Source organism: Cupressus sempervirens, chromosome 9 (genome assembly GCF_028749045.1).
Source record: "Cupressus sempervirens isolate cs-2001-9-10 chromosome 9, ASM2874904v1, whole genome shotgun sequence".
Taxonomy (NCBI): Eukaryota; Viridiplantae; Streptophyta; class Pinopsida; order Cupressales; family Cupressaceae; genus Cupressus; species Cupressus sempervirens.
This window is the reverse complement of record NC_143126.1, coordinates 767,648,598-767,792,776: the sequence shown is the minus strand read 5'-3', so window position 1 is coordinate 767,792,776 and position 144,179 is coordinate 767,648,598. Positions and strand designations below refer to the sequence as shown.

General features: G+C 34.2%; 1 pseudogene; it reads right to left on the bottom strand.

The window, feature by feature from the left end:
* Window positions 1-76,659: 76,659 nt before the first annotated feature.
* On the bottom strand, window positions 76,660-120,146 carry LOC149540944 (uncharacterized; annotated as a pseudogene).
* Window positions 120,147-144,179: the final 24,033 nt, after the last annotated feature.

Below are 144,179 nucleotides of genomic sequence, written 5' to 3'. Positions count from 1 at the left end.
ATGCAATAGATCTCAACAAATCAATACTTTCTCTATCCTCTTACAATGCCATTATTGCACCAAAACACTTCTTAGATCTCAAATACCAAATCTCCAAAGTTGCATCATAATGATTCCTTTAATTGCTTACTCACATTTAACGGATTTACATATCGCTTGCTTCTTGCACACTTTTTTTTTCATCACAAGGAAAATGAAAGTCCTTTATACCAAGTTCTCAAAATAATTCATTGAGTTAGCCTTGATGCTTTCCCAATTAATTACAATAGGACCTCATTAAGATAGCATGCTACAATACATCTTTTTCATAATTACAAACTACTGTCAGCTCATAATCTTCACAACTTCTCACATCTATGACCTCAAATTTTGTGCACTTTTTGATGTCATCATTAGGATGTCTTTTGTCTCTCTCTAACTTTCTCATCCAAATTCTATAACTTTTAGGAGATATAATTTGATCACCAAAAGTAGCTCCTCAAGAACTTTGTCTGTAAAATATCTGTAAATAAAAAAATAACTCTCACCAGTCTTCAACTTTCTACATGTGCTTTTAGCCACATCATCACAACAAACTATAGAACATGTCCCCAAGTGCACTTAACCTCATCTTCAATACTTGATCCGTATGACCTCAATCTCCATTTTCCACACTGCTAATCTTCTCAATATGCTGACACCATTGACAAACATAGTCATGAATGCAATCTACAATCATGCTAATTGTATCTCTACTATCCCAAAAATGATAGAATAGTCCCCCATAGGGATATCATCAAAATTGATGCTAATAGGTGAATCCTTACATTTATCTTGTTTTAATCATTTACATTTACATTCAACATTTCAAGGTTGATTGCTCAATCTAGGGCTTGACCAAGACAAGACCTCATCCACCAAACAACAAAAACCCTTAATTTTCTATGTGTAGGAGTAGGATATAAAAACTATGAATGTTGATCTAGAAATAACTCCACAAGAGCTTTTTAGAGAAGTTGGTTCAACTTTGTAAGAGTGCCCCTAGGACACAATGATCTCGTGGAAACTTGACTGATCAAATTATAACTAGGTCGATGTAGACCTTTCCTCTTTTCTATAAAACATTATTTCTAGGTTTTATCCAAGTCATTATTTTATTTGGGAATCCATAGTCAGATATTCATAATCAGGCCCATATATTTTCTTTTTGGAGCTAAAATACATGTACTATTGATTTCAAAATGAATCTTTCATATCTTTATCTCAAATCTATATCTTAATTGAGTTGATTATGTACACTTAGCATCTAGATTTACATTATTCAATGTTGCATACATATTATCACAAATGGGTCAAAGAGTGTATTTCCTTACACTGCATTCTCCTTTACATTTCAAATTGAGTATTGAAATACCTTTCCTTTAGGCCTTGCTAATCTAATTTGGGTTATAAAGAGGAATCATATTTGAGAGTTATGTTTTTCACTCCAGATATTGTTTGAATGACTTAGTAGTCAAAAGTAGATATCTACATTCTATTAAAGCACCCCTCTTTTTATCCCTAAATAAACTATTCAAATATTGCAAAGCTTGACGATCAATATATAAAACAAACTCCTTAGGAAGAAGATAATGTCTACACTTCATTAAAGCCTAAAATATAGAGTAAAAGTCATGATCATAAGTAAAATATTTTCTCTTGGCATCATTTAAATTCTCACTAAAATAAGCAAAAAATTTACCTTCTTGGCTCAAAAGAACTCCTATTATACTACCACTTGTATCACAATCTACTTGAAAAACCTTATTAAAATTTGGTAGTGCTAAAATAAGTTGTTTTATCACATTTTTTTTCAACAACTCAAAACCATTTTCCACCCTTGTAGTCCACATAAACTTCTCCCTATCCCCTTTCATTGTTTCAGTGAAGAGTCCACAAATACTACTAAAACTCTCTATATTTTTTTGTAAAAGCTAGCCGAACCATGAAAATATATTATCATAGTAGCACTCCTTGAATTAGGTCACTCAAGGATCACCTTCACCTTCTCAAGGTCCATTTTTAGACCTTCTACTAAAACTACAAATCCCAAATATACTAACTCCCTTTTCACAAAGTTTCACTTCTTCAAATTAATCAACAATTTTTCTTCCCTTAAATTTACAAACACCCTACAAATATACATGATATGCTCCTCTAATGTCTTACCAAATATCAAAACATAATCTAGGTAAACAATGAAAAACTTATCCATAAATATTTTTAGTACCTCATTCACGAACCACATGAAAGTGATTGAAGCATTAGCTAGTCAAAAATATATGACTAACCACTCATACAAATCTTCCTTTTTCTTGAGGGAAGTCTTTCATTCATCTCCTACTTTGATCCAAATCTCGTGATATATACTCTTCAAATAATTCTTTGTGAAATAAACAACTCCACTAAAAAAATCCATAGTTTCATCCATCCTCAACTAAGGAAGTATGTACGTGATTGTGATCTTATTAATAGCCCTATAATCTATGCACATCCTCCATTCTTTGTTCTTCTTTGGCACTGATACTATTAGTATAACACATGGATGAAAACTCTCTCAAATTAATCCCTTCTACAAAAACTCATGTACTTTCCCATTCAGCTCTTCACTTTTTTGTAGATGTCATTTGTGTATTTCCTTATTCAAAAAAATGGCTCTTGGAATCACCATCTGATGAATATCTTGAAAATCATCCAACAAATTTGCAACTTTTGTAGGTAAGTATTCTACTTCTTCTTTACCAAATTTTGGAATTATAGAAAAACACATATGCTCATGCCCCATACCTTGTAGGAATTTCCTTTCATTAAAAAAACCATATTCTGACTATAGTGCCTCTCCCATTTGACTTTTGTTAGTCATCCTAATGGATGCAACCTTGCTGATCTTTTGTTGTGATGGGATCATGATTGTGACCCTGAGTGGTCTACACTGTTGAGGTGTTTGGATTTATGTTTCTTTATCTGTTGCTTTGATTATGGTTTTGACTGATCTTTGAGATTATGATGTGATTTTGGTTCACTGAGGTTTGTGCCAGTGGTTACCAGGATAGATGTGGTATCATGAGGTTGTTCCGTGATTACCTTGAGATGTGTGCAGAGATTGCACTGTGTACTTTTTACCATGCTACACTGACTAGGTTCCTGTAGCAGTGGTTAGTCATGTTTATGACTGTGTTTTCTTATGTATTTTAAGTGCCTTTTAAATGTGTAAGTAATTAAACGGATTGTTCATGTTGGATTCTTTGGTTAGGTATTGCGGACATTTACCTTGTTATATTTCTGATTAGAGAGATAATTGTTACTCATGTTACGTTTACATTTGAGATGACCTGAGGGTCAGATGTTACACTTTGATTTCAATAACATAGATATTAGACTACTATGCTGTTGAATTAATGTTATTGCATGATGATGCCATTTTGAGATGACCGTGTATTTTTATGATGATATCTGGTTATTTGGTTTTTGGACATACCTCTGATTTCATTATATGATAGATTTAATGCTATGGTTATTTACTTCATTCCAGCATTATTATGCTTTATGCGAACGTGAGTGATGTAAATAGATTATTTTAATATAATTAAATAAATGGTTAAATTAGGTGATTTAACGCATTATTGCTTCGGCTATGTTATTATATGTAATTGCACTTGATTGTGTTGTTTAGTGTGCAGGATTTATATCCCTGGCAGTGGCACATGGAGTTAGTGATTCAACCTTTCATATTTTACCAATGTTGTCCTTGTATTGTCAATGTATCCTTTATTAAAATCTTTAAATTAAACCTTTCAGTGATTATTAAATCCAAACTCATTTGCATTATGTGATTAGACCAGTAAGCGTGTCTGTGCATTTAGAGGTTCGCATTGTCGCGAAAGTTATTAAGGAGATTTATGTGTTTTTGGGTTTTTGGGCTTTTTAATTGATTTATTTTAATTTCTGGCAGCTTTGCCATAGATCAATTCCTATTTATAGGAATAGCCTGTATTTTTTTGGGTTGATTTGGGGTTAACTAGGTTGGCTGGTTATTTGCCTTAATCGATTATTCACTTGAAAAGTGAATAAGTATCCAAAGAGGAATTTAATTCCTCACTTCTCACTTTCGAATTGGAAAGTTGGAGAGTAAAACCCAAAATCCTCTTCATGGGGATTTACTATTTTGTTCGTTGTGGGAGCTACGGGCGTGGGATCGTCGCGAGGTTGAGCTCGTTGGATCTAGCTCGGAGAAACCTTGGATTACCGCAATTTTCAGCCACTTCTGTTGGCGTTTTATTTTTTGGTTCAGTTTTTCGTTTTGCCCTTTTGGCTGTGAGGTAGGGCTTTGCCGTTTTATTGTTTCAGCTCCATTTCTGCTTCTTCTTTTGGTAGACATTTGGTTGGAGGCTGAGAACTAGTGTTCCCCTCCATTTTTGTATGTTAGTTCTACCCGATTGGGTGGGTATGAACATTTCCTTATTTTTTTGTAATGAGGGTTTGAGATTTTACGTCATTATGCTGGCCATTTTTGCATACGGTGTCCGATTCCATTTATTTTTGGATTTTTGGGGTTTTTGAACCCAAAGGTCAAATGGGTTTTAATTTTGAAATTTTTTTAAAATTTAAAGTTTTTATCTCATTTTGCGTGCCACCCTATTTTCTTGGATTTTCTTGGCACAATGTGGGTCGTGGACTTGGATGATCCGTTTGGATATCAGTCAAACCACTTATGCACTTTAATGTTGCATTGGGATGCATGTTTCATCCGTACTCCTGACTTTATGTTCAGTTGAGTGATTTGTTACTTGTTATGGTTTCTTTTGGACCTTTGCTTTTGTTTCGTGAATGCTAGGATTCGTGTAGAATCCATACTCTCGGATTGAGGCTGGTTGAGTGAGTTCATGATGTTTGGTCTTGTTACATCATTGGGATTCATGTAGAATCCACACTCTCAGATTGAGGCTGATTGAGTGATTTCATGATGTATGTTTTTTATTGGCTGTGGGATTCGTGTAGAATCCGTCCTTCTCGTGTTGCTTTCAGTTGGGTGTTTTCTTTGCATTGTGTTCTCATTCCTATCCTTGTGTTATGATCTTCGTGATGGTGGTGTGCCACACACGAGTATGTTCACGTACATTTGTCGAGTGACTTGCAAGGCTCGACCTTCCGTGGTACTTTCAAAAGTTGTGATCATTGGGGTTGGGATGGGAGTATGCATGCCCACAGGCACTTGTCGTAGGATGAGCATGGGTAGGGTAGGGTAGCATATGGAGGGGGCTTCTATCTTGCAGCCTGGTGACCTTAGTCCCATAGGGTTGGCGGAGGATAGGAAGTTTTAAATAAGTGATAACTAAACAAAATGTGTGACTGGTAATAAAACTTAAGATAATAAAATGGTACTTTTGTGTATTGGCCTTCCATTGAGGGAGTTGAGCTACACGGTATATTGGCCTTCCGTTGAGGGAGTTGAGCTACACAGATCTGAGCTTGGGCTTTTCGATGCCAAGCGACTCTCCATGATGTTAGTCCCTACTTAGTAGCCTATTGAGTGTCTGACTAGGACCTGTACTCCTTGCATTGTCTTAGGTTCTTGGTTGCAGCCATCATACTGTCTAGCATGAGTGTTAGCCTTGGATGTTGTGCTTTATGTGTGTTTGTGGTTGAATCTTTATCTCTATCAGCACGCCAGGTGTGGACCTACAGGTGCCACGTGGTTGGGAGGTGTAGCTACCTTCACCACTGCTAGGGATCGGTGTACAAAGACGATCTTTTGTCCTAGTGCGACCATTACTGGATGTCTTCACTTGGTACTTTGGATTTCGGAGTATGCTTTCTTGTGATTTATGCTTTCATTGGGATGCTTGTATATCATGTTTAGATGATGTTATTTTATTTGACGCATTCCCTTATTATGATGTTTAGCATATGATTAGATGCTGTGAATTGTTGTATTAGCATATTTGTTGCTTATTGCTATTTAGCATGTGATAGGTGATGTTATCTATTGTAGGATTATCTTATGCTTTTCTTCTAGCATGTTAGATTTCCTTACGCTTATTTTGTTGCATGTTTTTAGTAGTGACATCCCTATTACGACAGTACCAACAATCTGGTCGATGGCTTGGGATGTTACAAGTGGGGATGGCTAGGACCCACGATGGTCTTATGATGCTATTGACGGTTGGGAGGAACCATGCACTTAGTTTGGTTGTTTTGTTCCTGAGATCTATTTTTGTACTTTGCAATGTGGCTTTTGTTCTCTTCGATGTTTATTTCAGTATGTTCCTTACTGTTGTGGTTTAGATGGATAGATTTTCCTCTTTCCTTGCTGTTAGTGCTTTCAAGTGTTCATTCCCCGATTTACGTGGATCCAGTACTCCCCAGTGTGGAGGTTCTTTGGTCTGTTCTTCGCCTTTCTGAGTTCTGGTAGTGTCTTTTTTTTCTATGGGCGACATTTTTTCAGCATGGTGCGACACTTTAAAAAGTATCGCACGCCCATGCAAACTATGTCGTACGACACTGTAAAGTATCGCATGCCTTCTTGAGAACTGTCATACGACATTGGAAGAGTATCGCATGCCTTCTTAAGAAATGTTGTATGATGCTGAAAAGTGTCGCATGCCTTCTTGAGAAATGTCGTACGACACTGGAAGAGTGTCGCACGCGTTAAGGAGAAGTTTCACCCTCCCTTAGTAAAAAGTGTCGCACGATTTTTGTGAAAAAACTGCGCATGTCGTCAACATGCACTTTTCTTCGTGATCCAAACTTTTTGAGAGTTGATTTGGATACCCTTTTGGGCATTCTTCGACCCTGTGTTGTTGAATTTTGAATTCTGTCGATTTCTCTTGAAATCCAATTTTCGTGTTTCTTTTTTAGTCTCTTGGGGTTTAAAATATATAGTTTAAGTATAAGTTATACTTAAGATATATTTTAATATATGCAACGAATCTTTTGAGATAGGTTTCAGACCTCTCGGAGATAAGTTATGGACTCTAGGAAATTTCATGGCTTCAGAAATCTAGACTTAGCCAATTTTCAAGGCTTCAAGATTTCAGGCTTAGCCAAATTTCAGGTTTCTGCATTTTACCCTAGTTTGGTGTTTTGTTGATGAGTGGTTTTTTCTTGTTCCCTCATCATGTGCATTGTCATTGTTGGCTTTGTTTGTGTGTGTCAGTTTGGTAGTGGCGTTTGGAGATCCGTTGGTTGCTGGGATTGTGGTGAAGTCTCCTGTTGCGATCATTGTGATCCCTGTATGATGTTGTCATGTGCATTCATACTTGTAAAAAAAAAAATCTTGGCTTGTATTTCATCCTTGTTTCCAAGGATCTTCGGGTGAGGCATTACATTGACATTGCTACATACCTCTTCTTTTATGTCCTTCAATGGTTTTATCTTAAGTCTCACTCCATCCTTTTTTAGGGAATAGGTGTTCACAAGACCATCATGTACAAATTATTTTTCAAACTGCCACAACCTACCCAACAACATATGTCATGCATCTATATGGGTATGATATTACATAATACCTCATCATGTTAGCTCCTAATCTTGATCTTTACTAGGCACTGTTCATTGACCTTGACCTTATGGCCATCCTGCACCCAGGAAATCTAGTATGGACATGGCTATTTCTACCTCTTCATTGCTAACTTCATGACCATCTCCTCTAATACTGAATTGATAGTACTTCAACTATTGATAATTACATCACAACACTCATCCTCACACTTGCACCTAGTATGAAACAAGATCCTCCTGTTCTCAAGTTCATTCTCACCACTTAGCAAGAATCTTTTGTTAACTTGAACTTCTCATCTTTCAACATATTTAGAATGTGATGACTTAGCATATTCATCCACATTTATGATTTTGGCCTAGACTTCAGTGCTCCTATATTTCCTTCCTTGGCATTGAGGATATTTGTATGCTCTATAACCTGATTCTTTGTAGTGAAAACATGTTCCAAGAAAGCCTCCTCTTCTTGGTCCTTATCCTCTTCCTCTTCTTTAATATTTGTTATTTTGATAATGGAGATGTTTCCCCTATGATTATGACTACTATTAGCCTCATACTTCTTTTTTTGATCTTCATTTTGGCCTCCATAAGACCACCTACTAGATCTACCACCACAAGCTCTTCCACTTTGTGCACTCTCAAAATCTTTGTTCAACTTTTCCTCTATTCTTAGGGAAAACTGGCATAACTCTTCAATATGGTCATCCTTTGAAGTCTAATAAATCATCCAACATCATCACTATTGTGCTATGATAATCCAACATCAAGGCTCACATCACACTCATCACATGCATACATCTTTAAACAAGAAAAATATCTTTCTTTTATACCATTTACAATGAATTATTTAGGTCAACCCGTTAGAGCTTACCAAACATACAATTAATTACATAGGACCATGCCAAGGCATTCATTTCTTCATAAGCATCAATACAACCATTGCATTAAGTTTTCCACATGTTACAATGAGAATATTACATTTTCTAATGATAAACCATTTCCTACAATAACCTTGTTAGCTGCCGACAAAATACATTACAAGTTACACACTGGCAATATTTTTAGAATAACCCAAATTCCTCTCACTTCTCAAAATATATGCACACGTAAGTATTCTACCATATTCGATGCTTGACAACTTTAATTCATATTTTCTAAATAAGATATAGAAAATTACCTTTAACTATCTTTATCATGATTTCCTATACACTAGTCTACTAGTAGTCTTCACTAGTCAATTTATCCTCAACCAAAACATTATATGAAGCACAATGAACATAGATATAGTGTCTACACTCCATGTACTACACAAATATATGCTCACATATCTAAAATTTTCAAGAATTGTGCTCGCCAAACTGATAAGTAGCCTATGATATACAAAATATGAGTCTATCATGAACACAAGAATACATGTTGTGATCAATGACAAAATCCTCCATCGATACAACACATCTATAGCTTTTACAAGTACCAACACTATCCTCAATTTAGACCAATTTTTTGAACATCCTCAACATATACAATCTTCAAAATTTATATTTACATAAGTTTTTCATTGATTTTCTCTTTTCCCCTTTTCACATCAATGAAAAAGGAGTCAGTACACCAAAAATACAAAAACTCACATAGAAATATCTCCCTTTAATGATAATCTTATCAAAGTACCTACAATGTATTAAGCCAATCTACAACTAAAAGTAATTGTTGTCATTGAGGTTTGCACCCTTGTCCAAAGCCTATGCATGAGGACAACCTAGTGAAACATGGAAACGACCTCCAAGCTGTGGGACTTGAACTGTGAGGTTGAGTCTCCGGAGAAGGCCGACTTCCTCTTACTATTAGGATGCACCTAACTACTCTTGGAGAGGAAAAGGGGGAAGGAGAGCATGAAATAAAATCTACCTAATCTAATCTAAAGAGGTGATGCACCAAAATAGAGTGTTTGGACCAAACTCTGCCCGTATATGCACTATTGAACTAGAATGAAACTAATGATATACACATTCAAACTTGCTTTAATCTAATATTCACATGCAAGTTAGAAGACCAAGATGAACGACACAAGGAAAGAGAGATTCACTTATATTATCATTCATAGGGCAAAGAGATATAGTCATGCAGATCATAGATCTCTATAAAACACTAGTAAGAGGTAAAGAATTCTTGCACTTTCATACCAATGGCTGAAGGAGATAAGACAAAAAATCATGTAGTTCAGAGGTATAGGGGAATTTACACTGAGAATCTGCAGAGCAGTAATAGAGAAAACAAAGAAAGGTTGACCCTTACAAAATTTACAAAAATTGCCTTTATAGTTCAGGAATAACTGAGATTTTCCCTCCAAAACTATCTTGCAACCACCACCATCAAGGCTTTGCCAAGAACAATCATGGGGATCTAAAGAAATCTGATCTAAGTATAGCTTTAGGTACCATGAAATTTGACTGTTAACTAAAATAGGGCCTTGAGAAGACAGAGGCGACGCTATAACTATGCTCTGACCAAGTAGATAGATTAGATCGGGGGTAGAGTGTCTCTGCATGCTTCACATTCACTTCTGGTGGTTGGAATTGATCATGAAGATCAGATTCGTGTAAAACCTCAATTTCTTATCATTTTTGGTGCATGAATCTGCAGAGTCAGTGAGTCAGCCAAAACTCACAATGAAAATGCATCACATGGACCAATAGTCTCATTTCTTTATGCCAACTTGTGGGTCTCCCCGAATTTGACCAGATATTCAAACTGATCGCACCACCTTGCAAACCCTAATCATGATAGTTACATTAACTGTCGGCTGCATCTAACCATTACAACCTCCATCGGACCCACTAGGACACGTGTCACCGAGGTGCTATGTTGCTATGCGTATCCTCCGAGTAGTTTCCCATAGCGAGATAGTGCCCACCGTGGATTTAGATTGATCTGACAATCGTGAAGACTTGCCATATTACTGCGCTATCTCCTTAAAACTTCTGGGCCCATGAAACACTTGGCAACCACTTGGCACAACTTGGCATCCTCATCTTGGTGAGACTTGGCCCCACTGATCCATGTGGCACAATGGCGCTATGTCGCTATGGGTAATATCCTCGCAGCTTTCCATAGCAAGATAGCACCTACCATTGATTTTCCTTAGATCTATGGTGATCAAAAAAATTGTACAACTGTACACCAAGTTGGCTGAATGGACCAATGAAATATCACCACTCTACTATGACCCACCTGACAACTTCCACCGAGGACGAGTTGTAATATTACTTTGGAGAAGGGCAAGCCCATTACATCATTTGTGCCACACATTGCCGAGGCGCTATGTCGCTATGGGTAATATCCTTGTAGCTTTCCATAGCAAGATAACACCGATTGTTGATCCAGATTGATCCGAGGGTGAGGAAATCTTCATGCGTTTGAAAGGGGTGTAGGTCCAGGTAACTTCTGACATCAATGAACTGCCTAGCTGGCAACAAATCAAAGCCTCGTTTCAAGCACAGTCATCCTTCCACGTTGCCTAGGGTCCCACCGTGTTTTCCAAATTTCATCACTGATATCCAACGGGGCATGCTTGGGACCCACCTTACTTCTAATGTTTCCGTAGTATCATTTTCTATCTGGGTGCTATGTCGCTAACGGTGAGGAACACTGATTTTACGATAGCACCATAGTGCCCACTATGGATCTAGCAAAACTCGACGTTGAAGAAACAACAAGGAAAAGGAGGACTCACCGGCCACATGGCTAAAAGGTGCTATGTCGCTATGGCAAAACAACGTGCAACTTCCCATAGTGAGATAGTGCCAACCGTCAATTTTCCTTTTTGATTTGATGATGGGGACCGCAGGCCCGTAGAAACATTAAAATGCACAGGGAAAGAAATATAATAAGGTTAGCATAAAGTATTTGTGCCCTTTTGAATATTTGAATATTTAAAACTTGTGAACGTTACTACATCAAATTCAAATGCAGTGATTTTGGCAGGAAGGCAAAATGACCAACAGTAATTTTAAGTGCTAAAACCAATTTTATTCCAAAAATTAATTACATTAGAACTCTAAGACTAGCTCTACACCATTAAACCACTCCCTCTAAGGAGTAGCACTAAACATTATGTCCAGATGAATAAATGTGCTTTGAATACATTAGAGTGATACATATCTATAAGGTAGGGCCGTTTACCCGAAGCACACCTATGTGGTACTCAAAAATGTTCTTAGCTAAAGATAATAAATATATCTTCTACCCATTCTTTTGTGCTCACATATATCCATACTTCCTCAAAATGGACGCACTTTCCTTTTAAGACCTTTAAGCTCCCTCTTCATAATTCCATCTTTGGACAATGGATATGCATGTGCTTAATATCTTTTTTCTCTTATCTTCTTCCTCTTTCCATGCTTATCTTTTTGGCACCTACCCATTCAATTGTGGCACCCAAGACTTGACCTCTAGGACCAGGTCAACTTAGGTTGACCTAATCCTCCTAGGTCAATGTAGTCCTGGACCAAGTTGACCTAGACCCTGATAGTTCTAGAGATTTGAGCCCAAAAGGCCTAATGGGTTTAATTAGTTTTTTACCATTACCTAGTTGGCTTGTATTGTTTTCCCATCCAAAAAATCATATATAAGGAGACCTAGAAGCTTTATATCATCAATCATATTCACAAATCAATTTCAAGATTTCAAGATCTTGCTATGAAGTGAAGGTTTCTATCTTTTTCTTTCAAGGAGTTCAAGTATTCAAGTTCTTTCATGCATTCAAACAAGGATATTTCTATTTAGCATTAAAGGATCCTTTGTGAGTATTTCATCTTCAAGATCTAGCTTATTGTAGGCTATCAAGGGAGGAGATATACTTTGAAGTATTCATCATCTTCTTCATTGATGCACTTTTATATCCATGGCACAAATGATGAGATTATGGTAGATCTGTTGCAAAGAGTGAAGATACCCTACATTCATAATTTAAGACCTACAATAGATTTACATACAAAATCCTTACAAACAAGGGTTTTGTTGTGATGTGAAGCCTAATCATACTCAAAGGTTAGATTCTCTCACTTTATTTAGTGTGGTTTCCCCTTAAATTATTATAATGGGGGTTTGGGGGCAGCGCCCCCAAAATGGGATCAAGGAGTAGCACCCTTTGTAGGGTCTTGGGGTAGCACCTTTGAAGTAAAAAATGAATTTACTATTGTAAAAGGCATCAACTACTATTTTTCTATTGGATGAATAATTGTAGCTCTAATTTTGTAAGCAATTTTTTTTTGTATAAAATGGCTTAGGGTTAGGGATTTCATAATGTATGATAAGATTGTAGCTTCTTGTGCTGGTATTGAGCTATAAGAGATTGCAGATTATAATCATTGCATAATTACAATATTGAACTTGTTGTTGGTGGACATAGCCCAAGGATTGGGTGAAACACATTAAATCTTTGTGTCTTGTGTTCTCTTTTGTGTGATTTATTTTCTAATATTGGTTATATTTGCACGTACTTGTTATTTCAATCCATTGCATTAATCCTAGTATTTGGTATTAGAGTGAGGTGTTGTCACTTTTTTTATAGCTATCTTTTGTAGGAAGGTTTCACAGTTGAGTGGGAGTCTCATGGTTGAGTGTGAGAGATGAAAAATGAGAGTAAGCTGAAGGTGGAGGAGTTTAATAGGTAGAAATTTTAATTATGGAAGATGCAAATGGAGAACTATCTTTATCAAAAGGATTTATGGTGGCCATTACAAGGATAACCCAAGAAACTAACCACTATGACACATGAGGATTGGGATATTTTGGATTGAAAAGAACTTGAAAGTATTCATTTATTCCTAGTGCCATCGGTGGCATTGAATATTATAAAAGATAAGATGACATAAGAGTTGATGCAAAGCCTAGTGAAACTATATAAAAAGCTCTCCCCTTCAAACAAGGTATTTCTCATGAAGCATTTATTTAATATTAATATGGAAGAAGGTGGATCTATTGATGATCATTTAAATGAGTTTAATACAATTACTAGTTAGTTATCTTTTGTAAATGCCAATTTCCATGAATAAATAGGGTTCTCTTGATTTTGTGTTCTTTGTTTGAAAGTTGGAATGGTTTGGTAATGATTGTGATTAATTTTGTTTCTAAATCTAATACCCTAAAATTTGATGATGCGATAGGTGTTATTGCAAGTGAGGAAAATCATAGGAAAAGCTCAAGTGGATCTACATCAGAAAGTGTTTTGAATGCACAAAGTAGAGGAAAAATGATTGAGAGAGGAAACAATTTTGGAAATCATGAGAAATCAAGAGAAAAATCAAAAGCAAAGAGGACTCAATCTAGGGGACTAGGAGATTGCTACTACTATGGAAAACTAGGGCATAAGAAGAAATATTGTTGGACTCAAAAGAATGATGAAGGAGACAAAAAGGAAGGGAACACAAAGGCAAATGTGGTAAGTAATAAATCTGAAGAGGATGCTTTTCTTCTTTCTGTAGAAAGTGTTGATGATTCATGGGTTTTAGATTTAGGAGCTTCATTTCATGCTAGTCCCCGTAGAGGTTATTTCCATAATTATGTCCAAGAGGATTTTGGGGATAATGAACCCTTTTAGATTGTAGGAAAGGGAAAAAAATAAGATTAAGTTGAAGAATGAGAATCATTGGATACTACAAGAGGTAAGACATGTTTCAAGACTAAGCATGAATTTAATTTCAATAGGGAAATTGGGTGATGAGGGTTGCATAGCTACTTTTAATGATAAAATTTGGAACATTTCAAAAGGTTCCCTTATAGTTGCAAAAGGTGTAAAAGTAGAAATCTTATATCTTTGTACATGTTATACTTTTCCTTCTACTTTAATTGTTTCAGAGAAAAATGAATGTTTAGGAATAGTTGTTGCAATTGAGAAGGGAGAACAAACAATTGCTAAAGACTCTAAAACAATGCTATCATGAGACAACAGACTTGGGCACATGAGTGAGAAAGGTATGAAATTACTTCACTCAAAGAAAGTTTTTACCAGGTCTGAAATGTGTCAATATGAATTTCTATGAACATTGTGTCTATGAAAAACAAAAGAGAGTTAATTTTATCAAGAGTGGGAAAGAAAAGAAAAGTGAGAAATTAGAGCTTGTACATACAGATGTATGAGGATTAGATAAGGTATCTCCTGTTGATGGATCTCTTATTATTATGTTATATTTATTGATGATGCAACTAGAAAATTATAGGTATCTGATGAATTTCAAACTTTTAAGAAATGGAAATGCTTGATTGAAAATGAGACTAGTAAAAAGTTAAAATTTTTCAAATTGGATAATGATGGTGAGTATTGCAGGAATGAATTAGAAGATTATTGTTCCACTGATGGTATTCATAGATAGAAAATTGTTCCAAGGAATCTACAAGAAAATGAAGTGGTTGAATGCATGAAAAAGACAATAATGGAGCATGCAAGGTGCATGAGGTTGTCAGTTGGGATGCCCTTAAACATGTGGGCTAAGGCTATTAATACTACTATATATTTGATCAATAGATGTCCCTCTACTCCTTTGGGCTATGGTATTCTAGAGGAAGCATTAAATGGTAAGAAGGTGAATTATTCTTTTCTCAGAACCTTTGACTGTGAAGCATTTGCACATATAGTTTCTGAAAATAGAACCAAGCTGGAAGCAAAATCAAAGGAATGTGTATTTGTTGGCCATGAAATTGATGAATTTGGTTATAGGATTTGAGATTTTTAAAAGTAAAATTGTAAGAAGCAAGAATGTCATATTGAATAAGAAAGCATTGTAAAAATATCTATTGCAACAATATGAGAAGAAAAATAATAATTATAGGATGATACACAAAAGGATGATGTTCCATTAGTCCCTCATGCTCCACAACAATTGCAACAAAAAGTATCACACACCCCAATGAATGTTAGACGGTCAATAAGGCTAAGTAGACCTCTATAAAAAATTTCTCCCTCTTTGTATCCTATTTTATTAACAGATGCTAGTGAACTTGAATGTTATGATGGAGTTGTGTAGATGAATACATAGATTTAGTGTGAGCCTGCAATGAAAGAAGAAATGGAATCCATGCTAAAAAAAGACTTAGGCTTTATGCAAGTTGCTTGTAGGTAAAAAGGGCTTTACAAAATAAATGGGTTTACAGGTTGAAATAAGAGGATGGAGGTAATAAAATAGTTAAAGCTAGGTTAGTTATAAAAGGATTTGCATAGAAAAAAGGCATTGATTTTGATAAGATATTTTTTCTTGTTGTTAAAAAGACTTCTATTTGCATTGTTTTAAGTATTGTGGCTACTGAATATTTTCATTTGGAGTAGATTGATGTTAAAACAAATTTTCTTCATGGTGATTTGGATAAATAAATATATATGATACAACCACATGGATTTGAGGTCAAAGGTAAGGATAACATAGTGTGCAGATTGAAGAAAATTTTATATGGCTTGAAGCAAACACCTTGGAAATGGTATCTTAAATTTGATAGTTTTATACATGAGCATGGCACTGTTTATTTCAAGAGGTTGGATGATATAAAATACATTATTTTATCTTTATATGTTGATGATATGCTTGTAGCTAGGTCTATCATGGATCACATTAAGGGGTTAAAACAATAGTTAGTACGTTCATTTTCTATGAAGGATTTGGGGGCAACAAAAAAATTCTTGGTATGAAAATTTGTAGAGATGGGAAGAACATAAAATTGATATTATCTTAGGCTGCTTATATTAAGAAGGTGTTGCACCATTTTTCTATGGAGAATGCTAAAGTTGTCAGCACACCTTTACCTAGTCATTTAAAAATGGCTAAGGAGATGTGTCCAAAGACACCAGTGGAGGAGGCTAAGATGTCCAAGGTACCTTATGCTTTAGCTACATGGTATATACTAGACCATATATTGCACATGTAGTGGGAGTTTTTAGAAGGCATATGAGTCATCCAAGAATTGAGCATTGGAATGTAGTTAAATGGATTCTCAATATTTGAGAAGAACATCTAGTAAGTGTTTATATTTTGGGGGCTCTATTACTGATTTACAAGGCTATGTTGACTTAGATCTGGTAAAGGATATTGATACCAATTAGAGTAGTATAGGTTATGCATTTACTGTTGGTGGGAGAAAAGTGAGTTGGATTTCTCAGTTGTAGAAGGTTAATGCTTTATCCACTATAGAGGCAACATATGTTGCTGCTATAGAGGCAACCAAGGAGATAATATGGCTTCAATTCTTCATGGAAGAATTGGGACACCCAAAAAGGGATAATTATTTGTTTACATATAGCCAAAGTGTAATTCATCTTGCAAATAGTTCTTCTCTATATTCAAAGACAAAGCACATACAATTGCGGTACCATTTCATTTGGTCAATTTTGGATGATGGAAAATTAAAGATGGAGAAGATACATATAGATGATAATTCAAAATTATATGTTTACCAAAGCAATTACAAGAGAGAAGCTGAAATGCTCTTCAGTTTTGGTTGGTCTTCTAGACTGACAAAAATTAAAGAATAACATAGTCCAGGATGGTTTGATATTCTAGTGGGAGCTACAGGTTTAGAAGTACAATGATCAATCTTCAAGTGGGAGGTTATTGTTGTGGCATTTGATCAATCTCCAAGTAAGAGATTGTTGTGATGTGGATCCTAATCAGAGGTTTGGGGGAAGTGCCCCTTGCGGGGTCCTAAAGCTTTTCAAGGGCAGCACCCTCGAAGCAAAAAATGAATTTACTATTGTAAAAGGCGTTGACTACTATTTTCTATTGGATGACTTATTCTAGCCCTAATTTTGTAAGTAACAAAAAGCTTATATAAAATGGATAAGGGTTAGGGATTTCATAATGTATGATAAGATTGTAGCTTCTTGCAACGATATTGAGCTATAAGTGATTTCAAATTATAATCACTGGATAATAATACTACTAGTCTTGTTGTTAGTGGAAGTAGCTTAGGGATTGGACAAACCATGTTAAATCTTTGTGTCTTGTGTTCTCTTTTATGTGATTGATTTATTTTATGAAATTTGTTATATTTGTATGTAATTATTATTTTTATCTATCACATTAATCCTAACAGGTTTCAAACAAGGTGAATCCTAACATTTATCTGGTCTTTTGATCATTTACATTTCTCAATTATAGTTAATTCCTTAACCTAGTGCTTGACCAAGGCAAGCCCTCATCAAACCCCAACCCCCAAACCTTTCTTTTCTATGTTGATTTGCAGGTTAGGATAAAAAAGTATTATAAATTTGGGACCTACTATTCACAAGCTTTTTGGAGTCATTAGTTGTAGATTGCTGGACTATGCCAACCTGATTTAGGATGTCTTACCAAGTCGATGTAGTCCTTTAGTCACAGATTCTAGGGAGATCTTTAGGTTTTATTCATTTCATCATTTTATTCTAAGAACCACAAATGAATATTTAGATATAGTTTAGATTTACAAGTTTTAAAGAAAAAATACATCTTCCTCTACCATTTTTAAGGTGAGTCATTTACATTTTATTTCCTTTCATATCTTTACCCTAGATTTACATCTTAATTGGGCTAATTAACTTTACATATAATCTAGATTTATATTATTTAAGCAATCAGTTCAATTTCATATTCACATTATCCCATTAAGGGCCAAAGAGAGTACATTTCCTTGTATCACACTCCTCTTTATAATTTTAATTTATTAATAGCTCCCTTCCTCCTTTCGGTCCTACCTAATCTAATTTGGATTTGTTAGTTTTTCTAGATTTGCTGCAAATCAAATAGTACTTCCATATTATGTGGTATGTATGTTCCAAATGTAACATTCTCATCTATGTATAGCGAGAATAGGCCATGAATAGACATGTCCCTTCATAGGAAAAGTCTATTCAATAACCAAATAATTAATAATAAATAAAATTTAAACTTATATATATTTATCTCACATGATAAACTTATATCTCTTATGCAATTATGTCCCATGTATAATTATATATAGTCATAGTTTTATCCAATTGAAGCTACCAAACATCAACACTCCCTTTTAGCTAGGAAGGATAAACAAAAAGAAGATATTACACCACTAGTAATCTTAGGAATGACACAAATAGGAAATCTTTGATCAAAAGATCTGAGCCACTATTTTGTTATCATGAGTATTGGGCTTTAGAATATCAACATATGATATTCACCAAATACTTTTTGTACTAGTCTCTAGAATATCAACACTTGATATTCATCATGTACTCAATAAGGTAATGTAGAACATCAACATATGATATTCACCAGATACTCTTTGAGTAATGGCCTCTAGATTGAGATGCAAGATATTCACCAATTACTATGAGTAATGGTCTCCAGAACATCAAGTCATATGATATTCACCACATATTCTGTCTAATGGCCTCTAGAACATCGATTTCATAACATCCACCATATACTCAAAAAATGTTAATAAGGTGTATGCACACACATTCTCATAATGCCTACAATATAAAAATCCAACATGCATGGTATAATCTATCATGACCTGCATAGACATAATAAGATATCTATCATTTTAGAAAATTAAGTTATTGTAAGACCGTCACCTTTCAATAATTTCTGCAAATACAAGTGACATTATTTGAAGTCATCACTTCCTCATGATGTACACAAGGGGCAGGCCTATTAAAATCATATAGTCACACACAAGGACTTTTAAGTTCCCTCAAAAAATCAACCATCTAATCTCCTCAACCAAATTTTCCTTTGATGGAAGTGTCATACTCCCTCGAGTCTGATAACAATCTCCCCTTTTTTGCAAGAATATACTTGGAGGAAAATATCAAGGAAAATATATCTTATAAAATGTATTGAAATAAAAAATAAGAGAGAGACTACAATGAGTAGATAAATTAAATACTTATCTATATAAGTTGCTCCAATTAAGGTTCATATGCATCATATAAAAAATGCCTCCACATAAATATTAAGATTTACCATATTATCAATCAATAATATAAATATTTCATTTTTAGGTCATTTTTAATTCTCATTTTAATGTATGTAGTGTATTATTAACTTATTAATCTTGGTTGACATTATTAAGCCAATACATGTGTATGGTGCATGCATGTAGTGTCCCACTGGTTTGTACAAAGACTCCACAATTTCTGTTGGTGGTCAATAGAAAGTCCTTGGTGGCACCTTTGTTATCCTTTACCTTATAAGTTGGTGGGCCCACCACTAAGCTTTCTTGGGGATGATAATATTTTTTTTTCTTCTATATAAACCTCTGTCAATTGTGACTTTTCAAATACAAATCATGTCTTATTTATTTGGAAATACATTCTTTCTACTAAGTAGGGAATTCATATTGTGTGCCTTCATTCAAGACAAAACTCATTTTATTGTTTCAACATTAAGAACCTCTTTTTCAACATATTATGAACTTAGCGAACAAATTGGAACATATATAGTGCATTCATCACTACGATGTTTGAATATTATTATCACTGCTCTCATAACAATATCTTCATCACTGTGTTGTAAGAGGTAACTATTTGAAGAGAACTCTATCCTTATATCTCTCTCCCAAAATGATCAATTATCGTCTGATATCTTGTCAATTGAAAGGAACCAGTTGCAATTTTGGAATTGCGTTTCATGCCTCTCTATAATCACATCTTTTCACACTCTTAATCACTTTTGTAGTGATTATTATTTGTTGTTAATGAATTATTATATTTTCAAATATAAGTCATTCACACCTCATAATTATTTCTTATATATATTAATATGTTAGCCATTGATTTTATGGTACACATGATACCGAAGTCGCTACAATATATCAATATATATATATATATTTGATAGGTAATGGGCCAAAGCCAAGATTAATTATTATTAGTTGTTGTAATTAATTATCATTGTGTTTTGTATTAAGCTCAAGTAGACTCAAACCCAAGACCTCCCACATAAGAGGCTCACAAGTTACCATTGTGTAGTAGGCTCTTGCCTGAAGTTGCAACAATATTACACATCAATTATTAGCTTGCTTTTCCCTTTGAGTTGATTCAATTTTGGTGACTCATAAATTTTCTCCAGTTGGTCTATGAACTATCTGATGTCATTGATCAACATTTGACATGAATGTTTTGTATTGTTATCGATTTTAATCACTATGTATTTGCATTTCCCTTTCTGTGATGTACTAATGAGTATCAACTTCTCCATGGTATTATGATAATATTTGAATACTCCTTACATAACCACCATGATAAAACACTACTTACAAAAACAATATATCTTCTCCACATGCAAACAATGAATAAATCCAAAAAAAGGAAGGATGACAATTAGGAATAATAAAAGACATTGAAATAAAACTATTGTAGGATACTCTTTAGTTTCATATTTAAGACAATTTGGGTAGACATGTTGACTAGGATAATATTGTTCAAGCTGCCACAAGACCTACCATGATACATAATACTTTTTTATTTGTAGTCTGGCTTTGATACCATGCTAGGTTTCCCAAATCAGCTACAAATGTAATATTACTACCATATTATGTGGATGTATGTTCCAAAAGCAACATCCTCTTATATGTATATTGAGAATAGGCCATGAATAGACATTTCTATTCATTGATTAGATAATTAATAATAGTTTATTTTTAATCTAATTTATGAACATATGTGTGTGTGTGTGTGTGTGTGATGAAGATTGCTCCCCTTAATACCTTAAACACATATCAGAAACAAAGAAACAATAGGATATTAGAGAACAAAATACATGGACTTCTTATTATCACTGCAAATATAAAATTACAAAATTCACAGGTACAATATGGTAACCCACATGGGTGCCTTCATTATGGTAATCTACAACTCTAAGCTATGAACTATCACCCAGAGTTATTCTAGACAATGTTCGAATGTTTCTTTAAAAGGAAATTTTATGCTGCATGAGAAGATTCTAGACATTCAAACTTAATACCTCGGGCCGATAGACCCTAATAATACATATAGAGTTGGCCAAATACATCTTTGACATCTATTTTAGAAATTTTGGGTAGCCCAACTTTGGAAGGCCATAACTCTTGAACCATTGCTCTGATTGGCTATTATAACCACTTTTTAGAAACACAAGCTTTTGATCTATAGTCATGAAATTGCACAAGCATTCTTTTGTCAAGTTTTTAGATCTCAACTGGGGCCTCTAAGGTCTTCAAAACTGAGTTCAAAGATTTTTCTCAAAAAATGTCCACCAAGAATCTGCAATAACTTCTCTCATACTTAAGTTGGAGCAATGAGATTTTTATGGTAGGATTATAATTAAAAAATGAACCGTCATGTAGAAAATCATAATATTCTGACCTCATATGAATAACTTACTAAAAATAGCAAGTTCCTAGAAATAGCAACCCCCCTGTCTACTAGTTCTCATTAAAATAGAAAAGCCTGAAAATAAAAATATTTTTGGGTGATACAAGATTGCTCTTACACCCAGGATGCTCCTACATCACTCTCACCTAATAAAATCATATCTCTTATGTAATTATATCTCATATATAATTATATATAGCCATAGTTTTATTGGACTAAAGCTACCAAACATCAACATGATCATAAGTAGAATCATACTTGAAAATTCCCCTCTTTCCATCACACATATATTTAAATGGCTTAGTGACTATGTAAAGGGGATACCTACATCTTATTGAAGTGCTTCCATTATACCACTAAACATTTTGGTGAACCTAACACATACCCCTTTCTTTTTGGAGTTAGATTGATTATTCTAGGTGTTTGCTTTCGTTTGGTGAGCCCTGTTAAAGTTGTAGCTTTAGTCAGATTAATTCGATCTAATATTCATTAAATTTATTGATAATCATCATATCCTCATTTCCTATATATACTTATCCATGTTAATTATATATATATATATATATATATAATATTATTTAAATGATGTTTACACCATAGAGTCATGTCTCCTCCTCTCATATTTATATGAGATCCAAATATGCATTTGAAGATTATCAATAACAATGACTATGATTCTACATTTGTAGAAAAGATCCTATAATCTCAATATGGTATCAGAGTACAAGTTGTAAATGTAATACTAAATGATAAGAGAGTATACAAAATAAGTATAACTATGGACAAAAGAATAGTCACATAGTCTACAACTATAGAGAACACATGGATCAAACTGTGGCCAATATCTACAATAAAGTAAAGGCACAAAGATGTAATGTGGATGTCAATGAAAAGAGATAATTTCATCTACGAGTGAAGAAAAGAAAGCATGGAGTCATGCATACTTGGAAAAGACAACAATAGTCTTAAGTGGAGTCCCTCAGATAACTCAATCCCCAATTTTCTAATATTAATTCCTAAGAATGGTTAGAAATTAAATAAGGAGAAACACTTATGCATTGATATTATTATAAACATAGTGATCACAATATCATTGGAAAAAGATGTGGGAAAATAAATAAATAGCATTGAAGAAAACATAACAAAAGAGTACATGTTAGCATAGGCCCATCGAACCTTGACCACCACACATGAATAAATCAGGAGATTTAATGAAGAACAATGGGTTCATATATTGTGTGCCAAGGATAGACCCAATACATGAGCAATGTAAATATAAGAAGAAATGTATTAAGATAAACATCCTTGCCATCTTGAAGAGTAAGATAACAAAATATATAAAAGAGAATCTAAACAATGAATTAAAGAATAGCGTAGTACACCAAACCCGTATTCTATGTGGAATCAACTGAAATGGAAGTATAAATTTAAAATTATATTATTCTGGGTAACTTGAACATAAATTGCCATTGTGGGTGGAAAATGACTTACAAACACTAAACAAAATTTATAAAATATGTTGGTAATAAAAGGGATAACAGAGACCCATGCTCGGTCACCTCCAAAGAAGTATTAATGAGCTAAAGAATTTTGAGGTGGGTTGCCAAAGGTTGAAAGAAGATGTGAGAAATTTGGACGAGTGATTAACATGGACACTGAGTGAAGGTTTTGAATTTGATGGCCTTATTTGTGACATAGACGAAGATCATATTGCAAAGACCATTATTTGGAAATGACATCCTCTGATAGAGGAAATGCAGAGGAAATAATGAATATTATAAGAGCAGTGTATATTAGACATCCAATTGAGAATGTGGGCCATACAAAACCATTAAGTAAGTTAATTGAATAAGACTTAGGGACCATTTGGTTCGTGGAATTAAAAAAACCCAGATTTCTACAAACCTTGGTTTAGCCAAATCAAGGTTTTGCATATCTTCATTTCAATTTTTGGGATTTTACTGAAACTGTTTGTTTCACTCGGAAGATGCGTGTGAAGTGCATAAGCTTGGAGTTGAAGGAAAATTTCAAAAAGTAGTCCAATCTATTGCTTTTACACTCCTTAAAAAACAAAACGAGGTTTTGATTTTCAATTCCTACCGGCTAGTAGGAATTTGGAAAACCTGGTTTTGAGTCAAAATTGGAAGTCGCGTATGCTAATTCCATTTTGCAAATTTTGAAAAAAATGCACAAATTTTCAAATCCGAGTTTTGAGAAAGCTAATTCCTATCATCTTCCATGAACCAAACAGACCCTTAGTGCATTAGACTAGTATCCAATCACATTACAATTATATTATAATATTAGTAACTAAGGCCACTACAGACAAAGGAAAGTACAAACCCACTGAAAAAAGTTAATAGCAAGGATTAGACACATGAGATATGGATAAGTATGAAGGGAAAAAATAATAATTACATGAGACACTCATGATAATTAAGGGAAAAGAGAAGAATCACCATTATATGCATGCCAAGTTGCCAATTTAAATTATGGGACGACAATAGAGTTCATGAAGAACTCACCTAACAACCTTAGTACAACAACCTTAGTTTCTCATTCACTGCCTACCAAAATTAGGGAAGAAGCTAAGTCTATAAGGAAGTCTTGTAGAAATGGGTAGGGAGAGTAGATTGTGATTTATAATGAACAAGTAAAAGCCTATCCTCTAATTATGCATTGTTTGTTGAATGTTCTCTCTTCTTCAGTATTCATGATGAGATGCAACAACATATTTTTTTCTCCATTTTGAGAACATGGTAAAGGAATGCTCATGCAGATGCCCTTGAGTTTTACCCAGACTATATTTAGAAAGGCCATTATAGTCCACATTATCCAAACTCTTGTCGACGAGAGGAGGACAAATGAAGATGTGGAAGACTCCTTATCCTACCTTGTTTGAGAGAAATTAAGGGATGATGAGATTAAGGATAAAAAGTTGATACTTTTGGTAGGAAGCCAAGATACAATGGTGATATCTATACCTTTTCCATTATGTTATTTGGCTCGTAGTCTAGATTACTATCGACTTTCCCTCCAAGCGGTTATGAATCAAATCCAATGGTGCACATGTCACAAAGTCTTAGATTGATATTCTAGATCATTCTAGTTCTAGATTATATACAAAGCCAAGGCAAAAGTAAATTTAAATGAAACAAATATGCCCCAGCCGCTATGCTACATTGATGATTCATATGTGATCATGGGAAAAGTTAGCATGTTGAAGTCTTCCTTAATTGACTCGCACTCCTAAAATGTCATCATATAATAAAAATTATAGTTAGCTATCATCTAGCGTAAAATATTACTATATTAAAGAGAATATCATGTGAGAACGTCGAAGCCATAAATTCATCAAAATTTTGGCCAGAGAGAGAAATTCTTGATTTGAGTTTTGATCAGGAAGAATGCTTGCTTTATTTTTCTCACCAGTTCTCTCTTGTGAGCAGTCTCCCTTCAAGAAAATGAAAATTTGAAGAACAATCAGTGAACAGTTATCAATTGGGTACCGAGCAAACACGGTAAGGTAAGTATGAAGGTATGAGTTCTAAATATTGATATTATATTTAATTATTTTGAAATATTTGTCAATGCAAAGGGATAAACATCTAATAAGTATAAAATGCATATATATATATCTATATATATATATATATATATATATATATGTGTGTGTGTGTGTGTGTGTGTGTGTGTGTGTGTGTGTGTGTGTGTGTGTGGAAATATCTTTTAATTTAATAATTTGACATTATTAAATGTAAAAGGATTAGTTGATATGCAAAAATATAGTAATATATATAATTATTTTGTGAATATAAGTGAATATAAAATAAAGTACTTTAATTAGATATTTATCTATTTTGCAACTTATATTATTATGCATAATTATTTAGTATCCTTTAGTATTTTATTTAAAAAATCAATGAAGTCTCTCTCTTAGTTGTATTTTTAATTTTTATAAGAGCTATGTGCCTTGATTTTCCCCTTTGAGAATGTTCTTGTAGGAAAAGAGGGAAATTGAGATTCAAAGGAGACTGACATTTCAAGAAATCTTGAAAGAGATGAAACATATAGATGATATGATTCAGTCAACCTTTGGTGATCTTGATCATATTAATTCAAAGGGAGTAAACCACATTGTGATAGATTCACTAACGATAAAAATTTGGAATACATAGATCGCAAGATGTTCATTTATGTGGCACAATCATACTTAATCAAGATATTGATGTATTGTGCACAAGTTTGATAAAATGGAAGGACATGTTCACTTCTACTATTAAAATAAATGAATGTTTGGACCTTCAATGGATGAAAAACAAAAGTTTAAACTTAGAAAGGAGTTGTCATATTTGATACAAAATTGTTCAACAATATAAGAATGAGTGGAAATTTTACATTGTGTGGGGAATAATAATCAATGTTGCATTCCCATTTGAACCTTATTTAAAGGGGAGATGTTTCATTCTCAAATAATCTAAAAAGACAAATTCTGAATCTTCATGTGCAGAGGAAAAGAAGGTTGGTACTTCACATATGCTACCAAATATTGTGCAAAGTTAATCTAATGATAGTAGCTCCAAAGACCCTAATGATCAAGATGGATAAAGTGAGGCTCTTAAAGCGAACATCTTTGATTATTGAGATCCTTCTACATTAAGAGGGAGTATGCCACTACTTCTAAAGAAACACAAGAGCTTAGAAGATTGATAATTTGAGGGAGTCTAGAAATACATGTGTGTGACTGCATCATTTTGATGTGCCTAATTCTATGTATATCATGAGGAAGTGATGAATTATCACCAGAAAATTAGAAAATTGATATTAGATTTAAAGCGAGTTTGCCAAGAATCCTTAGGGAAAGAGAGCCTCTTAGGGAGTAACTATTGGACCTAACTTCCTAGGATCATTGTTTAGAGGGAATTTTTTTGAGGTGCAATCCTTGTGAATGATATATTTTCTATGAGGAGAACTTCTAAGTGAAATTCCATGTAATGCATTCTTCTCTATGAGAGAGAATTGAGGTGAAAGCCTTTGTACCACCCTCTGACTTGGTTCATGGTGGTTACTATTTCACATAAGATATGTAATGAAAGGTGATCATTTTTTGTTGACATATATAAACAAAAGGTAACCATTATAAGGTGATGCTCTTATAAATGGTAGACCTATTACCATGACAAACTTCATTAAGTTGTCCTAGAGTGTTGGAAGTCATGATAACGAAGAGACAAAATGCAACTATTGTAAGGTGGCAATCTTATAAATGGTAGACTTGTTATTATGGTTCTTTGGGCCGAGTTTTTTTGGACACCATGATAACCAACTTTTTATGGTTCTTTGGGATGGATCTTGTCAAACACCATGCCATAGTTACTATTATAGACCACACTTAAGGCGATGTTTAAGCTATATTAAAGTTATGGCTAATTGTTTCAATTTTGTGTTATGAAAGGTGTGAAATTTAGCCTCATAGGGAATTAAAAATCATACTGAGATGATATCTCTTCATATACTTGAGGGCATAATCTATTCTACAAATCCTCCCTAGCTAAGAGGGAGTGTTAAAGATGTAGCTTTAGTCAGATTGATTCGATCTGATATTCATTATTGTTATCGGTAATTATCATTTCCTATGTATACTTATAATATATATTATTGTATATAATACATATATATTATTGTATATAGTATATATATTATAGTAAATAATATATAGTATATAATATATATTGTTATACATATTATTATTCCTATTAATATAATATTATTTAAATGATGTTTACACAATAGAGACATGTCTCTTCATGAGACATGTCTCCTCCTCTTATATTTATATGAGATCCAAATATGCATTTGAAGATCATCAATAACAATGGCTATGATTCTACATTTGCAGAAAAGATCCTATAATCTCAAAAAGCCCAACCTTCTTACCCTCTTAAATTGGCAATCTCTCTTCTTTCGCATAGGCTTCACCTAAATATTTTTTGTGAGCCCTACTTGTGCCCCTTTCTTTTTGGAGTTAAATCATTTATTTTGAGGTGTTTTATTGTGTTTCATAGAGTCCGATTTGGCTATCTTGTGGTTAGATCTCACTTTTATGCTCTTTATTGAATTTGCATGGTTAGATCTCATTAGGGTTTCCTTTTGTTATCTCCTCTTTTATGAGCTTAATTACATGAAGTCCAACATATAGCATTCCTGTTAGGCAAAGCCATAGACTCATGGGCTCCTTTGATCATGATTCCTCTTTTCTTCCTAGGACTCATGATGACACTCACATATTTACTCATGATATTAATCCTATAATGAAGAATAAGTCTTCTCACTCATCTCATGATGAATTTGATTCTTTAAGAGTTCCTCCCTCACAAGTTGATAAGATTTCTAGTGAATTTGATAAATTGGAAACTTGACTTGCTTAAGAAAATCACCATCCCAATAGTGTTTCTTCTATTGAAGCTCTTAAAACTTTTGTTAATAATGATGAAAACAATATTTTTATCTTGCATGGTATATCTCACCTTATTAATACCCATGCTAAGTCTTTGACATAATGTGCTAAGGAGACAATATATCTTCCTTCTTCCACCACTGTTTTACCTTCCATCCAAATTTCTACCACTCTTTCCAACATACCTACATATGCTCCTCCTCTTATGACTACTTCTACCTTGGTGTTCACTCTTTTAAGTGTCAGTCTTCCTAATCTTTCACTTCCCTCGAGTGTTTGGTGTAGGAGCACCTAGAGGTAAAGGTGAAACCCTAACTCAAGTTTTGGTTTGTAAATGGTCTAACCAACCATTGAGGGAATAAGGACTCAATGTGAAGTCACAATATAGGTTTAGGAGGTATGGTTAGGTAAGTGGTGAGTGTGAGTCAAGTTTTGACAATTAGGTCTTGATAGGTAAAAATTGCTTAGATATTGCTCAATAAGGAAAAATATGGAAAAATGCCTAAAAAGGGGCAAGATGTGTTCAAAAGTGGTCCTTAGGTGTTTTAGGTTTATGTTACAAGGTTTGATAACAAAATTGGTCAAGTTTGAAGGCTTAGTTTGCAAAATTACAAAAGTTGTCAAAAAGTTGCTCATTGACAACTTTGCAATTTTTGCAAAATTGCAATAGCAACTTTTTGAATAGTTTTGAAGAAAGAACTACATGGGTAGTTATGGCTCTAACCAAAGGCCAAGATGGAAGAGGAAACCTATGTAAACAATTTTCCAACTCATTTCCAAGGGTTGGACGTACACTTGTACAGACAACACTTGTATGTGGAGTATGAGAAACATGGTTTGAAGGATTGAGTAAAGAGGTTGAATTGAATAGCTTACTATTTTGGATGGAATAGTGACTTGGGATCATGTTTTGATTCTTCACATACTTGTTTTGGTCTCAAGCATTCATTTTATAGGGTTTTGAAAATTAATTAGGTTTTACATTCCTACTATCCAATTTTGTGTATCAACAATAATTATGGCTAAGGCTTGAATTCCCATGGTTGAAATCCGTGGCCTTTGGGAGTCAAGCAATCGCCTTTGTATACAATGTAAATACTAATTTTGGAGTTTGTGGTTGTCAAATAGCTAATTTCACAAGTGACCCCTAGGAAAGAAGGAAAGGCTTGGCAAGGTACAATGAAAGCTTGTAAGGAAGTTTTGGTAAGTACAAAGGATTGGAACATGCCAATCTTGTTTAGGAAATGAAGGACTAGAATATCATGGATCCATAACTCAGAGGAGGAGGTTGAATGTGGAGTTTGGAACCATTTGTGAAAGTTTCAAATTGTCATTGCCTTTGAAACTATGATGTCCCCATTTTGACATATAATTTAAATAATAAATAAGTATTATATATAAAGTAATATTAATAATAATATTAAAATGATAATATTTTATAGGTAATATTATGTTATAATCATATAATAATATCATATTATATATATCACATTATTATAGCAATATGAAAGTATGAAATGAATGAAATAATAATCTAATATAATAAATAATAATATTATGATAAATATATATTTTAATATAAAAATGCTATATTAATAAATGTATTATAATATTATTATATATATATTTGATATATTATTAAATAACATTCTTAATAATACAATTATTAATATAATATACCTTATGATATTAATTAATATAAGTAACCTTATTAATATATAATTAATATAATTATTAATATAATATTATTATTATTATGAAAGGAGGTGACCCTTTGAGAAATACACACACACACGCGCGTGCGCGCACGCACGCACACACACACACACACACAGAGAGAATATCAAACAATGAAAAGCATATCAAATGAAAATATAATAAAATTTATACAAATTAGAAAAAATCTATAAATGTCCTGAAACGGGACATTACAAGTCATATCAAAGCTTGATTCTACTAGCCTAAGGGAATAAGAGGGTCCGAGGACATATATAAGAGCTGTCGACAACCCAAGGCCACTAGAATGAGGGTCAGTGATTTTTTTAGTGGCGAAGCTTCGCCAATTGGCTATTCTATCTCTTTGAGAAATTGTAATTTGGAAAATAAAACCTACATATGGGGTCAACCATGTCACTGAGATATTAAATAATTTAGGTCAAAATCCAAGGCTAATCGCTTATTAGTTTACACATAATTGGTCCCAAATCCTAGTCTAATCGCTAGTGTAATCTACATTTAGAACACAATTAATTTAAAGTTTTTGCCAATGTTTCTCCAATGTTTTCTTATTGGACAATGCTATTTTGCCATTAAAATAAAATAATATTTTTCCTCGGTTGAGCATCGCCTACCATTTTACTGACGTGTGTCTCTAACTATCCCCATTTGGAAACTATTTTATGTTTTGGTCTTTGGGACACGTGTCCTAATTCTGAAAATATTTAGACTTTATGGTATGTCATTTAAAATTAGGCCCAAAATAAAGCTGAAGCCATTGATATATATATATATATGTATTACATCAATGATCCAAATTAATTCCTTTCATCTTAAAATGACAACATTAAAAGTGATGACCAAGTTGGCAATTAAAAAGGGCACATTATTAATTGAATCTTAGTGGATTAGCATACTACAATTATAATGTATAGTGTACACTTGGCATGTGGGCCATGGACCACTTGTGACTCTATATATTCACCAAAAAATTAAATAATCTCTCTTTCGAAACTGACATATTATCCAACTATATTAATATTTAGTGTTATATGAAATAATTAATTCACCTCTTATATTACAAAAAATTTTATGACCAACAAAAAAATTCTCCTACATTTATTTGTGTACCAAAATAAAATAATATTAATTAGCCACAATTATTATTAAATTTTGATACGCAAAGGAAAATTTTGCCAATAGAAAATAATTTTCTCCCTTTCTTCGAATGAAAAAATTGCCCTCAATTAGAAATTTTTCCTGCATATTTAATGTTGAATTCACAAGCATTTTACATATTTTTCTTAGGAGAGGTTTCTTAAAGCTATCCTTGAACATGGTAGCGTAAGTTTTTGTTTGTTCTAATAAAATGTATCATATTAATAGATTTTTGTTTGGATTCCCACTCGATTGTGCAAATGAGAGATCCCATCTTTGTTTCATAGTTATCAATTTTGATGTTATAAACCGAGTCAAATTTCTATTTGAATTTAAGATGTAAAATAATTCAAGAATCAGTTATTGAAGGTTGAATTTCTATCTCTATTTGGAAAATCCAATTCATGGTTTAAAACACTAAAGAAACTATTTTAAAGACCTATTTTAAATTCAATTTGATTATTTTTTCAAAGTATAGTTTGAATAGACATCTATACATGGTTGAATTAGAGAAAAATGTAAGTGGAAACCGATTTGGAATCGGTTATGAGTTCAAATTAAATTCCATGAAATCTGGTTTATCAATTCATGGACCAAGTTGAAGTTGTGTTAATAGTTATTGGGTCTTTCTTATTGATTACGGTTTTCATATATATGATTGGGTTGCAAAATCTGATTCATGTTGAAAATGAGATTTATATTTTGCTTGGTTGCATCGATGTCATAAATCCATTAGTCAAAAGCACTCAAAATACTAATTTAATATTGGTTGAATGGCTTTTCCTTTTATCAATATGTTTTGGTTTATTTCATTTATGAATACTTCACATGGGGTTTTGGGATGTATCTATAGTTGAACCAATTGCATAAAAGTCAGTTTATAATTCATGTCTTCAGTGATATCCAATTTACTAAAAGATTATCAATTTCATCATGAATTATGAATTGAAAATCTATAATATTGGTTTGGTATTTCATGTGAAGAGATTGGATTTGAGCCAGTCCCATATTCAGTTTTGGAACTTTTAGAATTCATGTTTAATGGATTAATATTGGAAATGGGTTTTTGTTATAGGAAGTTGTTTTGAATAACGAGTGAAATACATACTTCATTCGAAATATTATGTGATTGGGTATCATATTTCCTCTTCTCTATCAAAGTCATGATAGTAAATGCAGATTGAATATACACATAAAGGATTTTAGATGCTCAGATTATCTCTCATTGATCCTCTAGATATACAAAACTAAACTCCTTTGAATGAAATGTCATCCTAAATAAAGTACTCCAATAATTTTCTTCTAGAAACTGCTACTAGTTCCCTACAAGCTTTCCATGCATCTCCAAATCAATATCAATCTCATAAGATATTGCAATGCTTTACATTTTGTGTACAACAAAAATTTCTTCAAGAAAAGATTTGTGCAAGTCCTAAGTATATCTAATCAAAGAATGTTGTTAAGTAAAACTAATTAAGTTATCTAAGATCATAATCTTCCAAGATAAGATAAGGACATTGGTGGAATGGGTTGGGTGACACCACTCAAAAGTACTAGGTAAGGCATGGAATGAGATGAGCATTGGTCTACATCATCCAAGGGTACTAAGAAAGGCCTATGGTGGAACGAATACCCTGGGGTACATCATACAAAGGCACTATCTTGGAGATGATGATTGGAGAGAGATAACAATAATTAGGGAGAATAGTGAGGCCCACAATTGGGTAACAGGGAACCCTATTATAGTTTCTCCTCCCATACTCAAAAAATGATGAATTAATGAACTATACTTTTGATTAGCAAGTCTCTAAATTGAGACCATAAATATATTGTTAGGAGATTGATTTAAGGAAATCCTAAAAAGAAAAATTATACATAAACATGTACTAATGATTTTTTTTGGTTATAGGTTCACAATCAAAAAATTGCATAATATATATCTTCATCTATCTGCATTGTGTTTACTTTGTGTTTTCATCTGTCTCCATTGTGTTTGCTTCATGTCTTCATCTATTTGCATCGTTTTTTCTTTGTGTTTTCATTCATTAAGATGTATACCTCATTAATCTTTTAGGCTTTTGTATGCAAATATGTTTTGTGCTTATGAAGGAGCTTGCGTATGAATGATTTTGCTTGAGAACAAGAAAATTCAAGAAGAGAGGACTATGATGTCCCCGTTTTGACATATAATTTAAATAATAAATAAGTATTATATATAAAGTAATAATAATAATAATATTAAAATGATAATATTTTATAAGTAATATTATGTTATAATCATATAATAATATCATATTATATATATTGCATTATTATAGCAATATGAAAGTATGAAATGAATGAAATAATAATCTAATATAACAAATAATAATATTATGATAAAGATATATTTTAATATAAAAATGCTATATTAATAAATGAATTATAATATAATAATATAATAATATATATATTTGATATATTATTAAATAATATTCTTAATAATATAATTATTAATATAATATACCTTATGATATTAATTGATATAAGTAACCTTATTAATATATAATTAATATAATATAATTATTATTATGAAAGGAGGTGACCCTTTGAAAAATACATACATACATACATACATATATATATATATATATATATAGAATATCAACTAATGAAAAGCATATCAGATGAAAATATAATGAAATTTATACAAGTTAGATTTTTTTTGTAAATGTCCTAAAATGGGACATTACAAAAATCCCTAAAACAAGGGTTTTTTGGAGCCGTACTATACAGTCACCACAGAGACCTGAGACTAGGAAAATATTCAAGCCTAGGTCATTAGGAATAAAATTCCTAAAGACACCAAGTGGCCTTGTTAAGAGTTTTTGGGAGTTTTTAGCATTTCCTTATTTTTAGGAGAGTTAATAGGGGCTCTTAGGGCTACAAGGGCAAATAGGGCAATTTGGAGATGTGGGTATGGTAGACTTACCAAAAGGATGCAAAATGTCATGAGAAGCATAAAAAAACATGGAAATATGGTGTAGGATTGATCTTGGCCCTTGGAGTGCATTTGGTGAAGTTTTGTCACACTAGGTCAAAAAGTGCATTGTTGGTGAATTGAAGGTAGAGGATGGAAATTTGAATTGATTGAAGAGTTTCTTGGTGGAAGGGGATTGGGAAGGAGTCCTCTAGGTTTTGATTTGGAATAGGAACCCTAAATAGGCTTGGAGTAGCCTTGGTAGAGCTAGAAATCTCTAGAGTGAAGAAGCTCCCCATTGAAGTGGTATTAGAGCCATGCGATTGTGGCTTGTGGTGGTATGTTGTATTCCTCTAAATCAAGTGGATCTTCAAGGATGGTTACCAATGCAGAGTTGGCAAAGGAGGTAGATGAGAAAAAGAAGCTCATGGAAGAGAAGACCAGGCTTCTTAATGAGGCCATATAGGAGATGAAAGATAAGTTAAAAGAGATGGAAGATGCAACCCAAGCTAAGGAAGATGAAGACTTCAACATGATTACAGAGAAGCTGAGTTTGGAGAATGAAATGCTTGAACTAGACCCTCCACTTGGTGAGCAAGAACCATTCCTCAAAGCCCTCAAAGAATTTTGAGGAAAGAATCTTGAAAATGTATCATTACTTAATGGCAAGATGGATGCAGAGGTGGTCCTAGAATGGATTGAGAGTATAGAAAAATACTTTGAATGTGAAGGGATAAAAAAGGCCCAAAAAGTAAGATTTTCTAAGTCAAGATTGAAGGGAAAAGCACAGACTTGGTGGAAGTTTGTGCAAGAGGAAAGAGAGAGTGAAGAAAAGAAATCAATAACCAATTGGAAGGCTATGGTAGCAAAGATAAAGGAGACCTATTTTCTAGAAGACTATGAAGTTTAGATTCACAAGCAGAGGTAGAATCTCAAGTAGAAGGATCTTGATGTGGCTACCTATAGTGAGGAGTTTCAAAAGTTGGCTATAAGGTCAAGGGTGTAGGATGCATAGAGCATCAAAGTGGCAAGGTACTTAAATGGCCTTAAGTGGTCTATTAATGATGAGTTGAGCTTGTTTAGTCTCACCACATTACAAAGTTGTTTTTAGATGGCTAGGAAAGTGGAAGATAAGTTGAGAAAGAAAGGGGACTCAAGTTCCAAAAATAGATGTAAAGGTCAAGACTTCAAAGGTGGCTCAAGAGGAGGTCCTAGTGGAAGGACCAATGTGCATAGAGGCTATGTGGATTCCAAATGGAATGAGCAAGCTAGTGAGACCAATCAAAGGGGAGGTTCTAGTAGAGGAAGAGGATCCAACAATGGTGGTAGAGGCAGATATGGGAACAAAAATAGAGACACACACTTCAACAATATGAAGTGTTACAACTATGACAAGTTGGGGCAGCCTACCTACATATGCCTAGAGAAGGCATCATCATCCTATAGAGAGAAGAAGATCACCTATATCGAAAAGGAAGATAATAAAAAAGTAGGAGAAGTGGATCTTGACATAGAGAAGGGTGAAAATATCATGCTAAGGAGACTATTGGTTAAGGGGCCAGTAAAAAAGAAACCCAAGTATAGAAGAGCACTATTCATAACTTCTTGCAAGATACTAGGTAAGGTATGCAAGGTAATCATAGACTCAGGGTCTACTGAAATTGTATTGTTAAAGGAGGTAGTAAAAAAATTTGGATTAACAAAGATTCCACATTTGTGTCCTTATAAGGCGACTTGGTTGAATAAGGGGCAAAATATACTAGTGAATGACCAAGTATGGGAAAAAATCACCATTTGTAAGTATCAAGATAAGATCCTATGTGATGTGCTTCCCATGGATGCTTTCAATCTTCTATTAGGAAGGCCTTGGCAATATCACAGGGTGACCATGCATCATGGGCAAGAAAACAAGTACTCTCTCAAGAAGAATGAGGTCACCTATAGGATACAATCCATAGTGGAAGAAGATAAGGTGGAGAAGGCTACTACCAAGACTTGTTGTTGAGTGGAAAAGAGTTCCTCAAGGAATTGAAGGAAGGTGGAGTAGGAAATTCCATTATGGTGAAACTCAAGGAGGAGAACTCATCCTCAGAAAAATCCATACCTGCAGAGGTACAAGACCTATTGAATCAATTCAAGGATATAATTTGTGATGGAGCACCACCTACCTTACCTCCAAAGAGAGCCATAAGTCATCAAATTTACTTCATACGAGGACCATCACTACCGAAAAAAGTTGCATACAAGATGACTCCAGAGTAGACCAAAGAAATTGTAAGGCAAGTACAAGAGTTTCTTGATCATGGGCTAATTAGGAAGAGCATTAGTCCATGTGCAGTACTAGTTGTCCTAGCAGCTAAAATGGGAGGTAAGTGGAGAATGTGCACTAATTCTAGAGAAATAAATAGAGTCGCAATTAGATATAGATTTCCCATTCCTAGGATAGATGATCTAATGGAATATCTAGGTAGGGCCAGGTACTTTTCCAAAATTGATCACAAGAGTAGTTATTATCAGATTAGGATGAAAGAGGGTGATGAGTGGAAGTTTGAATTTAAGACTAACAAGGGTCTCTATGAGTGGTTGGTAATTCCATTTGGCCTTACCAATGCACCAAGTACATTCATGAGAGTAATGAATAAGATCTTGAAAGAATATATAGGAGTGTTTTTTGTTGTGTATTTGGATGACATCCTCATCTTCAATAAGAAAAAGGAGCATATGAAGCACCTAGAAATGGTGTTGAAGAAAATTCAAGAGGAAAAGTTAACTGTGAACATTGAGAAGAGTGAGTTCATGAAGGAGGAGCTAGTGTATTTTGGATTTGTAGTATCCCAAGGGAATCTAAAAATGGACAAGGACAAGGTGGAGGCAATCTTGAGTTGGCATACTGACAAAGGGCCACACCATCCTTACCAACTCATAATCAAAACCACAACAACATGGAGACAAAGAGAATATAAAATTCTTCATAAAGCATCCATTAATACTTGAAATTCATTACAATATTCTCTAAATGAGAGAACTCCAAATTCTTACAATGTAAGGGAGCTTCCAAACGAAGAGCTTCCAACTAGCTTGCACACCAAGAGCTTCTACAAGAAGATTTTACAACCAAAGAGCTTCTACAAGAACTTGTGCTTGAAGAGCTTATAGTTGAAGAACTTGATTACAAATGCTCATATGCCTTGCTTAAATAGGCATTTACCATCCAATATATTACAAACACAACCAATGTGGGACAAAAGGTAAATACAACTACCTTAAGAGAAATATTAAATTCCCACCCAAATACAACTAAGCACCACCATGTAGCCAATTAGAAAATTAAATTTCCTTTATGGATCATAAAAAATATCAAATGCATGATTTAAGAAACTTTCCAAAAAATTCTAAGATGCCACCTACACACCTTAGTAAATGGAATGACAACCATTTTCTTATTTTCCTATTTATGCCACCTATGCACCTCGAAAATAATTTTTTTTGTTTTTCTCACTTTCTCTCTCCTTTAGTTTTTTTAATTTTACATTTATAATTTTGATCACACCTCTTTTTTCGTGATATAAGATGCTCCTACATCAGACACCCATAGCAAGAAAAATTTTGTGAATATGAATTCATAAAATGAAGTAGCCACTATCGATATTTATTTTTATTCTTCTTCCAACACATAGCTTGAACAAGTATCCATTGTCGATATATTTCCTTCTTTCTTCTTTTCCAACACCTACTTGGAACAAGTGTCTGTTGCTAAAAATGCTCTTCTACAATGAACTTTGTCCAAGTATAACTCTCATCCTCCTCTAGCATTATAGGATTTAATATATCTATAATAAACTCAACAACACCATACAAATATTCCTTTCCAAAAAATACATCACTAACAAGATCTTCATGCAAACCATCATCATCTTTATAATCCATCTCAAATTCAACATCCCATAATTCATAGAAATTTACCTCTTTCACATCTTCATCTTTGGTTTCTTCTTCCATGTCTTCAATAAGGCAATTAACTACTCCACTTGTGTGACTTCCAACTAAGGAATTGTATGCATCCTCTACTACTGTAGTCTTCAAATAATCTTCATCTGCTTCTGGCTCAAAAATGCTTTCATATTCATACTCTCCATCTTCTTCTACTTCAGGTTCACAAATATATGTATCTTCATCATCTTTCTCTTCTTTTGTACCACATGTGTGATACACCACTAGATCTTCTTTCTTTTCCACATCTAAAGAATTGTCAACATCTCTTTTTTGGTGACACGGTCTTCCCTTTCACACCTTTGCTTCTAATTCATTCACTTGCTTCTGCAAATCAAAGAATGTAACTCGCAATGCCTCTTGATTTCTTGCTCTAATTTTCTCAAGTCTAGGAATCTGTAGAATCCATCCTATCACAAAATTCATATTCTTCCTTCTCTTCTCCATAATCAAGTCTTCATAAGATAAATCTCATGAAATGCAAGAACCTTGTGCAAATTGCCTCACAATTGACAATCTATCTACACAATCAAGAACTTCTTGACAAACTTCACCCAACACAAGGTCCTGGTGCAAACTACCTCACATTCGGTGATCTGTCCACATTCTCAAACACTCCTACTCTGATACCATTTGACAAAGGGCCACACCACCCTTACCAAATCATAATCAAAATTGTAACAATATGGAGACAAAGAGAAGATAAAATGCTTCATAAACCATCCATTAGTACTTGAAATTCATTACAATATTCTCCAAATGAGAGAACTCCAAATTCTTACAATATAAAAGAGCTTCCAAAAATAAAGCTTGCAAACCAAGAGCTTCCAATTAGCTTGCACACCAAGAGCTTCTATAAGAAGAGCTTACAACCAAAGAGCTTCTCCAAGAAATTACACTTGAAGAGCTTAATTACAAATGCTCATATACCTTGCTTAAATAGGCACTTACCATCCAAGATATTACAAACACAACCAATGTGGGACAAAAGGTAAATACAACTACCTTAAAAAAAAATTAAATTCCCACCCAAATACAATTAAGCACCACCATGTGGCCAATTAGAAAATTACATTTCCTTTGTGGATCACAACAAATATTAAATGCATGATTTAAGGAACTTTTCACAAACTTCTAAGATGCCACCTCCACACCTCGATAAATGGAATGACAACCATTTTCTTTTTTTTCTATTTATGCCACCTATGCACCTTGAAAATATAAATTCCTCCTTTTCTCTTTTTTTCTATTTTTTAATTAATTTTCTTTCTATTTTCGTCACTTTCTCTCTCCTCTAGGGTTTTTTTTACATTTTTAATTTTGATCACACCTTTTTTGTGATATAAGATGCTCCACATCACCTAGTCCTAGATCTACTACTAAGGTCAGAAGTTTTCATGGCCTAATACAGTTCTATAGGAAGTTTGTGAGGAGGTTTAGTGAAATTTGTGCACCCATGAATGACAACATCAAAGGAGGCATGAAGACCAAGTTCACATTAACCAAGGCAGTAGATGCAAGTTCTAAGAGGTTGAAGAAGAAAGTGGAAAATCAACCAATATTGGTTTTCCCTAGTTTTGAGAAGCCATTTGTGGTGGAGTGTGATGCTAGTAACATAATAGTTGGGGTAGTTTTAAATCAAGAGGGCAGACCAATAACATTTTTTAGTGAAAGAATTAATGAAGCCAATAAAAGATATTCAACATATGACTTGGAGCTCTATGCACTTGTCCAATCTCTTAAGAAATAGGGACATTGCCCATTTCCTAAGGAGTTTGTTGTCTTCAATGGAAACCAAACCCTAAGCTTTATCAACTCACAAGAGAAACTAAGTTTGAGGCACACCAAATGGATGGATTTGTTGAAGTCCTACACTTTCACCATTGAGCACAAAAAGGGCATAGACAACAAGGTGACAGATGCTTTGAGCAGGAAGTTGTTGATAGTAGAAGAGGTCAAGTTGTAGCGAATAGGACTAGATGGATTCAAGGTCTTATATGAGGAGGACATTGATTTTCAAAGGCCTTCAATATATGCACTAACTTTTGAAATCATTTCCATAGTGACTTTTTTGAATATACCTTGCAAAATGGGCTATTGTTCAAGGCTCAACAATTGTGCATCCCAAGTAGATCTATGAGTGAAAAACTCAAACAAGAGAATGGGAGCATGAGTGGGCATTATGGTCTTAACAAGACCTTAGACCTTGTGGAGAGGTTTTACTATTGGCCCAGGATATAGAGGGATGTAAGATGGTATGTGGAACAATATGGAATGTGTCAAAAGGCAAAGGAAAATTCATCAAATGCAAGACTCTACCAACCTCTACCAATTCCTAATAGGCCTTGGGAATGTATTAACATGTAATTCATAGGGGGATTACCAAGGACTAGGACATGGTTAGATAGTGTGTTTGTGGTGGTAGATAGGTTCAACAAGACGAATCAGTTAATCTCATGCAAGATAACACATGATGCAAGCAATATAGCCAATCTATTCTTCAAGGAGGTGATCAGAATACATGGGTTACCAAGGTTCATAGTTACTGATAGAGATGTAAAATTTATGGGACACTTTTGAAGGACCCTAAGGAAGGGATTGGGAAAAAACCTAGTTCATAGTCTTACCTCCCATACCCAAATAGATGGGCTGACATAGGTCATCAATAAGGTCTTAGGAAACTTCTTAAGGTGTTTTACCAAGGAGTATGGGCAAAGTTGGGAGCAATTCATCCATCAGGCATAATTTGTCTACAATGACAATAAGAACAAAAAAATGGATTTAAGCCATTTTCAAGTAGTGTTTATGAATCATCCAAGGAGCATAATGGAGTTAATGGACCTACCAACACATGACAACATCAATGGGCATGTTGATGACTTTTTTCAGTCCATGATCAGGTTAATAAAACCTTGATGGAGGCAAATCAAAAATTGAAGGAGAAGAAGGATGAGGGGAGAAGAGAACTACAATTTCAAGTGGGAGATTAGGTGATGGTCTACTTGAACAAAGTTAGATTATAGAAGGGCATCCCTGGTAAGTTGCAGATGAAGAGGATTAGGCCATGCAAGGTACTTGAGAGGTATGGACCTCATGCCTAAAAAATAGACTTACCCAAGGGCATGGCTATCTCTCCCATCTTTAATGTCAAATACCTAATACCTTACAAAATTCTAGAGGTAGATGAAGTAAAGTATCAAGAAGAGCTAAGAAAGGATATCTTAGACCTGTAGGTACCTGAAAGGAAGCAACCACATGTGGAGAGGATTTTGGAATCTAGAGTGAAAAAGAGTACAAGGAACAAGGTTTATAAAGAACAACTAGTGAAATGGTTGGACACACCTAAAGTTGAGGACACTTGGATTGTTAAGATTGATTTCAAGAAGCATGGCATCAACAAGGAATTCCTCTCTCCAATAATACCTTAGACTTCTTCTTGCAGGGGGAGAATGGTGCAGTAACATTTAGGGGTAAAGGTGAAATCCTAACTCAAGTTTTAGTTTGTAAATGTTCTAACCAACCATTGAGGAAATAAGGACTCAATGTGAATTCCCAAGATGGGTTTAGGAGGTATGGTTAGGTAAGTGATGAGTGTGAGTCAACTTTTGACAATTAGGTCCTGCTAGGCAAAAAATTGCTTAGACATTGCTCAATAAGGAAAAATGTGCAAAAATGCCTTAAAATGGGAAAGATGCATTCATAAGTGGTCCTTAGGTGTTTTAGGTTCATTTTATAAGGTTTGACAACAAACTAGTCAAGTTTGAAGGCTTAGTTTGCAAAATTGCTAAAGTTTTCAAAAAGTCGCTCATTGACAACTTTGCGATTTTTGCAAAATTGCAAAAGAAACTTTTTGCACAGTTTTGAAGAAAGAACTACATAGGTGGTTATGGATTTAACCAAAGGCCAAGATGGAAGAGGGAACCTATTTAAAAGAATTTCCAACTCATTTCCAAGGATTGGACATACACTTGTACTAACAACACTTGTATGTGGAGCATTTTTGTGATCTAAAACATGGTTTGAAGGATTGAGTAAATAGGTTGGATTGAATAGCTTACTATTTTGGATGGAATAGTGACTTGGGATAATGTTTTGATTCTATGCATACTTTTTTCTCAAGCATTCATTGTATAGGGTTTTGAAAATTAATTAGGTTTTACATTCTTGCTATCCAATTTTGTGTATCAACAATAATTATGGCTAAGGCTTGACTTCGCATGGTTGAAAATCCATAGCCTTTGGGAATCAATCAATGGACTTTGTACACTATGTAAATACCAATTTTGGAGTTTGTGGCAATCAAATAGCTAATTTTACAAGTGAGCCCTAGGCAAGTAGGAAAGGCTTGGCAAGGTGCAATGAAAGCTTGTAATGAATTTTTGGTGAGAATAGAAGATCGGTACATGCCAATATTTTTTAGGAAATGAAGGAGTAGAATATTAGGGATCCATAACTTAGAGGAGGAGGTTGGATGTGGATTTTGGAGCCATTTGGGAATTTTTTATTGTCATTACCTTTAAAACCCCTAAAATAAGGGTTTTTTGGACCTGTACTGTACAGTCACCACATAGACCTAAGACATAGAAAATATTCAAGCCTAGGTCATTAGAAATCAAAGTCTTGAAGACACTAAGTGGACTAGTTAAGAGTTTTTGGGAGTTATTAGCAGTTCCTTGTTTTTAGGAGGGCTAATAAGGGCTCTTAGGGCTACATGGCCAAACAAGGCAATTTGTAGTTATGGATATGGTAGACTTACCAAAAGGATGTAGAATTCCATGAGAAGAATCAAAAGCCATGGAAAGATGGTATAGGCCTGATATTGACTCTTGGAGTGCATTAGGTGGAGTTTTGTCACACTAGGTCAAAAAGTGCATTGTTGGTGAACTAAAGGTAGAGGATGGAAACTTGAATTTATTGGAAAGTTTCTTGGTGAAAGGGGATTGGAAATTAGTCCTCTAGGTTGGGGTTTGGAATAGGAACCCTAATTAGGCTACGAGTAGCCTTGGTAGAGCTAGAAAGCTCTTGAGTGAAGAAGCTCCTCATCATCGTTCCTTCTACATCCATTCCTTCTTTGTTACCTTCATATAATGTGGTTATTTTTACTTATTTGAACCCTTTACCCATTCCTTCTCATCCCATACCAACATCTTTACATCTTCCTTCCACTTTTTATAACTTTCCTAATCCATATAGCATACCTATGTCTACTAGCATTTCTTCTGATCCTACCATTAATACATTGGTTTGAACCATCACTGCTTTACAAAAACAACTTGGTCAATCAACTCAATCTAAGTACAATATTCCTACATGTGATGTTGTTAATCCCCTTTCCTTAGATACCCTTCATGCTATTAATCTACATGTTGAAGTATCTCTTCTTGAGACTTATAATGGTAAGGGAGATCTTGTAATTCATGTTAAAACTTTCTAGTCTATATGTAGTGATTTTACTCATGATTATAGGCTTAGGAATAAGTTGTTCCCATGTACTTTTAGGTGTAGAGCTTGCAATGGTATTTATCTATCTTCTTATTCTATTGATTCTTTTCAAACTCTTGGTAATGCTTTCATTCAATAGTTTCAAAATACTATTGGTCAACAAATTTCTTTAACCGATTTAATGTATTGTAAGCAGAATGTTAAAGAGAAAGTTACTAAATTTATTGGTAGATTTAAACATTTGTACGCTCAGAATTCTTATCCTATGCCTGATCATGATATTTAGTGTATCTCTATTTCTAATTTACAAAAAGACATTAAGGATAAGATTCTCCTTATTGAGTCTACCTCATTTTCACACCTATGTGCAGTGCTTCACCATTACTAGTTACAAGTGACTCAATTCGAGAGCTCTACTCTGATGGCTCTTATTTCTAGTGATAAGAGTGATGTTGCCAGAAATTCAAAAAAGTTCTCTAAACCTATAATTTCATCAAAATCAAGTCTAAAAATACAATTGATGATCAAGTGGCTACTACATCTTGAGGCCTGACTACTTTTTTCTTTGTGTTTCATCCTAATCGTTAATATAATCAACTATTTGAGCCTTTATCCAAAGTGATGACTAAGTTGGTTAATGCTCGTTCTCTTAACCTTCCTACTATTTTTCCTATTGACCATAGTAAGTTTTTGCCTAAATATTTTGATTCAACCATCAACTAAATCATGATACTCAAAAGTGTTATGGTTTGAAAAATGATATTCAAGACCTTATTGATTCTAAGGCTATATCTCTTGATGCTCAAGTTAATAACACAAATAAATATGTAGTGCCACCTAATCATGATTTTTAGATTTAAACTAATCCTTTACCTTCTCACTCAACAAATGTTATTAATCAACCTTCTTATTTTGATCACCATATTGATTATGATGAGGAGATATATGAAGAGAATAATGTGGTTAGTCATGTTGAGTTAGAACCTCAACCTTCAATTTCTACTCCACCTAAACCTAAATAGATACCTATTATTACCTTTAGTCCATCTAATATGTTTAGGGCACCTAATGGTCCTCTTTACATCATTGCTAGAGTTGCTCATATTCCTTCTTGTGGTACTTTGGTTGATCCTTCCTCTCTTGTGAATGTTATCAGTGAAGGACACCTTTTTAACAAATAGCTACATAGAGATACTTATGATTATACTCCTGTATGGATTCAAAGTTTTAATGATTTTCTCTATTATCCTCAAGGTTCTATCGCTTTGACTAATACTTTATTAGGGAAATCAGTTTTTACTAACTTTGTTGTTATTCCTACTTCTGATAAATTTCAAGTTAAGCTTGGAATTTCGTGGATTTATTCCATGTAAGACATATATTCTCCTATTTATAAATGTATTAAATTTCCTCATGATGGAAACGTTATTACTATTAATCATTCTCTTTATAATTCATCACATCCTAGAGATTGTATTGAGATTGATTTTTATTGGCCACCTCATTCTGAAAAACCACCTACTCATCCTAATCATCTCTATAAAAATTATTAACATTATAAAGTGGCTAAGATAATATAGTTGAGTCTTCCTAAGGGTTTTTTACCTGCAATTGTCTTTCTTATTTCTCTTTCTACTTTTGAACCTATTCTTTCCTCTACACCTACTCAATCTATTTATGTTCTTTCTTCAGAACCTATGGTAGTTGATCCCAATCCTTCTACTATGTCTCATAAGGCTATTCATAATCAACATGCTCATTATCATCCCAAGAAATATCAAGCTAAAGTTAAAGCTACAACTCATTATCTTGCTTCTCAACCTTCATCCTTTTCCCAACCTTTTCCTTCCTTTGATCAAACCATGTGTAAGCCTTTGAAAGAATTTAAACAAGGTAACATTTTGCATATGGATAAACATTGTGATTCTGTTCATATCTTAGATTTTGTTAATCTAGATATGGAAGATACTTTAGATGATAGTATTCATGAAGATTTAATTGATATGGATAGTGGTTTTCCTAACATTCTTTCTACGTAGCTTACAATCACTCCTAGTTATGACCATAGTGACTGTCAAAGTCTTTGCTTAGAACTTGTTGTGATTCCTACTATAATGGATATTAATCCTCTTGTGATTTTCCATCCTTCCCCTAGAATTTTAGACCAAGATGGTAGAGGGGGGCACACATATTGTTTAAAATTGACTTTATTCATCATAGTAGTCTATGTGCTTTTGTTTTGCAGTTTCCCCCATGTTGTGTTTGATGTTTTGTCTTTTAATTTCTTTATATGATCCTTGTTTCTTTCTTGAGATCAAGAGGATAAATTAATTTCCCCCTCATCCACATTCTTCTATTTGTCTCTCTTTTCTTCTATGTTTTGTTATATTTTATGTTGTGATTGTGCTATTATTTGTACCAGTGATCATGTGTCTTCTTGGTCGCTTATGCTATGGTAGCACTGATTCTTTTTGGTCTACATGTTATTGGCCCAAAAATACTCTTCTTTACAGCTCTTTTGTGTCTTCTCCTCCATTGTGATGTAGCTCTATCTCCTTTGGGGGATGATGATATTTTCATACTTGATATAATTTTACATATTATCATATGATCTTACTGACCCAAAAGTTAGTAGATCCCTTTTTGTGCTCTTTCTTGTTATGTGCTCATTTTCCTTGATATATTTATGGGGGAATGCCATAGTGTAAATGTTATTTAGTAGATGCATGTATGCTTTTGTTAAAGCCATTTCTCCCATGAAAGTGTTTACAATTTCTTTAGTGTGGTGGCATACACTTTGCTCATCCTTTTTCTATGTAATACAAATACATATTCAATGTATAACTTGTTGTATTTCAACCTTTAGTACTTGGTATAATTTCTAAAGTATACCCAAATCTATGCATTGTTATTTCATGTTTATCTCTTCTCTCACTTTTTTTTTTTCTAGTTTCTAGGAGCCACTCGTACCATCTTAAAATGGAAGCAGTTGCCTATTAAGACCTTTTAGCTCTTTCTTCATGATTCCCTCTTTGAATCATTGATATGCTTCTACTCAATCTCCTTTTTCTCCTATCTTCTTCCTCTTTCCATCCTTATCTTTCTATCACCTAACCCTTCTTTGTGTAGCACTCAAGACTTGACATCTAGGATTAGGTTGACTTAGGTTCACCTAGTTCTCCTAGATTGACCTATTCTTGGACTAGGTCAACCTAGGTCAACCTAGATCGACCTAGTTTAGGACCAGGTCAACATAGGTCAACCTAGGTCAACCTAGTCTAGGACCAGGTCAACCTAGGTCGACCTAGTCCTTGAAAATTCTAGAGCTCAAGGCCTGAAAGGCCTCATGGGCTTAATTAGTTTTTTATCATTTCCCAATTGGCCTGTATTGTTTTCCTGCCTAAAAACTCATTTATAAGGAGACTTGGAGGCTTTGTATCATTAATCATATTCAAAATTCAATTCTAAGATTTCAATATCTTACTCTCAAGTGAAGGTTTATGCCTTTTTAAATCAAGCAGTTCAAATATTCAAGTTCTTTCAAGCATTCAAGCAAGGATATTTCTATATAGCATTGGAGGATCCTTTGTGAGAATTTCCTCTTTAAGACCTAGCTTATTATTGGTCATCAAGGAAGGAGATCTACATTGAAGCATTTATCATCTTCTTCATTGATGAACTTTTATATCCATGACACCATGATGGAATTATGGTAGATCCATTGCAAAGAGTAGAGATACCCTAGATTCATAATTCAAGACCTATAATATATTTACAGACAAAATCCTTACAAACAAGGGTTTCAAAAAAGATGAATCCTAACATTTATCTTGTCTTTAGTCATGTACATTTACATTTCTCAATTACAGTTAATTCCTTAACCTAGGGCTTGACCAAAGCAAGCCCTCATCAAATCCCAAACCCCAAACCTTTCTTTTCTATGTTTATTTGCAAGTTGGGAGAAAAAATATTACAAATCTAGAACCTACCATTCAAAATCTTTCTATAGTCATCAGTTGTAGATCACTAGAATACATCAACCTAGTTGCAAGATGTCTTCTCAAGTTGACCTAGTCCTTCAATCTCAGATTTTGGGGAGATTTTTGGGTTATATTCTTTTTTTCATTTCATTCTAGGATCCACAAATGAATATTCAAATATAGTTCAGATTTATGAGTTTTGAAGGAAAAATACATCTTCTTCTACACACTTTAAGGTGAGTCATTTATATTTTATTTCCTTTCATATCTTTACCCTAGATTCACATCTTAATTGGGGTAGTTTTCTTTACATAGCATCTAGATTTATGTTATTTAAACAATTAGATCAATTTCACATTCACATTATCCTATTAAGGGCCAAAGAGAGTAAATTTCTTTGTATCACATTCCTCTTTATAATTTGAATTTAGCATCAACTTCCTTCTTCCTTTGGGTCCTATCTAATCTAATTTGCATCATAAGTGTAATCATAACTAGAAATTCCTCTATTTTTCTCACAAAAATAGTTGAATGGCTTAGTGACCCCATAAAGTGGATACCTACATCTTATTAAAGTTCTTCCATTTTACCACTAAACAATACCAATATGATTTCCTCCTTAGTGACTTTTTCTCTCAGGAAAATGATACTTAATAGCAATATGCTTTGTCTTTCTATGTAAATTTTCTTTCTTAGATATGCTAATTGTACTTTTGTTATCACAATGCATGATGATAGGTTCAGAGAATGTTAAACCAATATCCTTTAGCATCCATTTCATCCACATTAATTGATTATAATGATTTTCTACTGCTACACATTATTTGTCTACTGTAGATTGTGATATGCAATCTTGTAGCTTGCTCAACCATGAAACCAATCTTCCTCCAAGAAAAAAATGTTCCTCCACTAGTACTTCTCCTATAATCAATATTTCCAATCCATCCTACTTCAATATAAGTATATATGTCAAATCATTTGATCAATCTTATCATAAACCAAGTTTTAAAGTTCCCTTTGAGTATTTGACTATTCTTTTTACTAATACTGGAGGTGATTTCTTTAGGATCTTCTTGACATCTCACCACAATGCCAACTGCACTAGCTATGTGAGGCCTAGTATAAGTTAAACATTGTAAACCACCAATCATAAATCTATATTTTGTTTTCATAGTTCTATGTGAATCGTCATTATTAGTCAATTTATAACCCATAAGCATAGGTGTTCCAACTGACTTGTAATTTTATATACCAAATCTTACTAGAAAATCCTTAAAATAATTAGTTTGAGATACAAAGATACCATCTTTAGTTTGAGTAATTTGTAATTGCAAAAAGTATTTCATCTTACTTATCATGTAGATCTCAAATTCACATTTTATTTCATCAAAAAAAATATTACTTACCTCATCATTTCCTCCAAATATAATGTCATCCACAAAACTTTAATAATCAATAATCCATCTAAATTAAATCATTAGTAAAAATTAATGTCTAAATTTCCCTTTTTGAATCCCAAGTTTAGCACTTGTATTTATCTAATCTCACATACCAAGCTCTTGGTGCTTTCTTTAATCCATAAAGGCCTTCCTTTAATTTGCACACAATGTCTTCTTCCTCTGTCAATGAAAACACATATGGCTAATCAATGTATAATTCTTCCTCTAACTCTCCCTTAAGAAAGATTTGACATCCGTTTGATAGAGTTTGAATTTTTTCTTAGCTACATATGCAAAAAAAATATCTAACTGCTTCTAAACTTTTCTAGAGAATCTTCAAAATCAATAAGTCATATGTGAATAACCTTTACATAGTAGTCTTTCTTTGTTTCTTACCACTTCTCCTTGCTCATTAATTTTATTTTTGAATAATCACTTAGTTCCTATGACATTATTGTCTTTAGGCATAGCGATAAATTCCAATGTATTTCTCATTTCAATATGTTAGAGTAATAAAATATTTTCTTATTAATTAAATCATATTGATTTAATTATAAAGTCACTTATTATCTCTAGTTTACTTAAGCTAAACTTTGGGCATATAATAATTAATTCTTTTATTAATTATTATCATGCAACCTAAGTTTTTCTTGTTAGGGTCTTGATCTCTTTTTATAAGGATTGATCTCTCTTTATAATTTACTCATTCACTTTTGATTATAGCAATTTCTTTTTTTCACATCAAGAATGTCTCATATGTGGATTTGGGAATTTTACAATCCATAGCTTTTGCTTCTCTCTTTCTATGATAGGTCTTTGCATGAAAGTAATTCTTGGGATCTATGGGTTTGATCTTTCATCAACTTCAACATGGTATCAAAGCTCCAAATCTTCATGCCCCTATACTATTTATGAGAAATTTGGCTTGGCCTTCAGATCTGTATTTTTTTTTTCTTTAAGAGGGTTTCATTTTTAAAGTTTTTTTGTATTGGATATGGGGGGTCATCTTTTTTGGTTCACTTTGAGCCCAAACGGACCTTAGCGTTGAGTGCAGAGTGCCAAAAAGCCCCTATTTTCATATAAAATTTGTCCAATTTGGGCACAACTAGAATTTGAGGAAAAAAATATTTTACTCCCAAATTGGGCACTTCTTAAGGCAATGATTTTATGTTTTTTCGGTATGGATATCAAGATTTTTTTCTTGCAATCAAGGAAAAAAAGTGGCACAAAGTTTGAGATTTTTTGGCACGAAAGTTGAGGTTTTCTAATATAAAAATTAAGACTTTTTGGTGCAAAAATCAAGGTTTTTGACATAAAAATTAAAAAAAATGGCACAAAAATTGAGATTTTTTGATATGCAAATCAAAAAAAATTGGCACGCAAATTGAGATTTTTGGTATAGAAATCAATTTTTTTGGTAAGTAAATTGTGAGGCCTCACCGGATGTACCATAGCATAGATGACATATTTACATTCTGATACTTTTAATTCAATGTTTTGATACACTTTTAAGATTATGAGGTTATGTTATTTTAATAGTTGCATTTTGATGATCCACAGTTACATCTGCACATTATGACCTAATGGATATATTTAATGATTTCATTCATTTTCTAATCTATTGCAATTGTCTTGATAGAAACTGAATTTGCAAAAATGCTTGTAATGTGAAATTGTAATGTTTAAGTGGAAATTAGAGTTAAAGGATAGATTTTGATATGCACTAGGACCTAATTCACATGCCTAGGGACTCAATAGTCATGGATTCAATATTTTGTCACTGTGATAGAAATAGATTATGAAGTTATTTAGAATATTAATTTGATCATGTTAAGTTTAATGTTGATAAGCATAATTTGACATTTTAATGTTTTGAATGTTTTATGTGAAAATGATTAGAAGTAAGTTAATTGGAAATGATGAAGTACCCTAAACATAACCTAAACCTAATCCCAATGTAGTACCCAAGTTAAACTCACATGGAAAAATGTTATGAGAAGTCTCCATCAAGGGAAATTCGAATTCCAACTACCTATTAACTTTTAAGGATCAAAAGTGGTCCTAGGGGGTTACTTTGGTGAAAAATAAGTGCTCACATGATAGTAGTATGGGTTGGGGGTCTAAATTTAACCTTTAATGGATCTAGATTACTTTGGAGACCCTCCTAACAACTCACTTTCATAGAATTTCGAAATTTAAGAGTTTACATGTTTTCTCCTACTTGGTCAATGTTACAATTTTAGAAAGGGACAAGGGTGTAAGAGATAGTGGCTTGATGTTTTTGCCAAAAAAGATAGTGGGAGATTATTTTTAGTGGACTTGGATAAACTAGTACAGTGACTACACACTCTCTAAATTTAGAGACTCTTAGGGTTTGGAAGCTTGGAAGGGAGCTCTTCTACAACCAATCATTACCATTTTGCAAAAAAATTCAAGGTTGGTTATCTTCTTGCCCATGTAGTATTTTTCTTCAAAATTTCATAGTGATGTTCCATTCATAAGCATGAAAGAGTGTGAGATTCATATTGTGTGTAGATTTCATGGTATTGTATTGTGATGTAGTATTCACTTAAATGTTTTAATGGTGATTCATGTTGTGGGAAGATTGTGACATTGTTGTATTGAGATGAAATGTGTTTTTGCATTTGATTTCCTCTTGTTTCTCCATTTTGTTATGTATGTTGTTTTATGGGTGTGAGGACTTCACTCACCCTTTGGGAAGGGAAGAGAAGTCTAGGGTGAATGTGTTAGTTGGGCTTGAAAATGTATTGAGAACCTTGGAGCATGGGCTCCATTGTATGCCATAATCATTCATATCTTACTAGGGTGATAAGTGAAGTATGATGTATAAAGGAAGTTTATGGAGTATGGGATCCAAGGGAGCTGCAACTGATGGTAGTGTATTTGGAGGATGACTGTGAAATCCTTGAAAGGGCATGGAATTTTTGATTTGTGAAAGCCCTGCAAGGGCATGAAATTTATTTATTATAGATATTGTTTGATATGGCAAGACTCCATTTGAAAAATACACCTTCACCCTATGTTCATGGTTCCATTGGTGAACCATCATGAAATATCCTTGGGACGTAATTGTTCAAGTGTTGTAATGTGATATATATGCATTGTGAGATTGAAATGAAACCTTATTTGAGCATTGTTCTCTGAGCTTAGGGGTAGTCTCTTTGGAGACCTATGGTTGGGAGGACAGTACCCATGGTCCTTGTTGTTCTATTGAGGTGTATTTGTAGATTTTGTACTCAAGGGAGCAATGGAAAAAGATTGGAGGGATCATGTTGTAGATGTGCTTAAAGGAGAAAACTTGTCTTTGTGTATTGTACATGTTATGGAGAATCTCTCTCCATCTTATTCATATTGTTACAATGAATAATTGCATAGTAGCAAGGAAGAGATGTGTTAGATCGTAATGCATTTGAAAGAATGGAGTCTTTATCTATGTTGTGGAATATTACATTGTAAATACGAATCCTTCAATTTTTTCATTTTTGTATTGTATTGTAAAAGTGAGGTCTTCATTTTAGGTACATTTTTGTGAAAAATGGATCCATGAAAGGAACGAAGAAATTTGGATATTGTCATATGTATTGGTATTGTAAAATTCAATGTATTTAATTGCAATGAAATGGAAAGGTTGACAATCATAATAGTCATAAATGGAATGTAAAAGAAACTCATTTTATAAGATATCTCATTGTTTGATGCTCATGTAATGAACCTGCATTGTTTGTATCCTGCTCATTTTGGAATCATGAATCAATACATTTCCAAAATATTGTTCATATAAAGAAATCTCATTATGACTTAGTTCAATAAGAAATATCATTTCAAGTTCCATGACTAGATTTACCTATTAGTTCCATATTTGATCTGGGTTTAAAGAAAATTCATGTGCTAAGTAATTATTTAGGTGATTTCTAATAGATCCATCAAGTTTGGTTTTTACATTGAAGTATCAAGATAGCATCAAACTAATGCCAAACCTAGACTCGCAAAATCATAATTGCATAGAGAAATAATTCAAATGATACTAGAACAAAAATAATCTAAGGGAAATAATATGTCAAACTAGATTATAGGCTGAGAAAGAGTATTTCACTCTCTAGAATTTGTATGGCAAGTGGGAAAATATCTCACTTTCAATTACATAGCAATAAAATAATCTTCAAGTATAGTCCCCTATGATTTCCCTATATAAAAAAGAGAATATTCCTTGAGATCTTATGTATAAAAAATAATATGATAAAGGTGTAGACTGAAAAACATAGACATGAAGGGGAACTCATAAGAGTCACATGACCCTTGTGTCACATCCTCGTAGTATTTCATTGTAAAGGCCCTGTCAATATCACATAAGAAATTTATTTTAAATGCCCCACTTACCAATAACATTACCCATGAAAAGGGACAATCCCTCAACGTAATACGAAGGAGATACCTTTTGGAGCATATACATTTATATTATTAGGTGCATGTAACATGGGAAGTGGTCCCATCCAAATTGATTATCACCTACCATTAAAGTGATTTGCACATGGGCCAAGAATGGCATTGGGCAATGCATTGGGAGATGTCCACATTAAAGTAATAAAATTTTGATATGTTAAACAACATGGACTGAGAGTAAATGAATACCACCTAATTAAATAACTCAAGACACCCTTCAATTAGTACATATATGAAAGGTTAGCACTAGTTTTAGTAATAATTAACTTATGGGTTCATTAATATGTTGCAATGAATAGAGATCCTACATTTAACTCACATGCATGTCACCACTATATGATTGAATTCTTCCTATAATACATGGTGATACCTTTAGTATGTGAAATGCATTGATTATGAAGGGTTAAGGGGAAGAATGACTATTTAGACTATTTTAAGATATAATGAATTCCTGTGTAGATTTTGTCAAAGGTTAGAGGTATCCTTTAGACACTTCATATATAGTCATCAATAATGTAGGAATAAGTTAGAACTTTTATTGAGAAAACAAAATAGAATATCTAATGACATAGGTTATTGAAGTCAAAGTGGAATTTATCTAGCCTATAGACTATTGGTGGTAGATTACCTATAATTCATAAATTGAAATGTAAGGATGCATATTTTGTTAGATAGCTAGTCACTGTTGAATATGCTCGATGATCTAACTATGAACCCTAATCAAGTGGATAACATTTAGGCATTTATATTCTTAATAAGTGTACCTTGTAATTTAACCATACCTCAAAAATAGAATTCAGGTTTTCACTAAATTTAATCCCTCAACAAGACAACTAGGAAACTATAATGTATCCTATATATCATCAAGAACATAAAGACATTGTTTTTCTTTTCATCTAATTATGATCTTACATCAATTAAATACTCCCCAATTTCCAATACCATTTAGAGATGGACATTCAATCAACCTAGTATGGATCACTTTGGTTGGGGGTTAAAAGTTCATACAACCCTATAACCATAACTACTAGGTATTCTGAGCTCCTAACCTTGCGATAATCCAATATTGTCAATGTATAGTTCTATATATGTTTCATAAATTTATACTTAAAAATAAATAAATAATTTGCAGTTGTGTTTTTTCCCTAAATTTTTTGGGCATGACATAAATCGAGATTTTTTGCATGCAAATCAAGATTTTTTGGCACACAAATCAAGGCACTTTTGTGTGAAAATCAATGCAACTTGGCATAAAAATTGAGGTAATTAATGGTACTAGTAGGCACACTTTTCGATCTCTGATTTGGGAATTCTCTATAGCATTGGAAAGGTCTTTTAGATCTCTTTCTAGTAATGTTGATTATTTTTCTACATTCTTCTCCAAGAATATCCCATTTAGCTTTTTTCTTTTTGGCATTCTAGTGGATATCTTGGTTGTTTCAGGTCTAGGGATGGATTTTGTTGCTTAAGATAATTCTTCATGGTTTGTACTATATTATGTATAAGTCTAATGTCTCTCCTAGTCTATTTAGATATTATTTGTATGCATTCTTTCAAATGCACTGAGATAAAGCACCATATTACATCTATAGTTTTGTTTCTATAGTTTTGCCTTATTTTCCTTATGATTTAAGTAGTGTCATCTAAGGAAACTTGTGTAGATTATTGTATTCTTAGGATTCACCATATCTTGTGCCTTATTATACATGCACTAATCTGATTAAAGTGACATGGGGGGTTGATGTTTTTTCTTTGTTTTCCATCTTCCTTTGTCCAGTGAGTTTCCCTTCTATGACATTGGCCTCATGACATGTTTGAGATTGATCACCTCAGTACACACATATGTATTATTTTGTGCATCTTGATCATGGTTCTTTGACATGTAGTTCTTTTGGCCCACTTTTCTAGTTGTCAATCTCCTCACCCTCGTCTACACTGGGGGGGTTCTTCAGTTGTTTCTCATGCTTCCTTGTTTGATGGAGTGAGCTATGTATTCATTATTATTTTCTATGTACTAGGTGGATGCAGTGGATTGCTACCTATGCATTTCAGTGAGAGGGATCATTTACCATATAGACACTCTTTTTTTCATTCCTACTTTAGTTATAGCCTTCCATGTTTGATTCACCAACTCTTTAGGCTTTGGTGTTTCATGCCATCTGTATCTTGGAGTTTAGTTGTTTTCCTCTATGTGCCTCTTGATTCAATAGATTATAGTCTTCTCTACCTGATTAGGTTCTATTTTAGTGGAGGCCCTTCAAATTGACAATTACTTTTGATAGAGCTTTGCAACTGCTACATGCTTTAGTGGTGTTCTACATGATCATGTTTTGTTCCTATCTTCTAGGATATTCCCTAATTTTGAGGCTTCTTCAATACTTCACTAGTTCTTTTTAGCATCATTTCCATCTCTTTTTGGAGCAAGGTTTTTCCCATGTGGTTTTCTCTATTTCTGCTCTTTTCAAGGATTTGGTTGTTCTTGGGTACCTCATCAGGCCTTGTTGGTAGGACCCAAATTTACTTCCAGTAGTAGTTTTTAGGTTTTTAACTACTCCCTAAGTTTATCTTAAGGGGGTGTTAGAGTAATAAAGTATTTTCTTATTAATTAAATCATATTGATTTAATTATTAAGTCACTCATTAGCTCTAGTTTACTTAAGCTAAACTTTGGGCATATAATAATTAATTCTTTTATTAATTATTTTCATGCAACCTAGGTTTTAAATATAAGGGTTTTGATCTCCTTTTATAAGGATTGATCTCTATTTGTAATTTATTCTTTCACTTTGATTATAGTTATTTCTTTTCTGCACATCAAGAATTTCTCATATGTGGATCTGTGAATTTCAGCCTCCACAGCTTTTGCTTCTCTCTTTCTGTGAGTGGTGTTTGTATGCAAGTGATTTTTTAGAGTTGTAGGGTTGATCTTTCATCAATTTCAACACAATATATTCAAGCTCTTCCTTCATAGAATTAATTCATGATTCATCTTTGCATGCTTCATCAAAATTCTTTGGTTCAAATTATGAAATATTAAAATCTTATACCTCATCCTTCCTCTTGTCATTACTCCACTACTTGCATCACCAATATTTTGATCATCTAGATAGTTCAAAGAAACATACATTGGTGTTCTATTTTCTTCTCTAGGTTCTTTAAGCTGAACATGAATTCCAATTGATAAGTAGGAGATAATTTCCACAAGTCAAATTGTGATATTGCTATCAAGATTTAACTGTGTGATTTTGAGTCAAACTCATTGACCCATGTTTCATGACTAGTGATTCAACATGATTAAACATGAATTCCAATGATAGTTTCAAAGAATACTTCTTGTTTATCATTTTCATTTTGTATTGGTTTATGATTTATGCTCGCTTGATTTGTATCATCATCTAAATCATACTCAAAATTTCTCACACTTGAAATATTATATCAATTCATACATTGGCAGTTTCAAAAATATTATTTAGTGAGGGTTTCACTCACAGAGAAGACTCTTAACATTTTAGCATATTTACATTCTAGATTGACACATGTAGGATACACATACACTACATACACACATGACATTTTTCTTTAGGACTATTTTTGGAGGTTGAAATAACCAAAATATAGGATTGACTAAGGAAAACCCATTTATAGCCAACAACACACACACAAACACAATCTGTTACATAATTACAAGATATCAATTTGGCACTTGTGAGTCTAGAAACTACTCCTTGAGAGTTTCTAATGAATGTTTGATAAGGTACAAAAATTGGTGAAGGTTTTATAAATGAGGATGCAAGTAGGGTGGGTTTAACCATTGAAGAAACTTTGTAGTTAAGCATGCTTGGGCTAGAGTACTACTAAGATGGGTGACCTCCTAGGAAGTCCCAGTGCTTCACCTCTATGAACATCACCTAGATCCAATGAGTGCTACATCTTCCATTTATTCTCATAAGAGATGGATTGATGTATGAATCACTACTCATGAAATATCGATCAATGAGTTTGACTAAAAGAAATTCACAATTAAATATTGGTAGCAATATCATAACTCTTAAAGGATGTCCTCCTCAACAACCCAATATTACTCCTAAGGGACTTCCTCTGGTTGATAAGCCTCTTATAATTCTTAGAGAAAATCCAATCACACTTTAGCTACTCATGCTTATTGAACATAGACTAATCCTCAATCTACTATTTTGGTTGTTCCTACACCTTTACCTCGATCTTAACTTGTGCTTCCATGAGCACCTCATTTTCCTAGTTCCTTAGGAAAGGAGTATGATCTAGTTGAGAATTTTTGTGCTACTCCTACTAAGATCTCCTTATGGGAACTTCTTCAAACATCCTATACCTATCATGGAGCTTTATGAAATACTTTATCTACCCTTCCTATAACACCACCTAATCATGACAATATTAACTATTTTTTCAAGGGTATGCATACCACACCTTCTCCACTTTGGATTGTATTTATTAAAGATGACTTACCTCCTAAGGAAGTTCAAGTCCAATATAATGCTCTTATGGTTGCGGTTCTTATCAATGGTAATCTTATTCGTAGGACTTTCATTGATAATGGATAAAGATTAAATATTTGTAGTTTGGACATGTTTCAAGATATCAATGTTGATATGTCGTCTATAAAAATAAATAGTGTTCATATTAATGACTTTGATAAAACTTCTAAGAAGATTTGGGAATCATAACCTACCTATTAAAGTAGGTCCAATTGTATTGGATAGTCAAATATATGTTATGTTTTGACCTCTCAACAATAACCTTCATTTCAAAGGGCCATGGTTTCATAATATGCATTCTATTCCTTCTACTCTTCATCACAAATTTAAATTCATCTATAATAATGTGGCATATACTCTACATGTGGATGACAAGCCTAATACTTGTTTAAATGCTAAATTTGCTAAGATTCTAGAACCTAGGGAGGAAAAATACAAGGATAAATTTTAAAATAAAAATCAATCGAGTGGAAAAAAATCATCTTCTTCTTTATCTAAAGATGATTGGAACTTGGACTTTAATCCTAAATTTATTGGAGAATATAAGGTTTTTGATCTCTTTTTCATGAAAATACCTGAACAACCTAAATTGGAAAAAGTTGTTTCAACTCCTCTTTCTAGAGAGTTGAATAATAAATTTGTTTTTTTCTTCATTTTATGAAACCATTAAACTATTAAGCCTATTTTTATGACATGGTGACTTACGAAGCTCCTTTGAATATCTTTGATATGGCTGATCGTTATGGTCCTAGATACCACTTACTCACTAAACATGAATTTAATGGTCAAGGGTGTGAAAAATTTGAACATGGAACACAAGTTCTTGTATCTAATGATGGTTTTGAATACACTTATGGTTTGGGATTCAATCCTTATAAGAAACCTTATTTCTTTCCAAAAGTGATTCATATTTGTAGTAGCCCTTTGAAGTTATGAAACCCACATCTTATCACATTTAATCAAAAACATTCTTTGGATATTTTTTCCTCTAATGATTCTTTAGTTGACTTCTTAGGTGCATATGAGGATATTTCTTCTTTCCATTTATAATAAGGGAAACCCTTATTTTTTGGATGTTAACAAATATTTTGGAGAGGAAACTAAATCAGAGCCATATCTCAATCCTCATCTTCTATGGAAGAATCAGAAAAGAGTAATCTCTTGATCATCAAAATAATAGATGTGTCAGTTGATCCCCATGATCCTAGAAATATTATTATGATTGGGAAATGTTTGGATGAAGATGAACACAAATAACTCACTAACATTACTTTGGAATTCTCTAATATATTTGCTTAAAAATATTTAGATATGTTAGACATTGATCCTAAGATTGTTACTTACAACATGGTTCTTATGTCTAATGCTAAACTTCTTAAGTGGAAGATTCATAAAATGAATCATAGAATTTCTCTTCTTGTCAAGCCTAAAATAGAGAAACTCGTGGATGCTAGTTTTATATGTCCTATAGATTATTACTCTTCAATTTCTAATATTGTGGCTATTTATAAGGGAGAAAATAAGATAAGGATGTGTACTAAATTTTGTGACTTGAACGAGGCCTCTTTGGAAGATGATTTTCCTTTTCCTAACATTGATATGATAGTAGATTCAACTATTGGGCATGCATTACTATCTTTTATGGATGAATTCTTTGGATACAATACAATTTTCATTCTTCCAAATGATCAATATAAGATCACTTTTATTATTCCTTGGGGAACCTTTTATTGGGTGATGATGCCATTTGGATTAAGAAATGAAAGTGCTACTTATCAATGAGCTATGCCATTGATTTTTCATGAATGCACGCAGAAGATTTTTGAGGATTATGTGAATGACATTCTAGCTAAATTTGTGAATTATAATGAACATTTTCCTACTCTCACAAAAATATTTGAAAGCATAAAAAAATATAATATGTTCTTGAATCCACATAAAATGTGCCTTTGGGGTAGAGAATGGGAAGATTCTAGGGTTCATTGTCTCTAATAATGTTCTTGAGGTTGATAGAGAGAAAATTGATATTATTGCCAATATACCTCCTCCAAATATCTCATGATGCAAGAGCATGTTGGGTCTTAAGAAATATTGCATTAACTAAAAGTATTTCTTATTTTTTGTACCAATCTATTATTCACAAAGTAGTCATTTATGGTGCTTAACATCTTGATTAGATTGTGTTGAGATTTTTACCATCAATGTTTTCAATCACAATTTGTGGTCCATCATCAGGATGAGAGAGCAAGAGATGTAAAACAATGTAAGTTGCATAATTTTCATAGACTCACAAGATAAAGGGACCAAGAAAAGAGATATTGCACATACCCCAAAAATAGAAAAATAAAAATAATAAAAATAGGGTGAAAGACTAAACAAGAAAACACCAAGACCAAAGAAAAAAAATAACAAGATTTAAAAAGAAATGTTAGAAAAGCAATTAATAAGACCTAAGAAAATGCATAATGAAAAGGGGGGAGAAACGAATCAAACATGAGATAAGAGGAAATAAAAACCTAAAAAATGTATCTGAAAAATATGTGCAAGCCAAAAACATCCTATATGTGCAAATACAAAAAAATGTATCAATAAAATATGTGCATGTCAAAAATGTCCTATATTGCACAAACCAATCATTGACCACACACCTACGAATACACACACACACACACACACACACACACATACATGTATGTGTGTGTGTGTGTGTATGTATATTCCTACATATATATAAATATTTGCATGTATATATACATGTATGAATAGTATGCAAGAGCATCTAGTGGTGTAAGGGCAATCTTGTATCACCCAAAAATATGCTTAGTGTTAGTTTCTATTTAAAGTGTTTTCATTTCTGCATACCTATTTGGGTCAAATAAGGATTCCAACTCTCATAGCTCCATTATTGGTTTTCTAGGTTAGAGTTTTTAGCACCTTGGGATACGTGCTAATGTAGAAAATAGGTTATTTTTTAATTGAGTCATAATTATAATGAGTTAGAGGATGTAAGTTAGAGGGATGATTATACTTGTAATTTAAAGCACTCTAGAAAAAGAATCAGGTCAAAAGGCTTTATGGTTTGAAGGTTATTATAGTTTTAAGTTGCCTAGAGACCTCTAAAGAGCACTTCAAAGTCAGATTTGAGACACTAAATGGCTTTATATGGGGAAAAAAATGGGGGACAAGAAAATTTGGTCCTTCAAGTTATAGAGCACTTGGAGAGCTTTCCAAAAATGTAAATGGTTCATCAATCAAAATCCCAGATCAAAAGTTATGCCTCCTAGAAGTTGGACTACCATTTCTAGATTCTTCTAATTCTACACTAACTTGTGACAAGTTTTCAAGAACCTTCTATTTCAGTGGTGGATGCCAAATGGCATATTATAAAATGTATTCCTAACCCTAAACCTAATTCAGGTTGCTTAAGGACATTACGAGCATTTTAAAGGCAATTTTTGGTGGAGTTTGGGAGAAAGTACTTTGAGAAGGGTTTTCTCTAGAATCTGATGACATTGTAAGCCCATAGGGCATGTCGTGGAGTCTATTTTTGTTGTATTGGATGTAATAGCATATCACTTCTAGTAATAATATTCCCTTTTTCTTGTTGTGTTTATTTTTGTGTTGGGTTGTGTCCTCATCAGAATATGTGTGTATATAATTGCATACATACATGTACATATACGTGTATGTAGATACATATGAAATGCATATATATGTGTGTATGAATATACATATATTACATATATATATATATATATATGTATATATACATATATATACATGTGTTATATATATATATATATATATAGACACACCCACATGTCCATACATGTATGTGTATATGTATATGTATATTCTTACATATATATAAATATTTGCATGTATATATACATGTATGAACATGATGCAGGAGCATCTAGTGGTGTAAGGGCAATCCTGCACTAGTACATTTGAGGTCATTTTTCGACCAATATTGGTTGAAATTTTGACCCAATTTTTGACCAAATTTGATGAACCCATTGGTCAAAATTTTTCTCGTTGAAATTTAAACCAACCTATTGGTTGGTCAAATTTTGGACCAATAAGTTGGTAGAAAACTTTCAAACATGTTGGCCCAAGTTCAGCCAAGCATTGGTCGAAATTTCAATCAATGCTGGTAGAAAAATGTACAGCATTGGTCAAAAATTTGACCAATTCTTGGTCAAAAACTGCCAAGCATTGGTTGAAATTTTGACCAATGCTTGGTGGTAGGCATTGCTCAAAATTTTGACCAATGCTTGGTTAATTTTTTTTTTGAGGCTCACACTTGTTGAGGTCCACTTCAACAATGGCCCTTCTTGTGAAATTGTTGTCTAAAACCTTTCTAATGAGATAATGTGTTATGAGCTCTTCATCAGTGGGATGGAATGTGAATCCAGGAGGTAGTTGTGCATCACCCATATCATGACTGTAACTAAAGTTAAGAGCCTCTATTATTGAATTATCTTCCCTATCACCCATATTCATTTCCTTTACTATGGGAAATAGGGAAGAGAATTCAATAATAGAGGCTCTTAACTTTAGTTATAGTCATGATATGGGTGATGCACAACTACCTCCTAGATTCATGTTCCATCTCACTAATGAAGAGCTCATAACACATTATCTCATTAGAAAGGTTTTAGACAACAATTTCATAGGAAGGGCCATTGTTGAAGTGGACCTCAACAAGTGTGAGCCTCAAGGAGGGTTCAATTCCCTCTTTTATTATTCACTATGCGTATAATCCCATACACCCATTTGATCTCAAATGATGATATGTACTGAATGCTAAGTGTCTATATTGAGTGCTCCAAAACCATCCATTTCATGCCTTCATCTGTGCAAAATGTCTTTCTAGTTTCTTTCTACTCACATGCCCATTTCATTTCATATGATCATTTTAAAATTGTGTCACTCTAAGCTCTCAACTATTTCCTCTTGATTGATCATCTCATAACTACTAAATCAGAGCTTTGGGATAAGCTATAGGCATCCATCAAAGCATAAAGGATTTTGTTAGATGGTGTAGATGAAGTAGTAGCATTTGCCTTGGGAGACATGCTTGCAAAATAGAAGCATAGATAAGTCATGTGAACTGTTTGATAGGATGCCTGAACGTAATGTGGTCATCAAAAGCCATGGTTGCTAGATATGCACAAAATAGACATATTGAGAGAATATATTTGTTTAAGTTGCAACTGCCCTGGTAGACATGCATGCAAAATGTGGAATCCTAGATGAATAGTTCAATTGAATCCTCCTCTTGGAGGAAGGCTACAACAAATACATAGTTGAATTGAATGGTCTATAGATACCATTAGGATCAACATTTTGAATAATCTATCAAGATCTTGAATTTCCACCTGCACATTAATGAGGCTTGGCTCAAGCACTTCTTTTGGTGTTTGAATATAACTAATGCAGGTAATAAGCAACAAATTCTATATCAGAGTTCAACTCTAGCAATTCAAATACTACTTACTTCATGAAGAATTATCAAGACTTGTCCTTGAAAAGTTGATATCAATTTTTATTAAATGTAGTGATCAATTCCATCAAAGCTAAGCCAAAATATCAAAAACCTCATGCCAAATAGATATTTAATGCCCATTCACCATTACATTGAAAGCGAGAAATGAAAATATGCTATTCCCTCAAAATATTTAGGTGTTGAAACAACTCATCTAGTGATATCCAATTGATTAAATGGTTTCCAGCCAACAAAACATTTATGAATTTGGATCACATAGTTCAAGTGAAAGAAAAATGTCTCTTTTACATTAAAGAATTTAATTGCTGAATTTCCATCAATGGAAACAAATATTGAAAGAATGAAATCTGATTTTTGTAATCCACAATATCTAAATTGTAAAATTAACCTGCTAACTAAAAAAATACCAAAGATAATGTGGGACATCCATCATCATGTATCTTCAAGGCTCCCTAAATAAAGGATTTGGCTTCATAAATTTTAAAACATTTGAACTCAAGGATTGTAAGGCTCCAACACAATTTCAATACCCCAATACAACACTCTCTCAAATTGTTCCAACAATCCAATTCTCTGCCCTTTAGGCCTACTGAATACTTGAAATGGGGATGACTTTGGCTTTACCCAAGATATGTGACAATGTAATGATGCTCACTGATGCCCTATTTGGTGTATTACAACATATCGTGGATTTCCTTATTTTTTTTTCGATTAGCACAACTACCCTTGACTGGTACCTTATTTTTATGCATAAAAATGACTACTTTTTCAAAGGAAGTATCATCAAATGACATCCAATCAACCCCAACTCCTGGGCAATGAATTATTACCTATTCAATTGCTTAATCCCAAAAGGAATTGCTCTCCAATACCTTGCAACATCAAAAGCCCCAAACTAGCACTCCCAAACCCTTGAATAGTGGCTTGCCACCCACTCTTTGTTGGTTTTAATTTTTCTTTTGTTTATCTTTTTATTATGACTATTATGTGTTATCAACCAATTCTCAATCTATATATAGGAGTATTGGTACTAATTAAACAACTAGAAAGAAGGAGAAAGGGCAAAATCATGCCCTATCAGGATGCCACTATCACTTTTCATTGATGATCTCAGAGGATCAGTCAAAAAATAATGAACTCAACTTGCCTCTATTCAAAATACTTTCAAGCTTAACAAAATAGAATTTGGGCACATGTAGACAAGGAGATGGAAGAGATAGAGTGGCTGGGAACATAGGTTGAGTAGATGACTACAACAAAACTAGCACGATATGATAATCTCCACAAAGGGAATTTGAAGAACTGGGGAACATTTATCACATGAAATGGTTTGCAAACCACCTATAATTGGATCAAAGTCTATTTTTCGTTTTTGTTCTCCTTGTATTAAGGGTACTACTATTAGATTTTTTCATCCAATTCTCAATCTGTGTGTATGGTTGTGGGCAGTTGGCATAGTCTTTATAGGGCCTATGGGAAACCATTACCATTAAATAGATTACCAAACAATCTTTGATTTCATTTGTACTCAAAGCTTAACAATTTCACATCTATCCATTACTTAAAATGACAAAATAGTACTTTTAAGCCTAAGAGTAAAATCTATGAGAATGAAGTGGTTTGAGTTATACCTGAGCATTGACCATGTACTACTTCTAGAGATGCCTAATATTGAATGTCAGGCATCCCCTGATCCTTTAGTCATGTTCTCAATCTGGCAATTTGTTCTCATCCCAAAGCATATGATAATGTGTTGGTCTGCTGGTCCCTTGTAAATGATAAAAACCAAATCAGTTTTTTTTATAATACATAGCAAAGAAAACATGACATGTTGATCTAAGAAATAAGTATTATACATGTATCTTAGCATGACTACAGAGATAAAAGTCAAATTCTATGGGATGGAAAATTTTGGAATCAACCATAGTGCCTGACAAAATATAGGAAACCCACATCAGTGTTACAAATTGACACCTTTGAATAGAGCAGAACAATACTATATAGCCTTATAGGACCTTCCTACCTAGCAAGATGTTCCCACTTCTGTCTATAGAATGCTTATTTGCATGGTTGTTTGCAAATAGTCTAGTATAGTGCTGCTTTTGAACAACAACAAATGTCACTAGGGGTTGGTAATTTGGCTCAAGAGATGTACAAGCCTGTTCACACCATAGAACTTTCAGTTCATATAGCATTCAACTATCTTCTTTAACAAAATCCAAAGAAAATACAAAAAAACTAATGAGCCGTGTCAATCTCAATTGAATAACAAGTACTATAGTGAGTATTAGGAAACTAACCCTGCGAATGCCATCCAGTTCATAAAGTAGAACTTGGTAAAACTATCCTTCACTTACACCATCTTTGAATAAATATCAAAGCTGTCGCTAAGGAGACATAAGAAATGCAGAACTAAATCTCACCACAAAAACCAATCAAAATGAAATAAATTACTTGTAAAATATGATTCGCAGAGGCTTTTGTCCTGTTGCTCTATAAAATGAAATTAGTAGCTCCTTGCAAAGAATCAAAGTGAAATAATCATTCAAATTTCCTAATATCATACTTTAAATTTTGTGTAGCAAGTGAATTTCCAAAAATCATATTTTTAATTTTGAGGAGCAGTAACTTGTCTAAGAATTTTCAATTTCATTGGTTGGTTCAATGTTAATAAAATGCATAATGATCAAGGCAGAAATTGTGCTCTAGAGGGTTTTCTCCTCTTCATCATTTAGTAATTCAAAACACATCCCTAATACATGGTGTGTGAAGTTGTAAAAGTTTTCCCCAAGTTAATTCTTTGTAAATTAAATCTCTTACAATCTAGATTTGTAGATTTTACTGGCTATACATTGTCACTACATAATACAGGTAATCATCCTAGTTTAACATTGAATATAAATTGAGTACTATACGTTGGTATAAAAGGTGGTCACTATTTCAAGTAGAACACATCCAAATCAAATATAAACTAAATCAACATCCTAACATTTACATCTCAAACAAAGCTTACAAGTACATAAGAACATAGGAAAACATATGATATGTACCAAAAGACTACTTTTAAAATGCAAAGTTATAGTCAAGCAAATCCCCAACACAAATACACACCCTTGAAATATATAACTTTTGAACCAAACATGTAACAATCTTTTTCTAAGCAACATGACAACCCCATAGACTAACCAAATACCACATATGATGTCTACTTTATCATTCCTCCAATAATAGTGCCTCGTATTGGATCTTGCTAGACTTTATAGAAATCTTGAATGAACTCTTGCTGGTGTGCCTGAGCACAAACTAGGCCTGCATACTTTGTGACTTTAGGCCAGTCTTGAGATGCAACCACCTGACATTTGCACCAAACCCAAAATATTAAGATAAGCATTTTTCATATGAATTGTGTGAATCGGAACAACAACAAACAATGATCTATATTGAAAACCTACTACTGCTATCGATGGACTAGAATCTTCTCCAAGGTGTGGATGTGTAACATCTACCCCACAAGAGTCTAAAAGACATTGTGAATTTTTTAATCAAGTAATGTTTCTTATAGTGTTGATGCAGCTTTAGAAAGATTGCCTGAAGGAAATGATATGCTTGGGCTGAAGGAGCTTTGAGATTCATTACTACACTTGGGAATGGGGTCATCTTCAATCTTCTAAAATATCACACACTTGATTTTTTTCCACATCTTGTTCAAACCATATAATGCAACCTCATCTATGAAGCGTATTAAAAGCTAACAGAGCATCTTTTCTAGCTGATCTCCCTTGCAAGCTTAATTGAAAAAGAATTCCTAAAGAAACTCAGTCTAAAAATTTGTTTTTTCTTAAAGGAATTGAAGAGAAAACAAATCCTTGTGCTAAATGAACAGACCAAAAACTCACATGCAAAAATAAAGGTGAGCACAACCTTTGTTGGCATCTTCCTCCCCATACCCAAATGGGAGCTCTAGAGTAGGTCATGGACATCCATCAAAGTATGATGAAAATACTATTATCATCAAATAATTTTTATTTTTGGAAATGCAATGATAGATACATATGAAAAATATAGAAGAATAGACAAGGCACATTATTCTTCAAAGTGATGTCATCTCATGGAAATCCATGATTGTGGGATATGTAGTAAATGGATATATTAAATATACGTTGTTCAAACTTGAAAAATAATAGAATTGGTAATGGTAGCTATTAGATATATATGAAAAATACAGAAGAATAGACAAGGCACATTATTCTTGCTTTAAAGTGATGTCATCTCATGGAAATCCATGAATGTGAGATATGCAGTAAATGGATATATTAAATATCCATTGTTCAAACTTATAAAAAAATGGAATTGGTAATGGTAGCTATAAGGAAACATTTCACTACTTCTTTAGCCTGCTTCTAAGTTGTGGTAAAATGGCACCTTGCGAACATGGTATGGACATCAAGCAAAGCATAGAGGTTAATGGTGGAAGTCTCCCTCTCCAACTAGCAGAATCCTATCAAATCTGCAACTATGCATCAAGATGGTCTAGAATGGGAAGATCTTTGTAGAAATTTGATGCATAAAGAACCTATAGTTAGCTCATATTTAAACCAATATCAAGATTTTAGAATGTCCCCACATAGGAAAAAGTGATTCTCCACATCTCAACAAAATTAACAACAAGAATAAATTTTTAAGGTTCAACATTCTCAAAACCTCCAAATATTTTGCAAAAAAATAAAGCTATTGATAGAAAAGATGACTTATTGGGATGAGAAGATGAGAGGTAGATGGATTTGGCTTTTGCAATTCCTTGGTATGTTAGTTTGAGCTTCACTTGGTTTCAAGAATACTATAATATTCTCTACTTAACCAGGCCAACCACGTGAAGGTGGAAACTCATTTGGCCTCACCCCCCTCCCTCTAACATCAATCTAAAATCCCCATTAACATCTAATTACATACTTCATTCATTTCATTCATCCATTTATGAACTATAACATTCAATCAATACGATCCCATAACATTCATTAATATGATATAAAATTCATTAATACATAATAGTAATCAAGATTTTATATTATATTATCAGAAGATTTTACAAAAAAATTGCCCTATTCAACTGCAGGCATTGAGAGAAAAAGAATAGGGCAAAGAAAACCCCCGATATAGCTCGAGATCAAAGTCTTGTATACATTACAAATGCCCTTTATAAGGGTCTTTAAGAAGGCATACCTCCTTTTATACAAGGGGAGGATTTCTGATAGAAGAACCTCCAAAAACAAATACAAGGTTGGATCAAAATCCATCTCAACCAGACTCCCTTTCTAACATATTGGGGATTATAAATAACAGTAGCTGAAAGGGTTACAAATATTAATGTTGGAGGAAATTAGAGCAACAAAATTTTGAGGAGATCTCTAGTCTAGTTAAAGAAATGGTGGACACTGGAGGTAAATGTTGCAATCCTTGAATAGCCTACAATAAAAATACAATATTCCACAAGAGCCATAGGAGAATGCCGAAGATAGTCATGATGCTAATAGGCACATCATTACTATCTTCAACATTCTCCTATGGCTCTTGTGGTTGTAATCTTATAACATGAGGCTTCCTCTTCTTTTTTTGAGCATAAGGCTGATGCGGCCCTATAATAAGAAATAAATGAGTTTAATTCTAAACATTTTTTTAATGTTATAAGTATTTCATTAATCTAAAGAACATAACAAGGATTTTTCTTTACTTGATAAAGAAGCTACAAGAGGCATCTAATCTTTGGTAGAACATGTAAAAGTGGCCACTTTATAGAGTACAACATTAGAATAGTTAGTTGTGAAGGCAATGCCCAAGAGTACATACTGTTTGGGCACAATATTAAGGAATGGTCCAAAAATCATAAACTTCAGAAGTAAACAGATGGGCAAAATCATAATCCTAAAATATCAATGTGTTATTTAATAATGTGCCTGCAATATCTATGGTGTTGACTTCAACAATTGAGAATGTTGAATATCATTAGCAGCTTGTCTTCCATCCCCATTCTTATAGATCATAATCAAATCGTAGATATTTTATATAAAAGAAGCCCAAAAAAGAACATACAAAAAGGGCCATAGCATAGGTAATCACTATCATCAAATGCAATTGGAATGGTTGGTACAGTAGAAAAGGAGAAACCCCTTACCAATCTGGAAGATGCAAATTGGCATAAGGGAGAGATAAGTTTAAAAAATTTAAAGCATTGTCCTAGATGAATAAGTGAAGTTGAAGACAACGAGGCTAATTTGGATTATGTACAACACAAAGAAAACCAAAATGTAATAGCAATTTTTAACAAAGAAATGAACTATATAAACTTATAAAGCTCATAATAATAATAGGCCATAAACAAGAGCTAAATTCTGAGTAGACAAAGTTTGGACACATGAAGTGTACCTAATTAATCAAAACCAAATCACTGCTAAGCCTTTTAACCACTCCTTAATAGTACTTTCTCTATCACCAAGTTTATAGAAGGGTTTCTATTTATTTTTGGATCTAACATTAATATGGCATCTCTATCCAGAAATTTCTTTAGAGCTTGAAAGATTTATACATGAAGTGATCAAAAACTCACAATCTATCATGAGAAATAGAGCTCCAACACTGATAATTTATACATCTCTATTTAGAGGCAAGATAAATTCAACTGAATATTCAAGATCAAACAAGTTCTTCAAAATATGAAACTTGAAATAAAACTATAATTCAAAAAATCTTCAACAATAAATTTAATGTTGTAAATATCTTCATTTCATGGTTGATATCTATGCAAGTTGAAGATTGTGCATTTAATATCTCTATTTCATAGTTTATAACCTTAATGCAAGTTGAATTTTGTTCATTAATTTCTTTCTAGTTAATAATTTGCATGTTCGATCTTTGTGAGCTCCCAAATCTGCATTTGAATGCACAAGATTTTTTTGCAAAATTAAGCTACTCTAGTTTTTAAGAAAAAGCTAGAACCACCAAAGATGTAAATCATAACTGATTGACAATTCTCACCAATACCTACCATATTACACATTGAAATCCTAATTATTTTGTTACCACATTGCAATTCTCTCTTAATTCCTACACTAAAAATTCGTAGTGGAAAGTTAACAATAAATAAATTGATTAGAGCATATAATAAACCATGCTTGATGCAATGGAAAGTAAAGATCATGGTAACTTACCCTTCTCCCCTCTCCATATCTCCTCATCGCTCCCTCATCCCCACTTCCCTACTCTTCCTCTCCCCCTCTCATCTCTCACCCTCCCCACCTCCTTCCTTCCCCTTTCACACCCTCCCTCCCTCTCTCACTATCCCTCCCTTCTCCCCCGCTCCATGTCTTGTCTTCACTCTCTCTCCTCATCTCCCTCATCTCCACTTTCCCTCCCTTCCCTCTCCCTCTCTCCTACTTCCCAAATATAAACAACAATAAAATCAAACATTGCAAATATATTTTCCTCAACTAAAAGCTCCCCATGGTTTTCTTATTAATAAAAATTCCATTTCATTTTTGCTACCAATCTCATGATTAGGCTACCAATCCTAAGACTACCGATACCTATAAAACAAAATGAGAAAAAATAGTACGCACTCATAGTCAAATAAGAGTATATTTTCTTTTAACTCCCAACAAAGTTTACACTAAGTTGGTCTCTTTTCACTTCATTAACTCAAGAAATGTTGGATGATTTTAGTATAAGAGATTATTAATTCACTCAAATCATTTTCTTATCTTCCATAATTTATGGTTCCAAGAAACAACAATGAAATTTTCAGTGCGTTGTTGCAAAAAAAAAGTGTTATTAATTGTTCATGAAGGATCAGTTAACAAATGAAGTTTTCTTGGAAGATGAACTTGATTCTGATTTCTTAGAGCATGAGGAAAGCTATGAAAAACTTAAATAAGATATTCTTGAAGATGCTTCTTCAGATTAAGTAGAAGGGGAAAATGACTAAGAATAGATGATGATACAGAGACTAACTTGGTTAGTTTACTTGATAATCATGTCAACTGTTAATTTTTTAGGAAGCTAGACATAAGAGGGTTGAGAGATGGAGGTATACATCATGCTTATTAGTATGTTGAATTGAAGAAAGAACATACCATCATTATTTTGGCTTCTAGGGCAATAAAACACAAAGTGCCAAGAAAACATAAAGTGCAATAAAACACAAACAAGTACACAAAACATAGAGTCATGATCCTCAATTGTGTTGACATAATTTATTTGGATCATCATATAGTGGTTTTTGACCAAGCTAGTACAAATAGATAAATAGAATGTGCAACCATGCGAGAAGAGATGAGAAAGCTTGTATGAATCGATGGGCATTATTGAAGAGATCTCAAGCCTAATAGTTTTGCTACACCTTTTAATAGAGAGTTGAGAGACTTGAGAATTTGAAATATGGACGCAAGTGAGGGCTAAAGAAAACTACGAGATTGTTGATTGTAAACTTAAAAAGGAAAGAATAGATGCATATCAGTCATAAAATATGCATTTAAAGTGATGAAGCACAAGTTGTTTGAGATAATGTTTGTAGAAAACTCTCTAGAATGTAGTGTGGATCATTGTGCGAGTACAATGTGGCTAAGGTACCTAAGTGATTGTAAAAATTGATCCACAAGAGACTATCAAAATTGATCTACTATTAGTCCAAAACATGTTTAATTCATGTGAATTGAAATAACATTAATAGAGTTGTGAATTATTTACCTACAGGAATGGTTGAATATAGGCTAATAGAATGGTGAAGGCCAAAAAAATAGATGACTTGGCCAGAGAAACTTCATAGAAAAGATAAATAATGGAATAAAAAAAAGGTTAGCATGGCTCCCAACTCATTAGCAAACAAAGAAGGAACCTCATAGGCATAGTATGGATAAAGCATTATGTATTCTATTGTTGCTTATGTATATCTATTTATTGTTCTTAAGAATCTTATTTGATCATGATAATTTCAAAAGCACATAAACTTTGCAAAAATAAATTATGTTAAAACTGACCTCTACTATTGCTGTTGTGATCTCCTACATAGTGGGCTACTTGGAAGCATCTACTATTATCATATAAATAAGTAAGACCAATCAATAAAGAAGATGCAAACCATGCAAGGATGGACCAAACTTTTCTTAAATTTAAGTGTGTAAATATTGAGCCAATAATTAAATCCTTACCAATCTTCTTGTTATGGACATCAAGAATATATAAAACATAAAGGAAGAAGATAACTATGAGAATAGAGCACAATTTATATGCTTAACCAAAAAATTAATTAAAAATAATTGATTCAGCAGAATAATGATTACATTTTTGGACAAAGGAAAAGTGGAGAGGAGATATACTGGCAAAGATGAGCCCTCCTTACTCATACAACAAAATAAAATTTGAAACTTAAATAATAGATGCCAAACAATTCACAGGAGGTAGCATAGAAAGAGAAAATAGAAACAACTTGTGGAAACATCTCCAAACACTTAGAAAAACATAGCTTATTTGTGGGAGTAACAAAAAAATATAGCTTATTTGTGTTTAAAGGATCAACTTTATACTTGGAGGTTTATTTTACTTTAGCAGTGAGAATCCTCATCAACTAAACCTACTAACCAAAATTTATTCTTCTACATGGCAGTTGGACTTACTGGAAAGAAAGTAATTTGATAGAATGGTTAGGTGGTTGATATTGCAATCTTGTCAGTATTGTGTGTAATTTAATACCCAGACACCGCTTATTTTAACTCACTTTAAATCATAATTTACATTCTAAATTAGCAATGTTAATTGGGAATTCCTAGAAAGCTACTAATTATATATCAACAAGTATTAATCAATATGAAAATAATTATCAAAAAAATGGGATTGGTGTAGTATAACTACATCTGTAAATTGATAATGCACCATCATTTTTTGGTGATAGAATCTAGTACCTTATTGTATTTGTAGATGATTAATTATTTGAAATTGAAATTTCATGGCATGTGTGCATTCTTAGGCAATTTTTTGTGCATTAGTAGCAAGAGTGAAGGCTCAAGTGTAAAATGCATGTGATTAACTCATTTTTAGAAATATTTTTTTATGGATGGAATGTTTTGCCTATAGGTCCTTGAAGTAAAGACTTTGTGTGCAATGTGTGTCCAATAGTGTACCATGTGACCATGTCTTGCTTCCCCTCTTAATGTGGATCTTAGATGCTTTGATGTGATTAACTATTTTGATGAATAGGGGAAATTTATTTTTAATAACATTTTATAAACACATAAAAGACTATGCACCTAATTCCACCCTTCAGTGATAAAATTGTGAAGATGGCATGCATCATGAAGGCTTGTGTGGCTCCAGAAGTCTTAATATGGACTCTATGGCAGGGCATCTATCCCTCAACCCTATCTTGCATCATGAGCCCCCCCACACAAAACCCACTAGTGAACTACCCCTCAACCCCATTAATGTCTCTAGTACTAGACCCCCATTACTTTCACGATCTCCTATCATGTATGAAACTTGATTATAATGAAGAGGTGACAAGGAATTGGGATCTAACCTTTGAGTGTATTGACATAGATGTTATTGTTGCACAATTTTCTAGAAATCTCTTTACATGAGATAGCTTGTACAACACATGGCTAGTGGAAGCGGAATTGTCACTCATTGTGGTCCAAGTGAAGTTGAACCAGATGTTGAATTGATGCTTTTGATGCAAAGCAATATGAAGATTATTAAATTTAAATATTGATTGCAATTTTTCATCATTTATTAGCATTTAACAAATCCCTAGATTATGTTTTTATGAGTATTTCCATTTTTTTCATATTAAGAGGTGCTTAAATGTTTTGTTTATTGGCAATTATGAGTATCACTAGTTTATATTATATATGTTATATTTTTAAAAATATATTATACATGTACATTGAAGTGCCTATTAATGGTGCTTCATTTTTTATTGGCTCTAAAAATAACAATAAAGCAAAGACTTTCATGGCTTTGAAGGGTTTAAGAGAAGTTGTAGCTTTCTAATGCAAGAAGTACAGACCAATGGTGACTCCCTTGTTATTGTTACAACCTTATGAGAAATCAGATTTAAGATTAGTGTTTAAGCAATGTGCCAACCCAAGATGTGCCAACCCTTGCATTTTTTTAAAGCCATTATAGGTATGGATGTGTGGATACAATTCTAAATGTGACTTTTCAAATTGATGACCATAATCATGTTCAAGAACATCTCCTCTATTATTATTTTATATAATAATAGATCTAACCCAAGATGGTAAATAGAAGAATACAAGGCTTGGGACTACCTTGAAGAAAGTGAAAATAAAGATGGGCAAAGGAAAATTTTAGTTACTATTCCCACTTTTAGGAGAAAACGTGTCATTTGCACGCTCATCATACATAAAAAATAACATAATTAAAGCGAGTTAAGAAACAATGAGAAACCATGGTAAAGAATGTTGTATTTTAATCTCAAATTGAATTTAAAAAGTTATGGATATTTATATTGTTATATATGCCTAATAAATAACAATACATTGCATATAAGGCAAGAGCCTACAACACAACGGTAAATTGTGAGCATCTTATATGAGAATTGATCACAACACATAATAATAATGATCTTGACTTTGACCTTTTATCGATTATATATATATATATATATAATTAGTAAGCAACAAGACAATGGGGATTGTGAAAAAAAAGAGGTGAGTTGCAAAAGCATCAAGGCTCATACTTAAGTAGTTTCACTTTTATACTGTAGAGTATTGACCAAACCAAAAGGCATAGTAAGGGAGAATTGAGCATGCACATCCTATTAGTATTGACCTCACCAAGACTTGGTAGATAGTGACCATTTCTCCATTCACAATGATCTCAACAACACTTCCTTACCATGAAAAATAATAAACCAAATAATACATTTTACAGATTTCGCTAGTGTGCCGTACTGAAAATTGTAAAAAGGTACCAACATAAAATGTAGATATACTGTTAAAAGGAAAGCTAAAATTTAACAAACATCATTATAAAAATTGTAATTTGATTTATTCAAAACCAGAATTCCTATGTTTCATTCAGGATCACATTCAAATTCTTATTGGACATCCTTAAAACAAAATATAATCCTTGCAACTTTATCTTTGTGATTAATGTCCATCCTACTTGTTGCTCTACATAATATGACACAAGAATAATTGAAAACAATATCAATCACTTGATCATCTTAGGCATAAGAGATTCAATAAGATTCTATTCAGCCCATGAGTCTATCATGGACACTTCAAAATAAAATTGAAAGAGGAATTAAAAAGATACAACTAGATGCTTGTTTGGACCAATATTCAATACAACTGCCATTACAAAAGTTGCAAACACCCATACAAAACTAGAGAATATACTTAATTGAATCAGACATACAGTTTAGGTCACATGTTGAGAAACAAACCAAGTCACTCACAATGTGACTAAATATCTACAGCCTAACCTGATCATTAAATTTGACTATAACGTTAGCTAGAACTAAGATCTAAAACATGACCCAAACCAAAATACTTGTAATTAATTTCACATAGAAATTTCCATTCCTTGGTAAATGTATGCATTGGATCATACTATCTAAATTGCTAAAATACACAAACCATAAATATTACATCAATGATATATTTAGTGTATCTCAACTGCAAAAAAACTCCAAATAATTGCAGTATCAACCAGATCACCTTAGCTTCAAAAGATTAGAGAGATTGTATTGTCCTCTCAACTACAAAAATACATAGGCAAGAATAAAATTTGCAAGAATAAATGTAATCTTACTCTAATTAGCACTTAATATAGTATATGTATAGGCATGTCATATTACAATGGGATGCAACTATTCTCTATACAAAATATATTGTTGATCAAATTTTAAAAATTGAAAAATATAATAGATTTTCACAAAAAATTTAACATTTATTCCTCAAGAAAACAACAATTTTTTTGAAAAAAAGTATGAATAAGCATAAAGTTGAGACTAATCCTAATTGGTCCATGAAAAAGGCCTGAAAACAAACTTGCCTCTGAAAAATAACATTGCAAAAGAAAATAGAAAATATTTCTGAATCATATTGATTATCTCACCTCTATATCCATCGGTAGGTTTATCTCAATAGCCTAAATGTATGTTGATGGGGTTAATTTATGCAACCAATCTCTAACTGTGCTTAGCTCATAGCCTACTGAATATGCTCCAATAGGATCATATGGTTTTGATCTCCAAGCCGAGTCTCCATAAGTAGAGTTGTTGTAACTATTAGTGTATGTACCTCCATAGGTCCCTATTGTTGAGCTATATGTTGCCACTTCAGTTCCATACCCACTATTTTGTGCTAGATAAGCACCGACACTTGAGCCATAGATATTTATAGAGCTTCCATAGCCACTTGCATACCCAACAACACTTTCATTTTCTTGGTTATTACTACCTTGACCTAAGCCCCATGTTGTACCTCCACCATAACCACTTATGCTCCTATTTCCTCCAACATATGGTATAGTTCCATTACCCCACATATTTCTCACTAGAGTTGGATTGTTTTTATAAGCTCTGGTTGTTGGATTGCCATAGCTAGTGGGAGCTCCTCCATAAGTGCCAATTATGCTGGTAGAATAGGTTGGGTTGGTTCAAAAAGAAGAACTGTCATAGTTGCCTCCATTCATTGTAGGTCCATATCCTACACCATTTCCATAGCTAGCCCCAGGTGCATTGTGTCCACTTCTAGTAGGTCCATATGAAGTGAACCCACCTCTACCTCTTAGAGCAACAACATGCTTAGTATTCATTCTAGGCCCATAGGGTCCTGCCACACTCAAATTGAAGCCATATCCAAAATTCCCTCCTCGGCCTCCTCTTGAAGTATACCTGGCATTCTGAGTAGATTGTTCCTTGGGGATCAACCGCTTGACCTCTACCATCTTTCCATTAAACTCATGAAAGGGCTTTTGCACAACAACCTCCACAGCATCTTTCGAGTCATAAGTGATGAAGCCAAATCCTTGAGGTCTCTAAGTACCGTGATCATACATTACAACCACATGAAATGCCTGTGTAGGTCATGCGCTCCAAATGAAATGCTTGTGTAACTCTCGTGCGCGCTCATAACAATAAACCCTAACTTGCCCCTTTTTTACTTTAACATGTTATGCCCGTATTGGTCAAAATTTTGACCAACATGGGCATGGATTAAAAAAATATATTTTTCCTTGCCTATTGTGACCAATTTGATGCCATTTTAATAGATGGTCGAAAATTTTGGTCTAAAAATGGGGTCAAATGTACTAGTGTTGTATCACCCAAAAATATGCTTAGTGTTAGTTTCTATTTAAAGTGTTTTAATTTATGGATACCCATTTGGATCAAATAAAGATTCCAACTCTCATAGCTCCACTATTGGTTTTCTAGATTAGAGTTTTTGAGTACCTTGGGATATGTGCCAATGTAAAAAATAGGTTATTTTGTAATTGAGCCATAATTATAATGAGTTAGAGGATGTCAGTTAGAAGGATGATTATACTTGTAATTTAAAGCACTCTAGAAAAAGAATTAGGTCAAAAGGCTTTACGGTTTGAAGGTTATTACAGTTTTAAGTTGCCTGGAGACCTCCAAAGAGCACTTCAAAGTCAAATTTGAGACACTAAATGGCCTTGTATGGGCACAAAAAATGGGGGATGAGACAAGCTAGTCCATTAGGGTATAGAGCGTTTGGAGAGCTTTCCAAAAATGTAAATGGTTCATCAATCAAACTCTTGGATCAAAAGTTATGCGTTCCAGAAGTTGGACTACCATTTCTGGATTCTTCTAATTTTACATCGACTTGTGACAAGTTTTCTAGAACCTTCTATTTTGGTGGTGGATACCAAATGGCATATTCTAAAATGTATTCCTATCCCTAAACCTAATTTGGGTTGCTTAAGGACATTTCGGGCATTGTAAAGGTAGTTTTTGGTGGAGTTTGGGAGAAAGTACTATGAGAAGGGTTTTCTCCAAAATTTGATAACATTATAAGCCCATAGGGCATGTTGTGGAGTCTATTTTTTTTGTACTGGATGTAATAGCATATCACTTCTTATAATAATATTCCCCTTTTCTTGTCATGTTCATTTTTGTTTTGGGTTGTATCCTCATCAGAATATGTGTATATAATTGCACACATACATGCACATATACATGTATGTAAATACATATGTCAAAATGTATATATATGCGTGTGTATGTATCTAATAAATGTATATATTTATGTATCTAATAAATAAATATATGTATATATACATATATATATATACATGTGTTTGTGTGTATATATGTAAGTGTGTGGGGATGTGCATGTGTGGAAAGAAGAAAGAGGAACCATATAAATCTAAAGACCACCACAAAAGAAAAATTAAGAACTATATATATAGTTGATTTATGGAGGAGTAAACTAGATACTAAGATGGGAGGGGTGGGGTGAATTAGAATCTATAACTATTTATACATTTTCACATATTCATCCACATCCAATAATAACTTATGCATGTAATACAATAAATGTAAACTTGTTGTAATATGTAAATCAATTCAATCACATGCATGAAAGTAATAATGCATAACACAATATTTTTTACTTAGAAACCCTCCAAGGTGAAGGTAAAACTATGGTGGGGATGACACCCACAAATATTCACTACTGTAGTAATAAAGTTGACTAGTTAAGGTTACAATTTTTTACCATAATATATGATCTACTATGTGAAGAGTATGTCGTATTAAAGACTTAAGAAAATGTTAGGTTTCACCTTGTTAGATAATTTTACACTAACAACTAAGTAAGGACTCTGTTAGGATATTTACAAAGATCTGTTAAGGCCACTTTGTTAAGAGATTTACCCTAATTCAAGTCTATTTAAAATTGACTCAATACCTAACTCTCAATTTTCTCTGCAAGCTAATTTTGAGTCTTCTCCTTTCTAATAGATCCTCTCCTCTAATTTGATTACTCTTGTCTTTTCCTTCCACTTTCATTGCTTATGAATAGGTCACTTGTTTTTTTAGATGATAACAAAATCTTTGAATGACTTCTTATCTTCTCCTCTTTGATCTTCACATGCACGCATATGATCACTTATGATCTAGGTTAGGATCATTGATATATACAAATTCCATAAAGAGTCTTCTAGATGGTTCCATGTTTTGTCTCTTCATCTTGATCAATTAATATATACATGGGGATATGTGATCCATACCATGTAAATGTTTTGTAACAACCTCTTCAAGTATTATATGTTCTATAACAACCTCTTCAAAACTTAAATAATCCTTCCAAGTTGACCTAATAATCATTTTTCCTAAAACTCTATTCCATTCCTAACTTTTATGTACACTCTACATTGCTCAGCTTCTATTGTTATTGGTCCTCACAATTGTTGTTGCTCAGCCTTGATTAATCTTATGATGCTCGACATATACTATGCTCAACACATACTATATTACTCAGTACTTATATACTTGGAATTTCACTCAATCGTTGATGACTTGCTTGGTCACTGATGAGCTAGCTTAGTACATATAGAAAATTTATCTATGACCATACTTACTTGGCTTCTATAGAATTACTCTGTACATACTATCTTATGTACATGACTCGACCTATGTAGAGTAGCTTGGTCACAATGATGACCATCTGACTCTACCTTGTACATTATTGAGTGATTGACACTAATTGACAATATTGGTTAGAGATACCAACATATATATGTTGTTAGAGTAAAGGTTAATTACCTTTATCTACACTTAAGATTTCACTATTGTAGATCACTATTTAGTCACTATTGAAGCTTGAATTTTGTCACTTCATGTGGATGACATTCAAAGTGAATCATGTGAGTGACATTTAATAAAAGTTTTTGTTTATTAAATATCACATTATCCCTATAGGGTTAGGTCAACTTTAGGATTTCCTAAAATGGTAACTTGCTTAGCAAGTCACCTTATGTAGATTGTTTGATTTCCTTTATAAGGATCTCGCTTCTTGTATATTGAAACACTCAATATTCATTTTTTTCCTCTCTTGAATACATTTTCACCTTGAGATCCACTCTTCTCTTCTTTGCTTCATTCTTCCATGTAACAAGATTTTTGCCTACAAGTGACTGTTGTGGCTTCTATGAAGTTGGGTTTTGCATATATCTTGCACACCAACTTCTACATGGTATCAGATCATTCCTATAGCTACTTGTTTGTGTTTGAAGTTCTTCATTGAAGCTTTTGGATTGAAGGGTTTTAGATACCCTTTTTCTAGGTTCTAAAGGGGGTATTTTTTTGGTGTAGTTTGAGTCCAAATGAACCTCACCATTGGATTCAGAAGGGCCAAAACCCCCCATTTTCATATAAAGTTTGTCCATTTTATACAAAGTTGTTGTTGGAGGCTTTTTCTTGACCTATTTTGCATTTTTTTGTGGATTTGGGAGGGTCAATTGTTTGGTACACTTTCAATGCAAATATACCTCACCATTAGATTTAGAGTGCCCAAAAACCCCTATTTTCATATAAAAAATTTCCTGTTTGGACATCGTTGGCATTTGGATGCCTGGGCACGCTATATGAGGCAAGAGAAAAAAATAATAAAATAAAATAAAAATTCAAATGGACTGCCCATAGGCTGCCACATGGCAGCTCACAGTTGTCCTGTGAGCATCACCTGTTTTTCAACACCACCACAACGCCACCTGACCCTACTACTGCCACCGTCGCCACTCAGCTAACAGTAGTGGACTAGATGCCACTTACTGCTAACCATCACTAATGCACCACTTGGCCCTACCACTACCACTGCTTTGACACTCCATTGACCATTTCCAATGCACCACTACTTGTGGCGACCCTACCAACATTTTCCATGCAACACCCATGCAGACTTCTACATGGCACCTCAATTGTTCCAACCACATGGCCCTGCCACACCATTGTGACTCATTTTAACCATAGTAGCACCACATCATTAGTCAAGTCAGTTGACACATCAACACCTCATTAGTATCTCCTTTTTCCCTTGAGAGCCAAATGACCATCAAATTGTTTGTAGTAAGAAGATGACATCACCACTACATTAGTAGTTTGGATGCCCTTCTAGGCCATAAGGAGCAGTGTTCAGTTTTTTGCTCATAACTTGAGCATTTAGAGTCCATTTTTGAAAAAAAAAAAAATTCTAGAAAGCTGGTTCTAATCTTGTCATGATGGTGGAGGTTGAATCAAATTTTGATTCTATTTAGTCACCTATTTTCATTGTCAAAGGCCAAATTTCTTTTTCTTCACTTTGGGGGCCATATCTTTAGTGTCCGAGCTCTATTTTCAGCCAATGAAAAGGCATTGGAAATCTTTTAAAATGCTCTATCCATATCTACTGTCCTATTTGTCAAAATCTTTGAAAGGTAACTAAGTCACTTATCTAAAGTGGTTTTTCTTTTCTAATTGTGTACGCATTATTTTTAGCTGTTGGGGTTCAATTTCTTGTATTGTGGGGGGTATTATTTCAATTATTCCTACATTTGTAACACACAATCTACTCTTTTCACAATGGTCGAGGCCTCTTCTAGTCTGAATCCTCTATCCCCACATAACTATCATACATGGAAGATTTCCATGACACAACTTCTTCATTCTAAAGGATTATGGTCTTTTTTGAATGAGGATTAACCTCTATTTTAGAGTCCATGGCAATCATTTCATCACTCTAATAAAATGGATGAAGCCATGGGTCAAATTTATTTGATCATTTTAGATAGCTTGTGATTCCATCTTCATGAGTGTAATACTCCTTGAGATATGTGGCTTAAGTTTGAATCATTATTTGGTACAATGAATGAGTTGAGAGCACTCCAACTTGAGGCCAAACTTACTTCACTAGTACCTAACTTTTTTCATCCATTGAGGACTTTCTGATGAAGTTCAAGCAACAAAGATCATTTTTACAAGGTTATGGAAAGACAAAGACATATAAAGAATTCATTTTCTTGACACTATTAAAGCTTCAAGGAAACTTTCAAATTTTCTCCTCTACCTTTCACTCCACTATGGATGCATTAGGTTCAAATTTCATCATGCCAACATTTGAGGAATTTTGTGATCCATTGACTAGAGAATAGGCCAAGCTTTCTCAATTGGATTCTCTATTAGGATCAAAGACCATGGCATTGGTTGCCCAATCATCTACTGTGAAGAAGAAGCAGACATCAAAACCCAAGAGAGGTTCAGTTGGTTGTGAGCATCCCTCCAAGCCATCTACATAGTCTCCTTTCAAACCACAATCCAACCCTAAGAATGGTAAATTTTCCAAGTCTGGTGAGTCTTCCTCTAAGACTAAGAAGTCCATATGTAATACTTGTAGTTTTTGTGGCAAGGAAGGACATCCAGTTTCCAGGTGTTGGAAATGGTTAGAGGATTTAGAGAAAGCTATGTAGTAGCATCACATCTCCTCTCCTTAGCCATCTTTCTCATCTACAGGGAAGGGTCACACTCTTCATGCATGAGCCATATCTTTAGGATCATCTTGGATCATCAATTCTAGTGCTTCACATCATATGGCTCACTCACCAGATTTGGTTACCACACTTGTTCATAGTGCCACATCACATATTGTAGTTGGTAACTCTACATAGCTCCTAGTTCTTGGCTTAGGTTTAGTTTCACTACATGGTGTTTTTCTTTAGGACATTCTTCTAGTTCCTAACATTTCTATGAACCTTCTTTCTATTTACCAGATTCGCCTTTCTAGCTTTGGTGAGATAACTAAGTTCTCACCACATGATGTGGTTATTCAAGATCTCCTTGATCCAAATTTAGTTATTGCTACTAGTAGTATGGATTCCCAGTCTCACTTATACTGATTTGATGGATTTTAGGGTTCAAAAACTGTGGGTCCTTCTCTTGTTGCACATGCAGAATTTATGAGCAAGCCTTGGCATGAACATTTTGGGCATATCGACTACTATTATTTACAACAAATGAGTACATAGGTACTTGTTTCTGGGCAAGCATAGATCTCTTGCACGGATTGGGATTGTGTTTGTCATGGATGTGTTCTCAACAAACATCATTGAGATCCCTTTCCTTCAAGAATAGCCACTCGTACTAAGGCACCCTTGGAGTTGGTCCATAGTGATCTTATGTCCTTTCCTACTCCTTTTTCAGGGGCCCACTATGTGCTCACATTCATTGATGACTTCTCTAAATGTACATGGGTGTACTTTCTTAAGTACAAATCTAATGTCATTGATTCCTTCCAAATCTTTAAGACTTTTGTGGAGAAGCAATCTAGTTTTTCTCTCAGAAGGATATGCACAGATAATGGGGGGAGTATGTAAATCAGGCATTCATAGATTTTTGCATTGATCATGGCTTACTTTGTCAACTTTTAGTTCCACACACCCCTCAATAGAATGGTGTTTCCAAGAGAAATAACAGAACCTTTCGAGAGATGGAAAATTGCATGATTGAGTCATGAGATATGTCATCTTCATTTTGGGCTGAAGCAATCAATTGTGCCAACTACATTTAGAATCAAATGCCCCATAAGGAACTATGATATTTGAATCTTAAGAAGGCTTGGTCTCATGCCAAGCCCAATGTTTTTATATTTTGAGTTTTTGGTAGTGAGGCATGGGCTTTTATTCCTAATGCTTAGAGGAAATCTATGGAGAAGAAGAGTCATCCACTCATCTTTGTTGGCTACTGTGAGGATGTGAAGGCATACAGATTGTTTGATTTTGAGTCTAGAGAGGTCTTATTTCAACGAGATGTCCAATTTGAAGAATGCTTTCCTCCTCTAGATTCTCCCTCCTTGGATTCCTCCTCATTGTCTACTCCTTCCTCTTCATCTCTTGATGATGTTCCATCTTTTGATGATGATGCAGATGATGATCCACCACATCCGCCTCCTCCATCACCACCAATTACTCCACCATTTCCTAGGTGGGCCCATGTAATAGTTAAGTCAGTTGGTCCTTTGGCAGGAGATCCTACTGATACCCATCACACTCAAGCTAAAACATTTGGTTCTAGTCTTCTGAGTCATGCTATTTCCATAGATCCATAGAGATTTTAAGAGGTAACTAGACATCCAAAGTGGGATTTGGCTATGGATGAGGAGTATTCTTCTTTGATGAAGAATCACACTTGGGATCTTTGTACTCTTCTGAAAGGAAGAAATTTGGTTCAGTACAAGTGGTTGTACCATACCAAGTATGTTGCAGATGCCTCTATTGATAAGTACAAAGCACATCTTGTTGCGAAGGGATTCTTGTAGGTTGAGGTTATTAATTACTTTGAAAATTTTTCCCCTATAACCAAAATGAATTCTATTTTCTTTGTCCTTTCCCTAACAGCTTCATAGGGATGGCCGATATTTTAGATGGATGTGAAGAGTGCATTCTTGCATGGTGATCTTCAAGAGGAGATCTATATGGAGTAGCCTCAGGGCTTTGTGCATGACTCTTCATTAGTTTTTAGACTTTGATGTTCATTGTATGGTCTCAAAAAAGCCCCTTGTGCTTGGTATGAGAAGATAAACTCATTTTTACTTTCTAAAAAATTCACACACTATCATTCTAATCATACGGTGTACATTCAACGTTAGGGGGATGATATTGTGATGCTTGTTCTCTATGTTGATGATCTCATCATTACCAATAGCTCATCTCCTATGATTCAGAGTACTCAACGAGCATTGATGGAGCAGTTTGAGATGACCAATCTTGGACTTCTACACTATCTTTTGAGCCTACAGATTACTTAGACTTTCAATAGTATTTCCATTTGTCAACAAAAGTATGCTCTTGATATTGTTAGAAACAATAGTCCACCAATATAACTTGGGGGGGGAGGGGGGGTGAATTAGTTATATGCCAATTTAAAACATTTATCCTCTTAAACAATTTTGACCATTAAACCAAAATAAACAATAACCATAAAGAGATGCACATAAATAATTACACCAGATATTTTGACTAGGGAAACCCTGGATCAGAGAGAAAACCTCGGTGGGAATGGTGCCCACAAGATGATGTACTAATATGAATATTCCTTGTTAGAGGATGGACCCTGTTAGGGGTCTTATTACAACATTTTGTATAAAGAGTCCCTATTAGGAGACTTTGAATCCTTGGTAGGAGATTCCAACCTTGTTAGGAGTTGTGCAAGATAGTTGAACTCATTGTCCAAACAACTTCAGGAACAGATCAATGAATCCATTGTCATATTGACCTTATTACTATTCCTTTTAGAATAGTAGATGTGAAACAAGGTTTACTTCCTCCTCTGTCCAGCATGTCAGACTTCTTGTCCTTCAAACCATGTGATCAAATCTAGAACTTTTTTCTTAGTAACAATAACCCTTAAGGTTACATGCATTAGTAACTCACTCTGCCCTACTACTTAATGATTTGCAAGTAGATCATCTACTCTCTAAAATAATGATGAATTGAACATGGAAAACATCTTTCCTTTATACCATGCTCAATAATAAATCCTTGATTCGACTTCCCACTAAATTACAACACGTTAACTAAATCAATACACATTCAATTAATGTTGTCAGATCATAGTTATAAAAAAAAATTTACACATGTGAATTTTGTACATGTGCACTCTCTGACATCATCAATGGCTAATATACTCTCTAGTTAACTACACAATCCTTCACTATATTTGTGATGAAGCAATTGCACAATAGGAACTACTTTCCTAATATTTTGTTTCCATACGGTTCTCTGTAGATCAACCATATCTTCTGTACATTGTCAAATTAGATTTTGTGCACTTACCCTTGTAACAAATACACACTATAGTATGCATTGGAAACTACACATCATCAAACAAGTAATATAATGTTCTCAATACAAAAATCATAGTCTACTACTCTATTAGTCTTTTACAAACTTATTACTATGTTGTCATCAATGACAAATACAATCATGAAAACATCACATCAATGTTCTGCAATGCTCCCCCATAGCATCAACATTCATGCTAATAGATATGATACAACACTTCAACATGTTTGATTGCAAGCCTACACCTACACCATTTTAGTCAGGTGTTGCCTTGTCTACCACATATCCTATAGCTTTAGTGGATCCTACTTTGTACTGATAGTTGGTTGGCAGTTTGTTGTACCTAACACACAATCATCTCGATCTCTCCTTTTTGGTTGGTCTTGTTTCTTGATTTTCCCATGACCCTCATGAGAGCCATTGGCAAGCTGCCAAATGTATCTTGAGGTACATTCAGGGAACTACACATTTTTGTATTCATTACACTATTGGTTTCCCACACATTGTTGGCTTTATGAACTCATATTGGGCTGGCGACACTGATGATAGGAAGTCTAATTCTAGTTTTATTTTTTATCTTGACTTCAAGGTACTATCACATGGTCTTGTAAGAAGCAGTCTGCTATTACATTATCATATACAAAGGCCGAGTACCAAGCAATAGTGTTAGCTAGTCAAGAGATATTGTGGCTTCGATAGTTGATGATTGAGTTTGGGTTTCCTCTTGATAGTCCCACTGTGATTTGGTGTGACAATCAAAGTGCCATACATATTTCTCGCAAACCAATGGAGCATCAACATACTAAACATATTGAGATCCACATGCATTTCATCTACTAATTGATTCATTATGGTGCTCTCCTCTTGGAGTACATACCTACAAAAGTGTAGGTTGCTGACATCTTCACTAAATCTTTAGTTGTGCACCATGCTTGGGGTGAAGGAAATTGTCCTTTAGGGGTCTTAGTGAGGCCTTCCTTCCTTTCATTTTTTTTGCTTGTTTTCTCATCTCATTTTCGGAGTAGAGTTTTTCCCATGCGATTTTATCTATTTCTCCACTTTATAAAGATTTGGTTGTGACTGGGTACCTAATCAGGCTTTTTTGTTGGGACCCAATTTTCCTTTTGCTTTATTATTTCCTTGTTTCTTTATGCATTTTCGCTCATCTTAAGGGGGGGTGTTAGAGTAAAGGTTAATTACCTTTATCTACACTTAAGATTTCACTATTGCAAATCACTATTCAATCACTATTGAAGCTTGACTTTTGTCACTTCATGTGGATGACATTTAATAAAAATTTCCTTTTATTAAATATCACATTATCCCTTTAGGGTTAGGTCAACTTTAGGGTTTTCTATGGTAACTTGTTTAGCAAGTCACCTTATGTAGATTGTTTGATTTCCTTTATAAGGAGCTCACTCCTTGTATATTGAAACACTCAATATTTATTTTATTCCTTTCTTCAATAAATTTTCATCTTAAGAGCCACTCTTCTCTTCTTTGCTTCATTCTTCCATGTAACAGGATTTTTGCTTGTAGGTGATCATTGTGGCTTCTATGAAATTGGGTTTTGCATATATCTTGTACACCAACTTTTACATATTTATGTGTATATGTATGTATATGTAAGCCATAGATATATACATATATATGTACATACATATATACATGTACATACATACATACATATATATACATACATATACACACAGACACATACATATAAATATATGCTTATGTTGTTGTTCTTCCTCTCTCTATGTTTCCATCCTATTTTTAATTTTTTTCTTTTTTATTTTTTTATTTTTCTCTTATATATATGTATGTACACATATATATACATATACATGTATATATACACATGTATATGCATACATATATATACACATATACATATACATATATATGGAGAGGACATATGATGAAACAAAATTAAAAATAATAAAACTCAGAGAAAATGAGAGGGATAAAAAATGGAAGAAAAGGGGGAACCAAATCTGCAAAAGAAGGCCAAAAAAGTAGTATATATACATAAATACATAGATATATATATACATATATCTATGTATATATAGATATATATGTATATGTATATATATACATAGATATATATGTGTGTGTGTGTGTATAAATAAACATATCTAGTATATAAGTACATATGCACATCTATATATATGTGTATGTATGTATATATGTATGTATGTATAAGAGAACAATAAAATAATAATAAAGTAAAAAAAGTATAAATAGGATGGAAACATAGAGAGAGGAAGAACAACAACAGAACAACCCATGACAAAAGTGCAACTAAAAGACCAAAAAGAGAGGTGGAAATTGAGACACGCCTAACTACGAGAATCCAAGAGCTAAAGGAGTACAAGAGCACCAATAAGAACCTAAACACTGAAAAAAACTACACCAACCCAAACGAGACAAACCAAAACATGACTGCAAGAACAATGAAAAGAAAGTAAGAACCAAAATGAAACTAACACAACTACCACCCTAGAGGAAGGGGAGCGCAGACCACCTAAGGAGAGGAAGGAGAAGAGAGGAGAGGGGAAAGGAAACAAGGAGAGGGAGAGCGACCAAGCATGAAGGAAAGTGAGAGAAGGAGATTAACCATCACAACATGGGTATTTTTACCTTGAGGACAACATAGGATGCCATGAGGGGTTGAGGATCCAACCATCATCATGATTGTGGTTGACGGGGTGGTTATTAATTTCAATGACTTCTTTAAGCTTTCTTTTGAAATAGTTGTCCTCATTGGAAATGATTTGCATGTTTTCCAAACATATGCAATGTTTGGTAGAAAAAGAATGTTTAGCTAATGTCTATTTGTAAACCCTATCATGCCTAATGTCAGTAATACGCTCTTTGATCTCAGTGTGGAAAGAGCTACCCATTTCACCAATATAAGGTGTGCCACAAGATCATACTACTTTCCACATATACTACCTTTTTGGCCTTCTTTTATGGATTGGGTTCCTCCCTTTTCTTCCTTTTTATTTCTCTTTCATCTTCTCTTGAATTTTATTATTTTTTATTTTCTTTTGTCATCTGTCCTCTCCATATATATATGTATATATATGCACATATATACATATATGTGTGTGTGTTTGTGTTGTTCTTAATATTTTTTTTTGTGGCAATCTTTAGATTTATATGGTCCCTCTTTCTTCTTTTCACGCACACACACACACCCTCTTCACACTTATACATGTACATAATCACAAATATATGCGTATATATAAAAGAGTGTTTGTATGGGTATGAGTGAATACATGTATATGTACATGTATGTATGCAATTATATATACACATGTTCATACATGTGTGTGTATATATATATATATACACATATGTACACATAAGTACACACACACACACACACACACACATACACATTCGTAAGTGTGTGTTCACTGATAGGTTTGTGCAATATAGGATGTTTTTGACATGCACATACTTTACTGATACATTTTTATGTACTTGCACATATAGGATGTTTTTGGCTTGCACATATATTTTAGATACATTTTAAAGATTTTCATTTCCTCTTATCTCATGTTTGATTCATTTCTCCCCTTAATTATGTATTTTCTTAGGTTTTATTAATTTCTTTTTGAACATTTATTTTTTAATTCTTGTTCTTTTTTTCTTTGGTCTTTATGCTTTCTTATTTAGTCTTTTAACCCATTTGTATTATATTTATTTTTCTAGTTTTATTTTTCTTATTAGTCTTTTCTTGGTCCCTTTATCTTATGAGTCTATGCAAAATCTGCAACTTACATTATTTTATCTCTTTCTCTCTCATCTTGATGATGGATCACGTTGTGTGATTCAAAATATTGATGGTGAAAATATCAACAAAATCTAATATGAAAACTAAGCACCATAATTGTCAAGGATTGTGGAAATCCAATCTCCTTAAAAGTAGTCATTGCTGCTTTTGTTTTTAGGATGTGCACTATTGGCATCTTGTTAAGGACTTATCCTCGATCCTTTTCCTAAGTGTGCATACTCAATGGTTTCATATTCTTTGAGATTTGTGTCATTATTTATGGTATCTATTTCATCTATTTTTCATCCTGTGAGGCACATTGTTTCTTTTCGAAAAGTTTCATATGATGATACAGAATATTGTGTAGTTGGGATTCAACTCTTAACTCATGTGTAGACCTATCCTTAAGTGCGCATGATATTATGTTGTCCTTTACTTGAGTTTTAGTTTACTCTTCCAAGACTGGACCTATAATGTCATTAAATGCTTGAATAGTTATTTTGTGTCTTAGTTGGCTATATAAGAAGCTTGGTTAGATGTAGGAAAGTAAGAAGCTTAGAGAGAAGAAGATAAAGGATGTGATCTTGGAATCTAATTTTGTAATTCTCATTGTATATGGCCACAACTCGAAAGGCCTTATAGCCAGACATGGTGCTTTATTTATATGTGAAGTGAAATAATTACACCTATTGAATGTTTCATATAGTCTATTGTTCCTTGTTGTGTATTTGATTAAGCTTCCATGTGTAACTCTTAGCAAGGAGGTTGTTTGTAGGTTTAAGATTGGTCTATTCCACCTTAACTCTTGTTTTTTCATACTCTCTTACAACAAGTGACATCAAAACATATATCTTTCTTGTGGATTGGATCGAGAAGAACCTTGTTGGCTTGGTTGTAGGGTGCCAGATTTGAAATCTAACTTATAATTTGAAAAATCTTACAATCTTGCAAGAACTATATTTGTCAAGATGGTTCATGGTAGAGGAAATGCTGATAATGTTGTTATGAACATGTTGAGTAGATTGTAGCAAGACTTGAAGTTGTTGAGATAGCCCTGAGAAGAGATGTACATCTTAAAGATGTTAGTGAAGATGAAGAAGCAACATCTAATCCAAATCATGAACCTAAAGTTGAACAAGATGAAGAAAGGATTTTGAGAGTCAAGGAAAATGCTAGACCTATTGTTGAAGTTTCTTTCTATGATGGAAGACTTGACACTAATGTTATATTAGATTGGATCTATGAGATGGATAATATGAAGGGTCATGCTTCACTTTGGTGAGGTCATTTGCAAAATAAGAGACATAAGAGAGGAAAAGAAAAGATCAAGAAATGGGCAAAAATAATTGAAAAAATGAAAAAGAAGTTTCTCACTATGGATTTCCAAGTTAATTTGTTGAGGAAAATGAAAAATTTGAGGAAAAATGATATGAGTGTGAAGGAATATATTAATGAATTCTACAAATTGGGTATCGGATCTAGACATGTAGATGATGAATTTGAGAAAGTGGCTAGAGACCTGAATGGTTTGAGGACATCAATTCAAGATAAGATCAAGTATGTTAAGATGGAAAATTTAGAAGAAGCATATTAGTATGCATTGAAAGTTGAAGAAATATTGGTGAAGAAACATGATCAAAGACAAAGAGGCAGATGTGGTAGAAATCAAAGAAGTAGAGGGAATTTTTATGGAGAAAGAAACAAATCTGACAATGTGATTCAAGATAAAAGAAAGACATAATGGGAAAAATATTTTTTTGGAAAAAGAGGTAACTACACTAGAGGTAGCTATATTAGTTGCTCTAGGAATAATAATGGTGAAAAAAGAGAGGAAGGATCTTGATTTAAGGGCACTTATTTCAAGTGCAGGGAATAACGACATAGAACTTTTGAATGTACTAACTTTGAAAGAAGATTGGAGGTAGTAGCAAAAAAAAAAAAAATCTTTTGAAGAATTTGATGAAACACCTAATGAACATGAAAATGGTGAGAACCTAATGTTGAGAAGGATCTTGGGGAATGAAGAAGTTAGTGGAGATTCTATTTTGAGAAGAAGATTGTTCAAGGCTAGACGTAAGATTGCTGGGAAATGTTGTAAAGTAATCATTAACAATGGAACTTCTGATAATTTGCAATCTAAGGAGTTCTTTAACAAGTTTTAGTTGTAGAGATTGAGGTATACTAAACCTTACCATGTTGCTTGGATACAAAAGGAGCATAATTTACTTGTAAGTGAATAATGCCTTGTTAAATTCAAAATTGGGAATTATCATGATGAAATCTTGTGTGATATTATGCCTATGAATTTTTGTCATGTTCTTTTGGGTAGTCATTGGCAGTATGATAGACAAGCTTTACATGATGGTAGATTATATCAATATACTATTTGGGTTAATGGAAAGAAACAAGTATTGTTGCCTTTTATTGAAAATCTTGAGGAGAATCATTGTGTTACAGTTAGAGTGTATTTGGTTGACGGAAAATAATTGACTGAGGATATCAAGAAAAATAATATTTATTTTTCTTTGATTCCTAGAAAGACTAAGAAACAAGATGAACTTGAATAGTGCTCCTAAGATTGAGTCTTTATTGAAAAAGTTTTCAAACATCATTTATGATAATGTTCTTGATGGTTTATCCCCTATAATAAGTATTAGTCATTGTATGGATTTGGTACTTGAGTTTTTCTTTCTAATAAAGCACCATATAAGCTTACACCTACTAAAAATACTAACTTGAATAGAAAAGTACAAGAATTTCTTGAGAAAGGTATGATTAGAGAAAGTTTGAGTCCTAAGTGTGAAGTACATGTTGTATTAGCACCTAAGAAGAATTGGGAATGTTTATTGATTCTAGAGCTATAAACAAGATAGTAATGAAGTATAGATTTTCTTTTCCTGGGATGGATAACAAATGGATTATTTGAGTGGAGTGAAGTATTTTACCAAAATTAATTTGAAAATTTTCTATTATCCAATCAACATTAGAGAAGGAGATAAATGGAAAATTGCTTTTAAGACTAATGAGGGTTTGTATGAGTGGTTGGTTATGCCTTTTGGTTTAAGTAATGCACCTAGTACTTTTATGAGACTAATGAATGAAGTTCTAAATAAATTCTTGGTAAGTTTTTAATTGTATATCTTGATGACATTTTTATATTTAGTAAAACTAAAGAGGAACACCTCGAACATATTAGAAAAGTATTGCAAAGATTGAAAGAGGAGAAATTTATGATTAACTTGAAGAATTGTTCATTCATGAAGGAAGATATTGTGTACCTTGGTTTTTTTAATTTTAGTTGATGGTTTGAAGATGGATCCTAGGAAGGTAAAAGCTATTCTTGATTGGCCTACACCTAAGAATGTTTGAGAAGTTAGATAATTTCATGGATTGGAAAGTTTTAATAAGAAGTTTGTCAAAAAATCTAGTTCTATTTGTAATGCTATGGCTAAGACTATGAGAGGGGATAAAATGAATTCCAAGTGGTCACATGGAGTGCAAAAGAGTTTTGAAACATTGAAACAAAGGATTGTGGAATTACCTACACTTGCTTTGCCTAATTTTAGTAATTTTTTTCAAGTTGAATGTGATGCTAGTGAAAGTGTTATAGGAGATGTTTTGAGCTAGGAAGGAAGACCTATAGCTTTCTTTAGTGAGAAGTTGAATGATTCTAAGAGAAAATCATTAGTTTATGATAAGGAATTCTATTTTATTGTTTAAGATTTGATGAAATAGAGACATTATTGATGCCTAAATATTTTGTGTTATACATTGACTATAAAGCTTTGCAGTATTTGGGAAGTTAGAATAAGTTGAATCAAAGACACATGAAGTGGGTTGAGTATTTGTAAAAAAAATCCTTTACCTTGAAGCATAAGAGTGGATAGTCAAATAAAGTTGTTGATGCCTTGAGCTGAAGAAGGAGTTTTTTGTTTGAGATGAGAGTTGAGGTACTTGGTTTTGATGATTTCAATTGCTCGTATGAAATTGATCCTGATTTTGGAGAACCTACATATATGTGTGTGTGTGTGTGTGTGTGTGTGTGTGTGTGTGTGTGTGTGTGTGTGTGTGTGTGTGTGTGTGTGTGTGTGTGTGTGTGTGTGTGTGTGTGTGTGTGTGTGAAGCTCTGTCTTTTAGATTACTGTAATGAAAAGATAATCTTGAATCTTGAATGTGGGTTAGAATATTATAATATTGAATTCTATAATTCTGCATTTGCAAAGATAATAAGAAGCCCATATTTTATTCTCACAAATTGTTTTTATTTCTTTGTTTCTATTATGTGTTTATGGTATTAAGGGAACCACCCTTCATCACTACTGATCATAAAAAAAGTGTTGAAGGTGAGTAATTTTCAAATTTCATGAAGACTTTGCATGAGGAAGTGAAAGAGAATTTGGGAAATAGTAATTTGAAATACAAACAAAAGGATGATAAGAGCAGGAGACATAAATATTTTGAAGTTGGAGATGAGGTTATGATTCATTTGAAGAAAAAATTTCTAGTTGGTACCTACAACAAGTTGAAAATGAAGAAACTTGGTCCTTGTAAGATTCTGAGAAAGTTGGACAGTGGAAATTATTTTGAAGTTGAATTACCAAAAGATATGGATATTTCACCAATATTCAGTATTGTAGATATATTTGAGTATTTTCAAATAGATGATGAATTGACAAACAACCTTGATTATACTAAGAAGAATACATACAAAATTGAGAGAATCTTGAATAACAAAATAAGAAAGAGCACAAGAGGAAAAGACTACATGGAATACCTAGTTTAGTGGAAAGACAACTAGTTGAAGATAGTTCGTGGATTACACAAGCTGAGTTGGATCTTTATGATTTGGGTTAGAGTACTAGTATTGGCTGATGTGGACATTAGTTCTTATTAACCCCAACTGTCTGATGTAGGAGCATCTTGGGTCTTGAGAAATATTACATAAACCAAAAAAATTTATTGTTTTCTGTGCCAATTTGTTGTTCACAAAGTAGCTATTATTGCTTTTGGTTTTAGGATGTGCACAGTTGGCATCTAGTCGAGGAGCTATCCTTGATGATTTTCCTAAGTGTGCATACTTTGAGGTTTTATATTCTTTGAGTTCTTTACTTGTCTTTGACGTCTCTTTGCAATTTTCATCTTACAAGATGCATTGTTTCCTTTGACAAAGTTTTGTACAATGACATAGCATCTTGTGCAATTAGGAGATGAATCCTAACTCCCATGTAGACCTATCCTTAAGTGTATGTGATCTTATGATGTTCTTTTCTTGGGTTTTGGTTTACTCTTCTAAGAACGAACCTATAATGTAATTAAATGTTTGACTAGATGACTTGTGGCTTAGCTGGCTATATAAGAAGCTTGGTTAGATTTAAGAAAGGAAGAAGCTCAAAGTGAAAAAGATAAAGGATGTGAGCTTGGACTCTGATTTTTTAATTCTCATTAGAAATGGACGCAACTCAGAAGGATTTACAACTAGGAATGATTCTTTCTTTATATGTAAAGAGAAATAATTACATGTATTAAATGATACAAATGCCCTCTTGTTCATTTTTGTGTATTTGATTAATCTTTAATGTGTAACTTTGAGAATGGAGGTGGTTTGTAGGTTTAAGATTGGTTTATTCCATGTTAACTCTGCTTATTCATACTCCCTTGCATCATCTTGCAACTTCATAACTTACAAGGGACAATACATGTTATCCATAGGTTTGCCTCTCATCTATCAAATCATTCTATTCCTTTCACTTCCTTTCTTGAAAGATTCCACTTCTCTTGGAATGAAAGTTGTAATCTCTCATTTGAACAATACAAAATGTATCTTGCTAATCCTCATGTCCTACAACCAACTCAACCTAATAAACCTTTCTATCTTTATAACTCTACTTCTTGTAAGGCATTGAGTGTTGTCTTGGCTCAACATGATCAAGTTGGTAAGGAGCACCTTGTTTATTAAATAAGTCATACATTGAGTGATTATGAAATGCATTACACTATGATTGAGAAATAATTTATCACTTTAGTTTTTTCTTGTCAAAAACTCAAATATCATCTCTTTAATGCAAAAATTAATGTTTATGTGAAGTTCAATCCTTTGAAGCATCTCTTTTCAAAGACAAATTTGTCAAGAAGACTTTTGACTTGAAATTTAGTTCTCATAAGTCTATCAAAGTGAAATCCTTAACTAACTATTTGGTAGAGGCTCCTTCTCCTATTTCTATATCAGAATTTGATTGAGTTTCTTGATGAGTTTGTTTTACCTATTGATAGAGATGAAACATGGGAGTTATAATTTGATGGATATTAATGTGAAATTGGATCCAGAGAAGGTGTTATACTGATACCTCTATTTAAGAAGCCTAATCCTTTATCCTATGACATCACTTTATCTTGTACTAATAATATTTCCAAGTAAAAAACCCTCATTGTTGGATTAAATGCATCTTTGTCTTTACAAATCAAACACATTAAGATCTTTGGTGATCCATAACTTGTTGTGCATCAAATTAATAACCCTTGTCAAGCTAACTAGAATGATAAATTGACCAACTATCGTGATCTAGCTATAATCTTACATAGGAATTTTTCTTATTTTTCTATTCAAACCTTACCGAGAAAATAAAATCAACATGTTGATCCTATGACTAATGCAACATCCTTATTACTTTAGAGGAAGGTGTGTTAGATTTTCAATTTAAAATTTATACCTTTTTGAATCTTGTGATTTCACATGATGCCATATTAGATTTATCTTGTTTTAATTTGCATCTAGATGAGTGTTATTCACATATTTATCAATATATTAAAGATGGGTCACTGCAACAACTATGAGTTCTAGGAGTAGGATCTGAAAGCTTGTAGCTCATTATATCATTCTTGTTGATATTATTTACAAGGGTTCCTATTATGGTCTTCTACTTAGATGCCTTAATAAAGATGAAATCCTTGTAACTTTGCAAGAAGCTCACGATGGATCATGCAGGGGGCATTTTGGTGGGAGGTCATTAGTTAACAAACTCCTTCACTTGGGATACTATTAGAAAATTATGGAACAATACTCATTCACTTTCATCAAGAAGTGTCTCAATGTCAACATCTTAACAATCTAATTCATTCTCCTACGTATACCTTGCGATCTCAAGTTCCACCATGACCTTTTAGTGTGTGGGGTTTTGATTTTGTTGGTAAGCTTTCTCCTTCCTCTTCTCAAGGGCATACACATACATTCTTACAATTAGAAATTACTTTGTTAAGTGGGTAGAAGTCATTCCTCTTCATTCTACTACAATGGAAATTATTTATGATTTCATTCTTCAAAATATCATTGCTAGATTTGGTACTCCTATGGCTACTATTTTTGCTAATGGAACTCAATTTAAAAATAAGGAAGTTAAAGACTTTTTGGAGAAATACCATATTCACCATCGCTTTTCTTCTCCTTAATTTTGTTAGTCTAATAGACAAGATGAAGATTCTAATAAGGTTATTGAACAAATTATTTAGAAGATAATTAATAAACATGCTACAGATTGGCACACTTAATTAGTATATTCTTTATGGGCTTATAGAACTAGTGTTCAAATTGCAACTGTAACATGTCCTTCTAATTTAGTTCATGGAACAGATGTGATTATGTCTTTAGAATTAGAAACTCTTTCTTTGAGAGTTTCTTTCAAGGGTATAATTAACAAAGACACTTTTCAAGACCAAGGTTTACAAGAGATTAAAATGTAAGATGAACAATGGATCAACACTTTGGAACACATCATGACTTACCATAAAACTATCAACAATAGGAATAGTGGTAAACTAACTAAACACTCATTTTTGGTAGGTGATTTAGTTCTTTATGAGAATCAGAGGAGTGTAAACACCTTACCTGGTGAAAAAGGAAAGTTTAGTCCTAACAAGTTAGGTCCTTTTGTTGTTACATAAGTATATGGATATAATGCATATAAAATTACTGATATGAATGTTATGTCTTTTAAGGGACCTATTAATATTTTGCATTTACGTTGCTATTATGCTTAATCGTTCATTTTTCATATAACATGCTTACATTTTTCCTTTTTTAATATCTTTTTGAAAGTTATTTTAAATGTTATGTACATTTTATATCCCTATGTTGGAATTCTTTAGGATTATTGAGAGGCGGGGTGGGGGTGAATCAATTATCCAAGGTCCAAATGTACACATAAAACTTTTCACAACTTAGTGAACCCATATCCATAAAACATTTTCATCATGCATGCATCCATTAGATTATGCAATCACTCAAACTTGTAGGTTATTGTCAAATCAATTTGCAGAAATGTAAACATGAAACATAACAGATTCAATAATACATTTGACACAATGATTTAACATGGACGCCCAATTTGGAAAAATCCACTAGTAACATGCTACTCATTCTCAATCTTCTAAAGTGATACCCTATGAAAGGCCAACTCTATTAAAGGTTACAATGTACATTGTTAAATTTGTGACCTGATTAAAGGATTTCAATCACCCCATTAGGAGTGAGCCTTGTTAAGGGATTTTAGATCATTTGCTCGAAATGTCACCTGGTTAAAGGATTCATAAATGATCATTAGGTCAACCTTAATCCAAAGGATTTACCCTAGACTAATACACTAATTAGAGAGTAATAGTAAGGCTTGATCTGATAACAACTTACAACACACTTGTAGATTACAGATCTTTGTTTCTATCCTCCATTTCGCTTGACTTTCATACACTTCAACTCTGATAGCTTGTTCACCCTTCAAGCATCCATACCCTTAAGCCTTCTTTCTTTTCTTGCCAATGAAATCTCTTCTCTTAGGTGACTGAATGAAGCAATACCCTAAAATCCTTTTCTTCCTTAGGTTCTTGCACATGACAACCCTTGCTTTTGACCAGACATCTCTATAAATAGATAATTAAGATATTTTGCCATTCATCCTCCATCATCCATTTTAGGGTTAGGTTAGATTAGGTAGGATTCAATGAATTTAACCCTCATTTTATTTCATTTCCTTCTACAAACATCTCCTTTAATTCTCTTTGAATTTTCCCTTAAAATGGTTCACCATGAATTTTTGTGCCACCATCTCATCAATCTTATCTTCCACACAGTTCACACAATCCAATAAATCAAACTTGTTAGCTTAGATTCATCGAATTCTTAATCTTTCTCATAATGCTGGCAGTCGGCATTAACTGGCTTCTGATGCTCAACATATACTATGTTGCCTAGCATCCATTGTCAAAACACTCAACACAAACTAGAGTTTACTGGTGCTTGGCATTAACTAAACTTTACTTGACTTACATTGTTTCACTTGGCTTACACTGAAATTGACTTTGCTCGGCTCCAACTAATTTTTTTCTTGGCTTGCACTAACTTTTCTCAGCACCTATTGTCCACTTGGTCAAGCTTGGCAGATAAACTTTGTTTAACTTGTTCTTCTAGACTTACTCAGTGTAATCCAAACTTTTCATCCTTACGTATATTATCAATGCACTATAATATCACTGTTTGAATTGATTCTTGTACTCCTTTTCATATCATAACTCAACCTTTCCTCTAGGTGTTATTGTTACCTCATTTGATCAAATATTCTTCATCAATCAAATAAATGATAGTACTTAAATCATATAAGCAATTATCTTAGTAGCAAGTGGCAGGTTTGACATCAGTGACAAAACAATGATTGAAACACATTTATCATACTTATATAAATTTGTTTTCAACACCCTTATCATCACATTTTCATGTTTCTTTCTTTTTATGTAATTAATTATGCAAATAACATTAATTATAGGGAGAAATAGTAAAGCTTGTAATGTGAAAATCATATATATATATATCATCATCATCATCATCATGACAAAACTATTTTGGTATACATGGTAAGCACTAGATATAAAATGTGACCTATATCAAAATAGTATAGTCAACTCTCATCCATGGGATTGCAAGATCCAAATCTCTTTGATCTATGATGTGATGATGAAGTCACTCTCTTGGTAGTCAACACATATGACTCCTAGAAGTACTCTTTGATTGACTATAAGATTTGTATCGATATGCATGAAGCTCCTGTAGCTTGTGACCCTACTGATCCAATATCTCTCTCATCAACTGTAGCCCTACTAATACTGGTGTGAAGATGTCTAGGTATCCCTTGGGCTCTCGTCTCCTCACATAATGGACATAGGAAGTGAAAGGAATCCTTGTTTCTATAGCCATATTTGTCTAGATATCCCTCACAAATGATATCTACTCCTTTGTACTAGTTGCACATGCCACATTATATTAGTTACATATCATATACCATTATTCAGTTATTCATCATATATCACTTTCATATTTGGATCTTTCTCTTGGAACCTGGGAGCTATATCTTGAAGATGGGTAGTTGGTGGTAGTCTACTAGAATTTCCATGCTCTACCTATCTAGTCTTGGGTGGGAGCATCTTAGTTTGAGCTTTTTGTGTACAAGATCATAGTGTACTAGATGGTATAGGAGATGGTGACCTCTCCTATGTTCTCCTACCCACTATTGGCATATCATACCCACCCTCTTCCTCCATCACATCTCCATTTTGTGGAGTCTCATCATCATCATCACCATCATCATCACCATCATCAATCTCCTCCTCTACTCATGTCACTCTATAATATGGCCTTGGATCACCTATAGGGTAGTTACATGGCAACATAAACCTGACATCCTAAGTATCATAGATAGTTTCTAGATACTCTTACAAACTCTAATGTAGGGAGGCCCTCTATTTCATCATGACTCTCGATATTTGTCCAGTCTATAACTTTAATTTCCAATCAAGATATGGTCTTGGGGTTCTCCTTGTCTCTTATCTTGTGTGAATATCAAGGTATAGATGGTGGAGGACCTTGGTGAAGGCTGAACTACCACATCATGTTGTCATAATAATAGGGCACCACTATGAACTCATGCATTCCCTCTTAAGACCCTTTTTCTCTACACCTATCTCACTTGCACCGTTGATTTTGGCCAAGCTATCATGTGACAATTGTAAGGAAACTTGGCAACAAAGAATATAATTGTTTCCACATAACCAATAATAGATCTGAAATAAACATGGAATTAAAATCCATATGCAAGAGAATAGACAACATACCCACAAAATGTGACACAAGATATACCCTGGAAAACCCTCATTGAGGGAAAAACCCAGCCTCCAAAAGCATCCATCACCATGTATTATTCAGCAAAAATACCATTGCCATACAACCATGGAAGCCTTCATGGCCATAGCCACAACCGAGCAAACTATGTGAACAAGCATGAATCCACACATCCCATGCCATGCTTTCAACCTTCACAAATGCTCCCTTGGCTAACCTGTCAAGCCTTGTCCTGCTCGACTCTTGCCTTTTGTCTTCTCCTTGTCACTCTCACTCTACAACAACTACCCTTGTGGTTTCTTATATAGTAGCAAGTCCCACAAAACCACTAAGTGGTATTACATAAATCATGTGCTAAAACCATGTGCTACCTAACCCACTGACCCCACATTTAATATTGGGCATTTAATTCTTTTTCCCAATATTAAATAATTACATGAAATATTTTCACAATGTTACAATATAACTCATCAAGAATATTCCATGGGAACCTTTACATATTGCACGTCCATTTAGGTGCAACATTACATAATAAAATAATAAAATAATAAAATAACAATATTATGCAATGTGTGCAACACCCATTATCTCAACAATCTTCCACTTGTTGTATACATTGCATAGGGTCAATCCGTAGCCACATAAATGAACAAGGGAACAATCCCTCCCAGCACATCCACCATCATGGATCAAAATACACCAAGTGCTCCATCCTAGTACCCGCAACAAAATAAAAGTATCCAGCATCTCGAACATGAATGATCTCACCTCCTATTATGCCACTCTCACTGGACATACATAGAAGCCATCCAAAGAGAAAGCCACGCAACCTGTCGCATTAGAAGATCATAAAATCCTGTACCAACTGAAAATTCTGAGCACCAAAAAAAATTTGATCCAAAGGTAATCACATGTATCCGTAGTTGTCAAAATATCCATAGCTGAAATAGCGCCCACAGCAAGTGCCAAACCCATCCAACTATCCATATCTCAAAGGTATAACAAGTGAATCTTATATCACCGACATATCCAATCTATAACTTGCAATCACAAGCCTCAAGAACAATACCTGCCACATATATACCAAGAAGCTCCCACTGCAAAAGATAATGTCAAATCTATAACCAATCCACTCACAACATCTCAAAGAAGTGAATCCATGTAGTATCAAGGACATCCACAATACATAAACTAATATCCTGCAAGAACAACTCTCATAACAAGTCTCCAATGCTCTCCCAAGTTTACCACAACCAACAGAGGAAAGAGATAAAGGAATAACCATGTCATCTCTCACATGACATACATGAGCACAAACCAGTGATCACAATCTCTAACCAATATCAAATCCAATGTAAGAAAAACTAAACATCTAGGAAGATAACCAAGACTGGATAAACCATGCAAATCATAACTTGTATCATGTCCTTCTACACACACCTCTAGATGTAAACCGTGCAAGTATGATCTCCTCCATAAAACCCCAACAAGAAGCCTCAACACACCCAAACCATACCATATAAATAATCATGGATGTAAGCCTCTCACAAGAAGATCAAACTCAATAAACCATTCCTAAACCAAGGAATAACCATTCCTAATCCAAGGAAAATGCCCAATATAAAACCATCTCCCAAACTCAACCAGCATAACAACATATGCACATGGAGATAACCAATGCTAAACCATCTCTCAAATGAACCCTCCAGAGCTAACTCATGTACCATAGCTCAAGATCCATATCCATGAAAGACAAGCATAAATATAATGCAACTGAGAGAAACAATGGGCTATACCTCTCAAGTAGCAAACCACCGAGTAGACCAAGAGTGGGGAATGAGAATGCTCATCAAGATACCCAAGTCTCCAACCAAGACTCATCTAAGAAAAATCTCCTCTCAAGTCCATATCAAGTGACTTCCCCTCAGACTTCCTGCTAAAACCATCAACCATCCCAACAAATACTTCTCTAATCCAAGAGAAATCAGCGTCACCACTGTCTCTAAGTATCCATGAGCACCTGTAACCAATCAATCCATGCCAACTCCAAATGAAACATAACAATATCATGAAGTATCCAGCTTATGATCAGTGTACTCAATACCAAGAAACTAAACCAAGATCAATGTCAAAGTTCCAACCATGGCCTCAGGAACATAAACATGACAACATGATCTTACCATCTTAACTAAAGAGATAACATGCTCCATAAGAACACACCATAACATGTCACAACTCTAAACGCGTATCAAGAGTATACCATGACATAATAATGAAACCATCCTCATACCAAGGATAACATGCCAAATAAAAGCATAAACCACACCTTTGCCAAGAACCCTGTGAGTCCTCAAAATGCAACCATCTCCACACACCATGAAGAAAACCATCTCCACATACCAGGAAGAACCATCTCCACACACCATGAAGATAACCCTTGTGGCTGCTTATATAGTAGCAAGTCCCACAAAACCACCAAGTGGTATTACATAAACCATGTGCTAAAACCATGTGCTACCTAACCCACTGACCCCACATTTAATATTGGGCATTTAATTCTTTTCTCCAATATTAAATAATTACATGAAATATTTTCACAATGTTACAATATAACTCATCAAGAATATTCCATGGAAATCTTTACATGTTGCACGTCCATCTAGGTGCAACATTACATAATAAAATAACAATATTATGCAATATGTGCAACACCCATTATCTCAACAACAATAGCTTCTCATTGTGACATTAGTAGACTATAGTTAGTCAAACTTGATCCTCCAATATAGAATATCTCCAAAATACTAGGTATGACTCAATGTATATGAATATACTCTCTTTGACTCAGTTGGTATGTTTGTCACACATCTTGATGGCCTCATGCATGAGTAATGCTCAAAGGCCCACAACTGTAGGAGTGTGCATGTAGTAAGGCTATATTACTAGTATCTCACAAATTTTTCTAGCTCATATTACAAATGTGCTAGCAACTATATGTCTAACTATATGTGTTAGAGTAGTTGGGAACAATGTACCTTTGTACAAGGATGACTTTAAGAAACTGCCTCACCAGAAAATTTATAAAATGTTGGCAAATCCTTTTTTTTTTTTTGAAGGAAAAAAAATAAATTCCCTTGGCAATTTTTTGTCCAACATACCAACACTTTTAACTTTATTGGTTGTTTTCTTCCAGAGTGAATTTTTTCATAAAATCAATGCAATTAATTCATTTTTTTGGGTGAAGTACATAAATTATGAAGCAATTTTTTCCCCTTGAATGGAAAGAATATATAATTTATGAGATGATGTTTTCCCATTTTATGGATAAAACACACAATGCACAAGGCATTTTTCCCCTTAGCTAGAAAGGTTACATAATTAGTGAGGTGATTTGGTTTCTTTTAAAGAAAAAAAATGTAATGCATTGGTGAATGTTGTATAACTTCTTTTGAAGCATGTGAAACATGACAATTAATTTCCTTTTGGCATTAAATGCATGCTTTATAAAACCAAATTGTTTGATGCAGAGCATCTTTCAAATCAACCAAATAATAGGATCCATGTTGATCCCTTCAAAATCCATTAAATAAACTCCATAATTAGAGGCATCTTACAAGGTAGAACAAAACATTTTCCAACACAAAAATATCAACCTTCCTCCATTCACATATCCTGATTTCTATATCAGATTATATTTTTCATAACTTTCAATCTATAATATTTATTTCCAAACCCTTTAGATTAATTGTTAAAAATTAGGTATATTCAAACATATTCAAATATGGTACCCATCCAATAAACCAATTACAAGTTATGGTCTTTGTATCAAGACCCATTTTCTCTGTCATAAACCAGAACCAAAACTGGTAACCCTGCCTAGGGCATCAAATATCTTTCACAAAAAAAATTTAAATAATCTCAAACCAATTCCACATTATCCATCTATGATTCTAGTTTCCAAATCTGTAAGCCATTTATTTTTCCCATTCATATATAATTTTTCAAGCACAAATCCCTGCCTTCATCTTGAATGGATATCTTTAAAAATAAGTTTCCACTAAAATGCTCATAACTTTCACAAATTAAAATTAAAATGATCCAAACCAGTTGGAAATGAAATTTAATTCACATATCTTTCCAATGAATATTATTATATGTCCTGAATCTCCAAAATTTGTCCGTAACACATGCTGCAACATGAATGTATTCAGAAAATCTTAAATCTGCAAATACCCATTATCACCAAAATGCCCATAACTTATTCATTTCTTCATAAAATAAATTCAAACCAAAGCAAAAAGAAATATTATTCACTTCTCTATCCAAATATACAAATTTTACATGGTTTCTAGGCTGTACATGTCCGTACAAGACCTAGAACCAACACTAAAACTGAAAACCAATCAAAATAACAACTCAGAATATTACCAAATTTGTTTCAAAATGTATCTATTCCTTTCATTAATGCTTTGGTTTGACCTTAAATATATTTTTATAGATTTTTTAGTTGGTTATAACTTCCAAACCACCCGTTAAACTAACCCTTCACATTCTTTTGACCCTTTTGCATTCTTGACAACGTTTTATGCATTTTTACATTTCAACTTTCATACAAACCCAACCTAGACCAACATTATGACTCAAATGACTTTAGATGGATGTCAATAGATCCATTCACCAATTAAATAAACATTTTAACATTATTTATAATATTAAGACCTCCTTTGACAACTTATTACAAATGGCTTCTCTAGCTTTTATATCTTTGTCTTCTTGAAATTTAGCTGCCTCTGCACAATACTCCCAACCTTGAAAAGTTTCCAAGTCCCTTGGAAACATGGAATCAATAACCTGCAAGAAAAAATATTAGATCAAAATCCTCATCTTTTCTTTTGACTCTTCACCATCATCACTGGATCGGTGCCTCCTCCACTTTCCTATCTCTTTCACTAATGACTCCCATCAATGGAGTTATGTTGGTTGCCTCTATGGTGCTTCTCATTCCTCATTCCACTCCTCCATGCTGCATCACAACCTCTTATCCCTCACCCGGGAGTCCCATCATGCCTCTATCCCCAGTCTATTGGCGACACACAAAGGACCATCCTCTCTAGCCCTGGATCATCTCCTATGATCCTTTGGTAGACCTCTCCTATCCACCCATTGCAGCTAAGTGAACCAGCACCATTCTGCAACAACAAACCTCAAAACAAGAATCCAAAATAACCCAACACTGCCTGGTGTAGATCATCTTCCATCTACACGCTCAGAATCTTCTGAGCTCTGATACCAATCTGCTGTAGAGCATCTTTCAAATCAACCAAATAATAGGATCCATGCCGATCCCTTCAAAATCCATTAAATAAACTCCATAATTAGAGGCATCTTACAAGGTAGAACAAAACATTTTCCAACACAAAAATATCAACCTTCCTCCATTCACATATCCTGATTTCTATATCAGATTTCATTTTTCATAACTTTCAATCTATAATATTTCTTTCCAAACCCTTTGGATTAATTGTTACAAACTAGGTATAGTCAAACATATTCAAAGATGGTACCCATACAATAAACCAATTACAAGTTATGGTCTTTGTATCAAGACCCATTTTCTCTGTCATAAACCAGAACCAAAACTGGTAACCCTGCCTAGGGCATCAAATATCTTTCACAAAAAAAATTTAAATAATCTCAAACCAATTTCACATTATCCATATATGATTCTAGTTTTCAAATCTGTAAGCCATTTATTTTTCCCATTCATATATAATTTTTCAAGCACAAATCCCTGCCTTCATCTTGAATGGATATCTTTAAAAACAAGTTTCCACTAAAATGCTCATAACTTTCACAAATTTAAATTAAACTGATCCAAACTAGTTGGAAATGAAATTTAGTTCACATATCTTTCCAATGAATATTATTAGAGGTCCTGAGTCTCCAAAATTTGTCCGTAACACATGCTGCAACATGACTGTATTCAGGAAATCTTAAATCTGCAAATACCCATTATCACCAAAATGCCCATAACTTATTAATTTCTTCATAAAATAAATTCAAACCAAAGAAAAAAAAAAATTTATTCACTGATCTATCCAAATATACAAATTTTACATGGTTTCCAGTCTGTACATGTCCGTACAAGACCTGGAACCAACACTAAAACTGAAAACCAATCAAAATAACAACTCAGAATATTACCAAATTTGTTTCAAAATGTATCTATTCCTTTCATTAATGCTTTGGTTCGACCTTACATCCATTTTTATAGATTTTTTAGTTGGTTATAACTTTCAAACCACCCTTTAAATTAACCCTTCACATTCTTTTGACCCTTTTGCATTCTTGACAATGTTTTATGCATTTTATGCATTTTTACATTTCAACTTTCATACAAACCCAACCTAGACCAACATTATGACTCAAATGACTTTAGATGGATGTCAATATATCCATTCACCAATTAAATAAAAATTTTTACATTATTTATCATATTAAGACCTTCTTTGACAACTTATTACAAATGACTTCTCTAGCTTTTATATCTTTGTCTTCTTGAAATTTAGGTGCCTCTGCACTATTGTTGATGAAAATGAGAATGTGTACTTAGAGTACAAGGTTTTCTCTAGATTATATATGAATGATGGAAGTTTTATTTCAAGTCAAATGCTTGGAGCAAAACCTCGATCTAATTTTAAAGTTAAATATATTTAAGCTTTCATTTTTAAAAGTTTTGCATTTGTAATGAAGTTAATATCTTTAATAATTATTATTATTATAGAAAATTACATTAATAATAATAATAATACAAACATCAAACACAAAATTACATTAATAATAATATTAATGCAAACATCAATTAATGTTTTTGCTTATGAAGTTTAATGCTATAAAAAGGGAACATTCATTGCGATCTGTTTGATAAAAAAAAAATCAAAGGCTCAAATTGTATTTCAGATGAAATTTCGGAGTAAGGATTCATTTTTTTACTTGTTCCCTGCAAGGAAGACACATGCCAATTATAATATTATATTATAATGTTATGATATTATAGATTAGTGACGTCTCATGCCTAATATTTTAATATTAAAATATTATATTATATTAAAATATTCTAATTATAATATAATATAATATATATTTTACATAAAAAAAGGTCTCACGACCCATAATTAAATAAAAATAGCTAAAATATTTACATAGGAATGTAGGCCAGATGGAAATCTCAACCCATAAAGAAATGAGGGAGAAATCAGCAAGACACTAAACCGCAAAAAACCTTCCATAACCATGAAAAGCACCACTAAAATCCCATACCAGAATTAAAACAGGGAAATGGAAACCATTACAAATATTGCATAACCAAGAAGATAGAAAAAAGTATAAACCCATAAAACCCCTAAGAGTCTGTTTGGTTCGTGGAATTTAAAAAACTTGAATTTCTACAAACCTTGGTTTAGCCAAATCAAGGTTTTGCATATCTTCATTCCAATTTTTGGGATTTTACTGAAACTTTTTGTTTCACTCGAAAGATGCATGTGAAGTGTGTAAGCTTGGAGTTGAAGGAAAATTTCAAAAAGTAGTCCAATCTATTGTTTTTACACTCCTTAAAAAATAAAACCAGGTTTTGATTTTCAATTCCTACTTGCTAGTAGGAAATTGGGAAACCTAGTTTTGAGGCAAAATTGGAAGTCACGTATGCTAATTCCATTTTGCAAATTTTGAAACAAATGCACAAATTTTCAAATCCCAATTTTGAAAAAGCCAATTCCTATCATTTTCCACGAACCAAATAGACCCTTAAAATATTATATAGTTTCATCCTTTATAATTATTATTTTTAATTTTATAAATAATTTATATGATAGATAAGTGGACATGATCAATTATAGCATTTTAAAATTGAACATCATAGATATTGAGAAATATTTAATTGTTTCTGAATCTATGTTTGGTTCGTCTCCCTACCATAGGAGTTAAAATACATTCTAGACTATTTTAAAATTGCATCCATAGAGTTGATTTGTCGCATCTTGATTACTAAATTGTCTATAATTGAAGTGCATAGAATTTTATAATGTTGTACATTTTAAACTTATAATACTAACTCTATCACCCTTCGGCACTAGTCTTTATATTTTTCATAATTCATAATTCCATTAGTATGACCTTATCTGTAGCATATCTTAGCAGAATATATTGTTCAACTATGAAGTAGCCAACTCTGAAATAAGTGAAAGTTGGAAACTGCAAAAAGATAGCACCAAATTATTTACCCCTATTCCAAGCTTCATCTAACACTCGCTTGATTACCAGATGTTTATCAAACAAACATCAAAAATATCCAAAAAAATGCATCTTGGACTCTCCTATAGTTATACTTGTTGTTTACCAAGGTGATTTGATCATAGTCCTAGATGGGAACTTGTAATCGATCCCCTTTGGTACAAAGACCCGAGAAAGATCCCATAGATGTAGCTATGTAAAAAAAGTAGGAGTTCATGTAAAATGGCATTGAGGTTCTCAAATTAAGCAATTGCTCACAAACAGTAGTATTGATAAGCTCACCCCAGAAGAAAGGTTCTTCATTGTCGAAGATCTAAAAGATGAATTTGTACATCCATGGCTCAAAATCACTAGAATCCTTGAGACCACATATTCTACTTAGGAGAGTAATCAAGTTTTTTCATTCTGGCTTAAAACTAGATCTGTGAAGGGTTTTAGGTCATCTTGAGAAATTATTTCTTTTAGAATCTAGCTAGTAGGAATTTATATATTTTTGATAATTTGTTTTATTATCATTCCATATCTCTCATGACATTTCTTTTTCCAGATCCACACATTCTCCACTCTAAGGTACCTTGAAGATTTGTTCAATAACCTTAGGATCAAGGCTAATGATAACCTCCCCATCTACATCTTTGATAGCCTTGGACTTTGGGCTGAAACACATTGCAGATCCCAAAACAAACTCTAGTTCTAGGGCAGCCATAGGGGAAGTAGACACCATGTGAATATTGCTCTTCTTAATACAGCTTATCTCTCAATTTTTAGGGTCTTCAATCCTTTGCAAGAAATCAGCCATGTCGACATGCCCAATCTTTGTGTCAAAAACATTATCTAGAGGTGATAGAACTTGAGATACAATCACATGAGCTAACTCTTTGTCATATTGGTACTTCATCTTTCCTTTGAATTTCAAGGATGAGGGCATATCTTGTGCTAAACCATGAAAATTCCAAAATGTGAGCACATCATCAAAGGATATTGATTCCATAAAGACGTTGATTCTAGATCAGCAACAAAGGATCTATGGAGGGCAAAATGCATGGAGTCTAAATCAAATACTCAAAGATCCTATGTAATGACCATGAATGAAATGGTAGATAGATGCAAAGGCTGAAATGTGATTTCAATAGATGAAAGCATGTGGGAAAAGGATGAGTCCTTACATAAATGCTTTGAGAAATGGAAGTTAGGCACATGGAAATGCGTGCAAATGATGACTTTTGACTTTTAAAGAGTGATTTTTAGCCAAAATCAGGTTCTCTGCATGCAATTACATGTAAAGTGATTTACCTGTAATCATGACTTGATGTAAACATGCAATTGGATTTTGATAATGGAAATATGTGTAAGTGAGAATGGAGAATGAGATGCAATGTGCTATAGCATGTAATGATCATTGTGAAATGAAATGATGCACTTGCATGAAAAGGTGAAAAATGGAATGAAGTGAAATTCACTTAAGTTCTTGGGAAAGAACTTGCAACCTCTTTAAAAAGAAGAAAAACGAAAAAGCAAGAAAGCAACCAACAAAAGAAATAAAAAAAAAACACATACCTTTGGTCTTCAAATTAGGTTCTCTTATTGCATTTGCATATGTTTCCAAGGAAAATTGCACTTTTCAATAGAGATTGCATATTTAAAATACTTCAAACTTGGTCTGAGCGCAAAATCGCACTCTACAAGGGAATTTGCATATTTTAAATAACATGAGACTTGGCTCTTCATGCAAATTGCACTCTAGGAGCGCATCTGCATACTTTAAATAGTGTGAGACTGATCTCTAGATGCAAATCACATTCTATGATGAGCAAGACATTTTTTAAAAACTTGTCAAAATAAAGCCTATTAGTGCAAAATCGCACTCTCCAAGGGTCACTGCATGTTTTAAAAAGGCTCCAAGATTCAAATCGCATTGTAGGAGACTCATTGCACATTTTAAAATACATGTATTTACATGTTTAAGCATTTTAAAATATTTTTTTTAGTTCAAAATCATGGTCTCTAGAGGCATTTACGTATTTAAATGTAAAGAGGTTGAAAAACATGCAATTGCACAACTTAAATGATCAATTAAGCACGTCTAATTGATTTTTGAGGAGTATCACTTAATTGGGTCAAAAATAATATTTACACTATACATTTAATATATCACATGCAAATATCATTTCAAAAAGTAATGTTCAACTTAAATGTTTCAAATAAAACATTAAGTTACTCAAAAATAAATCAAACTATATAGTTAATAAAGTCACTCAAGTGAAAAATAAAAAAGCAACTCAACTTAAAAATATAACATAATGTGCTCTATAGTTACTTTAAGTGATAAAAGTAAATGATAAAGTAACTTGTAAACATAACATAAAGTGATTTTATGTTATATTTTTTAAAAAGTGAATGTCAACATTAAAATATAACATGACATTTTAAATAATGCAATTACACTTGGAGAGTCCACTTTTTGGGCACTAAAATGATCATATCTATTGATTGGCATCTCCAATATAGCCCTAAGATAGATTGAATCGAAGGGAAAACCGAAAGCAATGATTTTAGCATAACCAAAAGACCAAAAGATAACAAACACACTCAAAAACTTGAAAAAGGACATTGAAGGCTTACAAAATCAAGCATAGGCTCAACAAACTGAAAAATTAAAAAGACTTAATGAAAGCCTTCAATAAAAGGATTCATTATATCATCGATTGATTAATCAATTTTATCCAAATAAATAATAAACTAACTCAAAAAAAATGCGAAACTAAGTTGAAAAAGATTTGTATTGTTGCCTAATTTTGTGGTGACAAAATACAAGACAAATATTTCCTTGCAAAAGTTGATGCTAAAGCTACCAAGAATATGACATGAATCAAGCGAAGTCATATTCACCTATTGTCCACTTTCTCCTTCGTAGCTCATGAGCTAGAATTATTTCTCTCATGTGCAAGACACTTTGATGCACCCGCTCGAACCATCAAGATCAGGATCATAATACCATCATTAGTCTTGATCTTGAGACTATTGATGTATTTTTTATGTTCCTCACACTCCAATTGTTACAACCATCACAAGACAAAAGGCTTTGGAGCAGTAGAACAAGGATACCTCCTATTGTACCAAGTTTGTCAATGACAATTGGTTGGTCATTAAGAGGCCAAATCCTGTTAGATGGCCCATAAAGAGCATGGGTCGATGTGATTTCAAGAAATAAATTAATGACCTCATCATGTTACTTAGTCGCTTAATAGGGCTCAAGGATTCAAACACCTTTGAACCTTGGATGTACAAGTGTATCTAACTCATAATAAGATCAAAAAAGAATGTGTTTTGGGTTGGATTAGTGCATGATTCAATTTTTGAATAGTTGGTATACATGTTATCTACTAGTGTATTCAACATGAAGTCCTACATTGTGTATATTGCTACTACCTTGGGTACATTTTAAGGTTTGTCAACAAAAAATGACAAGTCTATAGTGCATGTATGGGAATACTATGATCAGTTGCCTTTGAAGCAAAGTCAAATATATTTTCAAAGAGATCAGGATGCCTTCTTTGGGCATTTCATGTGCTTATTTGATAAAGAACTCCCAAATAGGAGAGTCTCTAATGAAGTGTGGAACAAAGTAAATGAGTATGGTTGTATGTTTCTACAGTTTCTCAACTTCACATATCTGTAAGTTGGATGTTTCAAGTGAAATCCATACTCTTTGCCAAGGTACCCTATAGATAAAATTATACTCATGGAATTGGCATGACAACTCATGGAGGTATAGGCTTATCAATCTAGTTTGCACTAGCTAGGAGTGGGGATTTCATCATGTAACCCATTGAAGATTGGTGGATACTCATTGGATACTATGCCTAAAGAAAAGAATGTGGAATGTGAACTTCAAAGGATCACATTGAAGAGATTCACAACTAGGAGTTGCTTTGGCTAAAGAGGATTACATGACAAGATGAGGAAGAAATTCCTATACATACATCGTCTAGAAGATCTCTAGATTGATGTATGTACCAAGGTAGATATACGACACATGGAATACACTCGATTGATTGTAAAGTAGATTGTGGATTTCAACTTGGCACCAATCCCTCCTAGATCTGAGGATGATGATCAAATCTTAGATCTCGAATATGTTAAGCATAATGAAGAGCAGTTACCCATCCTTCCTCCTACATGGTCGTGTAAGGAAAGAACCTCGATTTGGGATCGATTTTAGTCCATTATTGCTAATACCAATACTTGGATGAAAAGAAGGGGTCTCTAGTACAAAAATTTAAAGCTCGAGAAAGACTACAATCTTGCTGGTCCAATTGGGTTGAGATCCAAGATAAAATGTAAAGGTAATGATGGGACATCATCATCGACATTTGAACCTCTTGTTCAGAGTTTGCCCAAGCTATCTATCAAAGGAGGGAAGGACTCGAGAGTACTTGAGGTAAAAGGGATTGAAACTCAATCAATCCAAATTGACTCAAGTGATGATGATGCTAGGAAACCAAAAAATCCCTCACCACTGGTTTCATGTCCTCTTGAGGTTCTTGCAACAACCTCTCATCTAGATTCTACACCAACATCAGATGAATCTTATGATTCACCCCTGAGCATGGCTAAGGATGCATTCTCCACTGAGCATCCATCTCTTGAGGATCCTATGACCATAACTCTAGCATTGTCTGTATCCTTAGCTACACCTACATTGGAAATAGGTGGAGATCAATATGACTATGAGAGTCTTTGATACATATTCCTTGTCAATTCCTTCTACCATTGTTTGGTCTATGGCATTGCTTGATATGACTTTGGCTCAATTTAAGAATTTGTGACTAAAGTTACACATAGCAATCCTACTCCTATAGCCATTCAGACTAAGGTGCATGTTATACTATCATGTAGGGAAATCCAAAGTTAACTATGGTGATTACTACTCCAGTCAGCGCATCTTCTTTCAACCTTCCTCCAAGGTTGAGTGTTGTCTAAAAAAGAGAAAGAAAGAAGAAATCTCACCTGTGGAATGACAAGCAAGTGACTAGGCCAAGGCTTTTAAAGAATTAAAAATCCAAGATAGTTTCTTAGGTCATGGTTGATGAGAATCACATTAATTATGTTGAAGTAGTTGAACCACTTGAGAAGAAATCTACTGAAGACATACAGCCTATTGATTACGGAATTATAGGAGTTGAACTTGGTAAATAAACTAGGTTGAGGTATCAACAAGATGCACATGAGGTGGTCAACTTTGTAGCTCAGAAGAATGATGAACTATGGGATTAAAAGAGAAAACTCAAGGAGGAGAATGTGTGTCTCCTAGGAATCATTGAAGAAATGAAGAAATCTTCCTTAGTACTGAACCTATTCTTGATACTTGAATTGGAAGGATCAAAAGAAAGGTGCAAGTTGTAGATGAGTGGGTTGCCAATACTGAATCACATGGTTTTCAGCTCATTTGATATATCTACAAGTTGTTGAGGAAAGGAAAAGAAGTTGCTACTCAATTAAGTGATACTCAAGGGTTCGACAATTATAGTTGTGTAATGAGCCCCGATGGCTCTCAAACTATGTGTTGAAGAATTGATTTCTTTTTTTGTTTTAGGTTTTGAAATTTCTATACAACAATATAGAAGAAAAATAAAAGATATTGCAATAATAATTTCAACTCAAATATTTGGTTATTAGTTATTACATAGGGAATATACAGCTAAAAAATTTAGATACCAAGTATTTTTGTAAAATACTAACAACCCAATTGATAAAATATCCCCTATTATCTAAATCAACAATACCCAAAAAACTTAGGAGTTACAACCCATGAACTTACAAGTAAGACATGCCTTGAAACCCTTTGAAATGAAGACTAGAAATAGCAAAAGAATTCTTCAACAAATAAATGCAAGTGCAATTATGGAAAATGTTGCTCGCAAAGTGCAGATAGAAACTAACGCCCAATAGTAGATATAAATGGGTGCTCAACCAACTCCAAATTAACCAACACACAATTGCTTCTCAACAACAGTAATAATAGTATGAGAAGACGCCAAAATCCAGATTTCAAACACCATAGTATCTCCCAATCATAGTGTATACAACAATGGAGATAAAGAACAATACTCATAAAACTAATTCACAATACCTCAGTTGTGTATTACTGTGAACTTCTTAGGAACAAACCCTTATATAATGTTGTGTCATAATATAATTTTTAATTACTTTTGGCTCCCACAAATAACCTTTTCCACCATAACATAATATTTTGACACACAAGGCCACTATTTATCGTGCCCATGATTTAAAACTTTCCAACCCAGTTCCAACAAGCCATGATATTAAGGTGACCAACATACAACACCAACAAAAATAACAACCTCAGCATATTTAGATGAGTAGTAACTATGTTCCCCCAAGTTTTTAGGTTGGGGACGGCATGGGCCAGCGGGATGAGTTTTCAGGATAGCAAATTTTTTTGCCAATTTTGGGGACAAGGCGATGACAAAAGTGACATTTTTGTTTTTTTTTTAAATTTTGTGTTAAAAAATTGGAGATGGATGCAAGTCCCCAATGAAGTCCCCAGGACGGGGATGTCCCCATCCCTGTCCCCGAAATGCTGGCTTTTTTGGGGAGATGTGTCCTCAAGGAACATAGAATAATAATAATAATTCACTCATCTTCCAAAAACAACTAAAGAACCATCATAATCAAAATTTGACAACACTAGAGTAATCCTAATGACAAATGATGATGAATGAACCTGATGGGGTGACTTACTATAAATAGACACTCCCTCTAAGATTCTTGGAACCCAAACTAAAAGGCCGAAATAAAAATTGAGGGCATCACTCAACTCCTCTAACTCAATTGAGCTCATTAAAATCAATAGTTGACTTGCTATAAATAGTATGTTCCTCAAATAGAGCCAAAACACACCTTAGGCTATTAGAAAGCCCATAACCCCACAACTAAGACCCTCAAATCCCACTATCGGCTCATGAGAGTTGCGATAGTGAACTGACCAAGCCAACTATAGGAACCTGCTAAAAATGGGGGCATTACAGTCCTCCCTCCCTAATATTGCTTGTCCCCAAGCAATCCAGGAGCAAAAAAAACATCAAAGTTGACCTAGATCCCAAGGGTGGAACTATGTATTGTCCTTGTTGTATACAAGCAACTCTTGTAGCACCAACACCCAAATAACTTATATCAATGACAGAATCATCTATATCATATCCCCATTTTAAGATAGAATTTTAATAATAATTAGATAATACAATGTTATTAAATAAATAATGGTAATTAAGTTATATTAAAACTATTACTAAAATATAAAAATATAAAATTATTATTTGATCGATATTATCAATGAAAAATTATTTAGTATGATATATTGAATAATTAGAAAATAATAAAATTGCAATGAATAAATAAACAAATAAAATTAAATACAAGAGAGAATATTATAGAAAGTATCGTAACTTTCTAAAAAGAATTTAATAATAAATAATAATAAACACAAATAAGTAAGTAAATAAATAATATAACATAGAATGATCTAAATTAACTAAATCTAATGAAAAGTCAAGAGATATTTAACAAATAGACATGACTCCTTGAAATGAAGATATAAAAAGGAGAGTTTATTTTCGAGAGAGGGAAAAGGAAGAGAAGAAGATAGGAGTTCAAAAAGAAAAAATAGAAGAGGAAAGTAATATAAAGAAAATAAGGAAGTGACTTTCTGAAAAGGTATCAATGATATTGAAAGGATGTGAACTTTTGAAAGTGTCACAATTATGAATAGTTGTAGCTCTTCAAAAATGTTGTAATTATAAAGTATTGGAAGTTTTCCAAAGGATTTTAGTTATGAAGTGTTGTGACTTTTCAATAGGATTATAACCATGAAGTGGTTTGACTTTTCAAAAGATTTGTATTATGAAAGGTTGTGACTTTTGGAAGAGATGAAACCAAAAAGTATATTTTATCATTTTCTTATAATTAGAAAAGGAAAAAATTTAGAAATTAAATGTAGAGTTGAGATAATCTAGAAGGAATAATTCATTGAAGGGCCGACAAAGGATAGAACCACATGGACCAAGAAAAGAGGAGCGTAAGAAAGCTATGTTTATGGATTATATTTGTTTAATTATGTTTATGAATTTATTTATATTAATAAATCATACTTGTGGAGAATTTATGCATATACATATGTCTATGTAAAGATGGAATTCGAAATGGATAACATGCATGACTTAATAGTTAATGGTTTAAGATCAAGAGAGTCCCTTTCTAGGGAAGAGAGTGATCTTAATATGGTTATAAAATCAGAATGCTTTGTAGATGTTAACATATGCATGTGTTAAGGGCCCTCGATAGAGAATGTCTTTTCTAGGAAGGACCTTAAAGAGAGTACTTCATAGAAGACAAAGAAGTAACTGAGGATCTAAGGATCGTCAAGAGGACTATTGATCTCGATGTGGAGATGTCTTTAAGATTGGGTTAGGATAGAGGGTAGAATAGTGAAATATAATTTATTCTTGTATAAATTCTAATATTGGTTTTGTAGGTATTCTTGTCCTAGATAGTGGGGATATTACACTCTGGAAACTAACTGTAGGTGCTAATGGATGTAACAACTCATCGGAACTCAATCCAATTGAAATACCAACTCTATCAACATCTGATTCCCTAACAAACTGACACTCACACCCAACTACACTATGTAGATGATAATGACCATATGTACCTCCAACCTTTGATAAACTATCATGGGTGTGTGGATATTACAAATCATCTGACTTGTAGCTGTTGATCCCATCTGCAAAAGATGGTGCTAACCCATCCAATAATGGATGGTTTGAAACTAGAGCTAATCCACACCAATGTGAAACCAAAGTTTCTACTTGTGGTTCAAAAGAGAAGTGATGAACACTCCACATAGTGTAGTACAAATAAAAACTCCCTATCTCTATCAAGGGCTCATCAATATCAAATTACGAATCAGGAGACTAATCCCATCTCTGACCCTAAACTACAGGCTAGGTAGGATCTTGGGCAACCCTCTGAGTAAACCCAACCACAAAATCCTTGTTCAAAAACATTGTAGCCAAGGTCTCTACAATCTTCCCCACTAGTCTCCCTATAGTACGAGAGCCCCTAATGAGAGTAACCTCAGATACTTTACATGAATCCTCTTGCAAATCTAAACTTTCAAGAAAATACTCCATGAATGACTCAGTACAGTAGAAATCATATGTGGAAGCATCAACTTGCTCCCCTGCAATCCACAGTTGATCCCTCTAAAAATGTGGCACAACAAGAATCACTTTGTAGTCCTCAACTGATGCTCCAACCTCTTTTGTACCTACTGTACCCATATCCTGGGTGGATGCGACTATTATATTATCACATCCCTCATCCCCAACCATGGAAGCAAACTCACTACCAACCATAATATGCAATTGAATAGGGTCTGGGGCTAGTGTCGATTGTACTCACTCCAACTCCACAGTAACCTCATCTAACTATGATAGTAACTCCTAAAGAGCCAATTGAATACACTAAAGCAAGTCCATAATCACCTTGCGCTTCTAGTGAGCTCAACCACCTCCTCATCTTTCCCTAACAATGCCTCATAACAGGTACTACCTCACTCCATAAGGAAATCATTGTCCACGACTTATTGAAAGTAACTATGCTTAAAGATCCTAAGACTCTCTCGATGTGCATAAACCTCTATTAGGGAAAGACTACTATCATTGTGCTCATCTGACACAAGAACACCCCAACTAGATGTAGCTAGCATTTGACAGATAGCATCATAATGCTCAATAGCTGAAGAAATGTCACCATCACTCACCTTCAACTGATTGGCCACATGATGCCTCTATAGCCCCTGCCCTATGCAAGCTCTTTGTCTCGCTAATTGTATTGTGGTAGAAAACTGAATCAAAACTGCTCACCACAAGAGTGCTCACTACATGTGTGCTACTATCCTCACACACATCTGCAATCAAGGTACCACTACTTAGTACCTCAACCAAAACCTCTGAAGAAGAAGAAAAAGCCCTTGTTTTATCGCACTCCTTGCATGAGTCTACTTCCCCCTCAACAAAAAAGTCCTCGTAAATCTTGATCTTTGGACCTATTCAAAACCTCCTTAGATTCATTGCCCAATAACTAGCAAAGGGTATCATACCCAAAGCAACTCATAACACCATCCAAAAAATCATCAAAGGTGTCCATACTCTTTGTATCCACATCTTATAGATGCTCAACTAAAATCACCTAACTCTATACACATGACTCAATGTTAGGTTGTGAATCAATAATGCTAGAGCATGATCCAACACCCACTAACTCTGCTATAATACCCACATAACAAACAACACAAATAGGTGAGTTCATACATGCATCGATCCCACTTGAGGGAGAAACTATCTCTTGCAATGGAGCAGCATTACGATAACTCGCATACAAATCTCCAATAAAAATCCCCTCCTCGTGAGAGCCAAAAGTATCAGTGGTAACAATCGCATCATCTATCTCTACACTAATTGCAGCAACTTTGTAGTTCATCTAGTGAACACTTCAGCTTGCAAATGTATCAATGGTAACAATTGCATCAACTATCAAATACATCTGCAAGCTAAAGTGTTCACTAGATAAACTACAGAGCAAAGAGGAAATTTATATCAAGTAAATTCCAGAGGCAGCTAGTACATATTGAAAGATCATAATGGTTGTTGAGTACATCGATGAGTCTGATGCTGAAGTTGTGTGTAACTCACTTTAGAAATTTGCAAAGATTGTTCAGACTCTATGAACATTTCAATTTTTCATATGTTTTAAGTAGAATAGTAGTGGAAAGCTACATGTAAAGAGCATCCATGTTGCAAGTACAGTATAATATACACCTATAAAACCAACTCATGTAGTTAAGTTTCAATCCCATTAGGCATGCAACTTTGAATAAAATCAAAATAGTTAGTTAGAGATAAGTCAAGGTGGTTAAAGTTGTTCCACTTTTTCCTCCACCTCTCTCTCTTTGTTTTTCCTATATAAAGAAGAGAGTTCATTGCAAATGATCATCTTTGCTTTATAGGAGAAGGCTAGGCTTGTGACTTGAAGGCTTGGTATTTCTTGTTGCAAATCTTTGAAATGAATAAAGAAGCAATTTTTTCCCAAACTTTGTGTTGTGATACTTGGAATTAATATGTCTCTTACGGTGCATTGATTAATTTGTCTTTGTTACTTTTTTCTTTGTGAAGGATTTGAGTATTTGGCATTGTTCTTAAAACACTTTGAGCTTTCATACACAAGATTGACATAGTTTGATAGTGGTTGCAAGTACTAGGATTTAAAGACTTTGAGCTTTACTTCTTAGTATATTATTTCATATCTGAACAGTTGAGCAAAGACTTTGAGCTTTATTAGTTGTTTTCCATTTTGTTTCAAGAAGGTTGATTGTAGGAGACTTTGGGTTCTTAGTATCAACCACAAAAATCAAGTTGTAATTGTTATCTTAAGGTTGTTCTTAAATTAACTCTTAAGCCACCAATATTATTGAAGCAATAGATTCCTTTTGTTAAATTGTAATAGTAGTTGTTCATTTAAGATCGTTCCTAAAAGAAGAGGAATTGATCTAGTGAACCACCCATTTGTTAATTTCAACTAGGTCTCTATTGTAGCGACCTATGATAAGAAGGGAGCCTCCCCTATTTCTTAGAGGAGAGATTTATCTCACTAAACCATTGCCTAAAGTTCCCATTTTGTAAGTTGTGGTTACAATGGCTCACAAAATATTTAGCCAATACATCCTTCAGGGAAAAATGACCTAGGCATGGAAACCTCCAAAACTTGTGGAAAAAGTCCATCCATTATTGCCTCAAGGGGGAAAACAACCCTAGTATGGATAATTTTGACACCAAAAAATTTCCAGTTTCCAAACTTAGTCCAAGGGAAAAATGACCATAGTTTGGACAACTTCTAGATTGAGAAAAAATTCATGCTGATCCTTGGCAAAAAATCAACCCACTTCTAGATTTTTCCAACACTTGAAAATTTTTCAATAAAATTGCATCCAAAGTGGTTGAAAATCATAGTATGTTTAGATTGTGTACCCAACACTTCAAGAAACTTCAGGAAAAGGCCAATTAAAGTGGGGAATTTCCTACCACATCTTGATTTTGATCAACATAAGCGAGTAAAATCATTGTAAGTCCCAATTTTGATCAATGTAAATAGTGAAATTCATAAGAAGTTTGGATTTTCAACAAAATAAGTTGGGAAATTCATTATAGGGAATTTCATAAAGCCTAGATTTTGATCAAAATAAGCAGGAAAATTCATGATTCCTAATATTGTGTATTTTTTAAAAGAAATTTTGATTTTAGGATCTTTACCATATTAAGCATGGAAAATCAATTTCTATAAGGATTTTAAGGCCTTCATGCATTGAGTATGCCTTTATGTGAAATTTTGAACTAATTAACTATCCAAAACTTAAATACACCTAGAATATTACATCCAACCCACTATGCCTTGACCCCAAAAGGCTTCAATTTTAATACTCCCACTTAAGATTACAACTTGGCCACTTTATTTCTTTAACACCTCTCGATATTTTGAAGCACCAAACTTCCAAATTTACCACAAAAGACCTTACAAACATAACTACCAGCAAAAAGAGGGGGTCCTTGTTTAAAGTGGGGCAATGGTGTAAAAATCTCACAAGTACATCACGAAGGAAGAGTTGAAGTGTTACCCAAAGTTGAAATCAAGAGAGGTAGAATCCATCTGACAAGGATAGCATAACATGACATATGTGGCATGAGTGGGAAGGTAAGCTAAATAATTAATTTATTAGTGTCTAAAAAAAGACCAAAAAGGGGTCAAAGGGATTGTCAAACAAAGCAAAGACTAGATCACAACAAGGACACCAAATGGCACCTAAGACGAGAAAGCAAGAAACTACCAGCCGAAGGCTAATGGCCTAGAATAATCATGAAAAAAACCAAAACTGAGGGATCAACGGAAGGGTGAGAGAAAACCCCACTCTAACCCTCAAGACCACCAAAGATGGAAGGAGAAGACCATTGTTGAGAAGGATCCCTGTGAGGCCTTACAGATCTGGGGAGACCAGAATGGGGAGCCCAAGCACCTAATTAGTGCCACACATCAGAGGAAGCATCAAGAAGATAGAGGTGAGAAGAAGGTTGGGGTACTACCTTGAAGGAAGTAGATGTTGAAGAGAATTGTCCTGTAGCCTCTAGGCTTCCTAAAGATAAATAGCTAGACAATGTTGGTTGACTAACTTAAAGAAGGCAAAGAGAGAATGAGCCTCCATGAATAGTCAATAGAATCTTGCCCAAAAATCATAGTAGGTAAGGCACCTAAAAATGAAATATATTTCAAATTCCACCTCCCCCAAACTACAAAGATAGAAAACCCTGATGGCTAGTCTATATGGGAAGAGATTGCTAGAAACCTACCATTCCCTTATGAGGTAGAAGATCTTGTTGACTAGACGATCTGTCTACACAAGCAATGTCTAACAAGCAAGACTCAAAAGACTTAAGACCAACTCCATAGAGAGTAGCGCTTTAGTGTACTCCACATGTGACAAAGACAACAAAGAGAGGAACCTCAAGAGTGAGGTTGCCAAATTTTTTTAGAACAATCCATGCTGCATTGATAACTTTTTCATAACGGAACAACCAGAAATAGGAGGCTTGAGCCAACAACCCTAGGGAGGGAGGAGATGATATTCAACAAAGGTAACCAAGGTACAGGGATGCAAATGGTGGACATATAGAAGACTTGCACATAATAGAAAATGTGGAAGAAGTACCAAAAAGTGGGAGAGTTAGGTCCTTACCACATGATATATATTGTTCAAAAATTGTGACACCTTCCCTTGAAATTTTTTTTTTGGTTTAGATAGATAGAAACTCCATAAGTTCCATGGGAATGGATTGAAGGATTTAGTGCAACACTATAAAACATGTGAAACCATATGCTTTATGAGTGGTTAAGTAGACAAATCTTACCACTTAAGGCTCCTTGCCACACTATTGGTAAAGTCATTGATTGGTTCTTTATCTTGGAAGGAAAAGAAGTAGATTGGAGAATTGAAAGGTATTCAAAAAGAAATTTTAAACTCCTTCGGCATGAGAAAAATATGACTAAAATCTATTGTAATGTTCCATTCTAGAGTTTCCTTATGAAACCCCGTAGTATGCTTTAGGTAGTCTTGTCGTGTGCTTCAGATAGTCTAGTTGCATGCTCCAAGTAGTATCCCTTAGTGTTTTAGGTATTTCTCCCTAAGTGCTTCAGGTGGCCAGTGCTTCAGGTCAGTGTTTGGGGTTAGTGCTTCAGGTCAATGTTGGTCAATGCTTCAAGTCAGTGCTTTAGGTAGTTCTCCATTAGTGCTTTGGGGGGCCAGTGCTTCAAGTCATTGCTTCAAGTCAATGCTTTGATCAGTACTCTAGGTCAATGCTTAGGTCAGTGCTTCAAGTTAGTGCTTTGAGTGGCCAGTGCTTAAGGTTAGTTCTTCATGTAGCTCTCTTTTAGTGCTTCATGTAGTTTGGCATTATCCTAATAGTCGTATAGTAGAGCGTATAGTTATACGATGTAGGATTGAAGGTGGTACAGTGTTCACTTGAAGGTCATATGGTGGATGCCTAATGGTTGTATGGTACTCCCTTGTAGTTCGTACGGTAGTGTGGTGGTCATATGGTGGAATGTCACCATGGTCATATGGGATGGAGGTGCAACGGTTGTATGATGTGCGGATGTAATGTCCCCACTTTTGCAGTTTTCTAGTTGTGTGACCATTAGCCTTTTCTTTTCTTTTCTTTTATTTTATTTATCTCACATTTCTTGTGAAAAGTGGTCAACCCTATGAATTAAAAATAAAAGGAGAGCTTGTGGCTATTGTTAGGCAGGTTGAATATGAGAAGAAGATGGATGTGTGGGTTATAGATTTGTTCTTGTCATTAGAGGATGTCTATCCTCTCTTGTGACATTCTAGATGTCATTCCCTTGGGGTTTGGCCTTTGGAATTCATTGCTATCAACTTCATTAACAGGCAGTTTGGGTGCATTTCCAGATACAAGCAAATTAGGTGTTTGCTCATATCATTCTCACTCCTTGTCCGATACTTATGCCATTGTGAAGGGATGATTTTACATGTTATAATGCTAGAGTAATTAGTGAGTTGAAAAGTTTTCTATGTATTTTATTTTATTAGTTTGAAAACTAATATTATTTCAACAGTAGTTCAATCTTTAGTTTGCATAAATTCCTTCTTGTTCATGTTATGTGGTTTCAAATCTATTCAAAGACATTAAAATCTCTAATAGTAGTTGGTTCAGTTTTTGGGCATTTCTAGGGTGCCCATTATAGTGGTATAAGAGCTATAAGTTCCGTCATCCTATGGAGGTCTTATAGGGATTTTGGAATAGCCAGATAAAGGGCAAAGTGTTTGACAAAATGTCAAAACACTAAAATTAGAAATTAAAAAGGCTAAGAATTTATGTTTGAGCATGTGACAAGGGCTTTATAATTTCCACAATACCAGGGCAAGATAAAGTAGGAGTTTAGATTTGTAGAGCGAACAGTCTAGTTCATTCATTTATAGGGACATACAATCTAGTCATACAGACACAAAGGAGATGTTCTTTGAAAAAGACAACAGTATGGGTGACCGAGATGACAAGAATACAGGCTTAGGTGGAGACAGGAATACTGCTCCAGATCAAGAGGAGCTAATGTTCATATAGTTACTAGGTATGTTAGAGGAGGGATAGTGTATGCAATAGGAGCAGAATAAGTGAATGGATATGATGATGTAGCTTATGGCTAGATAGATAGGCATCAATATTAATCTAGGTGATGTCAAAAATGGAAACGATAACAATGGAGGGAAACAACAACAATAGGGGCAATGATAATAATGGAGGCCAAGGCAACAATGGTCTTGATAAAAACATTAATGGTAATAATGGACATGGCAACATGGGAATGAGGTTGATAACTTTAGACATGTTGCATGCCCAACTCAAACAGTGAGCTTGAGACCTCTTCTACCCACCTTTCCACCTAAAGAGTCGGTTCAACTAGTAAATGAACTGTAAATTACCGAGTTATAGGACCAATTCAGGAGAGACTGGGAGGCTAGTGGATCAGAGTTTCAGGCGTTTATTTCCCTTAGAGATTATATGGACTTGAGGATGAGACACATGCCTAGATCAGGAGGGAGAAATCAAAACTTTGAGCTGAGAAGGAAAGTTGGGAAACTTTATTTACTTTATTATGATGCTTTAGGGAAGATGACTACATGAGCTTAGGTGTAAAAGGTAGATACATACTTCTAGTTGAATTCTATGCCTAAGGAGGAGGCTATCAAGTATGTGGCTATTCATTTGGATGGTCCAGTGCATGAGTGGTGACACCATGGCATGGTAACCCTGGGACATAATCAGATCACATCTTACGAGTTCACTGAGAGACTCATAGAGAGATTTGATACCAAAGACCTCAAGTTACAATTTAAGGAGTTGGTACAACTCAAGCAATGGGATTAGTGGAGACATATATTAGTAAATTTTAGAGGTTAGTTGTGTTGGTCATAGACATTTCAAAGAGGACGTTAGTAGTGTTGTTTATGGATGGACTCTCAGATCCCTTGAGGGGTTGGGTCAAGGGGCATGACCCATCTATGTTATAGGAGGCCACTCAAAAGGCTCATAACTTAGCACCTTCTTTTAGGAGCAGATTTCAGCACAGGGATTCATATATGAAGGCAAAGGAGAAGGACAAAAAATCTTTTCACAAGGATGCTCAGCCAAAAAGGGATAATAAGTTGGATAATGACAACCTAAATTAGTTGAGGAGGAAGAAGCTATGTTTTCATTGCATTGAGCCTTGGGACTTATCTCATAAGTGTCCTCTTAAGGCTAAGGAAAATCAAATGGAGTATTTCTTAGCAAAGGAGTCACAGTCGAAGACGGAGGATCAACACTTTGATTCAGACAAGGATAGCACTACAGAGGAGAGCAGCATTCCTGAGGATGAGAATTCATTGGCACGATTAATGGGGGCTCAGAAGTCAATCACATTTAAGGTTTGGGGTACTATCCAAGGGCAAAAAAGGATCTCACTCATTGACACTAGAGCTACACATAATTTCATAGATGCACAGTTGGTAGCCAATATAGGTTTACAGACTAAGGAGCATGTAGAGTTTAGAGTCATGGTAGCTAATGGTGAAAAATTATTATGCACTCAAAAGATATCTAATCTTCACATCAGGTTTGGAAATGACTATGAGTTGTAGGATGAGTTCTATGTAGTGGACATGGGAGATTATGATGTCATCCTCGATATGACATGGATGGCTTCACTAGTCAAGTTCACACTCAACCTAGCAAAATTGGAGATGAGGTTTCAGCATGAGGGCAGAACTATTGTACTTAGAGGACTTTCAAATAGGAACTGCAGAGTAATCTCCTTGAGGAGAATGCAGAGATTTTACTATGCCAGCCTCATAGGAACCACAGGTGAAGAGTCATCCACTAGATATCTAGGAGATACTTGATAGGCATGCTAAAGTTTTTGGCAAGATTCCACATGGGGTTTCTCCTGACTTGGGAATGGAGCATGTTATTGAACTCAAGGAGGGAGTCAAACTAGTTATGATTACTCCTTATCATCATCCTAAGAAACACAAGGATGAGATAGAAAAGGCAAATAAGGATTTGTTGGAGATGGGACATATCAAGCCTAGTAAGAGCCCCTTTGCTTCAGTAGTAGTACTAGTAAAGAAGGATGGGATGATGCGCATGTGCATCGATTATAGGGCATTAAATAAGAAGACCATTAAGAATAGATATCCCATCCTACAAATAGATGAGTTGATTGATTAGCTGCATGGTGCATGTTTTTTACAAAGATTGATTTATAGTTAGAATATCATCATATCAAGATGAGGGTGGAGGACATTGAGAAGACAACTTTTTGGTGTCACTATGGCCACTTCGAGTTTTTGGTTATGCCATTTGGGCTAACCAATGCCCCTGCTACATTCTAGAGTTGCATGAATCAGGTATTCAAGGGGCAGCTTAGGAGATTTGTCCTAATTTTCTTTGATGACATTTTGGTCTTCAATAAGATTTGGGAGGACCATTTATAACATCTTGAGATGGTGTTGTCCATTTTGGAGAGTCTCTATATGCCAAGGTATCTAAGTGTGAGTTTGGGTTGACTAAGTTACTATACCTTGGGCATATCATCAATGCAAATGGAGTTCGAGTAGATCCCAAAAAGATTAGAGCTATTGTTGATTGGCCTACTCCTACGAATCTTATACAACTTAAGGGGTTCTTTGGTCTCTGTGGGTTTTATAGAAGATTTATTAAGGGATTTTCATATACCGTTGCACCCTTGACAAACCTTACTGGGAAAGGGACCTTCGCATGGATAGGGGCAGCTCAGAGATGCTTCGATCATTTCAAGAAGGTAATGTCATCATATCTAGTATTAGCTCTATCAGACTTCACGAAGTCATTTGAGCTTCTTTGTGATGTGTCAGGTAATGGGATTGGGGCAAGCTTGATATAGGAGAAGCATCCCATTCCTTTTGAGAGTAGGAAGCTCTGTGGAGTTGAGAGGAGCTATTCCATCTATGATCAAAATATGTTGGCTATTATGCATGCATTGGACAAGTTTCAATCCTACCTGGTTGGAGGGAAGTTTCTTATCAAGACTAATCAAAACAACATCAAATACTTCATGGGCCAGTGTGATTTGAATGATAGAAAGTGGATTATGAAGTTGCAGGCTTATGACTGACATTGAGTTTGTCAAAGGTAAGAAGAATGTGGTGGCAGATGCTTTATCCAAGAGACCTCATATTTGTGCTCTAGCTAAGATCACCAAAGATTGGAGAAACAGGATTACCATAGAGTATGCAAGGGACACTTGGGCTTCTGGAGTGATTGCAGACACCATACAGGATGCTTGTTATGTGGTGGTGGACGGGTTGATCAAGTTCCTGGGTAGGATATATTTGGTTCCTTCATCACAGTTTAGGTAGGTAATACTGAAGGCATTTCATGATGCACCTACAGCTAGAAATATAGGGTTCTTTAAGACCTATAGGCAGATCTGTGAGCAGTTCACATGGAAAGGGCTCAAGGATGATGTTTAGAAGCATGTCAAGGAGTGTGCAGTTTGTCAACAGAATAAGGGAGAGTACACATATCTTGCAGGGTTGACAACCTTTACCCATTATGGATAGGAAATGGGAAAGTATTTCTATGGACTTCATCACCAAGTTACCACGAGTATAGGGGAGATATTGCATCTATTTGGTAGTTGACCGGCTGATGAAGTTCACTCACTTCTTTTCTATTCCATCCACCTACATAGCAGCACAGGTGGTCGATCTTTTCTTTAGAGAGATATTCAGGTTACATGGGCTACCTAATTTCATTTTCAGTGATTGGGATAGTAAATTTATGAGTGTTTTTTGGTAGGAATTGTTTGGATTGTGTGGCACAGATCTTACACCTAGCACTAGTTATCATCTATAGATAGATGGGCAGATGAAGATTGTGAATAAATGGGTCGAAGAATATCTGAGGAACTATGCAACTGCACAACAGAGAGCTTGGGTCAAATGGATACATATGGGAGAGAACTATTATAACACCACTTATCATATGTCCATCAAGATGACTCCATTCATGGCATTGTACGGTTATGAAGCACCTAGTTTCATGGATCTAGTTTTGGGGGATAGTAGAGTGCCCAAAGCCAAAGAGTTCTTACAAGATAGTCAAGATATTTTGAGGGTGCTCAAGGAGAATATACAGCAAGCCCAAAATCAGCAGAAATTATATATTGACCAACACAGGACAGAGCGTAGCTTTGAGGTTGGGGATATGGTTTACTTGAGGTTAAAAACATATAGACAGTCATCACTCAAGAAGAGCGGAGGAGAGAAGTTGAAGCTTAGGTTTTATGGCCCCTACAAAGTTATTTGCAGGGTGGGCAAGGTTCCCTATGAGATTGAGCTTCCGAAGGGCAATCGGGTGCATAATGTGTTTAATGTGTTGAGGCTCAAGAAAGCCATTTGTAAGAGAGTTGTGCCTTCTGCAGGTTTTCCACCACTGGATGAGGAGAGGAAGCTTGTATTTTTTCCTGAGGCTATTCAGGATACCAGGGAAAGGACTCTATGGGATAGGGTGATTAAAGAATATTTAGTCAAATGGAGAGACTTGCCAGAGGAAGATGTTACTTGAGAGAGTGAGCAGGTGTTACAGCAAATAGGATAGAGATTGCTTGAGGACAAGCAATTTCAAGGGGGACAGACTGTAATGTCCTTACTTTAGCAATTGTCTAGTTGTGCAAACATTAGTCTTTTCTTTTCTTTTATTTATCTCACATTGCTTGTGAAAAGTGGTTGACCCTATGAAGTAGAAATAAAAGGAGAGCTTGTGGCTATTGTTAGGCAGGTTGAACATGAGAAGAAGATGGATGTGTGAGTTACAGATCTTTTCTTGGCATTAGAGGATGTCTATCCTTTCTTGTGACATTATAGATGTCATTCCCTTGGGGTTTAGCTTTTGGAATTCATTACTATCAGCTTCATTAACAAGCAATTTGGGCACATGTCCAGCTACATGTAGATTGGGTGTTTTCTCATATCATTCTCACTCCTTGTCCAATACTTATGCCATTGTGAAGAGATGATTTTACATGTTATAATGCTAGAGTAATTAGTGAGTAGAAAAGTTTACTATGTATTTGATTTTATTAGTTTGAAAACTAATATTATTTCAATAGTAGTTTAATCTTCAGTTTGCATAAATGCCTTCTTGTTCATGTTATGTGGTTTCAAATCTATGCAAAGACATTAAAATATCTATTAGTAGTTGGTTCAATTTTTGGGCATTTCTAGGGTGCCCATTACAAGGGAGAAGACAAGCCGTACGATATGATAACAGTATAATAGTTACAGAGTTGTCCAAGTCATACAGTTCCAGTACAAAAGATGCACTTCGTGATGTGGGGGATGGATGGTGTACAAATAGAGGAGGAATGTTGAGTTATGCAACCATAAATTTATAGATCTAAATTCATCAATAAACCAAACAAGAATGGCGACTGAACACAACTATCCTTCAATTAATATTTGCAATAAGATGGTGCTCTAATTTTCCAAATCCAAACGAAGTATTACATGCAACAAAATAGGGTGAGGATTGAATCCCACCGAAATTGAATAAGCCAAGTAGGGAAGATCTTTCATGTCCGAAATGGAGAACAACAGAGAATCCCAATGGGAGTTCGTAGTACAAAATAAATAATCAGAATGAATACCTACAACTACATACAAGACGTGCTTAAATACCCTCAGGGAAAACCTTTTCGAGGGTGTACAAAGATAGGCGACTACAAAACTTACTAATGGAAACTAAAATAAAAATAGGTATGAGATATATTAAATCACTCGGAACAACAAATACAAATAATAACTTGTACCCATATTAATTAATTAAAGTAACTAATTAAAGGTCCTTTTATTATATTATTTAAATTCTGGGACCAATTAATTTATTTATTTATTTTAATTATTACATTCAAATTTTGGGACATGACAAATCCTTGCTACCCAAAATTGCTTGCCCTCAAGCAATCCATCATCAAACGAAATACCAACAGCTCTCGGGTCCCAAATCAAACACGCAAGCAAGACAAGTGAAATGATGTCAATTATCCCCAGCACCACATTGCTATCAAACTTTCATTGCACCACTCTTATATAAATATTGTCGTATCCTTCACCAAGATCCCAATGACACAAATGAAATATTTCACATCATTATGTTCAAAAATTTCTTTGGGTATCGTCATGCACACAGGTGTTGATGATGGCACAAACTTAGCCACTGCCACAATCACAATGACCAGTATTATATTTCTAATGGATGAAACCTTGACAGAGAGAGCTTTAGTGGTGAGAATGTCGATGAAGGGGACCTCAACTGTGAGTACCTTAGCGATAAGAGCTTCAATGAAGAGTGTCGTGATGATGGGAGCCTCAACAAAGAGTACCTCAATAAAGGGAACCTTAGCAGAAAAAACCTCAACAGAGAGTACTTGCTAAAACCTCAACAGAGAGTACCTTAGCAAAAAATAAAATTTTAGCTGCAAATTAAACCTCAATGGGACACAGAACCCTAGTTGAAGCCTCGATGATGGGCAGAGCCTTGATAATGAGCAGTGTCTCAATGGCAAAAAATATAGCTATTGCGATTGATGTAGCCACAATGATAGACACACCATGATGATAGAGACAGCCATGATTTCATCGATGGACACAACTACAGTAACACTTGACGATGGATACAAACTTGACGTTGATGAATGCAACGATGGTGACGAACATGATGATGGACTTGGCAATAGATACGGCTACGATGACAACAATGGACAAAATGAAGATGACAAACATGACGATGACAGCAATATCAGACATGGCAATGGATAGGGAAACGGTGACAATAATGGATACAATGATGATGACAAATATGGTAATGGTGACAAAAATGGACACAATGATGGTGACAAACATTAACTTGACAGATACGAACTTGGCATCGATAGCGGACATCATGGTGATAGACATGACGGTGATGGACACAAACTCGATGATGGACATGGACTCAGCATCTATGACAAACACAATGGTGATGGATACAAAATGACAGTGGACATGGACTCGACGTTAGTGATGGATACAAACTCAATGACAGACATGAATGCAACGTCGGTGATGGACACAATGGTGATGGACAAGAACTCAACGACAAACGTAGACTCAACTTCGACACAATAACAGTGATGAAAACAAACTCCACATTGGTGACAGACACGATGGTGTCAGACACGAACTCAGCATCGGTGAAAACCATGATGGTGATGGACATGATGGTGACAGAAATAATGATGACAAACACAATGGTGACATACACAATGGTGAAGAACATGACCTTGATGACGGACACGGACTCGACTTTAGTGATGGACATGCTAGTGATAGACACGAACTTGGCGTCGATGATGGCATGAACTCAACATCAATGACAGACATGACAATGACAAACACAATCGTGATGAACATGATGGTGATGGACATGAACTTGATGATAGACACGAACTCGGCATGGGTGATGGACATGATGGTGACAGACACAAGGATGGTAACATATATACAACCTCAGTGACAGGCAAGACCATGATGATGGACATTGCTTCAGTGATAGACTCACAGCCTCAACAACAAACACAACCTCCATGATAGATACAACTTTAGGCACAACTTTGATGATGGGCACAACTTGATCCATCCATGTCTTCATAAGATCCATGCAAGAAACTTCTTCATTTTTTTGGTGTTCTCCCCATGTTGGTGTAGTAGAAAGATTTAGCAAATCCTCTTGGAGCGGACCTATAATCATGCCTTCATTCTCCTCACATAAAGCATCACCCTTATTGTTGTCAGTCATTTTATCCCACTTGTGCAAATGAGATATTAGTTTTTCTTCACAATGCTTGAAAACATTACTAACCAATCTATATGTTGCTATAGAGAGAATACATTTTAGATTACAAATAGCCCATAACATAGATGTGGTGGGTTGGGATCTTTCATCCATCTCTTCAATGCACGAAATCATAAGACTCTCCATAGCAACTAAAATCTTAGTATCATGATCTTCCTTGATTGTGACCAAGAAGTGATGAAACATATCATGGACCAAATTTTGCAATTCAAGATCTAAGAGAAGGTTACTTTGAAATTTGCACAATTATCCAATATTGTAGATCTCCTACCAAAAGGGTCACTACTGAAGTCATTAAGAATCTAAAATCTGTCAACTATCAATTGCAATATCACTATCATGGTGTTATCATCACATGGTGCTTTAGGAGCCAAAATTCTCAAGACCTCACTGAGACATGCTGCAACTGCCAATCTTTTATCCTTTTCATGGTGTCTTAAAAGCCTGGGTTGACTTATGGCCTCCTTAATTGGCGAGAGGATTCTCTATATAAATCTTGAAGGTAATTGGTTCACTTGACACAAACAAACTTCCAATATATCTAATGGAAGATCAACACCCTCACTAAGCTCTTTGCCAATCCTTTATGCCTTCAACCACCACTCTCCATCGTTGTTTAGGGCTATAGTGTGATCCAAGTACCAAAATCTCTCAATCATCCTAGTAGGCTAGCAAGATCACCAGCTCTAATACCACTGTAATGTTTCATTCTAGAGTTTCCTTATGAAGTCTCATAGTATGCTTTAAGTAGTTTTTTCGTATGCTTCAAGTAGTTTGGTTGTGTGCTCCAAGTAGTATCCCTCAGTGCTTTGGGTGGCTAGAGCTTCAGGTAGTTCTCCCTTAGTGCTTTAGGTAGTTCAGTATTATCTTGATGGTTGTACGATAGAGTGTATGGCCATACAGTGTAGGCCTGAAGGTCATACGATGTTCTCTTGAAAGTCGTATAGTGGATGCCTGAAGGTTGTACAGTCCTCCCTTAGAGGTCGTATGGTAGTGTGGTGGCCATACGATGGAATGTCACTATGGCTATATAGGATAGAGGTGCAACGGCCATACGATGTGGGGAGAAGACAAGCCATATAGTATGATAGCAGCAGTATAGTTACAGAGTTGTCCAAGTCATACGGTTGTAGTATGAAAGATGCAATTCGTGATGTGGGGAATAGATGGTGTAAAGATAAAGGAGGAATGTTGAGTTATGCAACCATAAATTTATAGATCCAAATTTATCGATAAACCAAACAAGAATGGAGATTGAACACAAATATCCTTCAATTAATATTTGCAATAAGATGGTGCTCTGATTTTCCAAATCCAAGTGAAGTATTACATGCGATGGAATAGGGTGAGGGTTGAATCCCATTGAAATTGAATAAGCCAAGTAGGGAAGATATTTCACTTCTGAAATGGTAAACAACAAAGAATCCCAATGGGAGTTCATAGTACAAAATAAATTATTAGAATGCATACCTACAACTACATACAAGATGTGCTTAAATACCCATTAGGGAAAACCTTTCTGAGGTTGTACAAAGATAGCCGATGGCAAAACTTACCAACGAAAACTAGAATAAAAATAGGTCTAAGATATATTAAATCAATTGGAATCACCGATACAAATAATAACTTGGGCCCATATTAATTAATTAAAGTAACTAATTAAAGGTCCTTTTATTATATTATTTAAATTCTGGGACTTGTTAATTAATTTATTTATTTTAATTATTACATTCAAATTTGGGGATATGACATCTATAACACTAAAAAAGAAAAGAATGAGAATGTACGGACATACAATCATAGGCTCAAGAAACATTGGTTCAATGAAGGTTTCATTCCTTCATTGAGAAAAGAGAAGACAATAACTATTGATCTGTGTTTTATGACCCACCAAATAGTAGAACAAAATATCAAAATATCTTATCCCCTCTTGAACAATGTCTTGCGTATGATAAGATTGAAAGAAGATCACACGAACACTCCAAGGTTCCTTCAATGTCAAGTCTTGACTTTGGATAAACTCAGTGGTTGATGTAATTTTTTGACGATCCCAAGGGGTCTTACATGTGTTTACTCAAATTTAGTTCAAACCATATTGGATGTGGGAGCTATCTTAAGTTTTTGAAATGAAATACTTTTTTGGATTTTCACAAAAGATATGGAAATAAAATGGGATAGGGTTTAGGAATTATATTCTACTCTTGAGGGAAGTGATGACAACAAATGGTATTCTAGTGGACAAATTCCTAAATTTACTAAGCTCAGCTTTGCCAAGTTATACTACAACTATGCATGAACTGGTGCAATCTTCAAGGGTTATGCCAAAGATTTTCATACCACCACATACACCATCATGAAGAACAATGTATATGAATGATTGAAGTTAAACATATGCATGAAAGAGTTTCAGGCTAACTTTGCACAATGATTTAGAATCACTAAAATGTCAAAAGTATGAACCAAAAGAATTCATCAATACACCATCACATTCTCCATTGCAATCACAACACTTTAACTAAACTAAACTTAATTTAAATGACGCAATTTAAGAGAACAAGCAAGCACCAAGATAAATCAAGTATTCACCAAAACTCAATGAAAACTTTATTATCTTAGTAGTTCATAGCAAAAATCTCAGAAAATCCTCCCTTACAAATGAGAAGTGAGGCCTTTATATAGGTCCTTGATTACAATAGGTGGCCCAGATGATCTTTGTGATAATAAGGATGCAACTGTGTTGAATAGCCCCTACACTATGTTGTCAACAATCTTCTTCTATTGGGAGGACTCCTTGGCGAAGCTCTCAAACATTTCCTTAGCTATGATCATTGCACTGTACCATCGAAGGAAATCATAGATGTCTCCTTCACTGATGACTTGACCATCAATCAATGCTTGCTTTGGGGTCTCCATTAGGTTCTGAATATTGGAAATCATTTCATCTTGGTAAATATGCTCATCCTCCCATGATTCTTCCATGCACTGGATCCTGCAAACTATAGTTAATGCCCTAGTATGCATTTGCACCAATTCTTCTACATGTTTGAATGCTTTCTCCTGAATTCCTTCAACCCAAACCCAAACCCTCAAATTCTTTTAATATTTTCTCCCGAGAGGCACAACCAAGATTGATTTCCATGACATGGTAGTCATCTGGAGCAATCTGATTTTTACCCTTGTCGACTGTAGGAGTTGCAATCTACAAAATTCTAGACCCCAATTCTCCTCTAACAACCTTAGTGAATCTTTTTCCTTTCCCTTGCTCTTCAGATCAGTTTGCTTAGTCCAAAATTTCCTATAATTCAATTGTTGAGTCAACCTCCTTTAGTTGACTCTTCTAAATTCGTTGCTTCAATCATTATGGAGTGGGTATACTTTGGTCCCCTAGGATCACCAATTGTTCTTTACTTTGGAATACTTCAATGGTGATCTCGTCTTCATCTCCTGGACTATTCGCTATCACTTTAGGAGCTACAACTTCAATATTTGGAATTAGTATCACCACAGGAGCTTCTTCCTCTTCTGGACCAACCTCATCCTCCATCATTTCTCACTCTATGATTGCAGCGAGACTTTCCTCTATAGATATATCTTGATCTCTTCCCTTCCTCTCCCTTTGACAAAATTTTTCATTAGCATTTATACTCAATTTATCATGTCCAAATTTTCTTCTCACTCAATCTCATTATGCTTGTCTCTACTTCCTGCCTTTCAAATGTTTCTATCTCTTGAACATTGGGAGTGCAACTCGGAGAAGAAGGAGCATTTTCAGATTTCTTGCTTCTTTTGTTGAGGCTCTTGGACATCTATCCCACTCTTGGGTCACTTATCTCGAGCTACCTCTTTCCCTTTCCTGGTTCCTACACCTTCTAATGAAGTTCCCCTTTCTTCAATACTCCCTTCGAATATTTTCCCTAGCCATTCATCCCGAAGTGGTCAATGACTAATCAATCTATATATGAATCCATTTGTTGGCGCAACTAGCTTTTCAAGCTTACTCTCAATCCACCACTTTGTAAAATCCAAGATAGGGTTTGAAAGAGTTTCGAGATCTGTAACCTCTTTCTTTTTCCAATCATATGGTTAAATTGTCATTTCTGGCTTGAATTATTTTTGCATCACATTTGGATCCTCCTCTATCTAATTAGGAACTTGGAATATGTTGCATGGTTTGATAATGCTAAAGGTATGCATCCTCCTTCTTATCTCATGCTCATCTACAATATTTGGCCAAAAATCTTCAAGGTGATCATGTTATAGGTATCAAAATCGGACCGCTTTGGATAAAGTGGAAGATGGAAGAAGTAATGCTCATATGATGACCTCTTTGTCGTCTTCAAACATGGGCATGTCACAATTTTTTCTTCTCTAATGAAAATTGGGAACTAAAATCCCAACTTCTTCCCCTTTTGAATGTTGTCATAGACTGTGAGTTGTCGTGTGAGTTCCAACAAGACCTTCTTATTAGTTGGGTACCTCGAAAGTTTGTACGGCTGTTGGAAATGATTGAAATGATCATAAGTAAAGTTGTTGGAATAATATATGGAACTGGTAAAGAATGTCCTCAATCATTTTTTTGTCATTGATGTCAAACTTTTTACTTGCAGGAATGACAATTGCTTTAATGATCCAAATACTATCAATTAGTTGATTGACAAGGAGGAGGCAATCAATAAGATGTAACTAGAACACCTAGAGAAAGGTTGAATTTATGATGTTGTAATGAAGTACAAGGATCAGCTAAGCCATTGATGAAAAAGTGTATTTGATGACATACTATAAGATACAAAGAATGGGCACACTGAAACATATCAAAGATGTAAGGTTTTAGCTAAGTCTTTTGTAAAGCTCAACTAAGTTCATTAGAGAGAAGGAGCCGAGCAAGCTAGTAAGAGCCGAGAAAATTCCTAGTTAATACCGAGTAAACTTCAGATGCCGAGTACACTTCAGATGCCGAGCAAGTTCAGATGCCGAGTGACACAGAGTTTATCAAGTGTCGAGCAGAACCAAGTGCCGAGCAGGTATAGGTGTCGAGTAACACAGAGGTGCCGAGCACCAGTAACTCAATAATGCCAAGTTGCTGCATTATTTTGGAAATTGAAGATTTGCCAGATCTAAGTCGACAAAGTTGTTATCTAGAAATTTGTGAATTAAAAGGAAGATAAGAATGATGAGCTGGTGGCACAGAACACCATGTAGAACGTTTTTAAGGATACAACTAGCGAAGTTTCTAGAAGAGAACAAGATATGGGGTAGATACATTGTATCCTACCTAATCCATTTTGAAACCCTAAAATTGGAGAGGGAGAATCGAGCGGCAAAGGCAAATCAATTTTCTAAAAGCATGAAGTACTGAAGAAGGTGCTAAGGAGAAGAAAGCACAGGAACTCTATTTGGATAGACGAACACAAGGATGATTGCATTGGCAGAATGAGTAAGAAGACTCAAGGAGACGAAGCTTGAGAGGAAGACAAGCAGTCAGAGATTGAGTGATTGAAGCCAAGCATAAGTATTGAACTGAAAGTGTGATCTGAAATCTGCAAAGTATGTTGTAAGTTATATCAGATCAAAAGACCATTATCGTTACTTTCTAGAAATTGTAATAGTAAGTTTAAACCCTATGGACTTAGGTTGGTTTAATAGCCATAAGATAAATCCTTTAACAGTGTGACATTCCAAGTGAATGTTCTAAAGACCTTTAACCAGGCCCATTCCTAACAGTTTGGTGAAATCCTCTAACAGGGTCACATTTAACAGTGTGTTGTAAGCCTTTAACAGGGCATCACTTAAGAAGAGTGAGAATCAAGTAGCATGTTACTGGTGGTTTTTCTCAAATTGGGTTTCCACGTAAATCATTGTGTCATGTGTTGATCTTGCATGTTTTATCTTTGCATGTTGATTTACTGTAACTTGCTTATATGATTGATTTAAGTTTGGATGGATGAAAAGTGTATGGATTCATTAAAAGTAGTAAAAAGGTATTAATAGGGCATTTGGACCTTGGATAACTGATTCAGCCCCCCTCCCCTCAGTTATTCTAAAGAATTCTAACAATTGGTATCAGAGCCTGACTGTTGATTCAGTTTAAAGGGACTACAAGTAGAAAAGATCAAAATGCCAGAGAGAGAAGTTCCCAAGCTCAACAAAGACAACTTTGTTGCATGGAAAAGTTTGATGAAGTTACATCTTGGATCCATAGGAGATTATGCCCAAAATTCAATTGTCACTGAACGTGTAGATCCAACAGGTGCTCCTACTGTAGAAGACATGAAAAATAAGCAAGAACACAATCAGACAATGCTAAAAATTGCCTCTACACTCAGTTATGTTGAATTTGATGATATCAAAGGATGTGACACTACATTCAAAATGTGGAAAGCCCTATCAGACATCTATGGAGGAGATCAGAATGTACAAAGAGCAAAAAGAGAAAGTCTCAGAGGAAAGTTTGATGACATGAAAATGGAAGAAAATGAGAATGTTGCTCAGTATGGTGCAAGAATAAAGGAAGTGGTAAGTGCAATAAGATGCTTGAGTGGTCAACTAGATGAAGATACTATTAATAGTAAGTTCTTAAGAACCTTGCTCCCTATCTATGCTATTAGAGTATTAGCAATACAAGAGCTAAGATGTATACCAGGAAATAATCTAAGTTTTGAAGGTATAATAGGTAGACTCACTGCATTTGAGTTATCTAACTTTGACAACTACAGACCTGAAAATGTTGAATCTGCTTTTAAGGCCAAGTTATCACTAAAAGATGCTAAACAGGTGAAATCAAAGAAAGGAAGAAAAATGAAGTATGTATCTAGTGACAGTAGCACTAATGAGGAAGATGTGGAACAATTGGAAGCATTGCTCGCTAGAAGATTTCACAGGGGCAAAGGAAAATTCAAAGGTAAGATGCCTATCATTTGTTTCAATTGCAATGAAGTAGGTCATATTGCTGCAAGGTGTCCACAGAAAAAAGATTCCAAGGAAGGCAACAAATACAATTAAAGAAGAGATGATGACAAGAGAGATTACAAAGAAAAAGGTAAGAAGTGTTATATTGTTGAAGAAAATTCTGATGACAATGATGATGAAGTTGTTTATGTAGCCATGAAGGACCAATCTGATGAAGAAGACCCCACAGCACTGGTAACATGTATAAACAAGAATGACAGATGGATCATAGACAATGGATGCTCACATCACATGACAGGAGACAAAAGCAAGTTTGTTAACTTTACTCAGTATGATGGAAATAGTGTTAGATTTGATAATGATGTTCCATGTCAAATCAAACGAAAAGGTTCCATTAAGCTCACAGAACAAATTTCATGTGACAATGCATACTATGTTGAAGGATTAAACTACAATTTACTGAGTGTCTCACAGTTAGGCAATATAGGTTGCAAAGTGGAATTTGGAAACAAAACTGCAAAAATCTATGATACTGATGGTAAACTGATAGGAAAAGGAGATCAAACAAAGAGTAATTGTTTTACCTTGATATGGATGATGTTTCTTGTCTATTTGCAAAATTTGATGATGAATAGTTATGGCATAGAAGATTATGTCATGTCAACTTTGACAATCTAGTCAACATCATTAAAATGAAGAAAGTTAGAGGTTTACCAAAATTGAAGAAGCCTGATAATATCATGTGCAAACAATGTCAACTAGGAAAGATGACAAAGTCAAGTTTCAAAAGCAAAAACTATACATCTAAAGAGATACTTGAGTTAGTTCACACTGACTTATGTGGTCCAATGGAAATACAAAGCTATAGAGGAGATAAATACATAATGCTATTTGTTGATGACTATTCCAGGATGATGATTGTTATGGTCTTAAAACAAAAATCTGAAGCTTTTCAAATGTTTAAGTGGTATGTAGCTAGTTTGAAACTGGGAAAAGCTTGAAATGCCTAAGATCAGATAGAGGTCGTGAATTTACATCAAATGAATTTGAGATATTCTGTAATGATAAAGGAATCAAAACACAAACGTCAGCTCCTAGAACTCCTCCACAGAATGGAATTGCTAAGAGAAGAAATAGATATGTGATTGACTGTGCCAGAACATTAATGATGGAAAAGACTGTTGCTCTAAAATAATGGAGAGAAGCGGTAAGTGTAGCTGTTCATACACTAAACCGAGTACAAGTCAAAAAAGGTACAAATACAACACCTTTTGAATTATGGTATGGTTACTCACCCAATGTAAAACGTTTCAAAGTGTTTGGTTGTAAATGCTTTATCCTTAAAGATGCTAGAAATGGAAAATTTGATACAAAAAGTGATGAAGGCATATTTCTTGGTTATTCCACTAGAAGTAAGGCATATAAGTGCTTGAATACTAACTCTAACAAAATTGTGAAAAGTGCAAATGTAAATTTTGATGAGCACATAAAAGTTCAAGCTGAAGTACCAAAGAAAATGGAAGAGTACAGAACCTTTGTGTATTCTTATGAAGGAATGACTGTTGATAAGGATGATGTCAATCAAATTGAAACTCAACAACAAACTTCAGTCTTAACCGAGTCTCAACTAGTGAATGTCGAGTTGTATTCAAAAGTCGAGTTGCAGAATGAAGGAAATGGACAATCTGATTCTAAAGACAGTACACATAATGAAGAACAACGTGACAACAAAGTGCATAGTGATCCTGAATCTGGAAGATCAAACATGGAAACAAGGACAGAGCCAAGGTTATCCAAATATGTAAAAAGACATCACCCTGCTGAACAGATAATTGGTGACAAAGATGCAAGACCAATGACAAGGAATAGACTAAGACATGAATCATGTCTGATCAGAAAATCTGAACCCAAGACAGTATATGGTGCATTACAAGATGATGACTGGTATAAATCTATGGAAGAAGAAATTGATCAAATAAGAAAAAACAAAACCTGGAGTTTGGTTCCCAGACCAATTGACAAGAATGTGATTGGCACCAAATGGGTATTCAAAAAAAAAAAAACTAGATGAGAATGGTGAGATTACTACAAACAAAGCTAGACTAGTATGCAAGGGTTATGCTCAAGAAGAAGGAATAGACTATGGGGAAACATTTGCCTCTGTTGCTAGAATGGAAGGAGTAAGAACATTACTTGCATATGCTGCCTACAAAGATTTTAAAGTCTATAAGATGGATGTAAAATCTGCCTTCTTAAATGGTATACTAGAAGAAGAAGTCTATATTGAAAAAGCAGAAGGATTTGTTGATGAAAACAACAGAGATATGGTGTGTAAGCTACATAAAGCACTCTATGGTTTGAAACAAGCACCTAGAGCATGGTATGAGAGACTTCACAAGTATCTAGTGCAAATTGGATTTGAAAGAACTGATGATAACAACAACATGTACATCAAAGCAGAAGAAGGTAAAGACATTATTGTATCTAAAATCTTTGTGGATGACATAGTGTTTGGTGGTAAGGAAGTACTTTGCAAAGGCTTTGCTGACAAAATGAAACATGAATTTGAGATGTCTATTTTTGGAGAAATCAAATTTTTTGTTGGGTTGCAAGTACATCAACTCAAACATGGAATATTTGTTACACAATCAAAATACATCAAATAAATTCTTAAAACGTTCGGATTGGAGGAATCCAAACTAGTCAGCACACCAATGGCAACAGGAAATAAGCTGTCCAAAAATGATGAGTCAGTTGAAGTCAATCAAACAATGTACAGATCCATGATTGGAAAACTACAATATGTTGTACATAGTAGACCAGACATAGCATTAGCAGTTGGAATAGTGGCTAGGTTCTCTGCTAATCCTAAAGAAAATCATCTCATAGCAGTAAAAAGAATAATGAGATATCTTAAAGGAACTGATAACTTTGGTCTATACTACAAAAAGAATCAAAAATTTGAGCTCAATGCATATACAGATGCAGACTGGGGAGGAAACATTGATGATAGAAAAAGCACAAGTGGAGGTGCATTATTTCTACGCAAAAGGCTGGTCACCTGGACTAGCAAGAAACAAACATGTACATCCCAGTCCACTGCAGAGTCAGAATATGTGGCAGTTGTAGTCAATTGCACAAACATTGTATGGCTCACACGTCTATTGAATGGAATGAAAGAAGAAGTAACAAAACCTGTGATATTGTATTGTGATAATACAAGTGCTATAAACATATCCAAAAATCCAATGATGCATGCAAAAACCAAGCATATTGCAATCAAGTATCATTATGTCAGAGAATTGGTAGAAGACAAATAAGTAAAGTTGGAATACATTCACACAAAGGAACAAACTGCAGATATCTTCACCAAACCATTGCCCAAGGATGCCTATGAATATCTTAGAGGCAAGTTGGGGGTAATACCCCTAACTCAAGCAGTTTAAGGCAACAAGGAAGCTGCCCTGCATCAACAGGAATAAATCATTGAAATATTAACAGGTTGATGCAAATGATGACAGCAGGAGCAGAAACTCCAAATCAATCACAATCATGGTGGCAGAGGGAGAAAATCAACAAGAAGTCAAAGCTTATATTTTGCATGATAAAGATGCTACATCTTTGGCATTTATGTCAAAGAGGGAGAAATATGTAGAAATCTGATCAATACAAAGAAAGAGGGAGATATATGAGATCAGTACAGCAAGACAACGTATACAATCTTGGTGGTAACTAAGTTGATTAATTGATCAGTTTGGTTTGCCATCAATGCCAAAGAGGGAGATTGTTGGAAATGATTGAAATGATCATAAGTAAAGTTGTTGGAATAATATATGGAACTGGTAAAGAATGTCCTCAATCATTGTTTTGTCATTGATGTCAAACTTGCTACTTGCAAGAATGACAATTGCTTTAATGATCCAAATACTATCAATTAGTTGATTGACAAGGAGGAGGCAATCAATAAGATGTAACTAGAACACCTAGAGAAAGGTTGAAGTTATGATGTTGTAATGAAGTACAAGGATCAGCTAAGCCATTGATGAAAAAGTGTATTTGATGACATACT